General features: G+C 39.2%; 2 protein-coding genes and 1 long non-coding RNA gene across 18 annotated transcripts; 2 read left to right on the forward strand and 1 right to left on the reverse strand.

Moving 5' to 3' along the window:
* The first annotated feature begins 50,533 nt into the window (after nucleotides 1–50,533).
* On the forward strand, nucleotides 50,534–75,252 carry LOC131251262 (chromatin structure-remodeling complex subunit snf21-like). Of its 16 annotated transcripts, none has more exons than XR_009173699.1 (6): nucleotides 50,534–51,213; nucleotides 51,355–51,545; nucleotides 73,016–73,123; nucleotides 74,390–74,475; nucleotides 74,589–74,717; nucleotides 75,038–75,252. XR_009173699.1 is itself a non-coding variant. In XM_058251880.1 (4 exons), the coding sequence occupies exons 1-4, from the start codon at nucleotides 72,884–72,886 to the stop codon at nucleotides 74,620–74,622; spliced, it is 228 nt and encodes a 75-aa protein (XP_058107863.1). In that variant the 5' UTR covers nucleotides 72,729–72,883; the 3' UTR covers nucleotides 74,623–74,714. The 16 variants fall into 16 exon arrangements, 1 of the variants encoding a protein (XP_058107863.1); XR_009173694.1 differs by having other exon boundaries at nucleotides 50,537–51,313; nucleotides 51,434–51,545; XR_009173700.1 differs by having other exon boundaries at nucleotides 50,537–51,313; nucleotides 51,434–51,545; nucleotides 73,037–73,123.
* A 19,896-nt stretch (nucleotides 75,253–95,148) lies between these two features.
* Nucleotides 95,149–96,920, reverse strand: LOC131252040 (uncharacterized). Its single transcript, XR_009174119.1, has 5 exons — nucleotides 96,701–96,920; nucleotides 96,413–96,464; nucleotides 96,171–96,253; nucleotides 95,480–95,658; nucleotides 95,149–95,309 (listed from the first exon to the last, which is right to left on the reverse strand). It is a non-coding gene; the product is annotated as an uncharacterized LOC131252040 (long non-coding RNA).
* Nucleotides 96,921–116,463: 19,543 nt separating this feature from the next.
* Nucleotides 116,464–133,625, forward strand: LOC131251263 (thioredoxin-like protein CITRX, chloroplastic). The gene is made up of 4 exons (XM_058251882.1): nucleotides 116,464–116,857; nucleotides 116,938–117,060; nucleotides 133,105–133,185; nucleotides 133,273–133,625. The coding sequence occupies exons 1-4, from the start codon at nucleotides 116,681–116,683 to the stop codon at nucleotides 133,387–133,389; spliced, it is 498 nt and encodes a 165-aa protein (XP_058107865.1). The 5' UTR covers nucleotides 116,464–116,680; the 3' UTR covers nucleotides 133,390–133,625.
* Nucleotides 133,626–144,179: the final 10,554 nt, after the last annotated feature.

Consider the following 144,179-nt stretch of genomic DNA (forward strand, 5'->3'; position numbering starts at 1 on the left):
CCTTCCTCAATGCTTGACCTGCTACGCCAAAGGCACACGTAATGTGGTGCATGCACGTGATTAGCCAGGTTCTTACCTAGGTTTATCATACAGCAGGATTGGGAAGCTATGGTACCTCCCTTATATCATTTTCTGAAAAATGATCCATTCTAGGGTCGTCAGTCCTAGTAAATCTCATACGATGTTGGGTTCTAGGTCACTACAAAGGGCTCGTCACCTGATTAGTGTAGGCCTATTTTATACTCTAGTTGCTACGGAAAGGCTTGTCGCCTCAACACAGTCTCAGAGTATGCTCGAGGTCACTACACCAACGCCCTACCAACTGGCAGTCTATTTTTGAAGGCTCGTCACCAACCCGACTGGGGACCACAGCCAGGCTGCGCCAGTGTAGGCCGATAGCTCAAATACAGTGTCCCATACCACCGTATTCGGCTTACCAGTTTGGGTTGCTCACTGGACACTACGGGGAGGCTCGTCACCCTAGCATAGGCTGACAGCTCGACCACGGTGTCCCATACCACCATGACCGGCTCATGAGTCTTAGCGGATTGAGGTACTAAAGTTAAACGGATTTTCCATTGGTGAGTTTGGTATCTTAGATTCAAGTAGTAGCGTCCATACATGGTGAACATACATTGGGTCAACCGGGTTGCTTGACAAGCTCGACTGGTATAAGCATACGTCGAACCGATCGATATGGAGCACGTAAGCACTCCGCATGGCCTAACCACTGTCAACTAGAAGCGTACGACTTCAATTCATCGGGCGTGTCTATCATAGCTAAGTAGTACGACCATCTATCGTAAACCATTACCGATTGCCTACACTACGTCGCAGCCCCAATCACATTTCATATAATAGCATTCACATTAAGCCAAACAACATGTTTAAATACAAATCTCATATGAGCATTTCAACAAACACATAGGGTACATGTTAGCATACATAGGCATTTCAACCATAAAGCACGTAGTAGAGATGTAGGTTACATAAAGGAAACTATAACCATAATTAAGGGAATTGAGAATCCTATCTCAACACCCTCATTACATGCATTTAAACAAACATTTCCTCATTCAGGCATTTTATCAAACACTTAGCCTACATATATTACACACATGTAATAAACTAGCTACAACATACATCCCAGCAAGCCCCTTTTTACAAAAGAGTTGCCACATACACAACAAGCATATATCCATAGCTAATAATCATGGTAAGCACAAATTCAAATTCCATATTCATTCAGACATATCAACAAATACGTAGAATACACTATATTTAACATAATTCATATATATATATATATGTGGAAAGTGTGGGATACATCGTAACTAAGCATGTGATAGAATTCAAGTTAGTCATAAATCATTAGCTGACATTGAAAGCCTTGAAAACCGTAACCTAAACATTTATAATCCGCACCTTTCACCGATAAAGTCGAAACGAACTCAGTTTAAAAGTTAAGTCTTTGTCTACAGCACCACAACAACCTATAACAAGGAATAGGTTAGCTATTCCACCATTTACACTATTGAAAACTCTAAAATAGATTAGGGTTAGGTTTTTTTACCTAAGAACGGAATCAGAATCGCCGGAATAGCGACACGAGAAGGGGGGTTAAGCACATGGAGTGATGAGATTGAATCCTAGGAAGAAACGCCGACTCTCTCTCTCACTTTCTCTCTCTCTCCTTCTCTTTTCTCTCTTTTCTCTCTTAGGGTTTTCTAAATTCATATGGAATGAGAGAGAGAGAGGGTTTAAGACCCTTATATAGGCCCAGGATTGATGGAAATGGCCCCAGGGCCAAGGTATACTTAGGTTATAGCCAAAACCCATCTGTTTCGGCTCAACGGAGCACTTCTGGAGGCCCCTTTTCTGTGTGTGGTTGGACTTAAGCTCTCTGACATTGGATCTAGGTAGAGTTAAGTTTTCGGCCCGATTGAATTTGTGGATCGACCGTGGCGGACCTGTTTCAGTTCAACGGTCACTGGTACTCGATCAGGGCCATAAGTGCACTAACATGTGTTGAAAATTTTTCCTGATCCGAGGGTGTAATTGGGTCAGATTTCGATGGTCAGAATCCTTAGATTTAGCCTGCAAGTGAACGACTCAATTCACTTAAGTTTCAGTTCGTTTTTTAAAGATATTCGCGTTTCTCACACACTTCGCTCCAGGCTCAAGTTATGCGTTTCTAGTTACTATTAGGACTTGATTTCTGAGGTGGTCATTAAGTCTAGGAATGCGGTCCTAACCGTATGGTTTCACAGTAATCAGACTTTTGACACGCGGTCCAGGTCCAATACAGAGTTTCATGATGCTCTCGAGAGCAACTGGGTTTTGAGATGGATCCTAAGTTTCAGGGTAATGTAGCGTCAACGGTTCTACTCGTTTTGGGTCTTACAGATCGTATTTAAAGTGATTAGTGCTAATTTCACAAGTAATCTAGTTTAACACTTAGTTAATTCTCGTCTAATTTTTAAAGGATTTGGTCCTTAGTGATTTCTGCCCGAGGTGGTACTCGGGTCTTTGTACGAATTTTTTCTTGACGTTATAACGACACTCGATCAGGGCCACAAGTACATCGACCTGTGTTGGAAATTTTTCCTGATCTGAGGGTGTAGTTAGGTCAGAATCTGATGGTCTGAAACATTAGATTTGGCCTGCAAGCGAACGACTCAATTAACTTATGTTTTAGTTCACTTTCTAAAGGTATTCTCGTTTCTCACACACTTCACTCCGGGCTCAAGTTGTGCATTTTGGGATACTATTAGGACTTGATTTTTGAAATGGTCGTCAAGCCCAAGAAGGTGGCCATAACCGTATAGTTTTACGGTAATCGGACTTTCGACGCGTGATCTAGGTCTGATACGGAGTTTCAAGATGCTCCCGAGAGCAACTGGGTTTTGAGGTTGATCCTAGATTTCTAGGTAATGTTGGGTTAATGATTCTAATGGTTTTGGGTCTTCTAGTTTTTATAAAAGGTGGTTCAAGCTAAATCCATCGATCGTTTAGTTTATTACTTAACCAAATTCTGCCCTAATTACGACATAATAAGGTCCTAGGTCAGTTTTATAACCCTTTTTGACACTTTTAGTTAGTATATATTTTAATTATTTTTCTAGTAGTTTTTCATGAAGTTCACTTCGTCTCCACCAAATTTCATTATATTTTGTATTTTAGAAAAATTCTAAAAATTCTAGAAGCAGCAGCTGTCCAAACTAATGATTTTCAGACAGTTGTCACAACGACCTATATTTAATTATATTAAAATTTTTATTATATTTTTCAATTTGACAATTTTTCAAACAATTTTTATATGAAAATAGACTTATTGAGCTTTAATCTCACTTTTGAATCACCTAAATCGGAGTTATAACGAGGGAGATATGATTTTTCAAAGTTGGATGAAAAATTATAGAAAAAATGGTAGAAAACAGGCCGCCCGGCCCGCTGGATGGTGAGGCCTCGCTGTCATGGCGAGGTCATCGCTGACTCGCTGTCCTGTCTGGTGGTGGTTTCGCCACCCGACATTTGAAACAGGTTTATTTTGCAAACCGGAATGAGTTATGTAACATGTAATATATGATTTTGGGGTAGGAGAAGCTGCTCTATCAAAATAACCTATTTATTTTATGAGATTCCAAAATTTTATGGTCAAAAATTTATTTTATTTATTTATTTACTATTTATAGTAAATTTTATTTGAAGTATTATTTTTCATCACTTAAACTTTAGGATTTGTGTCTAATATGAAAGTACTTAAAAAAATTTAGAGAATAAGGTGGTGAAAGGTGAGATTTTGAAGGAAATAGATTAAAAAGGAATTTTTAGACTTTGGGATTGAGTTTTGAGAAGTTAATAAGGTGTCAGGATCAACCCATTGCCTAAGGACGCCTAACTCCAAGTTGGTAAAAATTCGAGATGTTACAATCTACCTCCCTTAAAAATAATTTCATCCCCGAAATTGGCTAAGGGTAATAAGTAAGGATTTTATTATTTCATTTGCCTAAATTTTATTAATTTCTAGTTTCTATACGTAGCAGAGTGTACACTATCTATGCTAGTCTGGCTCATTTTAATCTACCTCCCTTAAAACTTTTTCGCCCTAAAATTGGCTAAGGTATCTATTGGGTTCGTATCCAATGAGCACATTTGTAGATACACTGACTTCGGTTTTTATAATTCAAATCATACCCATTGTTAGGCTTACTCTTTAATATGATTTGGTTTAATACTCGAACATAATTGCTTTCCTTTAATGACTTCATTATTGACATTCTAAGGAAGATTCAGATCTTATTTAGTGACTCATCCCTACGCACAACTTGGATCAATTTCCTTCGATCCTGGGCTAGTGGGGCAGCGGCCCATCACGCTTCTGCTGCGCCACTTTGATCCAATGGATGTACAGACTGACTTAACTAGATTAGGCTCATAATGTTCTACCCTCCTTATTTTTTTTCTCTCAAGGGTCAATAATCTATGTCTTGATCCGTATGTCGGAACAATGTGTAATTTAGGACCTATCCTTGACATGAAATGGAAAACGATCACTCAATACATTAGTTTTCCTTTCATCGATGATGTGTACTATGGCTTGGTACCTATGGTTATAGAAATGAGTTAAAAATGATGGGTGATGTGGTTGATTCCAGGGATGGGTGTGAGTTTGTGGCAAGATGCCTAATTCTACTAAAGGACTTTTACTACGGTCCCGACTTACCCTCTTTAATTATGCCCAGTTTAATACCGAAAGATAGCCTAGATATTATTAGTACATAAGGAATTTGGGCAAAATAGGTTAACGGGCAGACTATCTCTCTAAGTTCATATACATAATATGGATGCTAGAATGGTCTATGGTTCGGGACCTAATTCCTAACTGTCTACTGCTCATTCGAGAAATTTCTTGGGCCTAAAAAGAAAAATCTCTATTGGCTATATATTCTTAACACTTCTCAAGGACAAAGTAATAAACTTTTGGTTGTAAGTGGTCGGGCCAACACGGAAGGAAAGTTGTGTAGTGGGTCTGAGTCGGATACATAAACCTTCTGCCTAGTCTATGACAGAAAATTTATCGTATCAGTTCTTAATCCTAGTTGATCCCAATCTTTTACTTGATTAGAGCATTGGGTTCATTGGTAACTACCAGGATTAAGAATTTGATTCAAATCGCGAATACTTCGCTTATATATAGTTTCTCTATTTCGTATTCCCAATTGTAATAAGTCTTTGAGAAGACAATTCTAGGAGGTGTGTTGATTTGTCCTAACATTCAATCTAAGGGATATATAAGTTTTCTCTGAGTGTGAATAGTTTCTAAGTCAGACAAGCTTCCTAAGAATTAGTAAAGAAGCCTATAAGTATCGAGGGGATTCAACGAAAGAATGAGGTCTCACTTCAACCAAATCAAGCCGACTAACTAAGTTTATCATTCATTTATCTTAGCATAATCAGTCTTTTACATTCCTTAGTATAACCAGTGGCCCAGTCTTAATTTAGGAGTAGCGGTAATCTAATAGTTGTAATCCAAAGTCTACGCTCATACGCTAGATGATTTCGTACCATTTCTAATACAAGAAATTGTTTTATCACTTAGGGTCAAAAGTTGTCTGATTGGAATTGAGTTGCCCGGACTTGAATTTAACTACGCCTGAGCACTTCACATATGCCCATACCAACTAAGGAGGTCCTAGGGTTCACATTATTAATTTATTGGATTCCCTACATTGTCAGATCTTTCAAAATCTAGGAGTACCAACTCTAGGTCCAAAACTCTAAATGACCCTACATTTGATGGTCATTGTGGTTTATATAATCCTCATTCCCAAGGTCTTGACTCTCATTACTCTGCTCTAAATTTATTGGTTTGGGTCCTTAGGCCCGTAGGGTCCATTTTTGTAGTCCAACGTGCCTGTATTCGTGCCATTCGGATCTGTTTTAGGTTTGGAATTTGTCAACTAACGACTTAAACCCATCGACTGACGGCCTAGAGGCGACCTAGGTTGATTCACGTGATTGAAGATACGTTGCAGACTAAATTACAGCATTCGGTCTCGCTTGTAGGCGAAACCTTGGGATCCTAATGTCATCTCTAAATTCCATCGCCCCCTTCCTAAATCAGAGTGTGTCGTGTTACCATAACTCAGGTCCAGTTTAATCCAAATCATGTCTGATACCATCTTGTAACGCCTTGAAAATCGGGGGATCGAGCAGGAGCCCAACTCCTGAGTTCCAACACATCACTTATGCAACATGGAAAGGATTGATTTAATGTTGTCCATGTTAGTGCATTAGACATGAGTGGGATTATACTAAAACAGCATATCATAGTCTAGAGAGTTAAATTTCGCAAGTGGAAGACTGTGATAGATATATATAAAGCATATAAGTGGTAGTGCGTCTCCGGAGTATAATCATGTTCTAGGTTAAACAATTACATGTATTATTTCAAATTACAAAATATCAAAAGGTGGAAGTCCGTCTATATCATGAAATCCCTGTAGCCCCGACGATCAGAATGCGGCCTACATGAACCCGCTTGAATACTGCATGTAGGAGAACTCCTCCTTGTCATCATGAAAACCAAGCTCTGCTATGTAAGCATCGCCATCATCTGCAACTACAATAGGGTCTGGTTGGTGTTTAAAGCATCGTCCCAGAACGTGGGAGTGAGTGATCAACTCAGTGGAACTATAAGGCAAAGGTTAACATGTTATTAATTCAGTCAAGCAGTAATGATAACGCAGTACAACAATCATGTCCTATATTACTCTTGTTAATACAAGCATGGTATATGATAATGATGCATGCCTTCGCTTACACTCCCTTAGCGACTTCATCTCACGTTCGCACATGGCATCCTCCCGAAACGTGCGCTTCTTCGCCAAAGCACATGTAATGAGGTGCATGATCGTGTTAGCCAATACTTAATTAAGTATATTCATACAGCAGGATTGGGAAGCTAAGGCACCTCCCTTTATATCATTTACCCAAATAATGATCCATCTAGGGTTGTCAATCCTAGTTAAATCACATACGACAGCAGTTCTAGGTCGCTACGGAGAGGCTCGTCACCATCAGCGCAGGCCTAGTTTATACTCAAGGTTACTACGGAAAGGCTCATCGCCTTAACGTAGTCCTAGTGTATACTCGAGGTCACTACGGGCTTGTCACCTGATCATAGGCCAACAGCTCGAATACAGTGTCCCATACCATCGTATTTGGCTCATGAGTTTGGGTTGCTCACTGGTCACTACGGATAGGCTCGTCGCCCTAGCGTAGGCCGACAGCTCGACCACAGTGTCCCATACCACTATGCTCGGCTCATGAGTCTTAGCGGATCGATGTACTAAGGTTAAACGGGCTTTTCCACTGGTAAGTTGGTACCTTAGATTTAAGCAGTAGTGTCCATACATGGTGAACATACATTGGACAAGTCGTGTTACTTGACAAGCTCGACTAGTACGAGCGTACGTTGAATTAGTCGACATGGAGCGCATACGCACCCCTCGTGGCCTAACCACTGTCGGTAATTACTGTACGACTAGGATTCATCAGACGTATTCGCCGTGGCTAAAATAACTTGGCCACAGATAGTGAAACATTACCGATTGCCTGGACTACATCGTAGCCCCATTCACACTTCAAGCAATGGCATTCACATGTGGTCGTCAAAGACAGCACGTGACAACCAATTCAGATATAAATCTCATATAAGCATTTTTACGAACATATAGAGTACATATTATTATACATAGGCATTCCATACATAAATCACATAGTAGTAAGATAGATTACATAAAGGAAATTGTAACTATAGATGAGGGAGTTGAGAATCCTATCTCCACCCCCTCATTAAATACATCACATAAAGCATTTTCTCATTCAGGCATTTTATCAAACACTTAGACTACACATATTACATACATGTAATAAGTTAGTTAAAACACATATTATAGCAAATCCTTCCACATAGGAGTTGCCACATGTACAACCATCATGTGTTCCTAAACGTCCATCATAACAAGCACAAATCATAATTCCATATCCATTCAGACATTTCACCAAACACATAGAATGCATTTAAAATAAACATAGTTTACATATATGTGAAATATACGGAAAACATTGTATCTAGGCATATGTGATAGCAATCAAGTCAGACATAAATTATTGCTGACATTGAAAGCCTTGAAAACCATAACCTAAATGTTTATAGTTCGCACCTTACACCGGTAGACCCATAACGAACTCAGTTCGAACATTAACTCGTCGTCTATGGCACAACGACAACCTATAGTATGAAATAGGTTAGCTATTTCACCTTTTTCTCTACCTGAATCCCTAAAATAGATTAGGGTTAGGATTTCTTACCTAAGAATGGAATCAGAATCGCCGGAATAGCAATACGGTAACGGTGGTTAAGCACATGGAGTGGCAGGGAAGAATCCCAGGAACGATCTCGCACTTTCTCACACACTTTCTCTCTCTTTCTCTCTCTTTGCTCTCTTCTCTCTCCTAGGGTTTACAAATTCGTATTGAGTGAGAGAGGGGGGGGTTTAGGTGCTTATATAGGCCCAGAACTAATGAGATTGGCCCTAGGGTCATGGTATACTTAGGTTATAGCCAAAAGTCAGCTGTTTCGGTCCAACGGAGCACATTTGGAGGCCCCTTTTCTGTGTATGATGTGGGGAAAGTTCCTTGACAATGGATCTGCGCCAGGTTAAGTTTTCAGTCCAATCGGATTTACAGATCGACCGTGGAGGATCAGTTTTAATTCAAAGGTCATCGACACTCGATCAGGGCCATAAGTACATCGACCTGTGTTAGAAATTTTTCTTGATCTAAGGGTGTAGTTAGCTCAGAATCTGACGGTCTAAAACCTTAGATTTGGCCTGCAAGCGAATGACTCAATTAGCATAAATTTCAGTTCGCTTTCTAAAGGTATTCACGTTTCTCACACACTTCGCTCCGGGCTCAAGTTGTACATTTCGGGATATTATTAGGACTTGATTTTCAAGATGGTCATCAAGCCCTATAAGGCGGCCATAACCATATAGTTTTGCGGTAATCGGACTTTCGACGCGTGGTCTAGGGCCAATACGGAGTTTCAAGATGCTCCTAAGAGCAACTGGGTTTTCAGGTTGATGCTAGATTTCTAGGTAATGTTGGATTATTGATTCTAATGGTTTTGGGTCTTCTAGTTTGTATAGAAAGTGGTTCAAGGAAAATCCATCAATCGTTTAGTTTAGAACTTAACCAAATTCTGCCCTAATTATGACAGAATAAGGTCTTAGGCCAGTTCTATACCCCTTTTTGGCACTTTTAGTTACTATATTATTTTAATTATTTTTTTAATAGTTTATCATCAAGTTCACTTTGTCTCCACCAAATTTTATTAGATTTCGTGTTGTAGAAAAATTCTTAAAATTCTAGAAGCAGAAGCTTTCCAAACTAATGATTTTCAGATAGTTGTCACAATAACCTATATTTAACTATATTAAAATTTTTATTATATTTTTTACTTATTTTTATATAAAACTATACTTATTAAGCTTCAATCTGGCTTTTGAATCACCTAAATCAGAGTTATAACGAGGAAGATATGATTTTTCGAAGTTGGATAAAAAATTATTAAAAAAATGGCAGAAAACGGGCCGCCCGGCCCGCTAGACGGCGAGGTCATTGCCAATTCACTGTCCTGTCTAGTGGTGGTTTCGCCACCTGACATTTGAAACAGGTGTATTTTGTAAATAGAAATGAGTTATATGATATACAATATATGATTTTGGGGTAGGAGAAGCTGCTCTATCCAAATAACCTATTTAATTCGTGAGATTCTAAAAGGTTAATGGTCAAAAACCTATTTTATTTATTTATTTACTATTTATAGTAAATTTTATTTTAAGTATTATTCTTCGTCACTTAAACTTTAGTATTTATGTCTAATATGAAATACTTAGAAAAATTTGAAGAATAAGGTGGTGAAAGGTGAGATTTTGAAGGAAATGGATTAAAAAGGGATTTTTAGACTTTGGGATTGAGTTTTGAGAAGTTAATAAGGTATCAGGATCGACCCATTGCCTAAGGACGCCTAACTCCAAGTTGATAAAAATTCAGGATGTTACACCTGTGGTGGTCACTTTTCTTTTAAAAAGACCATGGCTAAAATTCTGCAGTGCGGCTTTTATTGGCCCACGATGTTTAGAGATACTCATAAGTTTTGCAAAGCTTATGAGCATTGTCAAACATTGGGAGAGTTGTCCCATCAAAATATGATGCCTCTAAAACCCATTCTTATCATTAAAGCATTTGATTTATGGGGCATCATTTTCATGGGACCATTCCCACAATCCTTTGGGAATATTTACATTTTGTTAGTAGTAGACTATGTCACTAAGTGAGTCAAAGCAATCCCATGCCAGAATAATGATCATAAAATAGTCATTCGATTCTTAAAAGAAAATATTATTTCTCAGTTTGGAACACCTTTGGCTATCATTAGTGATGGAGGTTCACACTTTTGTAATAGACCATTTAAGAACTTAATGAAGAAATATGACATCTCTCATAAAGTGAGCACTCCATACCACCCGCAGACAAGCGAGTAAGCCGAGATTTTCAACAGAAAAATTAAACAAATTCTGGCAAAAATGATTAACCCTGACCGTAAAGATTGGTAGATTCGCTTGACTGATACCTTATGGGCTTACCGTACAGCTTTTTAGATCCCCATTGGAATGTCTCCCTTTAGACTCGTCTATGGGAAAGCTTTCCACCTACTTGTGGAGCTGGAGCATAGAGCCTATTGGGCTATCAAAAATATGAATTTTAATTTGGACGATGCTGGCTCGCCATGCAAACTTCAATTGAATGAACTCGAAGAAATCTGGAACGACGCTTATGAGAACTTGAAAATTTACAAGGACAGGATGAAGGTATTCCATGACATGAACATCCTTTGAAAATCATTCGTAACCGGTCAAAAAATTCTTCTATACAATTCTTGATTACATCTTTTTCCAGGTAAACTTCGATCTCTGTTGGACTGATCTCTTCATTGTTACTAATGTCTATCCTCATGGGGTGTCAAGATAAAGAATTTGACGAATGGCAATGTTTTCAAAGTGAATGGACATCATCCCAAGCCATTTGTTGAGAAGTTTGATTCAGAGGACATGTTCATGCCTCTGACTGATCCGGTGTACCAGGATTGACCTCCTAGTCTGACGAAGGTGTAGTTAGGTTTATTGCTTTCATAAGATTTAGGATTAGGATAATTTGATTTCAGTTTGTTTAGTCTTCGTGCTAACCCATTACATGTTAAGAACTTTGAAAAAGCTTCAATTCTCCTTCTTTAGGAATTATTTTCCAATCACTTCCCATTTATTTTCGTTGTCTTATGTGCATTATATGCTCTTATCTTTTACATTGAGGACAATGTAGGTTTTAGGTTGGGGTGTGGATTAGGTACACTAATAAGTGTTTTCTTAGTTTTGAGCAAAAATTGTGAAAATTTTTAAATTTTCAAGTTAAAAACATGTTTGGGAAATGATAATTTGTGGAATTAAGAATGCTTTGAGTATGATGATAAGATGGAGATTGAACTTTGAATTGTTGGAGTTTGATCAACCGAGTAGACTATATTGTCTAAATTCTTGCATTTAATTTATTAAGAGGAAGTTTGAATATCATATTAATCTAAGTCACAAGCCACATTAAATTTGCTTTCTGTGAATTGTACTAGAATTTATCATTGTTAGTATGTGTATCATTGATAGAAATTGAGAATTAAGTCTGGAGAATTTTATCCACCTTAAAAAGATAAAAAGAACCAGTTAAAAAATAGAGAGATCGATAAAAAAAGTCAAGTATGATGAAAAAACAAAGAGACCACTTCACGCATGTTTTACTCGAGACTAACAAAATGCTTGTTGGGGTATGTGTTGAGTGTGAAATATTGCATATTTTTCCTTATTTATACCTTAGTTTTATAAGCATGATAGTGCTTAATTGATTTCATTATGTATGTTTTCATGTGCGAGGTGATTTCGAGAGCTTAAGGTGAAATTGAGGCCAAAAGGAAGATTTATATTCAAAAAATTACTAAATGAAGATTTGAAGATTTGGAAGTCATTAATGAAGAATTCACATGCCAAAGATCCAAGAAAACCAAATAAGGAATGAAGATAATAAAAAATTTGAAGTGAAGAAAATGAATCTTGAAATCGTCTTGAAAACAAATATATTCCTGAAATTGTCCTGAAAAAGCATATTCTGAAACTCTGAGTCTATTTTAAAAAATTGCACAGAGTGCGTAAATTTGAGGTGGTTTAAACTTTGAGTATATTTTAAAAAATTACGCAGAGTGCATAAATTTAAGGTAGTTTCTAGATTTTTCTAACTTGGTGCGAAAGTTGGAGTTCCACAACTATAAATAGGACTCCCTAGGATACTCCAAAGTATCTTCTAGGGTTTGAAAAGGTCTCAACGAGCATAGCACAAGGGTGAAGCAGCCGCCAAAGATTTTTTCTTCTTTCCTAGTTTATTTTTCATGCTTTATTTAAGAGATATGGTTTTAATCATGTCTATGGTTGCTTAAACCTCTTAGCTAGGGCTAAGAGGTGAAGCTTGTGTTTGGATGTTTATTTTGCTTTGATTCTTGTTCTTATTGAACTTCATTGATTTCTAGTTTGATATTAATAGATTATTTTCAGTTTTGTATGATTTATTGTGACTCAAATTACAATAAATGTTGTGATAGCTTTAGATATCTTCTTTTCCTATTTTGAGATTGTGAGATTGGTAAACCCTGTTATTCGTCATTGTCTCCTCGTCATGATAGGGTGATGGAATCCCTTCCAATCATCACAATTCTCCTCCATTGAGAATTAGGTCAATGAAGAGTTCAGATTTGATTTAAATTGCTTTATCTTCCAATTAGATAGGATAAGACTTTAATTCCAATTGTGTTCCTTGAATCAAGTAAGGTAACATCTTGATAGCTAAAAGTGGATCATTGGCACCCTAGTTCCCACCTTCAAATTCATAAGTTTTAATCAACATTATTCACTATTACTCTCGATTATTCAGATTTTAATTTAGATCGTTTTCTAGTTCTAGTTCTAGTTATTTTCATAATACGTACAAGTTTAGTCCCTGTGGATTTGACCTCGGTCTTACCGAGTTATTACTACATTGTGACCCTACACTTGGGGTTGTGAACAGGCCATGTACAAATTAGCGCCTTCATCTGTCTCATCCGCTTGAGTTAAGGTTGTTCCCACCAAGTTGAAGCTTCGCCCTTCAACTTGAACGCCACAAATTTAGCCTTCTTCTCCCAAGGAATTTTCATGTAGTCAAAGAAGCGTTCAACTTTAAGCAGCCAATCGAGGAAATCCTCATGTGGAGTTAGCTGTTAAAATTAGGAAGATTGACTTTCATCCTGAATTCTCGATCCGTCCGATCTACTTGATTGATGCCTTCTTTGGATGTTGGGGAATCATGTCGTTGGATCCCACCTTCTCGAGTGTAATTCTGCGATTCACCGCCGGCATCGCCCTATGATCAGCGCGATTATAAATTTCAACGCCTATCGGGGGTGGATCATAGCCACGAACACGGAGCTACCCTAAAGACTCTGTCATGCGATTGATGGTAGCCTACAACCCTTACATGACTTACCGATTCTCTTGTTGCACAGCCTCGAAAGCCGCCACCATTAAAGGATAATTCCCTAGAGCACCATCCATGGGATTGTGCCTAATCCATTGTTAGAAGCCACAGATCTGAGGAAAAGCCTCTCTTTGATACCAATTGACACAAGGGAGGTCGTGATGAGGTCGATCACTGTCTTCCTTGATTAATAAATTCCTTGAATCCATAAGAGAAAATCTTAAATTCACGAGAAGAAATAGAATTTCTAAGAAGTTTTAATTGATAGTTGATAATAAAAACGAGTTTAACACCTTTAAATAACCCTAAACAAACCATTAAAACCTAATCAAAGAGTTCTAATCAAACTAGGAATTAATTTCAGAAAATCACGCAAATTTCTTGAGTCAATTAAGCTGTCGTCAACAGGTCGAAACAACCAAAAAGTGTACAGAGATTTAAACCAAAAATTTTATGATTTTCGACCTGTTGAACAGTATTTTGACATGTCTAAACTAGTAGAAATCAGCCAGTAAGCCATCTGGAATTTCTAGCGGAGTCGACCTGTCGAAACTATGCTAAATTTTGTTTCTTTCTCCTTGGGTTTTTTCCAATCCATGTGTGTTAGGAATGTGCTTAATCTAGAACGTGTTTAATCCTCATCCTGCATAAGAACTCCAACTCTCTCTCTCTCTCTCTCTCTCTCTCTCTCTCTCTCTCTCTCTCTCTCTCTCTCTCAATGGTAGCAGATCTTGCTACCGGCCTTAGAAAAGAGTATTTGAATTCATGGGCCCACTTTGATGGCTCACCTACTGCTTGGTTTTAAGTGAGGATCAACCCTAAGCTTTAGTGAGATGGGCTTAATCCTAAGATCCACTCTTATATGCCATTTGAATGTTTTTTTTTAATGAATTACTTCTCTAAATTGTTTCAGGTGTGAATACACAATTACAGGATATAAACCATTTGAAAGCTATCCAAACATTGCAAATGATTTACTAGTAAATCATTTACAACCTAAAGCCAAACAGAAAGGTTGTAAATCATTTACAACTTAAACCATTTACTGACATCCAAATGACCCCTTACTTCCTCATTAAAGAAATAAGGAACATAGGACGACCATGGATAAGGCATGGATGAAGCACCATTATTTTTTGTCATTCCCTCTTAATTGAACTGAGTGGACATTCACAATTCATGAGCATCCAAATGCAATTCAAATCAATGCATATTTGATTCATCTTAAGTTTGTGGTTGCCATACAGAGGAATAGAACTAAATTCTACCACGCATGTTAGTGCCTTAAATTTCTAGGAAACCATGAGACTCTCTCTCTCTCTCTCTCTCTCTCTCTCTCTCTCTCTCTCTCACCTGGTCGCCAATGACAGGAACCTCTCCCTCTCCCTCGCGAAGATTGAGTGCTTTCACTTCGCCCGAGTTTTCAAGCTCGAAGACTCAAAAACAGTAAAAGCATCAGAAGAACAAGTAAAAGATGGAGAGAAGATGAGAGAAGATGTTGCAGTGAAGAGCGAAAAAGCTCTCCTTGTAGTATTAGTGGTAGTAGCAGTAGTGGTACAAGAAGAAGAAGAAGAACAACAACAACAAGATGAAGAGAAAGGAGAAGAGAATTAGAAGGAAAAGAAGGTTTGGCTGAAAGGAGATGGAAGATGGTGAGAATGGATTACAGAAGTTCATCTCCACAACTTTGCAGGAAGGGGAATATGAAGGGCCGTACCATGTATGTTGAAGCTTCAGATTAGTGGGTACCATTAAGGGGATGTTTGGATCATGAGTTACTTTGGATAAGATACCTATGCACAACTTATCTTGGTTTCTACTTATTCAGCTCATGAGTATGGTTGGTAAGCAATGTACTTGTAAATAAAAAAGTAGAAAAGAATGGTTGGTTTCTAACATAATGAGGAGTTATCCCTCGAGCCTTTTTGGTGCCCCTCACATCTACCATCCATCATGTGGGGCTAACCTTCGATGTGGATCATTCATTTGTGTGGGCCTCGTCAGAGGGTTGTCCATCATGCTTTGCATGCCTTGGATATGGGCCATTCATCATTATGGTCTAACCTTTGATGTGGACCGTCCAACGTGTGGGACCTACCTTGATGTGGATCATCCATCATGTGAGGCCTACCATTGTTAATTGCCCATCATGTGGAGCCCACCTTTGATGTGGACCATCCATCATGTGAGCCCAACCTTCAATGTTGGCTGCCTATCATGTTGGACTGACCTTGGATGTGGGTCATTCATCATTAGAGGTCGACCTTTGATGTGGATCGTCCATCATGAGGGGCCAGCTTCAATGTCCATGGACCTTGTCCATCATATTGGGCCCACCTTTTGAAGTGGGTTGTCCATCATTCCAACCCGTTCAGATGTGTGTTTTTTTAATCATTATGGGCCAACCTTTCATATAAACCATTCATATCTGGGCCCACATTAATATGGGGTCATCCATCATGTGGGGCACCACCTTTTATTTAGACCTTCCATCATGTGAAGCCCACCTTCAATGTGGATGGTCCAACATGTGGCACCTGCTTTGATATGGACAGAGCCTCCTTTGAGATGGACCATGAGAGAGATAAGTAGAAAAGTTAAAAGTTAAAAGGTAAAAAAATGCGTATTAAGATAAGTAGCTTTTAGCACATAAGTTACTTTTACAATAATACTTACCCAATTAACTTAAGTGAATAAAGTAACTTAATTACTTAACAAAAGTTTTTTATATATAAAAAAATTAACTTATTTGGTCATATCCAAACGCGACCTTGAGATAAGTTACTTATGCCTATAGTAGTATATATTGGTTTCTACTAGGGGTGTACCTGGACCGAACCATTCCTATCGATTCTAGGAAAACTAGAACAAAATTGCATTGTATTCATCCCAGAACCAAATTGGAACCTAACAGTAAAAAACCGGTTCGGTTCCGGTTTAGTTCTACGGTTCAGGGCTTTTTATAATCCAGTCGAATTGCATAGTTTGTTTTTATAATCCAACCCAATTGCATGGTTTTTTTTATTATTATAATCCAGCTCAAGCTCCTCTACTGAAAATTTTCACAGAGAGTAATCTGGTCATTGTTTGTTTTTACGACCCTTTCGTGTTCCTAAAATGATTTTGTTACCAATGTCTATTCGTGTTGTAATCCATTTGATGAATGGTCTAATTTTTTTATGCTTTTTTAGAAATTATTTATTGACCAAGGGGTCTGATTCTAGGGTTACAGAACCTCAAATCGAGAACTGAACCAAGCTAACCAGTTCTTTGATTTTCCGAACCGGAATCAATGCACTTCATAACTGGACCAAATCGTGCGGTCTGGTCGGTTCGGGTCCGGTTTACCAATTCTACCGGTTCCGTGTGCACCCGTAGTTTTTACTTTATTTAAACTAAAGTGATTCACTTTAAGTAAAAAAGTTGCTTATAATTGATCTTAAACCAAACTTATGTCAAATAAGTTATTTATATAATGTTGTAATGATAAAAAAGTAACTTACTTGGTGGTATCCAAACAACCCAATGGGCGCAGTTTGGCTGGTGACCTGAATGCCAACCAGCTAGCTGGGTCAAAGTATGTGGGCCCCACGATGATGTACATGCTTTATCCATGCCGTTCATCCATTTTTCCAGCTCATTTTAGGGCATGAACCCAAAAATGAGGCAGATCTAAAGGTCAAGTGGAGTTCACCACAAGAAATAATGTGGAGAATGATGCCCACCTATGAAAACTTCTTAGGGTTCGTGGTGATGTTTAATTGTCATCCAACTTCTTCATAAGGTAACAACAACGTGGATGAGGGGAAAACACAAATATTGGCTTGATCCAAAACTTTTGTGGCCCAAATAAGTTTTCAATAGTAAGCATTCAATTCCCATTGTTTCCTATGTTGTGGTCCACTTAAGGTTTGGATCTACCTCATTTTTTGGTTCATGCCTTAAAATTATATGAAGAAAATGGATGGATGATGTGGATAAAACACATACATTGCAAATTTTTTACACCAGCTAGCTGGCTGGTGCTGGGTCACTAGCCAAACAGCATCCCATTTAGTAATTAGTTGAGTGACAAATCTACAAATTTACTGCAAGAGATTTAGATTTTAACATTTTTCTCATGATATTATAAGAAAATCTCATTGAAATAAAATGTGATTTTTTTTACTATAAATTACTGAATAAAAATAGTTGAATATTATTTGAAATATTTTCGCTTATAAATAACCTTACTATTAAAAATGTTGATGCAGAAATATGGTCGTCCTCCTTAGACCACTTGGGACCTACAAGATAAGACAAAGATGGTGACCCTAGCTACTGTAGGGGACCCTCTGATGCCAAAGTCAGGTAGGCAAGCTAGGTCTAGTAGAACCTAATGTTTTTGGGTGTGAGATTGTGCGTAACTTTCACCATTGGAAGTGTCCCTATTTATAGTTGAATAAGGGCGGTAGCGTAGGGGGTGATTTCCTTGTATAGTAGGTGCGGATTGTAGAAGGATTCAGATCCCAAACATGTCGCGAGAATCTTCCTAGATCCTTGCTTGAGATCTCGGGTAGATCCATGTCGCAATCGTCTCCCTAGATCCTCGGTTGGGATCTCGGGTAGATTCCGTCGAGACAAGGTCAACACTAGTAGAAGCGTGTGGTGAGAGTCCAAGATGGACAGTTATTCCGAAGAGAGGTTACACCTGCCTAGATCCCTTAACGAGTAGTAGTCGAGTTTTCCCATTGTGTCGTGCAGGTTACCGACATGCCGACCTACCTTTGGAGTGTGTGGCCAAGCACTGGGGTCAAGCTCTTTTCCTTAGTAGGATACAGATGGAATATCGGGGATGACCATCCTCTTCATCTTGTCGTACGGTGGATGTCGTACTTCGGGCCTCTTTTCCAAGGGATGTTTCGAGCATCAGCTTGGAAATATATGAGTCTGTGGAATGGCTCAACGTCTGGGAGGGCTCGACGTCGGTTGGAGACCGAGGGATTCTTTCTACTGATGCCAAGCTCCTCGTACTATGCATATATGTTCGAGCTGGTTTTTCCTTAGTTGCTAGTCCATTTTTACCCATAATAGTAAGCCCCCTTGCTTTCGAGGTTGCATGGCGAGGTCAGAAAGTAAGTTATCTTTGGTGAGGTCAGACATTTTGCACCTAGGGCATCAGGTCTACTTGTCATTATTATAAAGTAAAGTGGCATGCATGGGAGTTGGGGCGTATTTGCAATCATGATATGCCACACTCGAGGTGGCTTGCATTGCTAGGGCGCCTGTTCGGTCCTCGGTGTATGGGGTATTGACGCGTGGCATGCTTTCAAGAGTCGAGCTGTACAACGAGTGGTAGCGCTCTACGTGTCCAGGCATGAGCATCAAGGGGCCATTTTGGCAGCGCATTAAGTGCGAGCATTAAATGTCGTACAAGTGAGTTTGATATAAAAGGTGGGAAATCCTAATTGTGCAAGGGCTATTTGCACTATCACTCCTCTCTACCCATTTCTCTACTCACCCCATACTTAGACAATTTCAAGGCGATCTATGGCGATCGCTCAAAGGCTTTCTTCTCCAGTGAGCTCCATTTCTGTCTTCCTCTCTGTAACACCCCAGATTTTTGCCAACCTAGAAATAGATGTCCTTAGGCAATGGATCGATCATAACACCTTATTAAATTTTCAGAACTCAATCCCAAAGCGTAAAGTCCCTTTTTAACCCTTTTCCTTCGAAATCTCACCTTTCACCATCCTATCCTTCATAGTTTTCTAAGCACATTTATAATACACACCAATCCTAGGGTATAAATGATGACGAATAATACCAAAACTAAAACTTACCATAAATAGTAACTAAATCGATAAAATGGGTTTTTGACCCTTAAAATTTTAGAATCTAACAAAATAAATAGGTTAGTTGGATAGATTAGCGTCTCCTACCCCAAAATCATATATTACATATCAAATAAACTCATTCCGGTTTACAAATTAGACCCGAAAATGCCTCACACGGACATGGGGGCCAGACGATACAATTCGGGGGGACCCGAGGTGGGTCTCGCATGTATTTGGCACCCCCCGGGGAGGACATCGCCCCTGGGGTGAGTCATAACCCCAAAGTCCAGCGACTAGTGAGTGGTTTGCCGGTTTGGTGAGGCCTCGCCGCCAAGCGGGCCGACGGCCCGTTTTCGGCAGAAAAAAATTCTGCAATGTATATCTGACTTTGAAAAATAATATCTCCCTCGTTATAACTCCAATTTATATGATTCAAAAGCCATATTGAATCTTGGTAAGTCTAGTTTCATATAAAAATAAGTAAAAAATATAATAAAATAATTAATATAGTTTAATATAGGTCATTGTGACAACTATCTGAAAATCATTATTTTGGATAACTGCTGCTTCTGGAATTTTTAGAATTTTTCTACAATGCAAAATCTAATAAAATTTGGTAGGGATGAAGTGGACTTCATGAATAACTATTAAAAAAATAATTAAATAATATACCAACTAAAAGTGCCAGAAAGGGGCGTAGAACTGCCCTATGACCTTATTCTATCGTAATTAGGGCACGATTTAGTTAAATGTTAAACTGAACAATCAATAGGATTAGCTCAAACTACTTTAAATACGAACTGCAAGACTCAAAATGTATAGAATTGTTAACGCTATATTATCTTGAAATCTAGAATCCATCCCTAAACCCAGTTGCTCTCGGAAGCATCCTGAAACTTCGTATCGGACCTGTACTGTACGTAGAAAGTTCGATTACCCCGAAACTATACGGATGTGACCACATTACTAGAATTGATAACCCCTTTGGAAATCAAGTCCTAACTGTGTCTAGAAATGCACAACTTGAGCCCGGGGCAAAGTGTGTGAGAAACATGAAAAAATTTAGAAATAAAATCTGAATTTAAGTAATCTGAGTCGTGTCTCTTGCAGGCTAAATATAAGGATTCATACCATTAGAATTCAACCCAAATACACCCTCAGATCAGGAGAAATGTCCCACATATGTCGATGTACTTGTGGCCCTAATCGAGTGCCCGTGACCGTTGAACTGAAACTGGTCCGCCACGGCTGATCTGTAAACTGATTGGAACGAAAACTTAGCCTGACCTAGATCCATGGTCAGGGAGCTTAAGTCCGACCGCACGTGGAAAAGGGGCCACCAGAAGTGCTCTGTTGGACCGGAACAGTCCGTATTTGGATATAACCTAAGTATACCTTGGCCATGGGGCCATTCCCATCAAACCTGGGCCTATATAAGGACCTTAAACCCTCTTGCATTCACTCCATACGAATTTGAGAAAAACCCTAGGAGAGAGAAGAGAGTAAAGAGAGAGAAAGTGAGAGAGAACTTGAAGAAGATTCCTGATATTCTACCCCTACCTCTTCCCGTGCTTATCCATTGCTACCGGATCGCTATTCCAGTGAATTCCATTCCACTATTGGGTAAGAAAACCTAACCCTAATCTGTTTTAGGGTTTCAGATAGTATAAGTTATAAAATATCTAACCTAGTTTATGCTATAGGTTGCCAATCTGCTGTAGACAAAGACTTAGCTTTAAAACTGAGTTCGTTACAAGTCTACCGGCGAAAGGTGCAGACTATAAATGTATATGTTATGGTTTTCAAAGCTTTCAATGTCGGTTAATGATTTATAACTGACGTGGGTGCTATTTTACATGCAAAATGCGTCGTCTGTTTCGTTTTACAAGTATATATGAACTATGTGACATATAGTGTATTCTATGTATATGTTGTGATATTTGAATACGTATGGAATTTGGAATTACGCCTAACATGATTATCTGTCATGGATATATGCTTGTTATATATGCGACAACTCCTTAGCGAAAAGACTTGCCCTAAATCACGCCACGACCAATATATGTTATATATGTTAAAGTGTGCAGCCCAAGTGTTTGTGAAAATGATTAAATGAATATGGAACCCGGATTCATGCATGCCATGATTATCCGCCATGGGTATATGCGTGTGGTATATGGGGCAACTCCCTAGTGTAAGGATTTTCCCTAATACGTGGTATCACCAACATACGTCATGTATGTTGGAATATGTAGTCTAAGTGTTTGTAGAAATGTCTGAATAAACAAGTGTGTAATAAATTGTACTTTATATGGGTATTGAGAAGAGATTCTCAACTACCTTAACGATGTGTATGACTTCCTCTATGTAACTTATCTTCTTTGTCTGTTTTACTTAGACACTGCTTATGTGTGAATTCATGGTTAAGTTGAAATCCATCAAATGCTCACATGCTTGTATGATTGGAATTGTTGATCCATTACTGTTCTGATTAGCTTGTGTGATTATCTGTTATAATTGAATATGGTTGGGACTATGAAATAGTCCAGGCAATCGGTAATAGGTTCTGATTTGGTGGCTGAGGTTGTTTTTGCCCACATGACGTGTTCAATGAGCCTGAGCCGTACTTCGGTTGTCGACAGTGGTTAGGCCACACGGAGTGCTCGTGCACTTCATGTCGATCAACTCAACGTGCACTCGTACTAATCGAGCTCGTCAAATAACCCGATTGACCCGATGTATGTTCACCATGTATGGATGCTACTGCTTGAATCTAAGGTACCAAACTCGCCAGTGAAAATCTATCAAATGCTTACATGCTTGTATGATTGGAATTATTGATCCATTACTGTTCTGATTAGCTTATATGATTATCTGTTACAATTGAATGTGGTTGGGACTATGAAATAGTCCAGGCAATCGGTAATAAGTTTTGATTTGGTGGCTGAGGTTGTTTTTGCCCACAGGACGTGTTCAATGAGCCTGAGCCGTACTTCAGTTGTCGACAGTGGTTAGGCCACACGGAGTGCTCGTGCACTTCATGTCGATCAACTCAACGTGCGCTCGTACTAATCGAGCTCGTCAAATAACCCGATTGGCCCGATGTATGTTCACCATGTATGGACACTACTGCTTGAATCTAAGGTACCAAACTCACCAGTGAAAATAACTTTTACCTTGGTACCTCGATCCGCTAAGACTCATGAGTCGGGCATGGTGGTATGGGACACCATGGTCCAACTGTCGACCTACGCTGGGGTGACGAGCCTCCCCGTAGGTCCAGTGAGCAACACAGCCTCGTGAGCCGAATACGGTGGCATGGGACACTGTATTCGAGCTGTCGACCTACACTGATAAGGTGATGAGCCCTTTGTAGTGACCTCAAGTGTACACTAAGACTGCGTAGAGGCGACGAGCCCTTACGTAGCAACAAGAGTACGCTAGGCCTGCATTGATAAGGTGACAAGCCATTTGCAGCGACCTAGAACCATATCATCGTATGAGATTTACTATGATTGATGATCCTAGAATAGATCATTGTTTGGGAATTGATATAAGGGAGGTACCTTAGCTTCCCAATCCTACTATATGAAAAGGACTAATAAGAACTTGGTAATCACACTCATACACCGCATTACGTGTGCGTTTGGCGTAGCAGGTTAAGTACTGAGGCAATGTTTCATGCGCGATCGTAAGATAAAGTCGCTGAGGGAGCGCAGGCGAGGGCATACATGATTATTTCATATCATTCTTGCATTAATCACAATACTTAGGGATGTTTGCTTGTATTGCGTTATCATTACTGCTTGACTGAATTGATAACATGTTAACCTTTACTTTATTGTTCCATTGAGTTGATCACTCACTCCCACGTTACGGGACAGTGTTGTACACACCAACCAGACCCTGTTGTAGGTCCAGATGATGGCGTAGCCTGCGAGGCAGAGCCAAACTTTAAGGATGATGAGGAGGCATTCTCATATATTCAGTATTCTGGCGGGTTTATATAGGCCACTCGAAATGATGGGATTACAAGAACATATGATTAGTTGGACATCCACATTTTGTCATTTTACACTCTTTTCGAAACAGATGTATTTATTCAGCTCAGTGATGCTATCATACTCAGGTGGTTGAGAAACATGTCTATGTACTTTATATAAATTCATCACAGTCTTCCGCTTGCATAACTTAACTGTCTTTGGAGTATGATATGCTGTTTTGGTATAATCTCATTCATGTTTAAGGCACTAATACGGACAACATTAAATCATCATTATCTATGTTGCATAAGTGATGCATTGGAACTCGGGAGTTGAGTCTATGCTCGACCCCCGATTTTCAGGGCGTTACACTTACTGCCTTTTTTCAACGTCATTTATGACTTCCTGCGGCCTTTCCGTTTGAATGATATTTCAAGATCGTCGGACCGGTGGGGGGAGTCATCCCGGCGTGATGGTGGGCCGTATGATCTTCACCCTATGTCGAACCCACCCTCACCACTAGTGATGATGAGTGACATGGACTTCCAAGTGTCCCATGAGTCAAGGACCGTTGCTCGGTCCTCGGCAAGTGACTAGAGGATGCTGAGAATGTTGTCTCGGCTACGGAAGAGACCAGTGAATCCTCATCAGAGGCAGAAGAGAAGGGGCCAGTTGAGCCAACGCTGACGGAAGTCGACCTGGTATGGATCAGGTTGGGGTACCATATCCTAAACTCCATGGTACTCCGAGCGCCCATACTTGGTGAGCTTCCAGGTGAGCCCCAAGCCGACGAAGTGGCCATATTCCTAGTCGCCCTCTAGCGTGGCTTAAGGATTCTTCTTCAATGTATAGTGAGGAAAGTTGTAACACCCCGATTCCCTAAACCCGAGTACACTACTCGTTTTCCAAACACCTGAGCATTAACCTTTAGAGATAGTCCAAATTTCATGTACATTTTTTTCTTTATCAGAGTTAGTAAACTAGCAAAATAGAAATAAATCAAGTATAAGAGGGAGTCCAAATATACATAACCAAATATTCTTGTGGTTGCTCGAAAACTTATACAAATCAACGTCTCATAACTAAAGATTTAACAACCAAATAATAAAAGTAGACTAGAAATTAGAGCCACATAACCATCGATCTCTCCATACAACGCACCAGAGTCAACCCATACACCATCAATGTATCATGCACACTGAATACGGTTTGATAGCATCAATGGCTATCCGAGTGAGGTATAACCCCCAAGATTTATCGTATCATCAAGATAGTTAAGCATAGTTATCAAGATAGTGTATAACAAATATTTCACAATGATTATCATAGTAATTATATTCGGTTCGTCAGATACGCATTCGTTAAATAAATTCCACAAAGATAATCTTATTTAAATGTATGGATGCATGCACATGCTCACAGACCTGGGGATGCACATCCAGCAGGTAAAAAGTCACCTAAGGAGAACTAGCCCCTGAAAAAGTACTTAAAGGTACGCCCTAAGGAGAACTAGTCACCCGAAAAAGACTATGCAATAAGGACACTCAAGGTGGCCTAGCTTTCTAGAAGAGTACTCTATGTACGTCCAGGGAAAACTAGATGCCTGAAAAAGTCCATGCGAAAAGGACAGCTCATGGTAGTCAAATGCACGCAATGAAAACTTAGGATCACTAGGTAAAATACTCTGCGGTACAGCCCGTGGTGACCCAAGAAAACTCCGCGTCTTGTATCGACCACCCGGTAAAGTCCGTATGCCCTGAAGATGCATAATTAGTCCAACCATTATTATTCCAATTTCAAACAACCATTTTAAGGAAGCTCAAAGGTCACTATGGGGGTTTTATTACTCAGCATAGGCTGACAGCTCAGACATAGTGTCCCATTCCACCATCCCTGGCTCATGAGACTAACAAATATGATGTTTAAAGGTATCCTACTCAACTAGTAGTCAATTATAGTTTTATAAGTGGAACTTACCATCGCAAGGTTATATAAAAATAATTCATTAAAACCATATGAGATAATTATTCCATAAAAGCCGCAAGGGCCAAACATTTCAATCAATGATGAGACAAGAAGGGATTATTCACCAAAAGCTATATAGGCCAAAATGATATATAAGATGGTAAGTCTCCAACAAACATTCCATTTAATCTGTTAGACAAAATGGCCACTAGTTTTAGGACCTTCAAGCGTTCCATCAAGTAATCATAAATGACAAGTTAAATTACGCATAATATCGATAGCACATGCATATCTAAAGCGTTCATTTCAAATCAGAATCGAGGTATTTAGATCTTACTGCATATTCAATATTGAATTTAAATCCAATTTATCAATCACCCTAAGGAATCAAAATCAATAAGAGCAATGAACCACATTAAGCAATCGATAAAGTAAAACAACAAATTGAATGATCAAGCTAATTATTAAGATGTAGAAAAGCTTGAAGGGTGATCCTCACCTTTCAAGAGTCGGTTCGTCTTCCGGTAATGCTAAAGATAATTGTACACACCCTAGGATCAAGATCTAACAAAATTAGAATGTTTTCAGTAGTTAGATTACAACGTAACGAAATTTATATGGTTAGGATTAAAGTTTAATGTTTAGATCATGTAAATTTTAGGGCTTTATCCAACAATCTAAATCTAAGTGTAGGTCTTAGATGTAAGACTCGTATCCTAATCCGTACTGTTCCGTAGGCTTCCGTGGTCATCCCGGTTGAATTTCGGCGACCCGTGATCGGTTATCGGTGTTTGCACCCGACTTTGAGATGTGTCCAGTATATCTGGGTCGGCTCGACCTGAGACTTGTACCAGTGCGACTGCGTCGTCGCTGCGGTTTTGATGCCATGTCTTGCACGCCCATGCGTTACCCTTGCTAGGAAATGTGGGCCCGCGTTCAGCTCAAGGAAAACTCCACACGTTGCAAATCCCGAGAGAATCCATCACATTAATCACCTCATTTATCAAAAGTACACCCATTACTCTCTCTATTCCGAAGTACAAAAAGGCAATCCCAAAAGTCAACTTTCCCATCACCTCACCATCCTCTCTCCCATCACTTCTCTTACACCTCTCTCTCTCATCTCTCTCTCTCTCTCTCTCATTTTTCAAGCTCCTCTCTCCAAGCAACCCACGTCCATGGCTTCTAAGAGGAGAAGCTAGTGTGGCTTCCTAACTCTCATCTCCACCATCTATGATCTATCTCAACCATTGAAGTTCGTCCATTGGGGTTCTAGCATGCTTTGGCGAAAGGAGGAGAAGATCATAAGTGGGTGCTTCTTTCTCTCTCTCTTTCATTTTGAGTTGATTTGGCCGTGTGGCCCACCTGAGTGGACCCCACCATGAAGTATACAACTTATCCATGCTGTCCATCAAGTGGGCCCACCTGACATCCCATAACCTACAGGCTGGGCGTGGGGAAAACATAAATATCTGATTGATCCAATTAGGTGGGCCATGTCCATGTGGGACCCACCATGATGTCTGTGACTACTCACGCCGTCCAGCGTCTGGACGTAGGCTGGGGCTAACAGGGGTGTGTGTACTGACATGAGTGTGTACTAACAGCTAACAAAAAAAAATTTAAAAGTTTAGGGTGGGCTGCTCATGCAGGCCTCACCTTGATGTATGTATATAATCCACGCCGTCCATTTCATTTCTCAGACCATTTTAGGCGTTGAGCGGAAAAATGAGGTCAATCTGATAATCAAGCGGGCCATACCATAGGAAATAGTGTTATTACCGTTAAAACCCACCCTGATTCTTCTATTCGCCAAAAATACATCGCATATTGGTCTCATTTAGTCGATCAAGGGCCGTAGAATCCAGTGGCTAGGTTGGATTTTCCTAAGGTAGGCCCCACATGTGAAAAACCACGAGAAAACGGTTTTCATAAAAAAAAAATTTAGGCAGCAGCAGGTGCTGCTACTGACCGTCCTCTGGACGCAGCAGCATCTTGCGTTGCTGTGTTGGGCTGGGACCCATAGCCATGGGCCCCACATGATGTGTGATGAACATCAACACCTTGCACTTAGTGGCCCCCCTCAGGGCAGTGAGCCGCCTAAAAATCATGGAACAGTGTTAAATTGGACGTTTGCCAATGCAACCCTTTATGGGTCACGGAAGTTTTGTATTAATATGAAATTTTTTTTCCTTTCATTCAAGTCAGTGTGACCTTACCAATAAGTTGGATTGCAAATAGATGTTATGGTGGGCCCCGCGTGGGACCCACTAGTGTAGGTGTTGTGTCCAGCGTGTGGACCCACTAGATGTATATTTCCAGACTGTCAGGTATTTCTGGACGGTGGAACTCACCTACACATGTGGTCCCCACGCTGTCCATTGCTTGGACATGGGACCACCTTGATGTTTATACTACATCCACACCATCCACTGCTTGGACGTGAACTGGCCCTGCCATGATTTATGTATTTTATCTGTGACAGTCCATCCATTTTGCTGGTGGGCCCCACACGTGTGGACCCACCTGCCACGTGGGACACACCTATTGTGATAACGATTGGCTGGTATATCCTTAACATGTCAGCTGGTCTGTGGGCCACACCTTGATGTATGTAGTGTATGCACCCCATCCAACAGATATGGATGGTGGACCACACCTAGATGTATTTATTTCATCCTCACCATTCAGAACATCTGGACGGTGTTGGATAATGTTTGGACAGTGTTGTAGACCCCACCTTGATGTATGTTCCATATCCACACTACCCATCATGTTTGGAGGGTGCTAATTTTTTTTGGACAATGTTTAGACAGTGCTAATCATCATTAGTGGGCCATGTACCCCATGAAATGATGGTGCACATTGATACCCAGGATACACCTTTAACTATTAAAATAATTTTTGGTGTGGTTCACGCCCACTTGAGGCTCATTGGTGCGGGCCATCCACGAGGCCCCTCATGATGTACATTTAAGGCCCATGTGATAGGGCCCACATGTCTTATATTTAAGGCCCATATGTTAGGGCCCACTTGCTTGAATCTGAGGCTCATGGGCAAGGCCCATTGTGATATATTTGAGACCCAGGGGCAAGGCCTGACATGATGTGGTTATGGCCCATATGATGTATATTCGTACCATCCATCCCCAATAAATGGGACCCACCTTAGTGTATACATTCTATATCCACCATTCGTCTAGTTTGTCGGACAGTGGACTTCACTTTGATGTATGTGTCTTATACTATCCGTCCATCTACCCCAGGACGGTGGTAACCCACCTCATGTATATTCCCGCCGCCCATCTGTTTTTCTGGGGCGGGATCTAACTCAATGTATGTATTGTAGTCCAGCACTGTCTATCTGGACGTGCTGTGGGGCCAACTACGAGGTATATGTTTGACCTGCACCATCCAACTTGCTGGGCAATAAGCCCACTTACTGCGCATTTGCAGGGCCCACTATGTTGTATGCATTCCATCTATGCTGTCCACTTATGCGGTTCACCTCGATATGTGTATAACAGGCACACTGTCCATCTGTTGGGGCACATTTGATATGTGCAAGGCCCACCTTGATGTGTTGGATACGAGGCCCATTAGCACGACCCACTTGGTAAGGTCTAATGAGATGTATTTTCTGGCCCATGTATTATGGCCCAACTGACATATTGGTGACACCATGTATTACGACGCATTGATGCAGACCACTTGATGTATATGAAGTTCATTGGCATGGCCCATTGATGTGGCCCACTTGATGTATTTGAGACCCATGTGCAGGGCCCACCTCCCATTTAGCGAGGCCCATTGTAATGTAATTCCAGCCCATATGTCGTGGCCCATTGTGACGTATTCCCGGCCCATATGCCATGGCCATTGTGATGTGTTCTCAACCCATATGTCGTGGCCCATTATGGTATTTTCGGCCCATATGATGAGTCTTGAAGTGATGTATGTGTAGCCCATGTGATGTGGTCCTTGGGTGAGGCCCATTGCGATGTATATTAGCCCTTTGTGTGGGGCCATGGGGCTCACAATATGTTTGACTCTATGTAGGCCATTGCTTGGAAGCAACGTTTGTTAAATGACCACATTAATGGGCAATGATGGTTAAATGTCCTCATTGTGATCTTCCCTTATGCCGATTGTCAGTGCTGATTATCGATGTTGATTATTGGTACCAATTGCCGATTATGATTGTCGTAGTCGACTGACCGATTATTGATCGAGGCCGATTATCGTGGTCGATTACCGGTTATGATTGTTATGGTCGATTGACCGATTATCGATCGAGGCCGATTATTGTGGCCGATTACCTATTATAATTGTTATGGTCGATTGACCGATTATCGATTGAGGCCGATTATCGTGGCCGATTGCCAATTATGATTGTCGTGGTCGATAGGCCGATTATCGATCGAGGCCAATCATCGTGGCCGATTGTGGATTCCGATTGTGATGTATATTCTGCCCGTATTTGAGGCCCAATGTGATGTATATGCGGCTCATATTTGAGCCTATTATGATGTATATTCTGCCCGTGTTTAAGGCCTAATGTGATGTATATGAGGCCTATGTGATGAGGCCCATTGTGATGCATTTGAGGGTCAGGCGATGGAGCCCATTGTGATGTATGTTAGGCCCATGTGAGAGGCCCAGTGTGACATATATTAAACTCTTGAGTGAGGCCCATGGTGTTGTATATTTGGCCCTTGTGTGAGGTTATGGGTCCACTATATGTTAGGATCCATGAGGGCCATTCCTTGGGGGCAATATTGATTAAATGTCCACATTGTCGAGGTTGATTGCTGATGCCGGTTATTATTACTGATTATGAGTATGTTACAGCATAGCATCATGATATATGTCCATACGCATCATTTACATGTTTGTTATGAGATATGATTGACCATTACATATGCCATAGTGCTGGTTGTTTATGGGACTCCCTGATAGGCGGAGTTGACCCACATGAGCGCGCGGTATGTGTAGGTTTGATGCGTGTCTGGATTGTATAACTCATGCATCTTGCATTGTGATTACTGTACGCCCTAGCAACATTAGGGCCGTAGCCTCCATAGGCATATCGTGGATGGCCAGATGGGACACCAGAAATCTGTTCTAGCATCGAGTTGCCATAGATGGCCCTGGGTGAAAATTCCTAAACCCTCTTGGTACCAGAGGACGCCCCAACGTTGAGACCGAGTGGATACATGAGCGCCCGAGTGCCGAATACCAGGAGGTTGCGTCTCCCACTATGTCGTGTTCGGTTGGGAGGGGGTGTGGCCTTACCCGCCTAAGCGTCGGGGGCATTGCTAGGTTGAGTTTGACCAGATCATGAATGGGTCCGCTATCGACATGCCATATAGGTATTGGTAGACTATTGGCCAGGCGGATAGTGAGGTTTCTTACGCTCACTTGGACTGTGCGGCTGGGAGAGCGGCAGTGCCATTTGAAGTGTACTAAACTCCGGTGATGATCCCAGAGAGGAACCGTACTGATATGTGGACTTATTGAGCAGGAATTGCATACCCATTCATTCATTCATTCACTATCTACTTAGGCTGGTGGTGTGCAACTGTTTGTTACGTGTACCTTCGCATGGTCAGGATTTCGGTTGGGTACGCGACTAACTTGAGATTAGGAGTTTACCACATTGAGTCTGACTATCCAAATTTAGGTATGGGACTAGTTTGGATAGAAGTCCCTTGTGATGGACCCCGCAGTCTGCGATACTACGTACTATCATCCTAACCTCACACTTTCGCTTGGTCATTTCATTCACATCGCATATTGCATCCGCAGGCATATGACATTTTAAATTACTGCATTTTTACATTTATATGGTCTAGATACGGTTGACATTATTCGTGAACTCATCAGGAATTACATATTACATCGCATCCTCGGTATTTGATATTTGGCTCTTTATAACTCCTCATTTGCATAGCTGTCCTATATTGCGTATTCTGATATTGATTGACTCATGGACTTGTCAGTATTTCTACTTACTCTGATAATTTATGATCTTGTCAGTATTTCTGCTTACTATGATAATTTATGATCTTGTTAGTATTTCTACTTATTCTGATAATTCATGATCTTGTCAGTATTTCTACTTATTCCGATATTATACGATTTATGGATTACCAGTATTTTCGGTATTGTATGATGATGGCATTGTATTGAATACTTGGCACTTACCTTGTACACACACTTACACCACCCTCTAAGCTTTCTATAAGCTTATGCACGATAGATGCGTGCAGGTGATGTTAGGTTGCAGCAGTGTTGAGCATGGAGCGTGCAGCGGTCTTTGAAGCTTGATTTTCGATTGATGTATTTTCCTTTCAACATTATACCCAAATGATTATATTAGTGGATATGTGATGATGATGTTGCCTTTGTGAATTAGGTAATCTTGTGGTTATGCTTATTGCAAGTTAAATGTACATTGAAAAAAAATCCTCCTTATAGGATCCCAGGATCGGAATCTGGCGTATGGATGTTAGGAGCCGAGAATGGGGTAATATGGAGTCTGTCGGCACTGGATTCGGCAATCGAGATTCCTGTGAATCCGATTTTCGAGTTTTGGGCATGACATTAGAACTTGAACTCTAACTTTTTACGTAAGGAATAAAATAATGTTACTAATTGTAATTTGTGAATTGGTATTGATTTTTCCCCACAATATCTAATATCATTTTCATAAAAATGAGAGTTTAATAAATGTTAAAATAATTATTAACAATAATCTAATAAGAAATAATTATACCAATCCATAATGGAAATGACAATATTATCTAATAATGATAATCATAATAATTATAATAGTTAATAATAATGAACCTAGCCATACTAATTATTCTAATGATAATAATAACACCATGATAGACAAAAAATAATAACAAAAAATAAACCCTAAATTACCTTATTGTAAAACTTGACCCGATAATTTCTGGAATTAACCAATCAGTGAGTAAGATACCTGACTAGGTTTTGAACCGAGTTAACTTAGTGACTCGCCTCTCTTCTTCCTCTTCTTTACTATCTTCCTTCTCTTTCTCCTTCTGCTTTCTTCTCTTCCTCCCTCTCCTACTTCTTCTTACTCTCTCTCTTTTTGAAGAAATTCTAACTGAGTTGGAACTCAGTCCAGACACAATTGACTTGACCCAACGAGTCAGACAAGTCGAAACGGTGCGGTTTCACCTCCCGACCCAACTCGACTCCCTCTATCTCTTCCGTTTCTCTTTCTCTGTTTTCTCTTCTTCTCTTTTCCTTGCTCTCTTTTCCTCAAACCTACCCAGCTAGGTTGCTGGACCAGTACAGTCCCCAGTCAGGCTCAACTCGGTCGGGCTGAGTTGGTGTGGCACTCGCTGCAGTCTCTCCCCCTCTTTCGATCACATCTCTCTCTCTCTCTCTCTCTCTCTCTCTCTCTCTCTCTCTTGTACATTCCTTTCTCTTCCTTTCCTTCTTGCTCCCAGCTATAGAACGCCCAGCTGGACAGAGCAAAGCTCGCCCTCCCAACTCACTAAGTTAGTTGGTGTAGCAAAAATGGCACTCTCTTTCTCTCTTTTCTCACTTCCTTTCTATTTTTGGAAGGGCTGTCCTAAAAGGTAGCCTTTAATAGGCTCTACTAATCTCATTCTAGATAGTTCGAATGTAACTAATCGGGGATTAGTTACGGAGATGCGCAAAACCAGTGCACCAAGCTTGATTTTTATTAGTGCTCTCCTTAGTTGATCATGTTTGGATTTGAATGTGTTGACACGATCAGTTTACATATCTATGTTTCTGTTGATATGGCCCACATGATGGATGTTCTTGATTGATGATTAGGACCCAAAATAATCTGGTGATATTTCTCACCAAACTGAGAAGATGACGAGATCATTAATGGTGGATTCAATACAGTGGTTTATCCCTCTAGTTTCTTAGTGTTGGAGGGTCCAGATGAGACCCCCAGGGCTTGTTGGACCCACCGTTTAGACTGTCGTCCACCATTTCTCAGTGGCTTCCTAGTGTTTTAGTTGCAGCCTAAAAACTCGTGCAGCCATGACATTTCACGAGAAGAACGCATGCGTGCTGTGAGCGGAGCTTCTTATTGCCCTAACATCGACGGTCGTGATGTCCTCAAAGTTTTCTAAAAGGGATCTAGCGGCTAGGATTATACTAGCAACAAAACGATAGGATTCCTTCTGCTTTTCTAAAGTTACGAAAACCCTAGTGCGACTTGGTTAAAGGGCTGAGATTGTTCTATTTCGATAACTAAGATGGAGAGGAAAATTCACGTGGATTGCCAGCTAAGGAAGGGAAAGCGGATCTCCATTTTCAGAGCCAACCGCGCACCACACGGATTTCTCCTGTATTTGTGTATACACATGGGTGCACTAACGTGTGAGATTTTTGGGCTTTTGGTTGGGTTTTTTTTGCCTAGACATGATGGACGATTTTGATCATTGATCGGGACTCAATTAGTGGGCCCATTTTTAAATCCATTGTAGGTGGGAGAATGAAGGAGAGAAACTCTCCTTTTTCTCATTTCTATCGGGTCAACACGGTCAAACCGTGTTGACGGGTCCAGTGTGCTGCAAGTGTACGCACACTCTATGTACATGCAGTCAAGGTGGGGTCCACATTGATGTACATGGATGAGATCCTCTTCACTCATCAACTTTGTCTGGTCCTGTTAGGGCACGAGATGAATGGTGGAGCAATTCAAGTAACCAGGTGGGCCACAATAGTGAATTTTGAGTTTTATTTGTTTTTGAACATTTCAATGGTTCGATTGGTTTGTAGTTACTCCGCAGTGATGTTATGATTTCCAGTAATTGATTTAGGTATTTATATATTATTACTTTGCATCCAACTGATCCGAATTAAGCTAACATTGTGTTGGATCGTGTAAACATATGTTGTGACCTGTTGAATGGTGGATCTGATGATTTGATTCCCAACTCGAAAGATGAACGGTTTGATTTGCTCTGTTTAGGATGATCTATGGTGTTTGTTGTCGGTTCTAGGCAATGTTTCGATTAGATCAATCCATATTTGACTCACATGGGTTCTTAGGTCTCTAAGAATTGCTAAATTTGCAGTTTAACTATTGATTTAATGATCTAGTGATGGATTAGAAAATCGGTCATTATAGACTCGATCTAGATATGTAGATTAATCTTAGTGGCTAGATTCAAGCTAAAATGTTGGTTTCGTGATGGTGTGATGGTTTATTTTTAAAATCAAGGGTTGGATAGCTCGATCTATAGATGAAGATCATTCCTACGGTTAGATTTTGAATAGAGTGTATCTAAATGGTTTAACAAGCTAGGATTTCATGGTAACACCTGAGTACTAAGAGTACGGGGTGTTACAAAAGTCCTATCGTGTCTGGAGTTGGCTCCTGGGCAAATAATCCCAAATGCCTGGAGGGCGTTGGTGGGGTCATTCATTCTCTGGTCTAAGCTCGATCAACCCAAGTATACTATAAATGAGTTTCTCCACCTATACCAGGTGAAGTCCAACCCCTTTCACGAGGGTTGGTATTATTTTTCTACTTAGCCGAAGACTGGCAAGGTCTTAATCATAGATGCCCCGACCTCGAACAAGAATTGGAAGAGTAAGTGGTTTTGGGCATTGAGAGATTGGGAGGTTCCAAGAGCTTCCGGGCTGCGTTCTCGGGTTCCAACCCGCTTCTCTAAACCAGGTCGGTATGTTCAAAATGCACTTTCCTTAACTTATTTTGCTTTCATCTTTGATTGTGATCATTTTTGGTAGTTCTGCCCAAGTACTCTACTGGAGTGGGGAGGAGGAGTGCACTCGAATAGCTGGGGCGAGGTCGGCAGACGCTGAATCGAGGTCTTGGAGGGGGGCTGATCACACCCGAGCTGCTTTTAAAATCAGGTCTTGCCTTATTCATATCAAGTATATCCTTAGGAGATAGTTAAAAAAAAATTATTTTGTTATCATCTGCTTGCTGACCATTTCTTTTTGTTGTGTAAAGATGCCTAAGCAAAGCTAGTCTAAGCACAAAGCTCCCTCTACGGCTAAGCTGGCTTAGAAGAAGTAGAGGTTGGCTTCGCAGAAGAAAGTTATTGCCCCTTCTGTGGTTGGTCAGTCGAGCGTGACTACCGACCCCGTTGTTGTTGCTACCACTACTCCTCCAGACTTGCCAACGATCTTAGAGGTGGTTGGGGTCACTGCAGGGGCAATCTCTATTGTTGAGGCCCAACCTTCCACGGTTCGAGCGACTTTTAGTTGTGAGGCCCAGTCCCTCTCACCTCAGATGAGTAATCTGGCTGGTGGCCGAGGTGATGAGGCTCGAGGGTCCTCGGATTGGCCACTGCCATGATAGAGGGTCTCCTGCCCTAGATAGCTCGGCACATTCCAGATGTTGAGTTTACCAGGGTGATAGACTTGCCTCCGGCAACTGTCGTAGGCCAGTTGGTGGCACTTTTCTACAGGGTAGGTCGTTTCTTCCACAATGGTTGTCCTTTATCACTTAACAAATTTATTTATTTTTGTCTTCTAACGTAGATCTATTTTTAGTTTGCCCCCTCCCTTTTGAACATTCGCTGCAAGATATTGCGTGGCGAGACGGAGTGCAAAGAGGCGAAGGCAGCTTTACTGCAAAAAAGCGTCGAATCCGAGTAGCTCCGCTCCGAGGTCACCACTCTGAAGGCCTAGGCAGAGGAGGCGAGGACCGAGCTAGAAGCGTCAAAATCGCTTCTTAAAGATGCTCGGGATAAGGGTGCTCGGTGGAAATCTAAGCTGGGTGAGGTAAAATACAACTTCGAAGTGAAGCTGAAAGAAGTCGAGGTAGCTATTCCGGTGGCTTGGGCAGCAGCCGTGGAGGAGTTCAAGGCCTCTAAGGAGTGGGAGGAAGAGAGGGATGTGCTCTATATCATCGTGTATGACAAGTGCCTTGAGGACGTTAAGGAGGCATACCCCGAGCTCAACCTATCCTCTTTCGAGGATTGCTCTGCCAAAGATTCGACTCCACCAGAGGCCAAGGACTTGCCTTCTAAGCAACCAACCCCATTGGAGTCCTAAAATCCCTTTCTCTTTTTGTATTTTTGGCTTCTTTTTCATTTGCTTTCATTATGTACTCCTTTCATATCACTGAAAAAGAAAGTACTTTTTTGTGGCAACTGTGCTAGTTTTTAAGTAAATTTTTCATATTAGCTTATCACATACTAGTAGGTCGTTCAAATGGGAGCTCGGGGGTTAGCTATTAAGCCCTTTCCTTTATCAAGGGATTTTTGCTTTTACATGTTGGATGGTCGAACTGCAATGGTCCCTCCATAGAGGGCCTAATAGTTTGCTTAGGAGGGTTGTTTTCCCTTGTACTAAGGGGATACCTTAGTAGACCATGCAATAAAATAAATTAGTGGTCCGACCTCTTCTTTAAGGGTCAGGCAACTGGTGAGGACCACTTTTCCATTGCTCTAAGGGAAGTCCTCAGTAGACTATATAGTTTGGCTATTGTAGATAAGTAGAATGCAAAAATTTTCTAGTTTCCGAATTTTTATTAAAAAATTTAATTAGTAGACATGTAGATTATGACACAATAGGTCGGCTGTTTGTAGATTTCTAACTGTCGATATGTAGACTCCAGCCTGAAATCCTAGTCGGGCTTCACGGGTAGTAGATCTTCAGATGTTCGATGTTCCACAGACGTGTAGAGGTCATCCCCGTGTCAGGTGGTGCTTGTGATTCTATAGGGTCCTTCCCAATTCACTCCCAAAGTCCCCGTGTCAGGTTCCTTGGTGTTCCGGAAGGTCTATCAGAGGACCAAATCTCCACTCCAGAACCTTCTCATTTTTACTCTAGAGTTATAGAACCAGACAACTTGTTGCTACCAAGTTACGACTTTGAGCTGGGCATGCTCCCTTTTTTCAAGCAAATCGAGGTCTAGTACCATCTGCTCGGCATTTTGATTTTTGTCGTAGGAGCGAATCCGGGCTGTCGGGAGCCCTATCGCTACCGGGACTACAGCCTCGGCTCTGAATGACAAGGAGAAGGGAGTTTCTCTCGTAGCTGTTTGGACAATGCTCCGATATGCCTAGAGAACATGGGGGAGCTCCTTGGCCTAGGTCCCTTTATCTTTCTTGAGCTTGGTTTGAAGGTGGTTCTTGATGATTTTGTTAACTGCTTCGACCTGACTGTTAGCTTGGGGATGTCGAGGTGATGAGTAGGTGGTCTGAATTTCGAGGTTCTCAGACATGCCTCGAAACTGAGATCATTGTCAAACTACTTTTCGTTGTCCAAGATGAGCGTGTGCGGGATTCCATATCGACAGATGATGCTTAAGTCGGTGATTTTGTATTCAGTAATCTTGGCTAGGGGCTGGGCTTCGACCCACTTTGTGAAGTAGTCGACCGCGACAACTGCGAACTTTGTTTGGCCTTTACCGGTTGGTAGGGGGCCGATAATGTCATCCCCCATTGAGCGAATGGCCATAACCTAATCATGGGAGTCAGCTGCTTGGGTGGCTAATGGGGAATTACTGCGAACCTTTGACACTTGTTACATCTCTGGGTGTATTGCTTGGAGTCCTTCTAGATGGTTGGCCAGAAGTACCCTTGTTGGTTGGACAGTTAAATGCGCGACTGCTGAAATGGTTGCCGCAAATTTCTTTGTGTACCTCTCTCAAAACGTACTTGACTTCTTCTAGTTTGAGGCACCTAAGATAGGGCAGATAGAAGCCTTTTTTTAGACAAAGCGTCTCCAACCATGGTATACCGGGCTGACCTGGATTGGAGCCTGCATGCCTCAAGTTGACCTTTGGGAAATTTCCCTTCCTGAAGGGAGCTAACTATCAGGTTCATCCAGCTTGGTATTGAGTTCATCAGAAGGACCGTCCTTGGGTCGGTCTCGCTAATACTTAGCTTGGCGAGGAACTCAATTGGGGTCGACTTCGGGATGTCGTCTTCGATTACTGTGGCTAACTTTGCTAGAGTGTCTAACTTGGAGTTTTCCAAACTGGGGATCAGGTTGACGTCGCACTTAGCGAATTTGCTGATGAGTTCCTGGGCCTTTCATAGATAGGTGATCATTCTTTCTCCCTTTGCTTAGTATTCGCTAGCTATCTGGTTGATGGCGAGCTGTGAATCACTGTGGACTTTCAGGTTTTGAGTATCACTGCTGCTAACAAGTTGTGCTTCGTATTCTGTTGCGTTGTTCAATGTTTGAAATCCAAATCTTAAGGCATATTATGTACAAGTTTATTCAGGAACCTCAAGCACTACCCCGAACTCTTTGCGTTTAGAATTGGATGAGCTGTCTACATATAATGTCTAAGTCGGTAAATCTTGTTCGGCTGCCTGATCTGCCAGTTGATCGGTTTTGCTGCTCGGACCGGCTTACAGGTCACTTTCACCTGCAAGCTCGACAATAAAATCAGCTACTGCCTGGTCTTTGATGGGGGTTTGGGGCTAATACTTAATGTCAAACTCACTGAGTTCAATTGTCCATTTTGTAAGTCTTCCCGACACTTCAGGTTTCTTGAGTACCTGACAGAGAGCCTGATTGGTCAGGACTATGATAGTATGGGCCTGGAAGTAAGGTCAGAGGTGGCGGGATGAGACGACCAGAGCTAGAGCCAGCTTCTTAATGTTTGGATACTTGGTCTCGACCAGGACCAAGGCTTTGCTGACATAGTACACCGGTAGTTGTTTCCCTTCTTGTTCCCGGATAAGAGCTGAGCTGACTGCTACTGTTGAGACTGCTAGGTATAGTAGGAGCGGCTCTCCTTGCTTAGGCTTTGAAAGTAGCGGTGGTGAGTCTATGTACTGTAACGCCCCGTACTTTCAATACTCGGGTGTTACCGTGTAATCTAACTTAATTGAATGTTACCCTGAACTAGGCTAAAGACCCTAAGAATCATCAAAGGTTATCTCTAGAATTGATCTGACATTTAAGTTACTAAGGATAATTACTAGACACTCTAATATGAGAGTTATGGTCCACCTAAGCTATTGATCAGCCTCATTGTCAGGCAAGTAGGCGATCATAAATTGGTGGACTTAATGGATGGGTTAGATTCCTGGAGAGATCACTCCGAACCCCTAAGACCATTCTAGTTCAAGTTTGAGAACAATCTAACCATCGGGTTACAAATGCAATTGTCAAAAGTTCCCTAAACTAGTACGGGAAACATTAAGTGCTCTTAGGATCAATTTTGAAATTATCCGTTCATTAGATTGGTCAGCCAATTCAGAATATGTAATATGTAATAATTATCAAATACATATAACTTATTATATATACATATTATGTAAATCTAACTATTTAATAATCATTTATAATAAATAAAATAATACAACAATATATACACTATGAAATGTTATTTATACACTTTATAAATATTTAAAATTACATATTAAAATGAGAAGTAACTATAATCCATACTATATTCATACACTTATAACATCACTAATATAAATTACAAATTATAGAATTTATATTACATAAAAATAAAATATACTAGAAAAATTTATAATAAATAACAATGTAGCAATTTATATAAAACTAAAACATAACACATATATAACTATACAAATAATATATATAAATCTTTGCTTACTAATATTCATATAATTTATATATTAAGAATCTGTGATAATATAAATTACATATAACAAGTTACATTATTACTTGTGATTAATATAATAAAATAATATAATAATATCTAATCAGGATTTACTATTAGATTCCACGTAATCAGCCCTCAAGGCCCCAAATAGTCAATTAAACTATAATAGGAAAAGATCTGACCATTAAACTTTCAAGGATCATCAGGTATCATCACTAGATGCATCATACCAATATTATGGCCCACCTGAGTTGTAGATTGGACCCAGCTTCGGCCTACAGTCATAATAAACCCCCAAAAATCTAATGAACGGAGTGGATTTATCATAAACGTCGTGGTGGTCCCCACATAGGGTGCGCGTGCACCACCAGTCTCCGTGCACGAAGTGCATAGGACCGCGCTGCTGGTTTGACCAGCTTGGACCCAAAAATCTCTTAAAAAGAGAGAATCTCTCTCATTCTCCCGCCTACGAGCTATTTTAAATGGACATCATCCGTACGCCCAGTTCGTGGCCCACCATCATGGTAGGAGGCACGATCTGGTCCGACCATCTGGTAGAGGGGTCATGAGGGACTCAAACCTCGTGGGTTTTACAAGAGTACCAGCCCGATCACACGAACGACAACGATCCCAAGAGGACCAACGTACAATGGGGATTGTGCTTCCAGCCGCACCTAAATTAGACCATGGAGACCTACATGGGCCACCTTGAGACGATCCGGACTGTCCATCAGGTAGAGGACTTCTGTTCGCCCCTGACCACGTCGTCCGGACACACCCATACACACGTGCATGGATACAATGAAAGGTGTTAGGGGCATGCGTGTGGTTGGTATATTCTGAGAACGGAGGCATTCTTCCGTTTCTCCTTGCCACGAGGGCAATTCGCATGCATCCCCTTCTTTTCATCTCGGTTGTCCGTTGAGAGCGCATCTTAGCGCTTCTCTTGATGCTAAAAACGGGCAAACAACCTGTCTGCGAGGTGGAAGGAATGGTCAGGCGTTCCCTTTTAGGAAGCCCGTCTGGCACGATCCAGGCCCTCCACGAAGCCACGTGGAGAGACCCCCGCCATTCTCAGTAGGGCAGCAACATCTCCCTTAGGGAAGCCTCTCATCTCACGAGAAAACTTTGGAGGCGAGGAAAATCTCACGAGATGGGCGTAACTATGATGAACGGCGGAAAAAGAGGGTTCTGCAATGATCAGCGGCATCATCTAGACCGTCCAAGTGGACCAGATCATTGGTTTGGTTCGTATATAAAAAATTTGCCATCGATGGCCCCATCATCTTCCCCGTTAAAGCCAAAAACCCATTAGATTGGAGTGGGCCCCATCTATTGATTAAGAGCGCTCGTTCGGTGGGCCATAACATTAGGAAAACCATCTCATGATCAGATTGCCCCCGTGCAAAGCAGGAATCGGGAGAGAGAGCATGAGAGCAACTGTTATCCTAGTCGTTCCCTAAAACGACTAGGGAGACCTTACATCTATAAAAAAGGTCCTTATTCTCTCAGGATCCCCTCCAATCAATTAGGAGAGAGAGAGAGAGAGGAAAAAGGAGAGGAAAGAGAGAGTGAAGATCGAGCGGTGGTGCCGCACCACGCAAGACCCATCCGAGTTGAGCTCTAACTCGGGCCAAGCCAGAGGGAGTAAAGAGGAGGGGAAAAACCAAAGAGAGAGATAGAGAGAGAATAGGAGAGGGAATAAGAGAGAAAGAAGGGAGAGAGGAAGCCTTGAAATTTGTTTAGTACTGCACCAAGTAGGGCCACCCCGATTCGAGACCGAGTTCGGTCTGAGTTGGGTGAGTCCTGACTCATTCCTAGTTCAGTCTAGGCTTCTTGTTGGGCATTCCTAGTGGTGGAAGTAGAAAGGAGAAAGGAGCGTCGGAGGTGAGTTGCTCGTTGTTGAACCCATCAGCTGCGAGACCATTCTCGCTGCCGCACTCCCATTCGAGCCAGGGCCGAGTCGGATTTAAGTCCGTTGGGTCTGGGCCACATCTGAGTTGAGCTCAAATGTTGTGGGCTGCTGCCGGTTCTGGCCATGCTAAGAATTCAACAAAGAAGAAAGAAAGAAGAAGATTTAGAGGGAAAGAGAAAGAGAGTAGGGTTGGTGCGGCTACACCAACCTGATTCAGTTGGGTCAGGGCTTGCTGGGTGCTATTTTTTTTAAAGAAAGAAGAAAGGAAAAGGATAAGGATATGAGGAAGGAGAGAGAGAGAGAGAGAGAGAGAGAGAGAGAGAAGATGAAATGAAAGAGAGAGAGATTGGATAGGAGGTTGCTGCTTAGTTGACTAGACTGGAACCGAATCCAGCCGAGTCGAGTTGTGTTGGTCTGTCGAGGCTCATTGTTGGACATTCCAATAGGGAGGAAAAGAAGAAAAGGAGAATAAGAAAGAGAGAGAGAAAGGAGATAGCGAAAATTGGGGGGTGGTTGTGTTGAGCCGAGTCAACTCGACTCGAACCGAGTCAACATGTTCTCCCCATTCCAGACTTGTTTCAATGCATGGTTATCATTGCTACCAGTGTTATTATTAGTATTATTAATATTACCGATGATTAGCCGTTAGTAGGTTATTTATGATCAAAGTAGTTATTACAAACAAATTTCAATTATTAAATCATAGTATTTCATTTATCATTCTTAAACATTTGTTATTGATAGTGGGTTGTACTAATTGGTGTCATCATAATGATTATTAACAAATATTAATTATAACACTAATGTTAATAAATATTTTAGAATTATTAAATTAACATTAAAATTAATTGCACACCAACTAGGGTTCAAACCCTAAAAATCTAGCTTAGACCTAAGTAATCTGAACCATAAGTTATGATCCTAACCGTTAGTAGATTATCCATGCTAATGATTGTTATTACAAATAAAATTACTGTTAGTAAATACTAGTATTTTATTTATCAATCTTACGTACAATCATTGATAGTAGATCATACTATTTACTACATCGCAAGGATTATTAACGTTGCATAGCTAATCGTAATCATGTCATTAAGGACTATGATTATTAGACACTTACATTTATTTACTGTCCTTAAGTATTATCATGAAAAGACTTAATATTGATAGTTATTATTATTACCAATAGAAGATATTATCACTGTCATTATGGGGTTAGTATAATTATTATTAATATGAATATTATTACTAGTCATCATCACATTATTGTTAGTAAATGTTCTATCTCCAGTATCTCTATTAATTAGTAGATTATTAGTTATTATAAGAACATTGGGCATTGTTGGTACATTTAAGTACCCACTTGTGGACCATCATTATTAATATTGATGGATTAATATTCCTATTATGAATATTATTTGATCTATTGTACAATAATAATAATAATAATAATGTTAATTTAGGATTCAAATCCTAGAATCCAAGCGTTTAACTAAACTCTAGAATGAAAACCTAATTTTACATCAAAACCCTAAAAATAAGTAAATCAAAGCCCTAGGTCACATTAATCTTGGCCATAGATACTTTGTAGAATATGGATCTCACGTACAACTTCACAATTCATGGTAGGGTTCGACTTTAAGGGTGCATGTACTTCCTAGCAACACTAGTAGACGATTCAACTCGTGAGGTGATGATTTTTTCCCCTTGAGCTTTCCATTTTTCTATTAGCTTAAGTAATAGTTTTTATTTTAATTTTGATTGATATTTGATATTTTTATCTTATAATCACATGTGTTAATTATTGGAATTGGATTGTTAGATTATATGCTCAATATTTATCCTGCATAATTTCTCATGCTTGTGGACCAGTTGTGGATTGCTTATGGAACTTAAATTGGTACATTAGTGGGAAACCTCCACTTATAAATGTACACCCATACTTGAGATGTAACTCGATTGATTGTGATTGTAATGGACTTTCGACTTGGTGGTTATCGAATGGTCGTTTAAATCGAATATTAATGCGAGCCTACCATCCAGGGGTTGTTGTGTCTAAATGGCTTTTAAGGATGGTATTTTATCGCATGGTTTTGATATTTACCCTATGTGGCTTAGTCTTGATAATTGACCTATGCGGCGTAGTTTGATATTTGCCCTATGTGGCTTAGTTCTGGAAATTACCTTATGTGGTGGTGTTTTGGTATTTTCCCTATATGGATTTAATATTTTATTTTGTGCAACTATGCGATGGTAAGCCCCATATACTAAAATATGATTGGCCACTAGTCGATGGGTTTCCATTAAACATCTTAAGGTGGTAGACTTATGGGCTGGGGATGGTAGTCATAGGACATTATGCCTGAGCCATCGGCCTACGCCAGGTGACGAGCCCCCCGTAGTAACCTTGAGCTTTATTAAACCAGTTGATTGTAATTGGACTAATAATGGCTTGACTAACTATGCATACATGACATACTTACGATGATGGGTGGATATTTCTGAATGTTGTATCACGTGCCTCCGAGTTATTGGGGTATCATTTTGCTCGCTACCAGACCGCCAACTATCGATTTACGTACGTGATGTACGATAGACAGTCATTATGTGATACGTGATGTATCGCTAATGGCCAGCCTTTGCATGGGTGACGAGCTCAACTGTCAAACGGATGAGCATCCCCAGGTCAATGATGCATTCACGAATCCATGCATCTAATAAGACTGCATCATATATTGTTTTGTGTGCCTTGTTATGTTTTTATAACTATGCGTACCTAGTGCGGCGGTGTGTAATCTTGAGGGAATTCACACTGAGCTGACCACTCATTTATCAAATATATAACCGTACAGTAGCATAGGTGGCCTAGTTATTTTTATGTTCATATTGATGAGGAGCAGGGTGCAATCATCAAGGATGCATGATTGTATTGCTAAGAGTTGCTACATGATTTTACAACTCAAGATTTATTATAATGTATTTGTTTCACATGTGATGTTATCTCAATTTGTAATTGTAGGTATTGGGACATTGGTTTGTACAAGTCATTATGGACAGCCCCTTATACATTCTAAATGTAAATGCAAATTTTCTTTTATGTTAATTTGTCCATTTTATGCTAAACTGATAACTCTGTAGATATATACATACATACATATATATATATATATATGAAATTTGGCTCTTTATAAGTTAACACTCGGGTTTTTGAAAAACGAGTCATATACTCGGGTCCTGAAAACACGGGGTGTTACATGAACTATTTGAGTTGTTGAATGGCTAGTTCGCAGTCCATGGTTTATTCTATCTTATGTTTTCCTTTCAGCAGTTTGAAGAAGGGAGACACTTATTGGTGGCTCGGGAAATGAACCGATTGAGAGCGGCCACTCTCCCCATGAGGTATTGGATTTCTTTTGCTATCCTAAGCGAGCTCATCATTGGCAGAGCTTGGATTTTATCAAGGTTTGCCTCGATCCCCCTTTAGCTAAACAGGAAATCGAGGAATTTTCCTGAGTCGACACCAAAGACGCATTTGCTTGGATTCAGCTCCATCTTAGTAGGAATGATCTTATAGAAGCGGATTTCTTGTTAAAGCCTTTGGCAGGAAGTTCCTGTGCTGGAAACCTAGGTAGGGCCCACCATGATATTTTTGAGAAATCCACCCCGTCTATCCATTATTTGAGCTCATGACTGGGGACCAACTCGAGACCAAAGGTGAGCAGAATCTAAGACTCCAGTGGGCTGCACTACAGGAAAATGTGGGCAGGGAAATTCCTACCATTCAAACCTCCCAGGGTCGACGGTGATGTTTACATGCCATCCATATTGTTCAGAACATCATTCCTCCGGGTTGAACTTAAAACACGAGTATTCCTGATTCAAAACTTTTCATCCCACGACTATTTCAACGGTGAACATTCAATCCTCACATTTTCAGCTCATTTGATAATTGTATCCAGCTTAATTTTAGCTTTATATAATAAAATAAACTCACAAAACATATGAACGGAGTGGATTTCTAATAAACATCCGGTGGGCCTCACCTAGGTTACCAGCACAGGAACTTCATGAGAAAGGCTATCACTGGAAATCCGCGTCCTAATCTTCTAGACGTTGAAGATGATATATAAACATCGGACGCGGATTGCGTCCTAGCATGACGGTCTCCTGCTGGGAACGGGCAGGAATTTTGAATGGCCACCGTGATGTATGGGCCTTATCTACACCGTCCATTCAAAATATTTTTTTATTTTAGGTGATAATCCCGAAAATGAGTTAAATCCAAGGCTTAAGTGGATCGCAAAACAGTAAGCAGTGGTGATAATGATTCTCACCGTTGGAACTTTTCTAGGGCCCACCGTGATATTTAATTTCCATCTAACCTATTCATAAAATTACGTAGAACGGGATGAAGAGAAAAGATAAATATCAGCTCCATCTAAAATTTCTGTTTCTCTCAAAAAGTTTTTAACGGTAAGAGGTTAATCCTCATTGTGTAGCTCGCATCTGCCTTGGATTTTGTCACGCCCTGAAAATCGGGGGTCGAGCAGGAGCCCAACTCTCGAGTTCCAACACATCACTTATGCAACATAGATAATGATGATTAAATGTTGTCTGTATTAGAGCCTTAAATATGAATGAGATTATATCAAATCAGCATATCATACTCTAGAGACAGTTAAATTATGCAAGCGGAAGGCTATGATAGATATATATAAGATATATAAACTGTTTTAAGTCTCCAGAGTGTGAACATGTCACTAGGTCAAATATATACATGTATACTAAAAAACTGAACAAAATGAATATACATGGGTGTTCCAAAAGTACAAAATGACAAGTGTAATGGTGTCTATTTAGCATCCCTGTAACCCCGTCGATCAGAACATGGTCTACGTAGACCTGCCTGATAAGTGCAAGTAGGAGAACACCTCCTCATCATCATCTAAGTCCAGCTCCACTTCGTAAGCATTGCCATCATCTGCAACTACAACAGGGTCTGGTTGGTGTTTAAAGCACCGTCCCAGAACGTGGGAGTGAGTGATCAACTCAGTGGAGCTATAAAGCAAAGGTTAACATGTTATCAATTCAATCAAGCAATAATGATAAAGCAGTACAACACTCATTCGTAAGTACTCTGGTTAATGCAAGAATGATATGCGATAATGATGTATGTCCTCACCTGCACTCCCTCTTGCGACAACATCTCACGATCGTGGCATGGAACACTCCCGCTGTGCTTAACTCCAATGCCAAAGGCACATGCAATGCGGTGCATGTGCGTGATTAGCCAAGTTCTTTATTAAGCATATTCATACAGCAGGATTGAAAAACTAAGGTACCTCCCTTATATTATTCCCAAACAATGATCCATTTTAGGGTCGTCAGTCCTAGCTAATCACATATGATGTTACAGTTCTAGGTCGCTACAAAGGGCTCGTCACCTGATCAGTGTAGGCCTAGTTTATACTCTAGTTGCTACGGAAGGCTCGTCGTCTCAATGTAGTCTCAGAGTACGCTCGAGTTCACTACAAAGGGCTCGTCACCTGATCATTATAGGCCAACAGCTCGAATACAGTGTCCCATACTACCGTATTCGGCTCACGAGGCGGTTTTGCTCACTGGTCACTATGGGGAGGCTCGTCGCCCCAGCGTAGGCCGACAGCTCGACCACGGTGTCCCATACCACCATGTCCGGCTCATGAGTCTTAGCGGATCGAGGTACTAAGGTTAACGGGGTTTCCATTGGTGAGTTCGGTACCTTAAGTTCAAGTAGTAGCATCCATACATGGTGAATATACATTGGGCCAATCGGGTTACTTGACAAGCTCGACTGGTATGAGTGTACGTTGAATTGATCGACATGAAGTGCGTAAGCACTCCATATAGCCTAACCACTATCGACAACCGAAGTACGACTCGGGTGCATCGAACATGTCCTGTGTGGCGAAAACAACCTCAGCCACCAAATCAAGGCCTGTTACCGATTGCCTAGACTGTAACATAGTCCCAACCATGTTCAATTACAACAAGTAATCACATGGGATAATCAAAGCAGTAATGAATAAATAATTCAAATCTTATAGTCATTGGAGCATATTATGGAATACAACTTAAACATGAATTTACATGTATGCATTCCATAAATAAAACAGACACTATAATATACGGTACATGGAGGAAACATATCTCAACACCCATGGGTGTCACATATACAACAAGCACATAACCACGACAGATAATCATGGCAAGCACAAATCCAAATTCCCTGACAATACAAATATCTCCACATCCACATGAAATACACTATACTTAACATAGTTCATATATATACGTAAAGTGAAACAGACATCGCATTTGGCATGTGAAATGGCACCCACGGCAGTTATAAATCATTAAATGGCATTGAAAGCCTTAAAAACCATAACTTAAACATATATAGACCGCACCTTACGCCGGTAAACGCGTAACGAATTAAGTTTAGACACTAAGTCTTTGTCAACAGTAGAATCACAACCTATAACATGAAATAAGTTAGCTATTTCATCACTTACACTATTGAAAACCCTAAAACAGATTAGGGTTAGGTTTTCTTACCCAAGTACAGAGTTGGAATCGCCGAAAAAGTGATATAGGTGTGGTGGTTAAGCACGTGGAGTGATGGAATTGAATCCTAGGAAGACACGTTGACTCCCTCTCTCACTTTCTCTCTCTTTCCTTCTCTATTCTCTCTTCTCTCTCTTAGGGTTTTCTAAATTCATATGGAATGAGAAAGAGGGTTTAAGACACTTATATAGGCCCAGAACTGATGGGAATGGCCCCAGGGCCATGGTATACTTAGGTTATCGCCAAATAATGGCTGTTTCAGTCCAACGGAGCACTTCTGGAGGCCCCTTTTCTGCGTGCGGTCAGACTTAAGCTCCCTGACATTGGATCTAGGTTGAGTTAAGTTTACAGCCCGATTGAATTTATAGATCGACCGTGGCGGACTAGTTTTAGTTTAACGGTCACTGGTGCTCGATCAGGGCCACAAGTATACTGACATGTGTTGGAAATTTTTCCTAATCCGAGGGTGTAATTGGGTCAGATTCTGATAGTCTGAATCCTTAGATTTAGCCTGCAAGTGAAACGACTCAATTCACTTAAGTCCCAGTTCATTTCCTAAAGATATTCGCATTTCTCACACACTTCACTTCGGGCTCAAGTTGTGCGTTTCTGGATACAATTAGGACTTGATTTCTGAGGTGGTTGTCAAGTCCAGCAAGGCGGTCATAACCGTATAGTTTTGCGGTAATCGGACTTTCGACGTGCTGTCCAGGTCCGATACGGAGTTTCAAAGTGCTCCCAAGAGCAACTGGGTTTTGAGATGGATTTTAAGTTTTAAGGTAATGTAGCGTTAACGATTCTACACGCTTTGGGTCTTGTAGATCATATTTAAAGTGATTAGTGCTAATTTCACAGGTAATCTAGTTTAGCACTTGGTTAACTCTCGTTTAATTTCTAAAGGATTTGGTCCTATGTGATTTCTGCCTGAAGTGATACTCGGTCTTTGTACGGATTTTTCCGAGATGTTACAGATTTATCTAAATTTTGTTCTTATTCGCTAAAATGGTAGGAAAAAATGGATGGACAGTGTGGATAAGGCCCATACATCATGATGGCCACTCAAAACTCCTGTCCGTTCCCAACTGGAGACGGGGTAGGACGCAATCCGCGTTCATGAGCATCACGGTGGAACCAGGGAGGTTTAATGGTAGGCATTTACCTACCCGCTTTTCGTGTAATGTGGCCCACTTGAGTTGGAGATCTACATCATTTTAAAAACAAGCATTAAAATGATCTTGAAAAACGGATGGACAGGAGGATTTATCACCAACATCTAGATGGCCCCCACCTAGTTTCCTGTCGTAAACTTCAATCTTAAGAAAAAAGAAGGAGAAAAAGAACGGGGAAAAAAATACAGGCTGTATCGTAGGATCAGCGTCCTACCCCATCGGTTTTATCTACACCGTCTATCCATTTTCCTTATCATTTTAGGATAGGAGACCAAAAATGAGGTGGGTGTAAGAAAGGGGTGTGCCAGAAAATGGGTATTAAATTATCACCGTTGAAAACTTCTTGGGCGCCACAGAAGTTTTGAATCGATCTGATATATATATGTTTTCCCATCCAGGACTATGTAATTTTATGAATGGGCTGGATGGAAAATCAACATCACAGTAGGCCCGAGGGAAGTTTCAACGGTGAGAATCATTACCACCACTGATTCTTGTGGTGGGGTCTACTTGAGCCTTTGATTTATCCAACTTTTGGTAATACTTCACAAATTGGCACGGAGAAATGGATGGACGGTGTGGATAAAACCCACACATCATGGTGGCCACTAAAATCTCCTTCCCATCCCAACTACAGACTGGAGGTGGAGGAGGGGGTAGGACGCAATCCGCGTTCGTCTCGTCACAGGCTTTCCATCTTTAAAAAAAATATAAAAAAAAGAGGAGCTGTCGCAATCGTAACGTCTCTCTCTACACAAAACAAAACGGTAAAATCCTCTCAATCTCCGAAATCCGTTCCCTCTCTCTCTTAGGAAACAAAACGGAAAACCCTCTCCCTCTTTCTCTCTCCAAGAAACGAAAACCCCAGACTCTCTCTCTCTCTCTCTCTCTCTCTCTCTCTCTCTCTCTCAGAAACAAAATAGGAAACCCTCTCGATCTCGATCGATCGGTCGATTGCTCTCGCCACCCCAATCTCCCTGACATCTGTCTCTCGGTCACTCTCCCCACACCAATTTCCCTCACATCTGCCTCTCATTTGCTCTCCCCACCCAATTTCCTTGTCATCTTCGTGGAATAAGGTTGCTTCTGGGAGATTGGAGGATAGGAGCATTTCATGAGGAAATGAGCATTTAATCTACTATCATGGTGTTGCAGCATAATCTGTTTGGGCAGCAATTTCACATTGTGTCATTTGAAATAACCTTGGAGAAGTACAAAGAGAAATTGGAAGGGATGGAACCTGTTGTACCATCTGAGAGAGTTTTGGATGGGATACCTTTAGACAATGATACATGTGAGGTAGATGGGAAGGTTTATCAGTCTCCAGTCATGACAGAGCAGTAAGACAGTGCTATTGATAAAAGGATTCTTCCCTGCTGGATTTTGTGAAGGGTTGCATTGCTGGAGACAGGTTTGAGGTTCTCAATCTGCTGGCTTCATCTTCTGCCACCCATGTCAAGAACACGATTCTTTTGCTGATGAGGTGCAGACCGTTCCATGTTGATGGCTTTGAGGCCTGTCTCTGGAAAATGTTGTTGCTATGATGTGTATTACAATTCTTCTAGACTTCCAAAGGAATCTTGGTAAGCGTTTAAGGAAATGTGTTTACATTGGATTTCTGTAGGTATTTTCCCAGAACAAATCTATCTATTCAGCTATTGAAGATGCATTCATCACAATTAATTTGATGAAAAACCTTACAGAAACTTTTGTGAGTCTGTTGAACCTTGATATAGAATCCAGCATCAGTGATCTGGCAGCTCTGGAATTTATAGTTGGTTCCTTGGCATCTAAAGGGATATTTCTACAAGCATGGTATGTTTATTCCATTTTCATAATTTCAAGTTCTGCTTCTATCAATATGATTCACTCACTCTGCTAGAAGTTTTGCATCAGTATTCTTTTTGTATCCTTTCACATGCATGGTTAGGCTAAGAACTAAGAGTGCCGATTTTTGCACACAGAATCATATTCATGCTTGTGACAAATTTGAAAGTTGAACAATGTCTTATATCACATAAGAGAAGTACACCTAGACTGCATCAGGAAGTACATTAGGTATCATGGAAAGAGCTTAAGCATCCTGGAATTCTGTGTTTTGTCCTTAAATGAATTACATCTTTAAAGATGAATCACATGCTGAAGTTGTTTGAGTAAAGAGGTTGAGGACTTTTAAATTGAAAGGGACAACACACATATTATGATCAAAACTTTTGGATGTTCTAAACTGGAGAAACAATGAAAGGTGATGTTATATGTGTTTTCAAAGATCCGAATATCGTGATGTTTTATAATAATAATTGGATGCCAATGTGCGAAAAATCACTTACATTGGAGGAATCTAGCAATTGAATATTGGATGCCAAACCATCGATATGTTCAGGTCCATATTCATTAGTCGAGTGAGTTTGGGGGATTCGGCCCTTGAGGTATGTAGAATAACGACTTTGATTGGTCTAAGACATCGATATGAGTGGGCTCATTTTATTAAATATAAACCATTCATATGGTTGGCCCATATTTAGCAATCCAAATCTTTAATATGGTTGTTGTTGTTTTTTTTTTTTTTCTTTTACAATGATGTCATCCCTTGATATGATTCAGCTTATTTCTTGTGATCCAAACCTTTGACATGCTTGGGTCATTTAAGGGGATTGAAACCTTTTACATACTCAGGCCACTTTGGTGGGTCCAAACCATTCATGTGATTGTGCTTACTCGGTGATTCAAATGCTTCATATGATTGGAGACACTTCAGTGATCTGGATTCATCATATGATTAAGGTCGTTTTCAGTGACCCAAGTGACTAGGGTCCATATAATTCATATGATTAAGGACCGTTAATATTATAGGGCGCTATTTAGTTTTACTAACCATTCAAATGATTAGGCCTGTTCTTAGTGATCCAAACCATCCATACGATTGTGTTCTTATCATGATCCAAACCATCAATGTAATGAGGCATATGCTTGGCAAGTCAATCAATAGATGTCACATGCACAAAAAATTGCTAGTGATTCAAATTGTTCTAGTGTTTGGGCTCGTTTTCAGTACACAAACCTTTGATGTGCTTGGGCCATTTCAAGTAATCCCAACTGTTCATATGCTTGGGGCTCTTTTGTGTAACCCAAACCCTTCATGTGGTTGTTTTATGTGACACAAACCGCTGATGTGCTTGAGCCATATCAAGTAATCCCAACCATTCATATGCTTGTGGCTATTTTTTGTGACCCATAACCTTCATATGACTTGGGCATTTTTGGTATCTAAACCCTTCATCTAATTAAGGCATTGTCAATGATTCCAACCAATTGATACTTATGATTCCAGCCAATTGATACCCTTCATATGGTTCATGTTTAATACTTAGGCCTTTGTTCACCAATGCAACACTTGGTACAATTGAGGCTATTTTGAGTTATCTAAACCCTTAATTTGGTTAGACCAAACCAATTTGATATATGAAAGCCTCTAGACGCCAATCCAATCACCTAATGTTTTATATTCCTTGTTGGGTTAAACAAGCAAAAATGCTAGGCGAGGAGGAATCTTGTCATGTAATTGTGCTCATTTTCCACAATCCAAATTAGTCATATGATTTACTGATATTCAATGATTCATGTTAGTAAGGAAGAGTTTGTTTTCGATAATGTAAACCATTCATATGATTTGATCCATTTCTATTGTTCGAAATCTTTAATATGCAGGGGCCATTTCAATTGACCTAATCCATTCATGTTGTTGGCTTGCAATGAGTGACCAAAAACCCTTAATATGATTGGGGCCGTTTCTAATGATCCAAATGCTTCAAATGATTAAGGTCGTTTTCAGTAATAAGAACCAATAAGATGCTAAGATATACATTCAAGAATCAAATCTGTTGCTCATGGTGATCCAAACCCTTCGTATAATTTGGGCCATTTTACTCATCCAAACCCTCTCGTATTATTGAGGTCAATATTAGTGATCCAAACTAATTGATATTATAAGGCTCATATTTTACAATCCAAACAAATGTTTTATAGCCCATGTTGGTTGGATTGATATGCCATTAATGTTAACCATGAATATACTAAGGCCCATGTTTAGTGATCCAAATGGTTGGTGTGACACAACCCTTGGTGGATTGATAATCGTGTTTCATTCATTTGAGACAAATGAGTGCATTAGTCATGCACAATGGGCCCATTTTCAATTATCCAAAGTGTTAACATCTCTTTTTTTTATTTTACTAATAGAAATTGTTCTTATGGTTGGGTCCCTTTGCAGTGACCGGTGACCCAAACCCTTATTCATGCAACTTGCTTCAAATGATTCAAACAATTTATAGGAATGGTCTCATTTTCATCAACCAAACCTTTTATATGGTGGGGGCCTATCATTTCAAAAGCTTGGGCCATTTGAAGTGATCCAATTAGACTAACCTTTTGAAATGCATGGGCTGTTTGTAGTAATCCAAATCGTTCATATTGCTAGCTCTTTTTAAGTGATCAAACCCTTTATATAATTTGGGCCATTTTATTTATCCACCCAAGTTGTATTATTCAGGCTGTTTTCAGTGATCCAAATCAATTGGTATGGCCCATGTTTCAACAATCAAAGCAAAGTTATTCAATCCCTTCACATAATTTGGGTTGTTTATATTCAACAATCCAAGCAAATATTTGATAGCCCATGTTTGTTGGATTGATATGCCACTAATGTCAACAATGAGTATGCCGAGGCTTTTGTTTACTCAACCAAATAGTCGATGTGACATAACCCTTGGTGGATCTAAACTTGCATTTTCACCTATTTGAGACAATCAAGTGCATGAGTCATGCACAATGGACCCATTTTCAATTCTCCAATATGTTAATATCTCTTGTTCTGATTTTATTAGTAGAAGCCACTCTTATTGTCAGGTCCCTTTATAGTGACAAAAAAGTTAACACTTAACCCTTGTTGGACCTGTAATTGTGTTTTCATATGTTTGAGACAACTGATTTCATGACTCGTGCACAATGGGCCCATTTTCAATTATCCAAACAATTAATACATCTTGTTTCAATTTTACTATTAGAAACCATTCTTATGGTTGGGTCCATTTGCAGTGACCCAAATCGTTAACACTCAACGCACTTCTAGTGATGCGAACGATTTATAGCAATGGTCCCAGTTTCGTTAACCAAACCATTTATTGGATGACCTATCTTTTTGAAATGCTTGGGCCATTTGAAGTGATCTAATTGGACTAACCTTTTGAATGCTTGGGTTGTTTAGATTTATCCAAATCATTCATATTACTGGCTCTTTTTAGGTGATTCAAACCCTTATATATAATTTGGGCCATTTAATTGATCCACATCCTTCGTATTATTGAGGTTGTTTTCAGTGATCCAAATCAATTGATATGCTAAGGCCCATGTTTTCAATAATCCAAGCAAGTTGATCCAACCCCTTCGCACAATTTGGGCCTTAAAAAAAGGGGGGCGTTTTAGTGATCCAAATCCTTTTGTATTATTGAGGCCAATTTTAGTGATCCGAACTAATTGATATGTTGACTCATATACAAAAATAAAAGTAAAAGGTTTATAGAGATTCCAATAATGTCAACCACGAGTATGCGAAGGCTTATTTTTAATGATTTAAATAGTTGACGTGATACAACCCTCACCGGATCTGTAAATATGTTTTCACCCGTTTGTAACAATGGAGTGCATAAGTCATGCACAATGGGCCCATTTTCAATTATCCAAACCAACATCTCTTGTTCTGGTTTTACTAGTAGAAACCGTTCTTATGGTTGGGTCCCTTTATAGTGATCCAAGATGTTAATTACTCAACTCGCTTGTAGTGATGCGTACTATTTATTGGAATGGTCCCATTTTTGTTAACCAAACCATTTATTGTATGGGCCTACCTTTTGAAATCCTTGGGTTGTTTGGAGTCATCCAAAACGTTCATATTATTAGCTCTTATTAAGTAATCCAAACCTTTTAAAATGCTTGGGTTGTCAGGAGTGATCCAAAACGTTCATATTATTAGCTCTTGTTAAGTGATCCAAACCCTATATATGGTTTGGGCCATTTTATTGTTCCACACCGTTTGCATTATTGAGGTCGTTTTCAGTGATCCAAACTAATTGGTATGCTAAGGCCAATACTTCCACAATTCAAGCAAATTGATCCAAACCCTTCAAATAATTTGAGCCATTTTAGAGATCCAAACCTTTTGTATTATAGTGTCCATTTTTACTGATCAAAACTAATTGATATTCTAAGGCTCATATTACAATCTAAGCAAATATTTGATAGCCTATATTGGTTGGATTGATATACCACTAATGTTAACCATGAATATGCTGGGTCTCGTGTTTAGTGATTCAAATAGTTGATGTGGCACAATCCTTGGTGAATTTGTAGTTTTGTTTTCATCCATTTGATACAATTGAGTGCATGAATCATGCATAATGGGCCCATTTTCAATTATCCATTCCATTATTATCTCTTGTTCCCATTTTATTTTTAGAAAACGTTCTTATGGTTCGGTCCCTTTTGTGGTGATGATTTTAATCACTCAGCCCTTGGTGGATATGTAATTGTGTTTTGAGACAAGTGAGTGTATGAGTCATGTTCAATTATCCAAACCATTAATATCTCTTGTTCATGTTTTACTATTAGAAATTGTTCTTATGGTTGGTTCCCTTTGCAGTGGCCCAAATCATTATTCATTTAGCTCACTTTTAGTGATGCAAATAATTTGTAGGAATGGTCTCACTTTTGTTAGTAAAACCATTATAGGATGGGCGTTCCTTATGAAATGCTTGGGCCATTTGAAGTGATCTAGTTGGGCTAAGTTTTGAAATGCTTGGGTTGTTTGGAGTGAACCAAATCGTTCATAGTATTGGCTCTTTTTAAGTAATCCAAACCCTTTATATAATTTTGGCCACGAGGCTATTTTCAATTATCTAAATCAATTAATATGCTAAGGGCTTGTTTGGGAGCGCGGATTTAGAACCCTCTGGATTTGAAATCCTCCCATTGTGTTTGGCACCTTTGATTTAGAATTCCCCTATAATCCAAAAGTAGATATGCATAGTATATTTACAGGGGTTCGAATCTAATTACTAAATAATGTTAATATCTCTAATTAGTGTATGTATGTAATGTTTGATACAATGGCTGCAATAAGCTTGTTTGAAACTTGAAATATATACTTTGCTCGAAAATGATGAATTTTTAAAATCTCAGATGGGCCACAACTACCGGATCACATTAAAGTGACTAACCAATGATTTTTATCCGTTGATTTACATGGACATTTTTGGACAGCGCAAATTATCCTATTAAAATAATTATAGTGATGCAATTGATAATCTGATTGTTTTGGGATATCATCAATGGGCCATGTGCCCAATAGATTAGTAGCCTGGTGACTCGCATGTTACACATGCTGCAATTCTTGAAAGGATTTTAGATAAATCCAAGCTTCCACCTTAGATTTCAAACCCCCCCAGTTCCTTTATCGTGACAAACATATTAGGGCATGTTTAGGGCATGGCATTGGGAAGGATTAGGTGGGATGGGTTTCAAAAAACATAATTATTACCCATGGCAGGGATTGTCCCCTGTTACCATGGGATAAGCTTAATTCCATGCTTTGTTGGTAATACGGTGGTACATTGAATGAATATACCCACCATCATTTGAAACTATTGAGAATAATACACGTGTTATATCTAAACCATTCATTTGTTTTATAACATCATTTTATGGCATGGGCCTAAAAATGAAGCAGATCCAAAACTTATGTGACCCCAAAGAAGTTTTCAACGGTAAGTATTCAATCGTTGTTGCTTTCTATGGTGGGGTCCACTTAAGCTTTAGATCTACCTGATCTTTTTTTAGGCCATAGTCTAAAATGATCTCAAAACATGGGTGGACGGTGTGGATATAGCCCACACATCATGGTGGGACCTACCCAACTTGCTAACATTAAGTGAAATTGGCACAGGACCTAGTGTAATTCCATCTCATCTAATTCCAGGCTTTTCCATTCTTCCCAAACATGGAATGGAATTGGCACAGGACCAGATGCAATTCCATCCCACCTAAGCCCATCTAATACCATCCGCCAAACACCCCATTAGGGATTTGAGATCCCCTTGAATCCTCCCAAATCCATGGTGTCAAACGAGCCCTAAGGCTCATGTTTCATCAATCCAAGCAGAGTAAGGTGTTCCATTGCAGTAACAGTGAGCATAACGGTGCCCAACATTACCGATGCGGTTATGGGCCGTATCGATCATTAAAACCCCATAATGACTAATATGCCCCCTATAACAGTCAGAATTTATGAACCTAACAGCCTAGAATTGAATCCAGAAATTCCTAAATATTCCAAATATGCATTTATTTATAATTTTGAACGTGTTTATGGTGGTGTAACGGCCCACTCTTTGGTGAGAAAGCTAAATCGGGTAGTGATGGGGACATCATGCACACGCCCCCTCTACGCACGTATTTGAGGAGGAAGCGGGCCCCACTTTTGATTTGGATCGACGATGACATCTTTGGAGGACTATATAATTAGGGGGCTGCATTATGGAGCATTGGAGTGGACCCGATCATCACATAGATCCTACCATAGGGTCTCATGATCGTGGCCCACTACTTTAGATGATTTAGGATTTTGAGTTTTGATTATTTTTATTATTAGAAACATCATGAACGGCTTTGATTACTTAGATTAGTTATTTTATTTATTTTAGTTTTGGTATTAGTGCGCGCACATGGCGCAAGGGTAGTTTTATCTTTTTTGGATTTATGGTTTTCTTATAAATAAATCAATCTCATGTATGGACTCTCATGATATTATGAATGAATAAAAAAAATCTTGCGTTTCTTCCTCTCTCTCACATTGAGTTGAAGGATCAAATTGGGTGTGAAGCCCACCCTTCCTTGAAGGGTTAACTATCGTGGTGCGAAGCCACACCCGCTCCAAATAATCACCATCTTCTTCCGCATCTCATTTATCATCCTCAACACCCCATCCACTATTAGATTCACCAATTTTTGCATCAAAATCCTCTCCTACAGCGGTCCACAAGAAGGTTTTCAAATTCTGGTGCATCTACGGGGCTGAAACTTCGACGGAGTACTACATACAAACCATATGCCGGATCGAAGTGATTTTTGGTAAGGAAACAACCCACCCCTGACCGATCCTAGCCTAGGAGTCCTTTCTCGATTTTGTGGGCCCCACACACATACGGACGTCTAGTCACATGTGTATCCAGGCCAACCTGCTGTCCAGCGTGCGTGGCCAATCCCAAGTCCTCTTTTCCCCTCTGTTTCTTTCCTTTTTTAGCTTATAACCTCCCCATAGGATCCCCCATTAATCCTATACCTAAATCCCCTTAGATCTACCCCTTATATTCACTCCTAAACATGATCAACATGTAGTACAACGGAATTGTTAAATCTAGAAATTGCTAAATCAGTCCATGTATCCTCGAATACCTTGACCGATCCCTAACCGTCATCTAGAAAACCTCATAATTTGAAATCCATAACCCAAAAGACTCCCAAATCTCAATTTTCCCCAATTTTCAAACCCTAGATTTTTCCCTAAATTGAAACTTAGTGAATCTCTTGAGTCGGGAACAATCCTATGCAAGAATGGGTGATTCTTACACTCCTTTGGGCTTATTTTGGCTTATAATTTTATTTGATCCAGCCCTAATAGTTGTGTAGGCTTGGACCCCCATAGATTCCCCTTAAATGTTTGATAGTATCTAGGATGTGGAATTTTATGACTGTTTAATATTGGCATAATCACAAACTTGATTTCTTGCACTCACTCCATGGTTAATTTCATGTCCTGCATCAGGTGGTTTGTTGAATTTATGAACCTAACAGCCTAGAATTGAGTGCAAAACTCATAGATTTAATTTTCTAACTATCTAATACTGATGATAGATATAGTAGAATGAATTTAATATCAAAATATCTCATATGTGTAGGTGCTTGCTAATTTTTAAAAATTGACTGAAAATAGTCAAAAAAAGAAAAAGAAAATCAGTTGCATAATCTGTAAAATGCACTATTCATTTTTTCTAATTTGAATAATGCATTATATTCAACAATAACAACGAAGATTAAAAAAAGGTATAAATACCTAAGATTTTTCGAAAAAGGTCAATGGAGCTTCGATTCAACAAAATCCTTGAAATAACTTGTTTTGATATTCAAATTCAAGCTAAGAGTGGTCGAAATTTGTAGTAGAATAGTTCAGAAAGAATTTAGAAGAGAAATGTGCCAAAAAATGAGATAAATCGCAACTTAAAATGACAAAAAACTTGCATTTATGACTATTATGTTATGAGGCAGTAGCGGCTATTATGGGGTGTAACGGCCATTACGGCCCCCATAATGGCTGATCAGCGCAAAAAACTAGGGGGTCACTGTTTCAACCACCGTATCGCGTAAAGAGAGGTAGGTTCAGTACTTAGCTGGAGAAATGTTGAAAGAATTTCTTGCAAGTATATAGTTGTTTAAATCCTCTTTTGAAGTTCAGTTGTTACCATCACGTACCAACCGTTATGGCTAATACTTAATCGTTTGGTACACCTTGAAGTAGAGTTATCTAAACCCTTTACATAATTTGGATCGTTTTAGTAATCGAAACCCTTCATATTAAGTGAACTAAACTCTTTACATAGTTTAGGTTGTTTCAATGATCCAAACACTTTATATTATTGAGGCCATTTTCAATGATCCAAATCAATTAATAAACCAAGGCCCTTGTTTAACAATTCAAGCAAATGTTTTAGAGACCTTGTTGGAGGCCACATGCATAAAAGAAAGAATGTGAAATCATTATGAGTGGATGAATCTGGTCATAGAATACTTTAATCTTTTGTAGTTGCATGTGGCTTGTTTTGGATGTCACATGCACAAAAGAAAGAGAGAAATCATTAGGAGTGGATGAATTTGCCCATAGAATACTTCAATCTTTTGTAGTTGCACGTGGTTTGTTTATGTATTTATGTTTGTAACTATTAATTTGTTAGCCGCTTAATTGAGTGTTGTGATTTTTCTTTTGTTTACAAGACTTGTTGTATGGTCATCCATGCTAGGACTCTTTATTGTGATCCAAACCTTTTCTTGTGACTGGCCTTGTATTCAACAATCTATCTTGTTGATATAAATGGGCTGATTTTCAATGATCCAAACCATTCATTTAATTGGGTTGCTATTCAATGTTCCAAGGCATTCATATGATTGGTCCTATGTTTAGTGATCCAAACCCTTCATATGGATCCGGCCCTTTCCATCTATCAAACCAATTAATAATCGAATGTTGATGTTTAGCAATCTAATATTTTGACATTTTACAACCCTTGGTGGGTGTCATATGTACCAAAAATTGTTAAGGGTGGAGTTTAACCATATCATATTTTGGCCTTTCATGATCGAATGTTATATGTTTAGGAATAATCAACTATCAATTTGTTAGTTGCTTACTTTAGAATTGTGATTTTTTTTTAAATTTTTTTTTCTATTTGGATGACTTGGTGCAGATCATTCACTGTTGCCCCATTTTCAATGATCAAAACCTTTCATATGATTGACATTGTATTTAGTAATCCAATTTGTGTGATTGAATGAATTTTCATGATCTTAATGGTTCGTACAATTAGGCTCTTACTAATGGTTTAACCTTTCATATGGTTGGGCCCGTGATTATAATGATCCATACTAGGCACTTTTGCGATGATCGTAACCTTTTTTTTTTAATGACCGGCCATGTATTCAACGATCATCATGTTAATATAACTGGGCTAATTTTTGGTGATCCAACCATTCATTTAATTTGGCCGCTATTTGATGTTCCAAACCATTCATATGATTGGGCATGTTTAGCGATCCAAATCCTTCATATGGTTCTGACGTTTAACAATCCAATATGTTGATGCTTTACAATCCTCGGTGGATGCCACATGCTCCAAATTTGTTTGAGTGGATACTCGCTGTAGCATATTTCGAGTTTTCACAGTCTAACATGATCTTTTTAGGTATCATCGATTACCAATTCGTTAGTTGCTTACTATAGAGTTGGGAATTTTCGTATTTGGTTCACTTGGTATATGGGTCATCCAAAGTTGGCTTGTTTTAAGTGATCTAAACCTTTTTGTATAATTGGATTGTTTTAGTGATCCAAACCCTTTGTATTGTTATAGCCATTTTCTGTGATCCTAATCAATTTCATATGTTGAGGCCCATGTCCAACATTCTTAGCAAGTGTTTCACAACTCTTGCTGGATGCCACATGCAAAAAGAAAAAAAAAAATCGTTAGGAGAGCATAAGCATGGCCATAGAGTACTTTGAATGGGCTAGGCAAGTGATTTTCAATGACTAAAACCAGTCATATAGTTGGGCCCTTATTCAGTGTTCCAAACCAATCATATAATTGGACCTATGTTTAGTCATCCAAACTCTTCTTATAGTTTAGGACATTTCGTAGGGCATTCATTGTTCATTGTGATGGATGTTTTTAAATGGAGGCTGATTTCAATGAATGAGATGTATGAGGAGATACATGAATATATCCATGAGGTATACCAAAAATTCTAATAGGTGATACAGTATGTACAATGATGGTGCCTTTTAATTGTTCATTGTGATGAATGTTCTAAATGGAGTCTAATTTCAATGAACGATATGTATAAAGGGATATATGAATATATCCATGAGGTCTACTCAAAATTCCAATAGGTGATATAGTATGTACAATGATAGTGCCTTTTAATTGTTCATGGGGAAAAACCCTTAAACTTCAACTCCTAACTTCAAGACACTATTTATTATCAAAGAAATATCTTTGATAACCTTTATGCTGGATGACCCAAGATGGTGATTATGAGCCTCTACCATGGAATAGGAATTCTTCAAAATTTATGTGAGATATTAAATGAGGTGGTGGGGATTTACCAATGAAGGGTTGTAAAATCAAAGAAACTATGGGAGAAATTCTCATTTACCACATCTATTATTTTTCATATGATCATACATAGCTCCATGAAGGGTGACGACGTTCACTTGACTTGTGGAAAGAAAGAGGGTGTTGACAACCAATAATTTTCAAGTAAGATCCCTTATCCTTCCTAACATATGTATAATATGTATGGGAGATGCAAAGTCAATTGATCACATCTTCATTCACTGCATGTTTGCTTGAAAGGTGTGAGACTACTTTTTCAATGCTCTCCATACAAGCTTAGGTGAAGCCGAATTCTGTTATGGACCTTCTATGGTCTTGGCATGCAGGAGGGGTGGGAAAAGTGGGGAAAGCTTTGTGGATATTGCTTCTTATTATTTCTTTTTAATACGAGATGTTTTCAGAATAGGAGCATGTTGTGGTCATTAAGGAAATTAAATGTAATGTTTGGGTTGGGCTTTTTATGTAAAGGCAGTTAATCCTACAAATCTTCCTAACATATGTATAATATATATGGGAGATGCAAAGTCAATTGATCACATCTTCGTTCACTGCATGTTTGCTTGAACGGTGTAAGGCTACTTTCTCAATGCTCTTCATACAAGCTTAGGTGGAGCCAAATTCTGTTATGGACCTTCTATGGTCTTGACATGCAAGAGGGGTGGGAAAAGTGGGGGGAAAGCTTTGTGGATATTGCTTCTTCTTCTTCTTCTTCTTTATTTATTTATTATTTTTTATGGAGATGTTTTCAGAATAAGAGCATGTTGTGGTAGTTAGGGAAATTAAATGTAATGTTTGGGTCGGGCTTTTTATGTAAAGGTAGTTAATCCTGCAAATCTCTCATCTATTTTTCAATTGTAGAGGTAGGTTATTTTCTTTTGCGCATTTTATGTGCTTTTAATAAAGTTCTCTCTAAAAAAAAGAATGCAAATTGAAATGAGTCATAGCTAAATTCTTTTGTTGGTTTTAAGTTTTATTTAGGCAAAAAATACAAAATGAAAAATAAGGACATAAAAAAAAAAAAGAAGTAAAAAAGTAAGAACCTAAACAAAAGATGATTCTTTAGCAAGATTTCCAAGTCGATGAAAATTAAATAATGCCCCATAATTTTTGTCATAATGACTTTTATCAATTAATGAAACTCCATATACAGATTAACTTCTTGATCTCTAAAAAATAGATTATTTGAAAATTCCACTTATGAATGGTATTTTTGTTCGAGGCAAACTAATCTTTATGCTAAGGGTCTTTCATGTTTTAGGATACTCTTGATCTTAGTAAGGTTTGACCGTTTACACATATAGCTAATTACGCCCTAAGTATACAATACAGAACCTCGCTAAATGTCAAATATTATTCACCTCCACGATAGTCAAATCCATACTCAAGGATGAGCCTACCCAAATCCTTTTTTCTTCTTTTACTTAGATCTAAGGATTTAAAAGACGTGAGGTTTCACTTCCCAAAACCCATCACGAGTTTGGGCGAACGGTTCTGGTTTGCTCCCCACAGACACAAGTGAGATTCTCATCCACGTGGATTACCTGTCACGAGTTTGGGTGAACCCCTTTGGTCGTGGGTTTGCTCCCCACAGACAAGAGTCAAATTCCCCTCCCCGTGGATTACTCGTCATGAGTTTGGGCGAATGATTTTGGTCATGGGTTTGCTCCCCACCGACATGAGTTCGATTCCCCACCATGTGGATTACCCATCACGAGTTTGGGCGAACGGTTTTGATCGTGGGTTTTCTCCCCACAGACACGAGTTCGATTTCCTACCCCGTGGATTACCTGTCACGAGTTTGGGCGAATGGCTTTGGTTGCAGGTTTGCTCCCCACAAACACGAGTTTGATTCCCCTTCTTGTGGATTACCTGTCACGAGTTTGGGTGAATGACTTTGATTGTGGGTTTGCTCCCCATAGACACAAGTTCGATTCCCCTCCCCATGGATACCTGTCACAACTTTGGGCGAACGGCTTTGGTTGTGGGTTTGCTCCCCACAGACACGAGTTCGTTTCCCCACCTCGTGGATTACCCGTCACGAGTTTGGGCGAATGGGGCTTTGGTTGTGGGTTTGCTCCTCACAGACATGAGTTCATTTCCCCACCTCGTGGATTACCCGTTACGAGTTTGGGTGAATGGGGCTTTGGTCTTGGGTTTGCTCTCTATAGACACGAGTTTGATTCCCCTTCCCGTGGATTACCCGATGCACATTGTTGGCAAGTGATTGTGTGCATCCACAGGGAGTTGTGTCTCCTTAAAGGGGCAAGGATACCCTATTGTTATATATAAAAAAAAAACTTCCCAATTTTACAAGGCGTTTGTCATCGTTACTATAGCAAAATTAGAAGGCAGGAAGAAAAGAAGAGAGAAAAGAAGAAATGGAGAAAAAAAATAAGAAAGGATGAGCTTGCTCATCGTAGTATGGGGCAGGGTATTTCCCCATGTCGTTACCGTTATGGTTTTATGCTTTAGTATGAAGTGAGCTTTTTGGATCTTCCACCATTGCAAAGCGCGATCGAATAAAAAGAAAAGGGGCGTAAAAAAATGAAGTGAAAAGAATAATAAAAAGTGCATTAGTATTAAAAAACACCTCAAGTGTATCAATTTTTTTATTTTTTTATTTTTTTATTTTTTATTTTAAAACTCTCACATCTGGATACTCCTGAAATCTTAACCCTCAATTTCATTGTCTATCCTCATTGACGAAAGAGTTGGGGTAAAGTCCCATGAGTGTGCACACGGCTTCATTTTTATTGGACTATCTTCATTAGGGAAAATCACACACCACTTTACACAAGGGTTGATTAGCCGTGGAATCAAAGGAATAACCATCTATCCTTAATTAGGAGTAATACAAATAAGAATGTTTAGACTCTTACCCGAAGATGAAGCTAGGCTCGGATAAGGACACTACTTGGAATAGGAAGTTACTCATAACAAAATATTTTTCTAGCTGAAAATATTGGAGCATCATTTAAAATAGATAGATTTTATGCATCATCTATAAAAGGATTCTGGGCTAGAATTAAACATTGGAGAAATTTGAACAATTAAAATTGATAAGAAGAATACCAAAAACCGATCTACTTGGAAATAAAATCAATACATCAAAGCCTTTTATTGGACTATCTTCATTAGGGAAAATCACACCCCACTTTACACAAGGGTTGATTAACCGTGGAATCAAAGGAATAACCATCTATCCTTAATTAGGATTAAGACAAATAAGAATGTTTGGACTCTTACCCGAAGATGAAGCTAGGCTCGGATAAGGACACTACTTGGATTAGGAAGTTACTCATAACAAAATGTTTTTCTAGTTAAAAATATTGGGGCACCATTTAAAATAGATAGATTTTATGCATCATCTACAAAAGGATTCTGCACTAGAATTAAACACTGGAGAAATTTGAACAATTAAAATTGATAAGAAGAATACCAAAAACCGATCTACTTGGAAATAATCAATACATCAAAGCCTTTTATCCTTCTATTCCAATCTAAACTTCTATCGTCAGAGTGACTAGGGGGATAAACATTAGAATTTGAGTAAGAGGATTGTGGTATCTATCAATAGTGGATTAAATGTTAAACTCTTGAATTCTATGGGCAAATCTAGATCAAATTAGTTAAAACCTTGCTAGTAGCATAAGCATAAACATTCGAAGTCCACATATGGGTAGATGATGTTACCTTATATAAAAATTGCTTACTCCAAGAATTGCCCTAAAATATCAAAACAAAAAAAGAAAATGCTAAATGCCCATTTGCAAAGAATTCATTGGATTTATCTTAAAAAGAAAGAAAAAAAAACAAAGTTTAAATAGGAAAATAATAATAAAAAGAGACGAAGAAAATGATAAAGGGGATTAGAATGCTGTTCAAAGAAAATCAGTAATATGGGTCAATTGTTAATCATCTTAATTGTTTATATAATTAAACCCTTAGTAGTTTAAACCTCTTGTATGAGTGGGCCTTTTTTAGTGATATAAACCATAATGTGACTGACCGGTCAGTTAATAATCAAAGTTTGATGGCTAGTAATCTAATTTGTTAACATCTTATGGCCCTTGGTGGATTTCATATGCACCAAAATTTGTTAGGGGGTGGAGTCTAACCATAGCATAGGGTGGTCTCGAATGTCATATGTTTTGGAATAATTGACTATCAATTTGTCAATTGCTTACTTTAGAATTGTTACTTTTCCTATTTGGATGACTTGGTTCATGGGTCATCCACAGTTGCCTTGTTTAGCGATTTTTTTTTTTTCATGGTTGAATGTAGTCTTTTGGGATTGTTGACTATGTAGTAATCCAAATCTTTGTTTGATTTGGCCAATTTGATCCCTTACATTCTAATCTAAACTCGTTTAGGTATTTCTTTTCTTAATTATCAATTTGTTAATTGCTTATTATTGAGTTGTGATTTTTCTTTGGAGTCTTAGTGCATCATCGGTCATCCATACCGTGTCCTTTCAAAGTGATTCATACTTTTAATTATGATTGGCCCCATATTCACTGATCTAACCTATTGATATAATTGCTTTTGATTTTAAGCGATCCAAACCATTAATGTGGTTCAGTCCTTATCCGATTTTCTAAAGCACTCATATTTTGTGATTATCTTTTGTGATCCAAATGCTTCAAATAGTAAAAAAATTCGAAGTTATTAATGATTTTGAGGAGGATCTCGACACTTTCTGCAAGAAAGCTTATATTATAACAGAAAGTCATCTCGGGACTTTCTGTTTTTTCTATTTCATCATTATCCTTTACTCCAAAGGCTAAATGAGTTATAATGCTTTATCAACTTCTGGCTTCCTAATTTTGTTTGAAGTGAGTTTGTAATTATTATCACTGTTTGAAAGCTGCTTCTGCTAGATATTTTTGGACTGCCATAATTTAGATGCTGTTTTAGCACAATATGTGCGGTAGATCAGGAAACTTCTTCTCTCTGATGGAAGTCATTATTTTACACCCTTTTCTATAAAGCGGATGATCCAGGCATGTCATTAATTTCTTGTATTGGACAATCCTGGTTTTTGGTGCTTGGGAATGATTGTTGGGTCATCTTGCATCCTGTGCTCCCTTAACGTTGCTGACAACAAATAGTCTGTATTAGAAATCCATATTTGGACTCATTTTAGAATCTCATTTTAGAAATCCGTATTTGTATAAAGGATGTGAAATCATTTACTGCTTACCAGCAGATATTAGTTACTGGTGGCTTATTTTAGAATCTGATGTTCTGATGATGTTAAACATAGGATAATGTGGTTTTTCTTGTTTATAAATATTGAATTTGAGCTTAACTCTGCTATTGCTACTGGAGCTCTTTTGGTTGGAACCTTGTCCTCCATAAAAGTGATACAAGTAGAGCTTGGAAGTAGACATTAAATATGCCTTCAAATTAGAATCTCTGGACTCGGTTTTATTTCTGAGATCCGAAGAGGGGTTGTCATAATTGAAGTGGTAGAAGATGGATTGGCATTTCTAGAATCAGCTCTATTTCTCAAGGTCTTAGTGCTGCCTGATCTGTTTTGCGAGGAGGGAGTTGATGGGAGTGAAGAACCTGAAGAAGAAGATTTTGGTGAAGGTATGGAACTGCGAGTCACAGTGGGTGTAGCACCAGAAACAGGTTTCTTGCAAAGTGCAACACACTTCTGGTTGCTTCCACTTCCTGCAATAGTCGAATTTAACCAAATGTTACACAAGAACTAGTAGAATAAATAACCAAGCATCCACATTCAACGTATGGGTAGGTCCTTAATGATGAATAAACTAGCCTGATTTAAAAACAAACCAACCCAGCGGGCGACTCAGTTCAAGTCATGCTGAGTCATATTGACTCGACCGAGTGGGTGAGCCGACTCAACAAGTCATCCCGAGTCTAAACTGAGTCAAGCTAGCTAGCGAGTTTTATGGTGACTCAGGTTGATTTTTGGCCAATTCAAGATGATTTGACCTAGTTTCAAGTCAAGTCACCGAGTTTAGAACTATGATCCAGTCTAGATGAACAGGTGACCCAGCCCATTTCTCCAAAAAAATGTTGTACAAAAGTGTCTCAATATGGATTCAAGAGTACTTCCTTTACTAAAACATTAAGTAGGATGGCAAACATCAGACTTCATTCTTAGTTCTTTCCAGACAAAATGCAAAAACTCTTACCTGAAGCCTTTGCAGTATTATTTTTTATTTTGATACACTCAGAAGAAGCCAAAGGTTTCTTTGTTGGTGCTGCTGTTGAGGGAGGGTTCACCCTTGGTAAAATCTTCGGTGGCTTTAAAGAAGAGTTCCAGTCTTCACTTCTAGCGGCACCCTTCACTCATTAATAAATCAAACCAGTTTCAGTTTAACCAAATGCCAAAACTTAGAGAGCAACTTGTACTTGGATAAAAATTCTTACTGCTCGTGGACGAATAAGAACCTTCTTTGAGCTTTCTAGGACTTGCTTACTTAAGACCATGACTCTTGGAAGAGCTCAAAGGCTCGCTGATGGGCTTCATCTGAAATTTCAGAATGTACTGATTTACCACATGCTCTAAGATGAAACATACAGCAGGGATGGACTCCAGCCATGAATTACCACATGCTCTAAGATGAAACATACAGCAGGGATGGACTCCAGCCATGAATTAACTTACCCTATTTTGAGAAGAATGCTCCGCCTGAGACACTGTAAAATGGTAACCATCATAGGACTCAGAATAGTTTCCAATATATACCAATACTTACAACTAAAATGAAGGAAGAATGGTGCCTATGGCAAGTAGTTCCCACTAGATAAAATTTAACAGTCTGAAAACATGATTTTAAACAACAGTGATATTTGTATATGGTAAAAACTAAAATAGAAATGAAACCACAACACTTGGATCTTTCAAAAAAGTTGAGTACCTGAGTCACATATGAGGTTGAATTTTGATCACGGTTCCTTGGGGAGCCCAGGTCTCTTGGCTAAGTTAGGCTGGTTGGTGATTGGGGGATGTTTCTAGCTAGATTCTCTGGCTGTTTGCAGTTGGCTGACTCTAAAAAAGCTGTTGTCCCTTTCCAGAGCATTTTCAACCTCAACACCTCCAATGCGAACATTACTATTACAATTTTCTGAAAACCCTGTCAATTTAGTTCCAAGTGGGAATTTGCTTTAGGAAATTATAGAAAGTACCAAGAACCATGCGAAAGAAAGGTCAAAAGATTTGTTCTAATAGTAATAATAACATAAGAAGGTTCCTTTATATATATAAACATAATCGACACTCCTTTTACAAATCAACTACAACCAATTTTTGATACGGTTTCTTCATGGAAAAATCTTAAGTTGGAGAGTTGGTCCGCGTTGCTTGACGGGGTTCTATAACAGTATGATTTTAATGCTGGAAAGGTAAATTGTAGTTCCTCATTTGCATGCAAGAGATGCAGGGTAATCACTAATTTCCTCTTCTTCTTCTTCTTCTTCTTCTTCTTCTTCTTTTGGCTTTTTTTTTTTTTCACTTTGAATGATGTAGCTTTGGTTTTCCCTCCTCAATCTTCATAGTCAACCTTCTGGTAACATTGTTTGTGACCACTGAAATGCACATGGCAACTCCATTATTTCTATTCTGGTTAACTTGCTTGTTTAACATAATAGAGTTGGTCCGCGTTGCTTGATGGGGTTCTATAACAGTATGATTTTAATACTAGAAAGGTAAATTGTAGTTCCTCATTTGCATGCAAGAGATGCAGGGTGATCACTAATTTCCTCCTCCTCTTCTTCTTCCTCTTCTTCTTCTTCTTCTTTTTTTTTTGGCTTTTTTTTTTCTCAATTTGAATGATGTAGCTTTGGTTTTCCCTCCTCAGTTCTTCATAGTCAACCTTCTGGTAACATTGTTCGTGACCACTGAAAAGCACATGGCAACTCCATTATTTCTATTCTGGTTAACTTGCTTGTTTGACATAATATCTTATACAAATTGAGAATGCAGCTTGTAGGAGTTTGTTCAAACAGCTAGTGTAGGAGAATTCAAGAAATGCCTCAAACTTCTTGCTTTTCATGGACAACTCAATACCAATATCCACTTGAAAGCTCATTTGAGATAAGACACTAAATTTCGATACTATTTGGCTTGTCAGCTTTTAACATCAAGACTTTAAGCAACACTAGTTAGTTTTCTACAACTATTCTTATAACTCTTTTTTTTTGTAACTCGTTTTTTTCCAATGTCTATCTCTTTAACCACTCACTCTTTCTTTTTTCTTTTTTGCACTCTTTTTTTCACTCTCCAATTCTCTTTTTCACACTCCCTCTTTTCTTTAAACTCTCCTCTTTTTCCAGTCTCTCTCTCTCTCTCTCTCTCTCTCTCTCTCTCTCTCTCTCTCTCTCTCTCTCTCTCTCTCTCTCTCTCTCTCTCTCTCTCTTCCAGAATCTCTTTTTTCACTCTTTTTTTTTCACTCCTCTTTATTGCACTCTCTTTTTCTTTTCTTTTTTTTTTCTACTACATTTTTTTCCACTCCCTCTTTCTGTTCAGTCTCTTTCTTTCTCCACTACTTTTTTATTTTTTATTTTTTATATTTTTACTGAATCTCTCTCTCTCTCTCTCTCTCTCTCTCTCTCTCTCTCTCTCTGCACTCTTTTTGACCCACTCCCCTTTTCTTTCCACTCTTTTTATTTATGTACAGATTTACGCATAGACTTATTCATGTATTTATTTATATATTTCTTCAAATGTATTTATTATGTATATAATTATTTGTGTTTATTTATTTACATGTAGTTACTTATATATTTATTTATTTATATGTATTTGCTTTTGTATTTGTTAATTTACTTATGTATTGTTTATATTTATATATTTCATTATTTATGTATTTACTGATATTTATATATATTTGCATAAGCTTATATATTTATATGTATTTGTTTATGTATTCTTTTGTTTGTATATATTTATGTACTCATTTATGTATTTATTTATTTATTTTTATGTATTTGCTAATAAAAAAAACTTATGTTTTTTGTATTTATTTTTATTTATTTAAATGTATATAATTATTGTTATCTATGTTTATTTATAACTAATTTGCATTTATTTATGTATTTGTTTATTTATATTTATATGTAGTGGCTTATTTATTTATTCACTTATGTATTGGTATGTATTATTTGTATGCATGTATTTATGTGCATTTATTTATATATGGATTTATTTAGGTATTTATGTATTTTTTTGTATTTATTTATATGTAGATAATTATTGTTACCTATGATTATTTATAATTAATCTGCATTTATTTATGTATTTGTTTATTTATATTTATATGTATTGGCTTATTTATTTATTCACTTGTGTATTGGTATGTATTATTTGTATGCATGTATTTATGTGCATTTATTTATATATGGATTTATTTAGGTATTTATGCATTTGTTGATTGAATTGTATTTATTTATTTGTTGATTGATTTTTTATTTATATGAGTTTAATTATTTATTTATATATGTGTGTGTGTGTGTGTGTGTGTGTGTGTATATATATATTTATTTATTTATTTTAGTAATTCTTTCTTTGTATATTGATATGTATTCATTTCTCTTTATTTGTTGTTTTGTTTTTTTTTGTATTTATTAATTTATATGTTTATATTAATTTGTTTATGTATATATTTATACATATTTATATGTATTAATATATTTCTTTATTTATATTTTTACATATTGAGTTATATATTTATATCTATTTCTTTTTGTGCTTGTTTATGTATTTGTATATGTATTTATTTACCTATTTGTTTATATTAATGTATGCACATATATTTATTTATACATATTGATGTTTTTAGTTGTGTATATTTGTAAATATTTACTTATTTATATTTATTTAAGGATTCCTAATTCTCTTCTCTTTTCCTGAACTCTTTTTCCACTCTCTCTCTCTCTCTCTCTCTCTCTCTCTCTCTCTCTTTATTTTCTTCTTCTTCTGACTCTCTTCTTTTGCACTCTTTTTCTATTCACTTCTTTTCTTCTTCTTTTTTTTTTGATTTTCTTTTTTCTTTTTCTTTTTCCTTTTTTGGTATTCTTTTTTTTTTCCTCGCCTTTTTTTCACTTACTTTTGGTGATCTTATTGGTGGGGCCTACATTTTTCTTGCTACCGATGCCTTACTCAAGTAGCATGGGGGACAGTACGTTACCATGACCCTGCCCTCAATTTTATGGGATGGAACTTTCCAAGATTATCTGCTTGTAGGTTGCAACTTCTTACATGCTTGATTTTTTGCCTTTCTTTTACCCCTGTATTCTTTCTAATGATATATCCCCTGTTAGTTGTTTTCTTCATTTTTCCAGGTTGGGCTACAGTTGATGCTTTCTTTGTATAATAACAAACCAAATGGGATACTGGCAGATGAGATGAGTTTTGGCAAGATTGCACAGGTCACTCTCTTCTTAGTTTTGTAGCTTGATTAACTGCGTTGCTTGTATGGTCTTTTCTTATTTAACATTGACTGAATAAAAATCATCAGAAAAAAGGTTTACATTTTTGTGCCCCTCTTCTTTTAGTTGTGGTTTTGTTGTGGAATGAACCAAGTTGCTTGCCGATCTCCTGTTAGTCTTGGTGAAATCCATGTCATGTAACATTTTGACAACTAGGAGCGACACTCCAAAACCAAGTTGGAACTTACTACAAACTGTAGCTAAGGGTCTGTTTGGGTAGGGAATCCCACATAATTGGGATGAAGTGTGATCCTAGTTATGGCAGGCTCCATGCCCTCCACATCAAATTTTGCGCATATGGAGCCTAGAGCCTACCAAAATTAGAATTATGCTTAATCTCGATTCTGTAAGAACCTACCAAAATTAGAATTTTGCTTCTCTTGGAGACATTGTTGCATGACAATATTTGTTAGGTGATGCAATGAATAGGAAATGAGAAGGCTACCTATTTTCCAACCTTAATGTCCAACCCATCCAATAGGTTGGCCAGATCATGAGTATCACCTAAAAATCAGTCACATCCACACATATTTTGCTATTTATGAATGGTGGAATATTGTTTTCTATGGTGTAGCCTGTCTGGTTTAACTTTTGCACACCATTGGATTTTTTTTTTGAACGATGAAAGGGTTATATTTTGTATCCACATGGCCCATAACTTGGGGTCCAACAACCTTGTGAATAACTTCTTATGTTCCATGCTATGGTTGAACCTAGTGGATAACTTCCAACTTTTCATGTGTGTGAGACATAACCTGTCCATTAGCTTCACCGCATCATGAGGTCCTACCTGATGGACGTGGATTGCACAAGTATAAGATGGGCGTGGATTGCACAAGTGTAATCCACTTGAGCCTTGGGCATATACCCTAAAATGATACGAAAAAAATGGATGGACGCTGTGGATAAGACCCACACATCATGGTGGCCACTCAAAGCTCTTGCCCTTTCCCAGCTGGAGACAGGCGGGGGTAGGACGCAATCCGCGTCCCCATCTGATGAGTAGATCATGTTGACTTTTGCATTTGGAGATCCTTATGGTAGAATCAACCTATTGGAAAGTTTGTATGCCACTTAAACATTATAGGTTGGAAGTTATTCGCCAGGTGGACCTCAACAACTTGTGTTCAACTGATTGGACTTGAGACCTTTGTATTAATTCTATACTAAGAATAATTTAGTTATTATAAAAATCATTTTTAATAGTTCATAGTCCTGCTCAGAGAAGGAAGTTGTTGCTGCACAGATTCCAAGAGAAGCATGCACCACTAAAGTTCAAGTGATTTAGCCTGGTCCTTTAGTTATACTATCATATTCCTATTTGATCTTTAAGCTAATGTGCTTATTGTCCCATTACTATGTGATCTATTAGCCAATTTGCTTCTCATTGTTGCTATTTCTCTAGGTGCTATTATGCTACCTTGCTTCTGCTTTTGTGAGTTCTAAGCTGTTAAACAACAATGCGTGAGTCCTGCTCAAAGAAGGACGTTGCTGCTACACAGATTCCAAGAGAAGTATGCATTACTAAGTTCAGGTGATTTAGCCTAGTACTTTTGTCATACTCTCATTTTCCTTGATCTTTAAGCTAATGTGCTTACTGTCCCATTACTATTTGATTTATTAGCCAATATGCTTCTCATCGTTGCTATTTCTCTAGGTTTTAAGGGAGCTTTAAGCAAATGATGATATACAAGCTGAAATTAACAAATAGTAAATGAAGTATTAGAGATGGGACTGTAAACTTGAAAATTTTTGTTTCAAATCTCAGGAATGATTGGAGAATCATGATTCATAAAGCTAACCCCAAATAGTTGTGACAAAGCTAAGATGATGATACACACATGTAACGTGCAGGAATTTGAAAATATAACTTTTGGAGAGAATGGAATGCAAAATTAGAAGAGCAGAAGCTTGAAAAAGTGGTCCACACATAGCATTTGCGGACCACCTGATGCCTAGACTGCCCTAATTTTTAGCCATGAGACACCACCTGAACTTCCTGGATCTTTCTTACATTGCACTCCACATTGGCAAGCATGGGAGAATGATTTGAAATCCTACTCATGTAAGTCATTTGGGAATCTCATATGTATGTTGGGCCCCTTCTGATGAATGTTTCAGGCTAGTGATTAGTGAGCCCCACTCTCACAAACTATAAGGTGAGGATGTAAGTATGTCCTTTTGAAGATGATGCATTGATTCATAATTCTCTTTATTGACCCACATTCAACAAAAAATGCCAAAGATTGAATGGCAACTATCCCCAAATCAAGGAGATGTTTTGGGAATCTCATATGTATGTTGGGCCCCTTCTGATGAATGTTTCAGGCTAGTGATTAGTGGGCCCCACTCTCACAAACTATGAGTTGAGGATGTAAGTATGTCCTTTTGAAGATGATGCATTGATTCTGCATAATTCTCTTTATCCTAAAACACATTTGTCACCTAAAACAAGAGACACAAGATACAGTTTCCTAATGCATCGAGATTCTTTATGTGTGGCTGATTGGGTTATTTAGACCTTTGATTTGATGGGTCTCAGCATAGACAGGGCACCCCAAAAGCCTCCCATATTGGAATATCCTAACTATTTGATTGTTGGCCCATTTTCTGTTGAATTTGGCTTTGTTGTAACTTTTTCTTAGCCATCTAATTTCTAGGCCACCAGTTCAAGGTCGTCCAACTGGGGAGATCAAGGTTTACCGAGATCGTGGGTCACTAAAAATAGCAATCCATATTGCAAATGTCCCATAGTCTAGTTTGCACACTTAATCTGGAATACGGGTGTCTGGTGTTTTAAGGCCACATTTTGAGAGATGTATGGGATATCCTCCATCTATGGTGGGGTTCATCAGATTGATGTTCTAGATCACCAAAGCATAGGGGCTCCACAGGTATGCATCAGAAAATTGCACTTGCTGAGAGCTTGAGCCCTACAATTGCCCACAAAGTTTGGTGCCAAGTTACAAAATTATGTCCTTGGTACGTGTGCTTTAACTTTTTTCTCTCTTTTTCCAGCGGCATTATTGAAGAGCATGAGACACCAAGGTATGAACTAATTAATTAAAGATAAGGAAACTATTTCACTTTTGAACTTTACTTACTAATTTTCTTTGGAGGAATTATACCTTGCATTATTCCACGAATAGGCCAGGTTAGCAAGTCCCAACAAGGTATGAACTAATTAATTAAAGATAAGGAAACTATTTCACTTTTGAACTCACTAATTTTCTTTAGAGGAATTATACCTTGCATTATTCAACAAATAGGCCAGATTAGCCTATGGGTTCCGAGTCCCGACATGAACTGGTTGTGCTTGGGCGTAACCCACTGACGGGCCCTAGCCCTGATTTAAAATCGTTTAGCCTTACGGGATGGATTATGGGTTAAGTGAACCAACCTGCTTTTGATGTGAGTTTGGGCCAAAATAATTGGGTAGTGGGTTGGGTTTGAGATAGAAATATGTTTGTTTAAGTAAATGGGTCGGGTTTAGGTTGAACCCTACCTGCCCATATGGGTTATTAATGGGTTGGGCCAGATGACAAGGCTTGATTCGATCCAAAACAAAATAAAGAAGAAAAGTATGGATAACTTCATTGTCTAGACTTGAACTCAAACGTAATTTCTGGGGTCTAATTTATTAAACCTGAAGTCTAGGTTGGGTTCATGGGTGGAGTTCATCAGGTACCCATTAACATCCTGACCGGCCTTAATGCGACCTGTGTGATAATTTGGACCAAGGGACCAGTATGGGCCCATTAAATTAATGGGTCGACTGCATTTGATTTTGACCCACCCTAAATTGGGCCTGAGTTTTAATGGGTTGGGTCTAGTTCCAAACCTCTAGTTTCTTAAATGGGTCGAGTATAGGGTGCCCCTAGACCGGACCCAAGGGGCTAGTATGGACCCATTAAATTAATTAATGGGTTGGTTACATTGGATATGGACCCAACCTAAATCAGTCCCAAGTTTTAATGGGTTGGCTCTAGCTAGTTCGAAAACTCCAACCGGATTCTTAAATGGATCGAGTATGGGGGCGTCCCTGATCTGATCCGACTTGACCCAACACTATCCGACCCAACCATCAAATTAGTAATTAGAAAATACAATAATTCATGACAACTCACATTAAATATGAGGAAATTTAGAAATGGGTTAGCTAGAATACATCTTATTAAAGAGAGGCCCATCATTATAAAAAGAAAAAAAGAAGTTGGGATCTTTGAAATAGGACTCTGATCCAGAGAGGCTTCTATTTCTAAACTGTTTCTTTGTTGGCCCACATATTGGTAATGGGGTCTACATTACTAATGCTTTTTTAGAACAGTGAACAATGGGCCCCACCTTACCACAAACTGAAATATTTGCAAAGTACTATTGTACAATCTCTTATGGACTCCAGCTTTGGTTAGGACTGTCTGTCAATGGGCACGGCCACATTTTAAATTTTGAATAAGCCCGACCGTTAGTCCCAGCCCAAACAGTTGAAAATTCAGTCGAAGCCAGTGGTCCCCAAATAATAAAAGACCAAAGAAGGTGGTGTTGCCCAGGCCATAGAGCAGTGTGGTGATGTGTTGGGAGCTGTGGGGCCCACCATGGTATCAACACCGTCCATCAGTTTTGACAGCTCATTTTTAGGGCACAAATCCAAAAATGAAGTAGATCCTAGAACACACCACCACAAGAAACATTGAAGATAATGACACCTTAGATTTGGATCTATGTCATTTTTTGGATCATGCCCTAAAAAGAGCTGTCAAAATGGATTATTTACAGTTTGGATGGATGTAAGGCACATGCATCACAGTGGGCCCCCACAGTTAGGGATCCACCCAAACAGCGCCCATCATAGATATACAACATCAGGCTCTGCCCAACACATCACCTCAATACTGGGCAACACCACATGATCCACCCTCCTTGTGAAAATTTTACAAAGTACTTACTACCCTCCTAATTGATATGTTAGGATTGGGTCGTGTAATGAATGGATGGCTTCAGTGGCCCCACCGTGATCTTTATGTGAAATCCACCCTCACCCATCAGGTGGGCCAACCCATGTTAGGTTTCGGGCCCAAAACTCAGGCCCATGTATCATAATGATTATAAAAACCAGGTGCATGCTCCACCCTCAAACCTGTTTCCTTAACAAATCCATTTGAATTTGTATAGGTCTGATTTTTTGGGCCTGACGCCTATTGATGTGTCATGTTGATGGCTGGAGTGGATTTTTCATGTAATCATTATGGTGGGTCCCCCTAAAAATCAAAAGTGAATGAATTTCTCAACTATTTCTTTTTTAGCATGGCTCACATAAATAACACGTCTAATGGTTACATGATGGATTTCACATATATGCATGCATTACGACAGTGTGCAACAATCCCTCAACCGGAAGTGGATTATCCTTACTGTGTGGGGCCCACCTCGGTGAATTTGTTTCACATTCACACAGCCCATGGCATTGGAAAACGTCGTGAATGACCATTAAAAACTCTTTAGTTTATTTTATTTATTTATTTATTAATTATTATTATTTGTAAGCTAACAAAGTTTGGATCTGATATTTGTATTTTCCCTTCATCCAGGTCTGCCAAATAAACTTTAAGAATCTGCTTACGGTGGGCCATGGGAAGTTTTTAATGGTTGGCGTTCAATCACCGTTGTTTCCTATGGTGTGGTCCACCTGAGATTTGGATCTGATTAATTTTCAAGACCACCATGTCCTAAAATGGGCTAGAAAAACCGATGGACAGCGTGGATATATATTCCGCTGATATATAAAGGGGGGGCCGCTGATATATAGAGAGAGCAGACTTTTCCACCATTGATTTCTTAACGGCCTACCTTGAGCTGGGAGATCCACTCTGACCGTACTTTTCCACCATTGATTTCTTACCGGCCTACCTTGAGCTGGGAGATCCACTCTGACCGTTAGACATTTTAACCCATGTTGGGCTCGGGGGCAAAAATTCAGTTTGATATATGATTCAGTTAGGCCACACCAAACAAAATTGGGAGAGACATCCACCCTGCTCATCATGATGATTATATGAAATCCGCTCCAACTATTATATTCCGCACCAAAATTAGGTGTAGGTCCCAAAAATTAAACAAACCTACACGTGATTCAAATGGGCCACGTCAAGGGAAATAGTTTGGATGGTAAGCATTGCCCCGCATATTGTTCACCGGTGAGCCCATCTTAGCCTCCAATAATTACTTAAATTAATTAATTAACAAGGTAGCTTATTAAAAACACCTCTTTGAATAAAGTACCTATAATTGCAAGATTTTCTATACCTTTTCTATTTGGTGTAGCTTATTAAAAACACCTCTTTGAATAAATGAAGTACCTATAAAAAAATTTCTATCATTTTTTTCTATTTGGTGTGGTATATTTATTTAATTAAATATGAAAAAAAGATATCATGCAAATGTAACCTTATCAATAGGTTGGATGGCAAGTAAACATTCCGGTGGCTTATGAAAAAAAAGATATCCAATAATTACTTAAATTAATTAATTAACAGGGTACATCTCTTTGAATAAAGTACTTGAATTGTAAAATTTTCTATCGCTTTTCTATCCACCTCTTTAAATATGAAAAAAAGATACCATGCAACTGTAATCTAGGTCATTGTGACCTTATCAACATGTTGGATGGAAAATAAACATTCTGATGGCCCGCATGAAGTTTATAATGGTGGGAAATCACTGCTGTTTTTGTGGTATGGTCCACCTAAGATTTGAATCCGCCTCAGTTCATGCCTAACTTAAATTGAGCTTTCAAAATGGATTGAAGGTATGGATGCAAGGAACATACATCATAGTGGGCCCCACAGTTAGAGATCCACCGATCCACCCTAGTTTACATGTTTCTTTTTCAAAAAGGCTTTCCAACAACAGGTTATTAGATTTTTTGGCAAGGGAAGTTAGGGTTTGTTGGTCGTGCAAGGGGTGGGTGGGTCATGAAATCCAACTCGACCATCAGGTTTGTCATCCAATGTTATAGATTCAGGGCTCAAAACTTGCGGCCATATCCATTCAATCATCATCCACAACATGATCAATCCCTATTTCCCTTGATGTGAGCCATTTGAATCACATCACATATAGGTCTGAGATTTTTGGGCCGTAAGCCTACAGATTGATTGGTGTGGCTAATAGAGTGGATCATCGATTCTTCTCCCTTGATTTATTTCTATAGGGCCCACTATTCCTAATTTCTGGTGATATATTACCAAAATAAAAAGAAAAGAAAAGAAAAGCCTATGAATATATTAAAAAAGCCCACAACTGACTGTAGACAATATAAAATTAGCGACGGTCTTGGTCCATCGCAGTTTGCTGTCGCAAAAATAAAACGACGGATTCAATCAGTCGCTATTAAACGACAGATATGGTCCATCGTAGTCACAAGAGAGATTATTAGCGACGGTCTGGATCCGTCGCTGTTTGTGTCGCAAAAATAAGACGACGGATCAGATTCGTCGCTATTAAACGACAGGTATGGTCCGTCGTAGTCACAAGAGAGATTATTAGCGACGGTCTGGATCCGTCGCTGTTTGTGACGCAAGTTGGTGTTCTAAAATTTAGCGACGGATATGGTCTGGCGATAGTCATGGAGAAGATTAGCGACGGTCTGGATCCGTCGCAGTTTTCCGCGACAAAAATAAAACGACGGATTGGATACGTCACTAAATTGCGTCGGGTATGGTCCATCGCTAGTCACACAGTCTGTCACAAATTTCTAAAATTTTTGCAAATTAAATAAAAGCTACATTTTTTCGTGTTTGATTCCGTTCCACCTAATAATCATTACTAATCCAGTATTTTAGTGTAAAGTCGATCTTTTAAGTACACAATTATTATTGATGTAGGAGCAACTTCTCATGATCCCATTTAGTTTGTTACTACACAAGGAAAGCATCCATTGTAGCCCAACCTAAAACAATGAAAAAAACAACAAGAGATATTTGAAAGAATAGAGGGGTAAAAGAATAGCTAAAAATCAAACATCTAAGAAGCTGCAACCTACAAGCAAAATCATCTTGTAAAGTTCCAGCCCATAAAATTTAGGGTTGCCTTTGTTGGACATAGGCCAGTGGGGCCCACTGGTAGGCCATTGGCCTCTTTTTATTAATCATTTTTCTTTCGTCTTCCGTTTGAAGTTGAATTACAAATTCAACTTTAAATGAAGATTTAGATGAGGAAAGATAATTTTTGGTCTCATCCAAACTCTCCCATCCTTTCCTATAAATGGAAGAGGCTCTCTGTGAATAACACATCAAGCAATAATGAGAGTAAAAACAAGAAATTGAGAGGCTGATATTTATCCATCTAGCTTGTCCTTGGAACGATATAAGCCATAAATCGTAATCCGAGACCATCTATACAATAGAATTAGAGGGGTGGGTGGGCTCAGAGACTTGGGCCCTTTATTCATGTAGTAGCATTTAAAAAAATAATAAAAAAAAAAAATCTGAATCTATCTGCCTTTTGTATAAAAAATAAAGGGACCATCATTAGCATTTTGTGAGTGGTTGGAAAGCTCATATGGACCCCACATTAATATATACAAATTTAAATAGGCCAAAACAGAAGCCCAATTCACTTTCTTTCCAGATTAAGTATATCGTATTAAGGGTTTTCTAATCAGTCATTTGTGGGTTGATTTAAATCAAGTAAGAAGTGACTTGCGTTTTATATATATATATATATATATATATATATATATATATATATATATATATATAGCAAGATATAACCTATAGTGTGGTCCCCCTCGGACTGCCCGGATCCCACGAGTGAATAGAAAGTTGGATCTACATTGGATCTCACCTGAATTGCCCCATCTATCCTCTTGAGGAGAATTTTGGTTTCAAACTCCGATTCGAACAGGAGTACGCTATGCTAATGTGCCTTGGATGATCCACATTTTCGGGTGGCTGAAATTTTACGTGTACTGGTTAATTTAGGGTCCTCAGGCCAGATATAAAGTTTCGAACCAAACAGATGGTGGAAACTCTATGATTTTGCATTCAGGACGATTTTCAGGCCTCTTTATCTTCAATCACTTGATTTTCTCGGATCTTTGGTGTGTGAATTCTTCATTCTTGGTCTCCTAAGATCCGTCCCTTGTCTTGGTGATTTTTGAACATCAAATTCATGCCTTTAATACCTTTTTTCAATCCAAGCTCTTAAATTCACCTTGCAATAAAAACATGATTAAAATATAATGTTAAGCATTATCATATACGTAAAACCAAGTAATAACTGGGGTCTAATATGCAATATTTGACCTTCAACATTCACTCTCAATTGAAAAGAAGTTTTTGCTATCATCCAATATGGTCAAGGGATGATCCAAACCTCTCTTCCATTGAGAGCTAGTAAAGAATCCAACCACTTATCCAATAGTGGCCAAAAGATGATCCAAACTACTCATCTCGTACAGTACAGCAGAACATCCAAACCGTTCATCTACCATTATATCGAATCGGTTCAAGTTGATGATAGGAACTACTCATCCATTAGTCGCTAGCAGATTATCTGAACCATTTATCCACTAGAGGCCAATAGATTCTCTGAATTACTCCTCATCAAGGACAACAGATCATCTGAACCACTCATGCATTACGTTCCAAAAGATCATTCAAACTATTCATCTGGTACATGCATCCAGTGGAGCAGATGAAGATCCGCACGCTCATCCAGTGATGTCAATGGATGATTTGAGCTACTTATCTAGTAGGGGCCAATAGATGATTGATCTTAACTCCGAGTGAAGTTAGTGATGTAGTATAGTACTCAATAAGATTGAGATCGATCCACTAAGGAATAGAGGGTAGATACACTACTAGAATTAGAAAGCGAATAAAATCTAGGGTTTCCCATTGAGATGAATTGGAAATTGTGTTAACAAAATCATTAAATGACAAGTAAGGCATTAGGGATCCACTTTTAAAAAACTCTTACTACTAATTCATTAATTCAATAAGATAACTCAATTGGAATCAAATAAGGATTCCTTCTAATCGGAATATAAAATAATTAAATCAATATAGAACATCCGAACAAGGCATGAATCTTAATTGATCAATTTCTCATAAAGAAGTAATCGTAGGAAATTTCAAGCATCTATTATACCCAGAATTAATAATAGATCAAGAGATTTTACATATCAAAACTTTCACCAATACTAAGAATTCAATCAAAATCATCTTCATTTATTTTTCAAACCAATATTATTGAATTAAAAATAAGAATTGATTAAAAGGTTCACCCCTTAGCCTTAGTTAAGAGATTAGCCAAGCATAGCTAACATGTTAATCTCAAAAAGAAAAGAACAAACATGAAAACAAACTAAAACCAAAGAAAAAATCAAGGAAGATGCCAACGAAGCTTCGCCCTAGCTTTCTCTCTCTCCTTATTGCTCTAGGATCTCTAATTCGTGTATAAAGGACCTTATATAATTTTGCTTCCACCGACTCAGAAAATTTTGAACTTATGCAACAACTTTCGCACTCGATCGGTCAACCGAATAGATTCTTGGTTGACCGAAAATCATTGAGCAAGCCTCGGTTGATCAGACTATTTCTTGGTCGACTGGTCTGGCCTATCCAACACTCTAAATTACAGTTTGGTTGTCCGGCTTTGTGGCAATGTACCAAGGTCGACTGAACCTGTCTGGGCTCCACCGAACCTGTCTAACTTGATTTCTTCATTTCTTCAACATATTTCAAGTCTTTGATCTCTTTTGTACTCTTAGACTTCACAATCAACTTGAATCATCTTGGTTTTCTAATATTCTCCTACACATTGAAAATTTCTCTAATGAGAGCAATTTATCATTCAAATGTAAGGGGAAAAGGGTGTAATATTGAGGATAAATATGCAATATTTAACAATTATCACACACCCAAATAGCATTTTTCTAGTCACAAGTAAAATATACAAAAAGATTTAAAAATTCAAGACTAAAAAATAACAGAATTGTAAGGCACAAAGCTTTTGTGAGTAATGTCAATTTAGATTCCAACACACTTAATGGACAATCAAGTTGCGAGTTCAAAACACTAATTAACCAATTAAAAAATTCCAAACATTGAATACCATGATGCTCATTGAAATCTAAACTTTAACGGTAATAGGGGATCAATTCTCTACCATAATGATAACACTAATAACTACCCAAAAGTGATTAGATCAACCAAGAATTGAGTCAAAACCTCTCCAACTGTCTAGTACATATTCCAATTTTTTTCCACATTGACGGCTTTCAAAGTATTCAATCTTCTTTTCATTTTTTTCTTCAGAACATCATCATTCTTCATACTTTTTTCTTTTTCTTTTTCTTCTTTTTGTATACCATTCTTTTCTTTCTCATTTTTTATCATATTTCATTCTTTTTCTTCTTTCTTTTAAACAATAGGTAGTCATTTTTGATGTATTCTTCTTTTCAAATAAACAAATGAACAAGATAGTAAAGGTTCAACAGGCTTAGTTCCTAGCACTTTAGGTAATCATCATGTTATCACTACAGTGTCAAACTTAGAACCTAGCAGTGCAAGTCAGATGTGAATTGTGAATTTCATGATTCATCAATGTTTACAAATTCCATCAGAGAATTACTGAAAAGAATTCAATTTTTATTTCTAAAAATATACCAGTTTCTAGACTTTCAATTCATATCACTAAGTGTCTTATCATTTTAATATTCAGACCACTTTCAAATCTCATAAATTACACAGAAATCAAACTTTTGAAAAAAAAAATCTTAAAAATTTTAGCCCAAAATAGCAAAGATAAGCAAGTAGAAGAACTTTCCATAGGAAACTCCACCCCCAACCTAAATGATATATTGTCCTCAATGTTGAAAAAGATGTCATGCAATAAAAGCAATATGAGACCAACTAGAATGTAACAAGTAGAGGACCAAGAGTACTTGAGACGATGAATGAGTATAAGTGTTGAATTTCTCTAAGTCAGTTGAACAGCAAAAATAAAAGAAAAGAGACCTAATCTACTAAAAAGGGATCTCCATCAGACTAGAAGATTGGGATCTTCTAAAAGTTCCAAAGCAAGATAGCCTTGGCAAGATTGAAATGTAACTTTCTGTTGGACCAATAGGCTTCATGCTCCATTATATGATCTGGGCAATAGATAAAAAAATACGGATTATACCATAATAATTTGTGCACCCTCGCAAAAAAAAATTCTTCTTATCTTGTTGGGTCCAATGAATAGGAATTTCACCCGTGACAAGATAATTGGCCATGTCAACAAACCTAGGTGATTGAGATACAACAAATAATTGTTTATCAAGAAACTTGTCTCCTTGATCCAAGTTCCTTGATAACGGAGCATAAAGCCTATTATCAACAAATATAATTATTTATATTTCAGTTTTGAAGGTAATTGTTTTAAGTTAGGCTTTGATGCTTCAACACTTGAAGGTAAAGGCTTTGAATTGATATCAGGCACCTTAGTGGAATCACATAATGCATTCACCACCTCTAAAATCATTTCATCATCAGAGTTAACAAAATGATCTAAGCACGCTTCTAAGGGATCAGAAGAAAATGCATTTACCACATCCCGAATCATTTGACTATCTAAATCAACAAAGTAGGTCAAACATACTTCTAAGGAGTCAGAACAAGAGTTTGAAAGGAGCTCCTCCTCCACGAACGTATTGATCATGTTTATCTCATGGACCTCATAATGCCTTGTACATTTGATGTTGATCATACTCATGCATCATTGAATGATGGTACGTGCATGTGTGTCAAGTGCACCCATCCATGCATAAGATACGTCCTTTGTAGTTGGGTCACATGACTATGTATTGGTACAACTGATAGTGGCTCATGATTATCATATATGAATTTTCTATCCTAAAGACTATGTAAACTCTAGACTCATGGTATTACATGCATACTACATTCACTTGAATGTATGCCTTAGCATGCATGCATGACCATGATATACTTGATGTTGGTAATACCACAGTTTTGCCATATAATATGAAATGGATCTTGGTAATGAAATGTGGATCTATAACGATGACATGGACTATCCTTAAAAGGGATGGGACGTCGAAAAATGTGGAAATAGTGGGGGATGATATGCTCCTTGGGTTGAAAGTCCCTAAACCCCGATGCTAGCTAGGGATGCCTCACCGTCGGACCGAGTGGACACATGGGTCATAGATTTGACTCCCACTGACACGGTCAAGTTGAGAAGATGTGGGTCCAACCTGCTTAAGGGCCGAGGTGCAAACAAGGATCGGTCTAGCCCATCGATGAGGAGAAGCATGATTGTGGTCCGCTATTGGCATGCCCGGTGGTAGTCTTATGACACCACTATAGGGCAGGTATGCGAGGTCGATTATTGGTGCCTAGTGTGCATATACAGTTGCCATAATAGGGAATAACAATACAATGTTGATACTATGGCTATGGACTTGTGTGATGCGGTAATGCTTGTGTGTAACAGATATGTGATAGCATGACATGGTGGTGTTGGAGCATTGATTCAGATCATGATCCCAATGCATATGCATTATATTACATCATATGGGTATTGTCGTCGTACCTTACATATTACATGTATTCCACCACACATGATTTCTTCATGGAATATTTACCTTACCTACCTGCATGTAGGATATACTGTACTCACTAGGCTTTAAAAGATCAAGCCTTTCTTTTATAATTTCTTTCAAGACAGTATCAGAAGTAGGAGTAGCAGATGCCTATCATGTGATTTTTAGACACTACACTTTTGATTCATTTTCTTGGATATGTATCGTTGTGAAACAATTGTAATGTAAACATATTGTATAATGACAGTTGGTTATTTTGCTTGTATTGTAAATGCCAATCTTTATGCCTGATATTTGTTAGCAAAAAAAAAAAAAAAAAACGCTAAAACTTATAGTTAGGCGTCGAGCTTGGGACTTGGTTTGCAGGCGTCGGGTGCCAAACTTAGAGTTCGACACACCGCGAGGCCAGGTCTAGCCATCATAGATCAATCGTGCGGGAGGCCGAGTTTGTGGTACGACTGCCCCTCTCCCTCCCACTCTCTCCCATCACCTCTAATGCCATTGTCGGTTCCTCTTTCCCTCCCACTCTCTCCCATCTCCTCTAATGCCATTATCGATTCCTCTCTCCCTCTCCCAGGTCTAAGCTTGGGCTTGGGCCATAAAATAAAATTAAAAAAAAAAAAAAAAGGATCAGACTCAGGTTGTACCACCACTTTGGCTCATCACGGGCTACAACTAAGTTCAAGTCTACATTGAACAATGAGGGCCGGCTTAGACAGAGCTTAGTCCTTCCATAGTCCAGCCAGTTGACACCCCTAGTTGAACAATATACCCACTGAATAATTAGGGTTTGGAAAAATAATATGCAAGTATAACACTTGGGATTTTTTTGACGTGGGAGTGTTGGTTAGATGGGTTAGCTCTACCTTGATGATGATGTGAAATCCACTTTAACAACTAGGTGGTCACCTATGTTAGGCTCAGGGACCAAATATCAGTCCCATTCATGATACAGGTGAACCACATAATTAGAAATAGTGTATAGGGCAACACTCACCCTCCTAAATGTTTATCTTAGTATGGCCCACCTGCATCATAGATGGGTTGGATGTTTGGGCCTTACACCTAAATTGTAGTACAACATCTGAGGGTTGGAGTAGATTTCATGTAATCATGGCAACGAGCCCTGTAAAAATCAACGGTGGATCTCTCTAGCAACTACTTCAGTGGTTTTCTTTCTTGATATGCAAGTAAGAGCTCGACGGAACCTGATTGCTTGTGGCGATGGGAAGCTAGGTAGGGTCCATTGTGATGTCTGTGAAAAATCCATTCCATACATCTATTTTTCAAATCATGTTAGTAGATGGACCAAAAAAATGAGGAAGATCTAAGACTCAAGTGGGCTGCACAATTGGAAACATTACGGGTTGAATGTTCACCATTAAAACATGTGGGGCTATCGAAGTTTTTGACCAGGATAATACCCAATTTCCCTGACATTTCCATCTCCTGATCACCCTTCCCACCCTAATTTCCTTGACATTTGTCTCTCGATTGCTCTTCCACTCAATTTCCCTGACATCTCTCTGTTTCTCACACGCTCTGACCACCCTAATTTAAAGATGATACACTATAATTTAGTAATTTCAACTGAGGTTAATGTATGTTCATATTATAATTTTTATTGCCACTGAATATTGTACTCTGTTGTTCAGCCAAATCACCTAACTAATTTCCTAATTCTTGGGCGTAGAATCCTCAATAACACCATACTTTGTAGGGCTCACAATGTTGTATATGAGATGTCTACTCCACCCCTGAGATCTACACTCCAGCCGACCACATGACAAAGAACAAAGGTGATATGATGTCATAACTTTGTATGTACGATAAATACACACTTAAGGCCCATTCGAATACTACCAAATAAGTTACTTAAAATAAAAAAATAAAAATAAAAATAAAAATAACTTATGTTAAGTAGTTAAGTTACTTTTTTCACTTAAGTTAGTTTGGTAAGCATCATTGTAAGAGTAACTTATGTGCTCAAAGCTACTTATCTTAATAAGTAAATTTGTTTAGCTTTTTAACTTATGACTTTTCTACTTCTCTATCTCATGGTCCATGTCAAAGGAGGCTCTATCTTTTTTGTATCAAAGGAAGCTCCATGTGGAGGACCATCCACACTAAAAGTGGGGCTCACACAGTGGACAATATACATAAAAGGTAGGCGTCACATGATCGATGACCCCATATAATGTGGGCCAACATATGGATGGTCCACATCAAAGGTTGGCCTATAATGATAAAAAAAGCCCACATCCAAAGTGAGCTAGTATGATGCAGGACCCACTTCAAAGGTGGAGCCTACATGATGGACAATCCACATCAAAGGTGGGCTCTACATAATTGGTAGTGGACATTGAAGTTGGGGCCCACATGATGGAATATCCACATCGAAGGCCGGCCGCTAATGATGAATGACCCACATCCAAGTCGAGCCCTGCATGATGGGTAACCCCCATTGAAAGTGAGGCCCACATGTTGAATGGCTAATAAACATTGGGTTGTTCCTAAAATGTTTTTAACCGTAGTCTTCAATCACCATTGTTTTCTATAATTTAGTCCATTCGAGATTTGGATCTGCCTTATTTTCGGGCCCATACCCTGAAATAAGCTGATAAATGAATGGATGACGTCGATATATAACATGTACATCAAGGTGGTCCCTGCAGTCATGGCCTGATGGAATCTGCTCTAAAACAGTTTTCTTGCTTGTTACATAAGCAAGAGCCTAGCTGACAGGGATTGCCTATGACAACAAGAAGCTAAGTGGGGCCCACTGCGATATTTGTTAAAAATCTCCGTCCATCCAATTTGCCAGATCACATGGGCCCAAAAATGAGAGTGGGTCTCACGATCGAAACAGTAAGCATTGAATGTCTGCCATTGAGAAATTGGTCGGGTTTGAATTGTTTTCGGTTAGACTATTATTTATTGTTTTCAGTTATCGTAGTAGGAATGATCTTAGAGATTTTTACCTCTATAAATCTCACATTTCATCCACCGTCTTTTCTGAACGCTCCCAAACCTACTTTCCAAGACTAAACCACTGACTTTTTGTAGACAAAAATACCCTGCATTTCAAAGCCATTTTCTATATTCTTCTCGCCTCTCCACTTTTGCAAAAACCCATTTTTTGGATTCTTCTCTCCTCTTCATACAACAATATCCCTTTACCTAAAACCCATTTTCTGAAATCTTTTGTCCTCTTCCCAACACCCATCTACCTAAAACCCATTTTTTGAATTCTCTATTCTTCATATAAGAATACCCTTCCACCAAACCGTTACTTCTTTGCCTTCGTTTTAGTTTGTCAAGACGAAATGGTGCCTCCATCGAAGAAAGCACGCACTATAGGTATATTTCAATAAATTGCCCTAAACCCTAAACAGAAACAATTTATTGTGGACCATAGTAAGTTTTGGATCAAGCTTATATTTGTGTTTTCCATTCATCCATGTCTACATCATCCTATGAACACGATGGATGACAAATAAAACATCACTGCAGGGCCTAACAAGGTTTCAACAGTGGAAATGATTATCCCCACTGTTTCTTGTGGTATGATCCACTTAATCTTTGGTATGCTACGATTTTGGGCTCAACCCCTTGAATTAGATGGAAACACGGATGGACGACATGGATAGGCCAAATACATTCAAGGTGGGCCCAACTCAATTTACTTAGTATGATAAGAGCGTACTGAGCAATCTAATTCCCAATTTGCCAGAGTTCTCGGTCCATTTCACCTACTTGTCGGCTAATTTGCCCGAGTTATCGGTGAAATTGTTGGTGCATGATCTATGAAATTGCATGAGCAATTCATGAAATTGACAGAGAAATCATTACAAAATTGACTAGGAACTTCAACAAACAAATTGATGTAATGCTCGATCAATTTCATGAAGCTCAATCAATTTCACCAAAGTACTCATTGAATTTCATGTGAAGCTCGCTTAATTTCATTTGAAGCTAGCTCAACTTCATGTTAGGCTCGCTCAATTTCATTTGAAGCTCGCTCAATTTCATGTTAGGCTCGGTCAATTCCATTTGAAGCTCGCTCAATTTCATGTTAGGCTCGCTCAATTTCATTTGAAGCTCGCTCAATTTCATGTTCGGCTCGCTCAATTTCATGTTAGGCTCGCTCAATTTATTGTTAGGCTCGTTCAATTTCATTTGAAATTCACTCAATTTCATTTAAGGCCCGCTCAATTTCATGTTAGCCTCGCTCAATTTCATGTTAGGCTCGTTTAATTTCGTTTGAAGCTTGCTCAATTACATGTTAGCCTCGCTCAATTTCATGTTAAGCTCGCTCAATTTCATGTTAGGCTCGTTCAATTTCATGTTAACCTTGCTCAATTTCATGTTAGGCTTGTTCAATTTCATGCTAGCCTCGCTCAATTTCATGTTAGGCTCGCATGCTAGCCTCGCTCATGTTAGGCTCGCTCAATTTCATTTGAGGCTCGCTCAATTTCATGTTAGCCTTGCTCAATTTCACGTTAGCCTCGTTCAATTTCATTTGAAGCCTATTCAATTTCATGTTAGGCTCGTTCAATTTCATTTGAAGCTCGTTCAATTTCATGTTAGGCTCATTCAATTTCATTTGAAGCTTGCTCAATTTCATGTTAGGCTCATTCAATTTCATTTGACGCTCGCTCAACTTCATGTTAGCCTTGCTTAATTTCATGTTAGGCTACACCCTGATCCATAGCTCAAGTGGTAGACTGAGTGAAAGATACCTCGTTTCAACACTGAGGTCATGGTATCGATTACCTAGTGGGGGTGGCTAACAGTGAAGTGTGAACTGATAGTGGGGTGTACTAACAAGCTAACAAAAAAAATGTTCGGCTCATTCAATTTCATTTGAAGTGCATTCAATTTTATGTTAGGCTCGTTCAATTTCATTTGAAGCTCGCTCAATTTCATGTTAGGCTCGTTCAATTTCATGTGAAGCTCGCTCAATTTCATTTGAGCCTTGTTGAATTTCATGTTAGGCTCGTTGAATTTCATGTGATGGTCATCGAATTTCATGTGAAGCTCGCTTAATTTCATTTGAGGCTCATTGAATTTCATGTGAAGCTCGCTCAATTTCATTTGAGGATCGTTGAATTTCATGTGAAGCTCGCTCAATTTCATTTGAGGCTCATTGAATTTCATGTTAGGCTCGTTGAATTTCATTTGATGCTCGTTGAATTTCATGTGAAGCACGCTCAATTTCATTTGAGGCTCGTTAAATTTCATGTGAAGCTCGTTAAATTTCATGTGAAGTTCGCTCAATTTCATTTGAGGCTCGTTGAATTTCATGTGAAGCTCGCTCAATTTCATTTAAGGATCATTGAATTTCTTTTAGGCTCGTTGAATTTCATTTTAGGCTCGTTGAATTTCATGTGAAGCTCGCTCAATTTCATTTGAGGCTCGTTGAATTTCTTGTTAGGCTCGTTGAACTTCATGTGATGCTCGTTGAATTTCATGTGAAGCTCAATCAATTTCATTAAAGGCTCGTTAAATTTCATGTGAAGCTCAATCAATTTCATTTGAGGCTCGTTAAATTTCAAGTTAGGCTCGTTGAATTTGATGTGATGCTCGTTGAATTTTGTGTGAAGCTTGTTGAATTTCATGTGAAGCTCTCTCAATTTCATCTGAGGCTCATTGAATTTCATGTGATGCTCATTGAATTTCATGTGAAGCTCACTCAATTTCATTTGAGGCTCGTTGAATTTCTTGTGAAGCTCATTCAATTTCATTTGAGGCTCATTGAATTTCATGTTAGGGTCATTGAATTTCATGTGAAGCTCGCTCAATTTCATTTGAGGCTCATTGAATTTCTTGTGAAGCTCGTTCAATTTCATTTGAGGCTCATTGAATTTCATGCTAGGGTCATTGAATTTCAGGTGAAGCTCGTTCAATTTCATGTGAAGCTCGCTCAATTTCATTTGAGGCTCTTTGAATTTCTTTTAGGCTCATTGAATTTCATTTTAGGCTCGTTGAATTTCATGTGAAGCTCGCTTAATTTCATTTGAGGCTCATTGAATTTCATGTTAGGCTCGTTGAATTTCATGTGAAGCTTAATCAATTTCATTTGAGGCTCGTTGAATTTCATGTGAAGCTCGCTCAATTTCATTTGAGGCTCGTTGAATTTCATCTGATGCTCATTGAATTTCATGTGAAGCTCGCTCAATTTCATTTGAGGCTCATTGAATTTCATGTGAAGCTTGCTCAATTTCATTTGAGGCTCGTTGAATTTCTTTTTAGGCTAGTTGAATTTCATACGAAGCTCATTGAATTTCATGTGAAGGTCGCTCAGTTTCATTTGAGGCTCATTGAATTTCTTTTTAGGCTCGTTGAATTTCATGTGAAGCTCGCTCAATTTCATTTGAGGTTCGTTAAATTTCATGTGAAGCTCGCTCAATTTCATTTAAGGCTTGTTGAATTTCATGTTAGGCTTGTTGAATTTCATGTGATGCTCATTGAATTTCATGTGAAGCTCGCTCAGTTTCATTTAAGGCTCTTTGAATTTCATGTTAGGCTCGTTGAATTTCATATGAAGCTCGCTCAATTTCACTTGAGGCTCGTTGAATTTCATGTGAAGCTCGCTTAATTTCATTTGAGGCTCATTGAATTTCATGTTAGGCTTATTGAATTTCATATAAGCTCGCTCAATTTCATGTTAGGCTCGTTGAATTTCATATGAATCTCGCTCAATTTCATGTTAGGCTTGTTCAATTTTATGTTAGGCTCGCTCAATTTCATTTGAAGCTCCCAAATGAGTCGAGTTCCAAAGACGAGGACATCGGTGGTGTCATTGCCTGATGGTCGACCCATGGAGACGAACGACTAGATCGTATTAAAAGAGACTATCAAGATAAGGTTAAACTTCCCAATTTTAATGGCTTATTGCGTTTTGAAGACTTCTTTGATTGGTTAGCCTAGGTAGAGTGTTATTTTAATTACATGGACGTGCCGAAAGAAATAAAAATGAAATTAATTGCGTTCGCTGGTCTATGCATTGGTTATAACTTGAGCTCAACAATATAGCTCGATGACAAGAAGGTTTGTATACCAAAGCAATTTAATAATACTTGTAAACGCAAGAGATAACAAAGAGAAGATAAGTAGTCCTATGTTTTTCTATTTCATAGACAGGTCCATTACTGGTAACATTTTTGGCATTTTTAGTCACTGATTTATTTTTAGTTTTATTTTTAATTCATCATCATGTATAATTTTAGCCCCATGAAATTTCATTTCATTTAGAATTTCAAAAAATTATTAAAATTCTACTAGTACCAGCTGCCAGAAACTAATAGTTTTCTATACAGTTTTTAAAATGTCTTAAAATTAAACTACTGTGAGTTTATTTTTATTTTTCTTTAAAACTAGACTCATCAAGGTTCAATCTGACTTTTGAATCACCTCAATCGGAGTTGTAAAAATATATATACGAATTTTTGAAGTCAATACACTGAATCTATCCACAATTGTCCACAACTAACTATTGCTGACCAGCTGTCCGAGGTCGACTAGGTCACCCTATCTAGCGGGCCGGGGTCGACCGGGTCATGATGGGGTCGATTGGGTACCCCTTTTCAGCGACTCGGGGTCGACCGAGTCAAGTTGGAATCTACCGAGGCCCCCTTTTCATTCTTTTTCAGCAACAAGGGGTCGATCGGAGGCAGGTTGCCGACACTTTAATGGCAAAGATGGACCAAAGGACCGACTGAAGGTGGAAGTGATCGGGAGCGTCAAAACATTAAAATAGTCGTATGTTGCAAACCAGAATGAGTTTTTCGAAATATCATATATGATTTTGGGGTATGAGAAGATGTTTTAGCCAACCAATTTACACTACACCAAAATAGACATTTAGGAACGGTTTTAAACCGTTCCTAAATGGTTAGGGAAACCTCCCTAAATGAGGCGTCGCAAAAAAACAGGAACGGTTCAGAACCGTTTGGGGTACCGTTTCAAATTTTAGAGACAATTTTAGCAACGGTTTTAAACCGTTCTAGTGCCAACGGTCCTCATATTTCAGGAACGATTTTAAACCCTAGATAAATTTTAGGATGGAATTTTAGGAACAATTTTAAACCCTTCTTTTCAATGATTACCTAATCGAATCATGATTCAGATAGTATGACTTAAATGCTTTGGGTTTTTGCAATAGAAAATATGCCATTCTATAAATATCTTTTACACCCAAGAGAACTCGCAACCAGAACAGCAGCAAGGGCACAATATCACAAAGAACTAAAACAGCAGCAAATAGAAGCCTACCTTGCAAGTATGGCCCTTGTATTCTTGCAATAATTCCCCCGTAGACCTGCCATAGCCATCTCCATCAATGCACAGATACCAGAAGAACATACAATAAGGTTTAATCTGAAAAAAATAAAAAGGATATTTCCTATCCAAAAGGTAAGAGTAGAATCTAAGCAACTTGCTAGCATGCAGTTTCCGTCGTTTGATATCGAAATGCAGTTGACAGGCTGTCCCAAGTCATCAACAAGCTCTCTAGTTTATGGCAGCAAGAAGGTATTAGCAGAAACGCGTTAGAAACAAATTTGAGAGTTACAGAGTACTGCACTAGGAAAAAGGCAAATAATGACACCCCAAATGAAATGAGAAGTCTCGGAAAAACAGGACTCAGGCCTCCCTACTATGAAGTCTATGATGCTACATACCTACCAATACGAATGTCAAATGTGTGAGCAGTTCCACCAACGCTTCCAGCAAGAATTTCACTTTTTGTCAAACAAATAGACATCACGCTGAGAGATCTGCAGTCCCATGCACGCACTGAACGATCATACCCTTCTGATACTACCACGGATCCATACTCGTGGAACTTCACAGAATTCACCTGAAAATAGAAGGAAGTGCAGAATTAAAGAGTTTCATGGGCTGCATGTAAGATGCACCAAGAAAATGTGCATATGAACTGCTTCCATGACATGTGCTTAGAAGCCAGCAACCAAAAAGCCTAATTATAACGTGCTGGACATTTTACAGGCCTGTTTGGATGCACACCAAATTCATGAATTTGGCAAATTTTTAAATGTCAAATCCTTGAATTTGGCAATTAATGTGTTTGGGTTGGCGTTACTTGATAAATTCACTAATTGCCAATTAGTAAAAGGACATAAATCATGCAATTAGCAATTAAAAAAATCTAAAATTCCCCAATTCACGAAGTTGGGGATCTTGAGAATGTTTCCCCACCCTTGACAAAAGGTCCATTTTGTAACCATTAGTCCAATTGCTATAACTATGTGATCCAAATGATATTTGAGATAAATAGAAAAATCAAATCAAGCCCCACATGATGAACGGTCCAATCAATGAATCATATAGTATGAAGGAAAGAAGACTCACCAATTTAGCTAGCAAGGAGAGAGTGAGAGTGCTTAGAAGGTCGCCCTTTCTTTGAATAATGGATGCATATTCCACAATGCAATCTGAGAATGAGGAGGTTTTTTAGTTTCTCCAACAATGCATATGGGCACAGATTTACATACAAAGATTTTAAAGATTGTAAAACAGGGTAAATGATTATATTCACTTCCAAGTATCGATTAAGAAGAAAAATGTAAATGATGATGGCAAAGAAATCTCACCAATTTAGACCACCAAGGAGTTCGAGATCAGAGGTTATAGTGCTGTCGCCACCTGAACAAAGCAACATTTTCATAAGAATACTCTTCAGCAAAACTTAAAGCAAGGCTGCTCAAATGGGCCGGTACTACTACCTACGTGACTACGTCGAATCAATTGGCAAAGAAAGCTAAGGAAGAAACAACTCTTCCCCAAGATTTATTCATATACATAAATAACTAATCCATATTCATTACATGTCCAGTTAGAAAGTCCAACATACGATACAACTGGAAAATAAAAACCCACACCTTATTACATCCAGGAACCAGATCTTGGAGAATCTTCATACACTCACTGATCTTCTCTCCTAGCCTGTTCAATAGACAGATTCAAATCAGGGAGATTTGTTCAATTGGTATGCATCTCATGAGGACCGATATTTTTCCTCTCAAATGTTTTTTTAACCTTCAACAATTTTACCATCTTTGTCAAAATTCTTTAAAAAGTCCACCATCAGAACTAGCACATATGTTTTCAATATCGTGCCTACTCATTTATTAAACCTATTCCTGGATCATGAGGAGAATCATGCTTCACATGAAGTCAACTTTGGCAACGGGCTTTTGGTTTTGTGTGATCGCTACGAATACTTCCATTGTTAAGAAACTAAGAGAAGGTTCCTACAATTATGGTGAAAGCAACACTTGTGATTTCAGCAAAATGGGTTCCCTCACACGATGTTTCTTTCTAGATTTGCTCATTAAAATCTACTAGACTCTACACTAACAGAAATTCAACCAAAAAGACAATTGCTGGACTTTGAAAATTAGTAACTGCAGCAGTCATGGTGGCCCTAGCCTCTGATTTCGGTAAATCTGAATTTCAGGCCCAGGTAATGTCACTACAAGAAAAGGAACTTTTACCGGCAGTCTACTCCTAAGCACGAGTGGTGCCAAATGGCTGAAGTGCTTGTAGGCCTAAATTTAGGCACAATTGATTAAAATCCTAGGAAAAAAAGTCACAAAGCAACATTCCATGAAGATAGAATAAATGAATTAAAAAGTAAGCCATTAATTACAAGGTTGAAACAATATAACAGAGTTATCAATGGCTAGATGAGCCATTCAACAAACAACATTCAACAATTTAACCAACCAGGTTTTTTTTTTTCCATAATAAATTGAACCAACTAGTTTTAATACTAAGAAATGTTTTTGCAGTTACTGATACGCTATGAAACTTCGACACGGCCATAAATGTCAGTGTTAAAAACAGACAAGGTATCAAATGATGGTGTTTTGGTTAGTTGTCCATGTTTTGGCAATCCCTTCAACAAGTTGATATCCAACTAGGAATTATTACCACAGGGTGGAAAAATGATAACGGGTTCAACTCAGTTTTTCTTTTTGTGCGCCCAAACAGTCCGTAAATCAAATAAATGGTTGGTTAATGATTTTTTTTTTTCTAGCTATCCATCATGGCACATGTGCGATTTCAGCAAATCTCTTGGAATTCGAATGCAAACACTCTTTGGAAGGCAAAAGGCAAAAGAATGGATATGAAATAAAATAAAGCTTACAAACTTCAAAATAAAGCTTACAACATATACATGTTATTGAAATTCAATATAAATCAGAAACAAACTTCAAAAGTCAACAATAGCTCAGTGAGCACAAATCACACAATTGTTACAGGAGCCAAAATGTGGAAACCTTCACTAAGTCGGATGCAATGCAATTGTGTGAGCATTATATCAAACCTCACCTGAAGCAACTCTATCTGGCTCTGTAATAATGTGACCTTATCTTACCTCTCTTGAATGATCTTTTCCATCTTTGCAATGCTCTCAGCCTTGTTTTTCAATTCTCGAGTTCTATCCTCAATCGTTGATTCTTCAAAGAAAAGGGCAAAAGTAAGCAGCAACCCATGAACTAAGAAAATTAAAACCACCTTGCAAGGAAAGAGAGGTATTCTACAATGCCTGGCTAGAGTTGGTGGTGCTTTCAGGCCAGCATTTTGTACAGATGAGGTGGCCCACCTTCCAATGCTCCAGACCATTAATCTGGTGGCACAAAGTGGAGATGGAACAAAATTACCCCCATTAACCAATCCCTGCGATGCAATCACTGAACTTCTTCTCTAGAAGCTCATGATCATTGATGTATATAAATATGCAAATGTAACTTTTCTGAACCTCCATTCTCTGTATAGTTCTAGCTTCAGATACAAATTTTGATTGGCTAAGGTGGAGAAGGTCAAGAAGACAATTAGAAGGTTAAATTGGAAGCCAAGAAGTTTTTCCCTCACATATTAACAACGGTCAAACAATCTTCAAGCTGAATGAATCCATCAAGGTAAGGGAAAGGTAATTTCTTGAGAAAAATGAAGAAGAAAGGGAGAGAGCTGAATGAATCCATCAAGGTTTTTTTTTAACCATATATTGTGTACTCCTTTAAGCAGACCAATAATGTGCTGTAATTTAGAACACTAGCTGCAAAGACAGCCCCTAACCAACCAAAAAACTATCAAGAACAAGAACTGTTGGGCAGGTTGAAGATGGAAACTGAAATGTCAAAAACTGAGGGAATTTCTCACAATAACTAAGGTAAAATGAGTAGTGAAACATGTTCTTCAATTGAATGCCACTTTTATAACTCGTATGGTACAAAATAATTCTATTTACACAGCTCTCGTATTGTCAAAAGGTTGAAAAATATATTTCACCATCACTTTTCCTTCCTTTGAACTGGTTGCAGTTGCATAATTCCTCAAACTCTGGTAAAAGAAGAACAAATACCATTTTCTGAAAATAATCAACAGGAAAGATATATCAGAATGAGGACAGTACAAATTATCGCAGCATCTGAATAGCGGAAATAAGCAAAACATTAAAGGATGAATGTTGGGCCCAAACTAGAGGAATTTTGGTTGCATCAGCATTCCATATGGGAAGGGCATACTTTTCAGAGACCCAAAATTGCTCATCCGAACCCGCTGGACAACTCTAGTTCCAGATATCCAATTGTTGCCCGAAAATGGATGGTTAAGAATAAAATGGAGTCCATAGATCATATGCAATAGAAGCAAAAGGCCCACCAATCTGATGGCTGGGAGTATTCGATAGAGGAAACTTTCATCCCTACGACCATCCACAATGAACCCATTGAAATGCAGTCTAGATCACTTAAATGTGGCCACCCTACCCATATGGCATGCTGCACAAATAAAAACCATCTCTGCTTTGGGGAGGCATTATACGATGCTGGCAGCATTCTATAATAAGGCATTATACGATTCTGATCCGAAACAAGCAGTGCATTCAGTTCTACAGAACGGCAGTACAAATGGCCCATCTCTCAGACATCCAGGCAATTCATACGGACTAGCGCATCATCACGGATATTTCATTCCCCAAAAGTACCAGCAATTGAGCAATCTAAACGGTTGGATTGATTCATACAGATCGACAGTTAGCCAATGGCTGATCAACCAATCATATGACTAACAATTTTTTAAATTGAACCCATGCACGGTGGGGTCCAGCAGATAAATGGCCAAGATCAGGGGTTAACCCACTTCCACTGGTACAACACCTCTTAAAGACTTGAAAAACAAAAGCAATATCATTTTTACTATAAACAGCTCACATTGATTCATTTACCACGTGAATCGGCTTAAATCAGTTCAATCTTCCAATGCAATTGGGGATTTCATAACACAAATACGATCTGATAGTCACAAAGGAATAGATGAAAATGATGAAAGAGATTTTTTTTCCTTTTTACCTCGGTAGTGGCGAAATTAGGACTGGCGGAGCTCCTTTGAGTGCCAATCTCTGCGTGAAAACGTGTTCGGTTCTCAGGATCCTTTGGATGAGAGCTAAATTAGGTCGAAGACGCCCCGCCAAAGCCATTGAAGAAGAAAAGGCAAACCCCTAGAATTTTTCGCTAGTGACAGAAAGGGAGAGAGCTTAGGCCCAAGAAGAAGATGAACCCGCAATCGGAGATGGAACGCTGGGATCTTGAGAGAAAGGGAGACGGAGACGGAGAGGGAGAGCTTAGGGCGTTTTGGCGTTTTGGGCGTTTTGGCGCAAGGAAATGATGAAAATAATTCGGTAGTCTGCGGCAGATTTACAGTAATGTAACTCTCGGGCCATGTGGGGTCCACTTAGAGCGTTCTAATAGAATCCATTCCGTCCATCTGTTTCAAAATAAAACAATAAAATATAATAATAACAAATAATAAGATCCAACGCTCAATTGGGACACACCAACAAAACAGTGGTGTATACCGTTAAAAAAGCAATGAATTTGAGTACGGATAGTTACCGTTTCAAATCAGAAATGGCTTAAAGCGGTTTCTAAACCAGAATCCCATCTATTCCAGTCTTACGATTTTGGTGTAGTGCTAGCAGGTTTGCAAGATTCCATCAAATCGATGGTTGAAAGTCTATTTTATTTTCGTTTTTACTATAAATATTAAGTTTTTCAATTAGGTTGCCCCGGCATTCTTCTCAACTCAAACTTGAAAACTTTAAACCTATGTAGTTAATTATTATAGAAGATGTTAATATTAGTTATTTGGATATAATTTGAACCACATCACAGAGGGACTAATAAATGATTGTGAATGTTTTAATGGGGGTAACCCCTCTCACTGAGTGCATTGTGCAGCTATGTGGAGTCGACTTTGAGTATACTGTCACGTTGAGTATACTGTGGAAAGGCTCGAGCTAGGGATTCTATAATTCCTAAATCTATACATTATCCCCTCTTTTAGGTCATCTGTGGATATAAAGAAACTAAAGGCAGCCTCACATGATGCATGGGCAGAAGGACGGGGATCATGGGTTTAAAGTTTTGCAGTTTAAGTAGAAAGAGGGAATCCAACGTATACCAAAGCAATTAAATAATACTCATAAATACAAGAGATGCCAAAGAGAAGATAAGTAGTCTCATGTTACATTTATGTTCGATGTCATGGAAAATTGGCCGAGCCTCACATGAAATTCAACGAGCATCACATGATATTCAACAAGCATCACATGAAATTGAGTGAGCCTAACATGAAATTGAGTGAGCTTCACATGAAACTCAACGAGCATCAAATGAAATTCAACGAGCATCACATGAAATCGAGCGAGCCTAACATGATATTCAACTCAGTTTACATGCAAGGCGGGCCCAACTCAGTTTGCTCAGTACGATAAGAGCGTACTGAGTAATCTAATTTCCAATTTGCTAGAGTTTTTGGTCCATTTCACCTACTTCAAGTTAGCCTCATTCAATTTCATTTGAAGCTCGCTCAATTTCAAGTTAGCCTCGCTCAATTTCTAGTTAGGCTCGTTCAATTTCATTTGAAGCTCGCTCGATTTCATGTTAGGCTCGTTCAATTTCATTTGAAGCTCGCTCAATTTCATGTTAGCCTCGCTTAATTTCAAGTTAGGCTCGTTCAATTTCATTTGAAGCTCACTTAATTTCATGTTGGCCTCACTTAATTTCATTTGAAGCTCGCTCAATTTCATGTTTGCCTCGCTCAATTTCAAGTTAGGCTCGTTCAATTTGATGTTAGTTTCACTCAATTTTATTTGAAGCTCACTCAATTTCATGCTAGCATCGCTCAATTTCATATTAGCCTCGCTCAATTTCATGTTAACCTCGCTCATTTTCATGTTAGGCTCGTTCAATTTCATTTGAAGCTTGCTCAATTTCATGTTATGATCGTTTAATTTCATTTGAAGCTCACTCAATTTCATGTTAAGCTCGTTTAATTTCATTTGAAGCTCGCTCAATTTCATGTTAGTCTCGCTCATTTTCATTTGAAGCTTGCTTAATTTCATGTTAGGATCATTCAATTTCATTTGAAGCTCGCTCAATTTCATGTTTGCCTCGCTCAATTTCAAGTTAGTCTCGTTCAATTTCATTTGAAGCTCGCTCAATTTCATGTTAGCCTCACTCAATTTCATGTTAGGCTCATTCAATTTCATTTGAAGCTTGCTCAATTTCATGTTAGCCTCGCTCAATTTCTAGTTAGGCTCGTTCAATTTCATTTGAAGCTCGCTCAATTTCATGTTAGCCTTGCTCAATTTCATTTAAAGCTCACTCAATTTCATGTTAGCTTTGCTCAATTTCAAGTTAGGCTCATTCAATTTCATGTTAGCCTCACTCAATTTCATTTGAAGCTCACTCAATTTCATGTTAGCCTCGCTCAATTTCATGTTAGCCTCGCTCATTTTCATGTTAGGCTCGTTTAATTTCATTTGAAGTTCACTCAATTTCATGCTAGGATTGTTCAATTTCATTTGAAACTCACTCAATTTCATGTTAGGCTCGCTCAATTTCATGTTAGGCTCGTTTAATTTCATTTGAAGCTCACTCAATTTCATGTTAGCCTCGCTCATTTTCATTTGAAGCTCGTTCAATTTCATGTTAGCCTCGCTCAATTATCCATAGTTGTATGTACTTTTCGCTATCAAAGCAATGGCTATGGATATAGCCAAAGAACTAATGGCTACTAATCTAATGAAGCAATGGCTATGCTTCCAATGGTTACGGTCTTACTATGGTTATAATCCGTAGCCATATGTTTAAAGCAAGAGTATTTTCGTCTACAAATAGTGTGTCCGTATAGAATGGTTTAGTTTTGGAAAGTAAAGCTTGAGAGCATTCAGAAAAGACAGTGGGTAAAAGGTGAGGTTTAGAGTGGTAAAAATCGTATGCTCTTATGGAAGCGGATTTCCTGTTAAAGCCTTTGGGAGGAAGTTCCTGCGCTGGAAACCTAGGTGGAGTCCACCGTGATATTTGTGAGAAATCCACCCCGTCCATCCGTTTTTTTAGCTCATTTTAGGACATGAGACCAACGGTGAGCAAGATCTAAGACTCAGGTTGGCCACACTAAAGGAAAAGGTGGGTAGGGAAATTCCAACCGTTGAAACCTCCCTGGGGTTGATAGTGATGTTTACATACCATTCATACTGTTTAGAACGTCATTCCTACCGGGATGAACTTAAAACACAAATATTAGCTTGATTCAAAACTATTTGCCCCTTGAATGTTTCAAATGTGGACATTCAATCCTCACATTTTCTGCTCCTTAGATAATTGGATCCAGCTTATTTTTGGCCTTATATCATAAAATGAGCTCGCAAAACGTATGGATGGAGTGGATTTCTCATAAACATAACGGTGGGCCTCACCTAGGTTACCATTGCAGGAACTTCCTAAGAAAGGCTATCACAGGAAATCCACGTCCCGATCTTATGAATGTTAAGGATGATATATAAAGGTTGAGTCTGGATCCTCTGTTATAGCATAACAGGGATCCTCTGCTTGTAGCTTTCCTATTGGTCCACGTCATCTGTTCTTTTTATATATAAAAAAAAAACTAAAGAAAAAATAATTCTAAAAATATTAACAAAAGAAAAAAAAAAGGAAAAAGAAAAAAGAGAATAGAAAAGAAAAGGAAAAATAACATAGAGAAAGAAAGAAAGAGTCGTCTCTGCATCTTGGGAGAGCGTCTTCTCTCCCAACTCTCCTTATTCTCTCCCAACTCTCCCTCTTCTATCTCAACTTCTCTCCCATTTTTCCCTCTTCTCCCCTAACATTTTTGTTTGAAACAGAGGATCTAGACTCTCTTCCTCTCCCAACATTTCTTCTTACTACAAATAAAGGTCCAAACTTATGCAGTGTCGAGGCAATTTGAAAGGTCCATATCCTAAATCGTACCATTCCTTAGACTTCCGCGATCCTCCCCGTCGAATTCCGGCAACCCGTGACCTGTAATCAGCATTTGCGTGCGACCCTAAGTCACATCCCGTAGATTCGAGTCGACTCAACTCGAAACCTATACCCTAGCGACCGCGCCGTCACCGCGGTTCCAATGCCACATCTTATGCATTGATGTGATACCTAGGTTAGGAGTTGTGGACCCACGTATATTTTGAGGAAACACCGCGCGTTGCGAATCTCGAGAGAATCTCTACCCAATCCATCATATCAATCAATCAAGTACTAGTCAAGTACACAACCCATCCCTCTCTTACACACATCTCATCCCTTTCATCCCATCACATTTTCTCTCCTTCTCATTCTCTCTACCATTCCAAGCAACCAAGGGAGTGAATGTCCAAGTATTTCCCAAGGGGCCAAGAGTGTGGCCCACTTCCTGCCCCAAATCTCTCATCCTAGCCCTTCAATCTTCATCATCCTCCATCAAAGAAGAAGCCTAGGAGCTAAGCATTCCAAGGAGCGAAGAAGGAGATCCAACGGTGGGTGATCTTGGGATTTCCACCCTTGATATCTATCTGAGGGCCCACTTGTGGTGGGACCCATTTGATGTATGTTTGTATCTTGTAAAGGGAGCTCATAGTGGCGGAGCTCCCTTCACCACTCGATTCTCTCTCTCCCTCTCTCTCTTTCTTCCATGATTGATGGCCCACTTGATGAGTGTATGAGATTTCTCCATGTTGTCCAAATGGTGGACCACATGGTTGTCTAAATAGTGGGACCAGCCCACCTTGCTACCCACCGTCCAGCAGCCTTGTTGCCTGAATTTTTTGGTCGGCTTGGCTGAGGAAAAACCTCAAATATCAGCATGATCTAGGGCCGTGTGGCCCACCATATGGACTCCACTATGATGTATGTGATGTATATCCACCCTGACCATCATCTGGCCGCCTAACAACGAGCCAGATGGGCCGTGACCGGCCAGGACGGGTGCTGTCTTGACCGTTTAGCAGGTCTGGATGTAGGAAAAACAAATATCAGCCTGCTTCAAAGCAGTGGGCCATGTACACGTGGACCCCACCTGATGCATGCATTCCATCCATGTTGTCCACTATCCAGCAGGGGACGGTGGAGTCTTCCTCGATGTATGTGTTTCATATCCACGTCGTCCGTCCAGGGCCTGGACGTGGGTCCACTTGGATGATGTGTTGTATACCCACACCATCCACACGTGGGACCACTTAATGTAAGTGTTTTATCCACCGTCCACACGTGTGGAGCCACCATGATTTATGTATTATATCTGCACCGTCCAGCAGCAGGCGCTGCTGGAGAGGCAAGACACAAATATCAGCTGATCCAGAACTTTGGTGGGCCACCACGTGGACCCACTTTGATGATGTATATCCTCATCATCTAGATCCTAGACGGTGGGGCCCCTCATGATATATGTGTTTTATCCCTGGCGTCCAAACGTGGGGACGGTGGGGCCTGCTGTGTTGTATGTGTCTGTCCACGCTGTTCACACGTGGACAGTGGGACCCACATGAAGTAGGTGTTGTATTCACACCATCCATCCGTTCTGCTGGACGTGGTGTAACGTCTCAGAAAAATCCGTACAAAGACCCGAGTACCACCTCAGGCAAAAATCCTTGATGACTGAATCCTTTAAAAATTAGACGAAAATTAATTAAGTGCTAAACTAAATAATCGCTGGATTTAGTAGAACCACTATCTATACAAACTACAAGACCCAAAACCATTAGAATCGCTAACTCAACATTACCTAGAAACCTAGAAGCAATCTCAAAACCCAATTGCTTTCAGAAGCACATTGAAACTCCGTATCAGACCTAGACCGCGCATCGAAAGTCCGATTACTGCAAAACCATAAGGTTATGACCGCCTTATTGGGTTTGACAGACATCTCAAGAATCGAGCCCAAATTGTATCCAGAAACGCACAACTTGAGCTTGGAGCGAAGTGTGTGAGAAACGCGAATATCTTTAGAAAATGAACACAAACTTAAGTAAATTGGACCATTTGCTTGCGTGTGAAATTAAAAGTTTCAAATCGTCAGATTCTGACCAAACTATACCCTTGGATCAGGAAAATTTCCCTACACATGTCGGTATACTTGTGACCCTAATCGAGTGACGATGACCGTTGAACTAAAACAGGTCCTCCATGGTCGATCCACAAATTCGATCGGACCAAAATCATAACCTGACTTAGATCCATGGTTAGGGAACTTACTACATGACGCAGGTGAGTAATGGGCCTCCAGATGAGTCCCGTTTGCCCGAAACAGACACCCTTTGGCTATAACCTAAGTATACCATGGCCCTGGGGCCATTGACATCAGTTCTGGGCCTATATAATGCCCTTAAACCACCCCTCTCTCATTCCATATGAATTCTCTAACCCTAGGAGAGAGAAGAGAGAAAAGAGGAGAAACGAGTGAGGAGTAGAGAAAGAGATTAATGGATTGTTACTAGGATTCACTCCCACTGCTCCACGTACTGAATCATCTCTCCCATTTTGCTACACCAACGATCTTAGCTTCAATTTGGGTAAGGAATCTTAACCCTAATCTCGTTTTAAAAATTCAAATAGATAAATCGACAAAATAGCTAACCTATTTCGTGATTTAGGTTGCCGTTGTGTTGTAGACAGAAGCGTAGTGTACGAACTGAGTTCGTAACGAGCTAACTGACGAAAGGTGCGGACTATAAATGTTTAGGTTATGTTTTTCAAGGCTTTCAATGTCAGCAATGATTTATATCCGACTTGATTGCTGCCATATGATCCTAGTTACGATGTATTCCGTAAATCATGCATGTGTGTGAACTATGTGAATATAAGATGCATCTCATGTGTTTGTTGAAATGTTTGAATGAAAGTGAAATTATAATTATTAATTTAGAATACATGTATGTTGTGTGTATAACAACTCCTTTATGAAAGGATTTACCAAAATATATGCTATAACTAATTTAGTTTGTGTATATAGTATTACGTAGTCTAAGTGTTTGATAAAATGTCTGAATGAGAGTGTTTGATAAATTGCTTCCAACAAGGGTGTTGAGGTAGGATTCTCAACTACCTTGTCTACAGTTATAATTTCTTTCATGTAATGTAATTTGCTACTACTTGATTTATGGTTGAAATGCATGTGTATGATAATGTGTTCAATGTGTTCGGTAAAATGCTCGAATGGGATTTATATTTAAATTGTCTGTTAAATGCTGTTATGAATATCACATGTATTCATGTTGCGTTTGAGTATGTTTAGGACTACTACGTAGTCCAGGCAATCGGTAACGATTCTCGATTTAGTGGCCGAAGCCATTTCGCTACATGAGACACGTTCGATGAATCCGTGTCGTACGTTGATTGTCGACAGTGGTTAGGCCACGCGGAGTGCTTACGCACTCTATGTCGATCAGTTCAACGTGTGCTCATACTAATCGCACTTGTCAAATAACCCGATTGGCCTATTGTGTGTTTACCATGTATGGACACCACTGCTTGAATCTAAGGTACCACTTACCAATGTAAAGCCCGTTTAACCATGGTACCAAGATTCGCTAAAACTCATGAGCCGGACATGGTGGTATATGGGACACTGTGGTTGAGTTGTCGGCCTACGCTGGGGTGACGAGCCTCCCCGTAGTGACCAGTGAGCAACCCAAACTCATGAGCTGAATATGGTGGTGTATGGGACACCGTATTCGAGTTGTCGGCCTACGTTCAGGTGACGAGCCTCCCGTAGTGACCTCGAGTATAAATTAGGCCTACGCTGAGGTGACAAGCCTCCCGTAGCGACCTCGAGTGGAAACTCGTGAACTTACCTATCCACTACTTTCATCAGGGGTGATGCCCTATAACTTGCCTATTGTATGTGATTAGCTAGGATTGACAACCCTAGATGGATCATTGTTTGGATAAGTGATATAAAGGGAGGTACCTTAACTTCTTAAATCTGCTGTATGAATAAGCCTAATAAACTACTTAGCTAACACGACCATGCACCGCATTGCATGTGCTTTGGTGAGGAAGCGCATGTTTAGGGAGTTTGCCATGCGCGATCGTGAGATGATGTCATTGAGGGAGTGCAAGTGAGGGCATGCATCATTACACATATCATTCTTGCATTAACAAGAATACTTAGGATATGATTGTTGTATTGCTTTATCATTACTGTTTGACTGAATTGATAACTTGTTAACCTTTGCCTTATAGTACCACTGAGTTGATCACTCACTCCCACTCTAGGACGGTGTTTTAAAACACCAACCAAACTCTGATTTAGATGCATGTTGTGATGCGGCTTACGTGATGGAGCCGGACTTCATGGATGAGGAGGAGGAATTCTCCTATATTTAGCTATCAGGTGGGTCTCTGCAGACCTTGTTCTGATTCAACGGGATTACAGGGTTGTATGGTTTAGTTGGACAGTTATATTTTGATATTTTGTACATTTTGAACAAACATATGTATATATTCAGCCCGATAGCACGTTCATACTCTGGATGTTGTGAAACACATATATATACGTTATATATTTATCTCAGTCTTCCGCTTGCTTAATTAAATTAACTCTGGAGTATGATATGTTAATTTAGTGTAATCTCACTTATGTTTAATACACTAATATGGACAACATTTAAATATCATTATCTATGTTGCATAAGTGATGCGTTGAACTCGGGAATTGAGCTATGCTCGACTCTCGATTTTCAGGGCATTACACGTGGACCCCATCCACATGGTCCACCTTGGTATATGTGGTGTACCCACACCATCCAGCAAGGACGTGGGGCCTACCTTGATGGTATGTGTTGTATCTACACCGTCCAGTCCCTGGACAGTGGGACCCATATGATGTAAGTGCTTTATCTACCCCGTCTGTCCATGGACCTCACATGATGTATCTATTTTATCCATGCTGTCTGTCCATGGACTGGACCCCACCTTGATGGATGTGTATTTCCACCAGGCCGTCCATGGGCTGGACGTCCAGCAGGCCCACCGTGATGTGTGTGTTGCATACACACTGTCCATGTGATGAGGCCCAATACGATGTACATGAGGCCCATGTGCTGAAGCCCAATATGATGTGCATGAAGCCCGTGGGATGTAGCCCAATGAGATGTATGAGAGGCCCATGTGATGTATATAAGGCCCTTATGTGAGGCCCATTGCGATGATGGCCCATTGTGGTGCATATGAGGCCTATGTGATGAGGCCCAATTGTGATGTGTGATTCCACCATGATGTATGTGATAACATTTATGATGACATCCATTCTTAGCAAGTATTAGGACCATGGACCCCATTATAAGATGGATTCTAATGGGCCACACCTTGGGAGCAATGGTGGTTAAATGTCCATGTTGTAAATAGTGGTTAAATGTCCTCGTTGTACATCTCCCTAGGGCCCGTTGTTAAGCCCATGACCATCTTACCTTATTGGGTTATCCCAAATTATTGGGCCCTCATTGGTATTAGTATGACCCATCTATTCATATTGGGCTAACCCCAAAATATTGGGCCCCCATTGATGCTAGCCCACTTTGTGCTTGTTGGGCCCCATTGGAAGCCCAACTGGCTATATGATAAGGTGGGTAAGGAAGTCCACTTGTTGTGTGATTCACCCCTTGCTGCGGATGTTATGTGGTATCAGATTTGGTATATCCATTGTTGATGACTGATCTTGATATTATATCTGTTAATCATGCTAGTGTACTTGAGTTAGTAGCCCATACTGAGTATAGATTAGCATAACATCATGTTACATTCTCATGCGCATCATTTGTATGCTTATTATGAGGAGTGATTGATCATAGCATATATCATTGGGTGATTATTTATAGGACTCCCTGATAAATGAAGTTGCCCCACATGAGCGCGCGGTACGCGCAGGATTGATGTATGATTGGATAGTGTGATTCATGCACCTTGCATTATAAGATTTAATTGTCGTACGCCCTAACGACATCAGGGCTATAGCTTCCGCAGGTATAGCGTGGATGGCAGGATTGGATACCGAAAATACTCATTAAGCACATGGGTACCATAGATGTCCAAAGGTGAAAGTCCCCAAACCCTTATGGTACCATGAAGGATGCTCCAATGTCTAGACCGAGTGGATGCAAGAGTGCATGAGGGCCGTATACCAGTAGGTTGTGTCTCCACTGTGTCATGGTCGGTTAGAAGGGGGTGTGGCCTTATCTTCTCGAGTGAGGGGGCAATAACTAGGCTGAGTTTAACCCGACTTGAGGAATGGGTCCGCTATCGACGAGTCGGACCCGATATTGACAGCCGGATAGTGAGGTCTCTTCCACTTACCCCAGTATTGGGCGGTAAGCTGGTGTTGAGCTGGTGTTGAGTGTACTAGACCCCGGTGATATTCTAGAGATGAGTTGTATTATTATGTGGATTCAGTTGAGGATTGGTATGCTTGAGTTGCATCTTGCATATGACATTGGCCATGTAGGCCTTGCATCGCATAGCCTTGTACGGCCGATAACATTCATAGACTTACTAGTATATTTCCGCATTGCTCTGATATTGCATACTTGACACTTATCTTACGCACACACTTACGCCACCCTCTAAGCTTTTTATAAGCTTATGCATGATCGTTGCGTGCAGGTGACTATAGGATGTCATAGAAGCACTGAGATTGGAGCATACAACTGTCTTCTGGAGCTTTTGATATTGATATTGTATTTTCCTTATGCATTGTACTTAAAGTTTTTTTTATTATAGTGGATATATGGTGATGTTTCTTGTTGTTGTTATGAGGTATGCTTTTTACGAGATAAATGTACATTGGAAATCCTCCTTGTAGGATCCCAGGATCGGAACCTGGTATATGAGTGCTAGGAGCTGAGAATGGGGTACTACGGAGGCTGTCAGCGACGGATTCGACAATCAAAAATTTTGTGAGCCCGGTTTCCAAGTCTAGGGCGTGACACAATTTGTGCGGTCATGGATGCATGCCAACGTGGAAGAGGTATGTGTGATCTTGGCCATTCATTAGGTCATTCAAAACTCCAGTGGCCCATAAAATATATAGGATTTAGGGTTGATTTTTGTCCATTGCTCTTTATGGTGACCCCTTATATTTATTCAATGTGTTTTTAGATTTATTTGAAGTGTTTTATGTTAGATGATGAGTCGAGTCTCAGTTCAATGTTGGTAAGATGTTTAGGTCAATATCTTAACATGGTGTGTATGGCATGATAATTCTCATGATATGCTTTTCAAGAATGTCATGTATCTTTTAGAATGTGAGATCTTGCGTGCATCAATAAGCCGCAATAGTAGTGCACCTACATTGAAATTTTTGAAGTTATTATTAGGTTCTCTGCAAACAACAACAACATAATTGCACTAAATTCTTGTATTTATTTGTACAAAGATCTTTGCACTTGTTTGCACGCTTTTACATAGGTAAATTCCAATTGGCATATATGATTCTAAAATCTATGAAAGTAAGCATTTTTTCTTTTTAATCCATGGTTTCAATTACTCATTCTTAGCTCTCACTCAACACGCAAATGAGAACTGAAACTGGTCTAGTACTATCATTACACTACGAGTTATATTGTTCCTAGTTGTAGGCGAACACATGGATTATATTTAAGTCCATCAATGTAGGAGAAAATAGGAAACCAAGATGGATAATAAATGAAGAGGATGTGCAAGTTGATGGAGAAGAATAAAGAATGAGATAAATTTATTTTATAGTGAAATTGAAATTTTTTATAAACTTAATATTTACTTGTACATAATGTTAGGGATACAATAATGTTGGGCCACTCCCCATGACCACATATTATATATCGAAAGCACATATTCAACCACAACTCTCTCATTCCTATTGTCAACCACAGTTATTTCCTTCCATGGATCAACTACATCCATCTATCCATCATCAATTTGATTCAAAATTTTATACGCTTGATAATTTCAATTTTACTCAATTACTCTAGGTAATGAATAACATTTAAGGAAAACTGATATAATTTAATTTTGTAAAATGATTATGTATGCATATAGATTTTGCATACTTAAGTATTTAGTAATTAAAAAAGTAGTTGTTATTGAAATCGAACTTTGATTTCATTGATTGTGTTATATCTTAATAAAATTAACTTGAAATTTGTAGAATGTTGACCATGCAGTATCCCATTACATACGGTACATTCCAACAATCCATTGTAAGAGATAGTAGTTCAATATTTGAAATAGAGGAACAACGAACTTTATGGTAATAAAATATGGTAAGGTTCATCCATATCTAATATTTTCTTAAACCATTTAAAGATTTTTCTTAAATTTTCTAAACCCCTAAATATAATCACATACTCCGTCCTCATCACACCTTTATGTGCAATTACATCATACTTCCTTATAATGCATAACACATCATCAAGTGAAAACCAATCACACTCTCCACTATACATATTACATCCTCAAGTTCAACCTCAACACACTTCATCACCACTATCATACTGTCAAGTGTAATGAGACCACTCTATTTGAAAACTCATTCACATCCTAAAGTGGAACCAAGTTATATTTTCAATCAACCACATCACGGTCTCAATGGTAATCCCATCACATTTATACTCTAACTGCATCACATTCTTAAGTGTAACCAATTTACACACACATTCATTTTCATTATAGTCGTAAATGTAATTGCATCACACTTTCTTAAAATGCATATCATATCTTTAAATGCAACCTAATCACACTATCTTTAAACTTTATCATCTCTTAATCTTCGAATCTCTTCACATTCTCATGTATAATATAAATATATACACCTCCAAGTGTATAACCTAAATATACAAAATATGGATTAAATGTTTAATTAAATTTAAATATGAGTAGTTTTCTTTCATTTTCTACAGGGATTGCTTTAAATTAGGATTGGTGTGTTGTTATAAACGGGATATTCATGAGGGTGAACTTCATTTTGAATTAGAAGTTATGGGACGGCAATTCAGTTGTGGATGGGCTTTCGCAGATAAGAAGTTTGAGCAACAATAGCTCCTTCATTATGTGCTTCAGGAGGGTAATTCGGTTGTGCTAAGGATCATTGTTCAAGTTGAAGGATGCTCAAATTTTGACATGTTTCAAGAACTCAGAATAACTATATTTTTTCTCTATTTATATCAAATGTATATTTTATATTATATATGTGCCTTATACGATATGTGAGGTCTTTTTTTTTTTTTTGGGAGCTGTCTCAGTTCATGTACATTCTATGCTTTTTAGGTGCATTATATGATTAGCGAGAAAGGTGAACCCTATTTATTTTTTTGTTGGGCCCGCTTGAATTCATGTACATTTTGTGTGTTTAAGTGCGTTATACAATTGGTGAGGCTTGTTTCTTTTTTGAGTTTGCAAGAATTTATGTATAATAATTTTAAAAATTGATGAAATTAAATATTGAAATTCTATTTATGGATGCATTGGAATGCCATCCATATATTAAATTTTCACTTTTGAGATATGATAATGACGAAGGAAGTTGAAGTCATGCATGTGACAAGTTTGGAGATTGTTGGAGGCTCTTAAGGCTCTCGAAATGAATCGGTGCTTACTTTTGATGATTTACAAACGCATCTCTAATTTTAGGTGTTGAATTGCAGTTGATGCGGGTTGAGGCTGATATTTGTTAAGATGCTAATATGGAATGGTTCTCAGCAAAATGGTAAAGTAAATAGTCTAATACATCTCGGTAGTTAAATATATAAATAACCACGGTAAGGTGTAAGTCCTTGAATGTGAATGGAATAGAGCTAACTATTAGCTCCAACTTTGTTGTTTAGTAACCATGGTAACCTTGATTGTGAATGGAATGGAATCGACTTTCGTTATTTACTTTATTGCAATGTATTATCATATTTCAATTGAACATCCAAATATGATTTTTTATTCACCAACTGACAGGACCCCACATTTAACTAAAATTTGTCACATGAATATACTTAGGTAGCTGCTACTTTTTCTTTAGGACATAAGAATTTCTATTTTCTTTCTTTTCGATTATTTCTTTTGAGGGATTTAAGTGAATGAAGATTGAAAACTGGATATATAAAAATAAACTATAATCTTTGCCAAAATAAACAACCTTATTACATTCTCAACTGGAACCACAACACAGTATCAAGTATAGCACATCCTTAAGTGCAACCTCATCACATAGTCCATCAACCATATCAAATTCTTAAGTGGAACAATCACATCACACTGTCATATAATCATATCACATCCTCAAGTGCAACCTCATCACATAGTCCATCAATTGTTTTACATTCTCAAGTGTAACCTCATCACACTATCACACTACCATATCGCATTCTTGAGTGCAACCTTATCACGTTGTCTATCAACTGTATCACATTCTCAAGTGGAATCACATCACATTGTCATACAATCATATCATGTCCTTGTGCAACCTCATCACATAGTCCATCAACCGAATCGCATTCTTAAATGGATATACCTCATCACACTATCACATAACCATATCATATCCTCACATAATGCATCAACCGTATTACATTTTTAAGTGAATATACTCACATTATCACACAACCATATCATATCCTTAAGTACAACCTCATCACATAGTCCATCAACTATATCATATTTTCAAGTGTAACTACATTATACTATCACCTAACCATATCATGTCCTCAAGTGTAACCTCTTCACATAGTTCATCAACCATATCACATTTTTAGGTAGAGTCACATCACACTCTTGCACAACTATATCGTATATCCTCAAATATAATCTCATCACATAGTCCATCAACCGCATCGCATTCTCAAGTGGAACCACTTTACATTGTCATACAATCATATCATATCCTTATGTGCAACCTCATCATATGGTCTTTCAATCATATCATATTTTTCAATTTGAAACCACTTTACACTGTCGCACAACCATATCATCTCCTAAAGTGCAACCTAATCACATAACTTATCAACCGTATCATATTCTCAAGTGTAACTACATCGTACTATCACACAACCATATCATATCCTCAGGTGTAACCTCATCACATAGTCCACCAACCGTATCACATTCTCAAGTGGAACCACTTCACACTGTCACACAATTATATTATATCATCAAGTGCAACCTAATCACATAGTTGATCACCTGTATCATATTCTCAAGTGTAACTACATCGTACTATCACATAACCAAATCATATCCTCAAGTGCAAACTGATCACATAGTCCATCAACCATATCACATTCTCAAGCGGAACCACTTCACACTATCATACAACCAATCATATCATCAGGTGTAACTTCATCACATAGTCCATCAGTTGTATCACATTCTCAAGTGTAACCTCATCACACTGTCACACTCATATCATATTCTCAAATGTAATCTCATCACATAGTCCATCAACTGTATCACATTATCAAGTGTAACCTCATCACACTGTCACACTACCATATCACATGTTCAAGTACAATCTCTTCACGTAGCACTATAGGAAAAATGACCTTCATCGACAGTAAAAAATGCCGGTAAAAGTTATTGTGGTGGCTAGACAAACACCGAAAAAAGGGGGCATCGCTAAATCTTTTGTCGGCGGCCAATAAGATTTTTTGGCATTTTTACTGGCCTTCGCTATAAAGTAGGCTTTTCCTGATAGCCAGCGGCCTTTTTCGGTACTTCTACTGGTCCCCGGTAAATTCTGAAAAAGCACCGGCAAATCCTTAAAAGCGCGCGCACACACACACACACACATATATATGTTTAAACGTCGGTAAATCCCTTAAAAAATATCTTTTAAAGTCTGCTGAAGCGCCAGATAGACCTATTGAATCAACACATTTGGCCTGATGAACAACTAGTAAAATGCTCCTGACCAAAATGCTACTTTATGTGGTTACCGCCGGTAATTTATATATATATATATATATATATCCAATTTGGTTATTTATATTTGATTTAAACCTATATTTTTTTATATGTTTAAAACTTAAAAAATGTTGCACAACACAATTAAAAATGAATATTAAACAAAAAAATTATTACTTTATAATATAAAAAAAAATATAACATGAGCAGGTATGTGCGAGTAATATAATTGTTAATGTTATATTTTTTTAGATCAGGTCGGGTTGGGTTGACAAGGTGCTCAATAGTTGGAAAACACCAACCCGATTTGATTTTGGAATTGGTTGGGTCTTCATGTTGGCACCTAGAGTTGGAATTTAGGTGGGGCCCTTTTGAGGCGGGGTGGGGCTCGGGTTGACCCTCGGCCCAATCCCAACCGGCTGGCGCACCTCCGATGCTCTAGAGCATCAAAGAATTTTATTTGGGTTTTGAAAGAGGGGAAAAGAAAAGAATATCACAATGGAAGGATGCATACAAGTGCGTCGCACGTGTAGTTCTTACTCGTATGAATATCCACTTGAAAAGAGCGGCAGAGTAATGGAGCAGCTCTCCCCTTACCTCTGTCTCTAGCTATCTGTCTGCTTGCTTTCTGGGAGAAGACGGATGACGATGGCTACTGTAATTCAATCTCCACCGTCCTTCAACCGTGGCTTCTGTTGCCCCTCATCTTTCAGACCCAACAGTCCCTTCACCACCAATAATGGTAGAGCAACTGCTCCTTTAACCAGAAGAAGAAGGTTATCAATCTCTGCCAAGTATGTCAGGGAGGACTATCTCATTGTATGCTCCTCAACCTTCATCTCCCCTTCTTTTTATCTTCAGTCCATCTTCATCTTCTCATTCTTCTTTTGGCTTCGCAGAAGAAGGTGAGTTCTAAAGAGGTGCAAGACCTTGTGAAGGGGGAAAGGAGCATTCCGCTCGTTGTTGATTTCTACGCGACATGGTGTGGGCCCTGTATACTCATGGCCCAGGTGCTCGAAACGGTAACCGCTCGACACCTTCCCTTCTCTCTCTCTCTCTCTATATATATATATATATAGAGAGAGAGAGAGAGAGAGAGAGAGAGAGAGAGAGAGAGAGAGAGAGAGAGAGAGAGAGAGAGAATTATGGCCCACAAGCACATTTCCGAACTCTCAAGTAGGGGTGGAACCTGGGGACCCAGTGGTCGGGTTGTCAAGGTTCTCGTATAGGGTTCAGATTCTGCAAATTCGGGTCAGGTTAGGTTGGATTGGAAATAATTGTATGTATTTGGGTCGGATTGGTCAGGTATAGAGGAATTTGGGTTGGGTTGTAGTCCTCTTGAGGTCTGGTTGCGCTCGGGTTGACCACCAACCCGAGCCAATCCACCGAGTTGCACCTTACTCTTCATTCATTCACGAACCGCTATGCCAGCTGTTTTTTTTTTTTTTTTTTTTTTGGGCCACGTGGAGTATACAGACTGCTGCTCTGTTCCTTCCCATCGTGAATGGGTTGTGCCCCAAATATCTCCCCGATCAGAAATACTAGATGCATAGTTGGTGGCTTATTTCATGTCGATTGTCAACCACTGGAGTTACTGTTCATTTGTAGGCTGCCCTTTGCGATGAGTGAGTCATATAGTCCCAAACGGCAGTTGGGAATCAGACTGAAGTCATGAAAACAATAAGACAACTAGAAGAACAATTTGGTAGGCAGAAGAGTGAGTTAAGTGGTTGGATTTATAGTTGCATAAACCGTGAAGTGAAGTGGCAACAAATTCAGGTGCATGAGCGGGAAAGCATCTCTTTCAAACCGTAAACAAGTTTTAATAGGTAGGAAGCGAGATTTGAAGTGGGAGTGGCATCTAGTTAGAAGGATCCTGCAACTAGGGTTGGATTACTGCGTTAGAAGATTATCGAAAGATGGTAAGTGCGACCCATGGTTGAATAAAGTATCCAAAGAACAGGCTGACCTGGAGGGTTTTATGGAATCGGGTAATGTCTCTCCTAGTCACTTGAGCTCCACGTGCCATGTAGAGATGATGGTAATTTTGGATATGAGCATGATACTTAAACTGGGTATCAGTAGCCTGTTGGCCTCCACGTTTTTTGAAACTATCCCATTTTCTCCTATAATATGAGGAAGTGGAATTTGGTCGTGCGTGAGCGAGCGTTTGAATAGGGCACGGTTTCTCCCATAATGTATGAAAAAGGCCAAAAATGGATAGAGAAAGGAATGACTGTGTAAGGAAGTCATAAAAAAAGAAAAAATACAATAAGCAAGAGGTGAGAAATCAAACATCCGTTTTGTGGAGATAATCGATGCATTGGCTGATCCAGTGCCTAGCGGCAATCATTCCCATTCCACTTGCCTTTCATACCATAGGATAAATGAAGTACCTCATTTGCGAATATTAAAATGATAAGATATTGTGACTGCCTGGGTAAATTAACTGACAGATTAAACCTCATATTAGTAAATGAGAAAAGTAACAACCATAGTGCCCAATTGGGAGATGTTGACACATGTATGTGTGTGCACATGTTATGTATGTAAGTGTGGCCGCATGACTTTGTTTTTTGTCTGCTAAAAATTAGTTGAACGAGTCTCTTGCAACAACTGGTAAAGACCCAATAGTGCGAGGTAACGATCGAATTGAGGCCGTCTTCTACGGATGGCTCCGGATGATGGAAAAAGTATTCTCATACGGTAGGATAACAAGAAAGATGCTACTAAATCATGATGAGTTGCCATTATTTTTTGGATACATCATAAAAACAGGGGTTTCTTGATTCCGTAACTCAAGAAGTGAAAAGTATCTCTTATAATCCAGAAATCAATTATACTGTCTGGATAAATTAACCAAATTGTTGGATCATTTATGTGAGATAACTTTAAGTTATCTATTAGTAAAAACTTATGATTGATCTATTGATAAAAGGATTGAGTATGGAATTGTTTTCAGAGCATATGTTTGATGAGACTTGGAGATGCATAGGTCAGGAAATTCCTTAGCACTTATGGATGCTTGAGTCAAGAATTTTTAAAACATTTAATTGTTTGGTCATGAGTGACATATCTACAAAAGCGAGATAAGTCTCATCACAATGGTATGATAATAAAGGGTAATTTCACAGTTTAATGGGAGCAAATATTATGATATGTTAGTTATTTTGGTCATACGGCCAAGCGGGAGATGTTGGCACGTGTGTGCACGTGTGGCCTCCACATTTTTTTGAAACTATCCCATTTTCTCTTGTAATACAAGGAAGTGGAATCGGTCGTGCGTAAGTGAGCATTTGAATAGGGGATTATTTCTCTTGGAATGCATGAAAAGGCCAAAAAACAGGTAGTAAGAGGAATGGGTTTGTAAGGAAGCCATGCAAAAAAAAAAAAGAGTACAAAAAGGAAGAGATGAGAAATCAGACAACCATTTTGGGGAGATAATTGATGCATTGGACGATCTAGCGCCTAATGGTGATCTTCCCTATTCCACCTACCTCCATGCCATGCTCCACATTGCCGATTGGGGATCTTCACAACCTCACTACACTTGGCAAGGACTAAGGGGCAATCTAGCTGCCCTTCATGATTATCTAAATTACCTAGAGGCAGGACAACTCCCATGTTGGAAGATCCTACGAAGTTTGTGAAAATTGAGATCGAAAACTACATAACACTTTACACAACCAGCTAAAGTCGTTAGAAAATTATTTCCAATGGTTACAAATGTTAAAAAGATATCAATTTGAGTTTTGCGGTACTGAACCTTAGCCCTAAATTGGTTGTACTTCTTTGAAAGATGTTAGACTTGAAAAGAAAGATTTCCAGGATAAGGCAGCATTTGCATTCTATTTTCTTTCTCCTATAAACTTCCTCTCTACAGTTGAGACCTCCCCCAAGAGCCGGATAAGACTTTTCAATTCTCTAATTTCGTCTTTCAAACTTTTCCAACAAATGACATTACAAATGATTCTCCCCCTAGAAATTCAAAACACTCCTTTACGCTACCCATCTTGTTTCTAAACAAAAATTTCAATGCCTTTTCAATCACCAAATTTTTTTCTCCCAATTTCACCAAACTAAAATGTAACCCCTTTTGAAAGTACACCCTACCTTCTTAGAGATACTGCTCATCTTGAATGTTCGCCCCCATGGAAGTTCCTTCCTTCATTTGACCACCTCATGTTGGGTTCCATTTCCCATGACTCTCACCCCATAATCCGAATAGATGGCTTTCCTTTGTAGAGATTTGGGTTGGCTCTTAATCAAACCTACATGGACATTTTGAAATTAAAACCTATTTTTCCCCTTCGTTGACCTAGTACCCTTATGTAAATTTTGCACTTCTTTCCAATTTATGGGGTGGTATTGATGTCAATCTCTTCTACTTTACCGTAAGACGTTCATTGGATTCTCTCATCTTTGTGACCGCACTTCGGACCTTGGAAATGGAGTTAGATAGGATTTGATAGAAGTAATGCACCCTGTGATTGGAGTAGGGGCCACAATGGGCCGGACATTCTAACCCTATGGGGCTAGGGTCTGGGGCCCTAAACTTAGCCCAATGGCCCAGGCCTAGGCTTGAAATCTAGGCTCGGTGTCCGAGATTGGTTAGGCTTGGGCCAATGATGAATGGCATGGCTTTGCCTGTTGGACTGGACCAATTATCAAGTGGGCCACAACTATGAGAAAATATGTTTAAAGACACTTGTGAGTGTTTCAGTTCACTAAACATGTGCAATTTAATACTCGTTGAATATGGGTCATGTCTAAGCGATGCAAACCATTTATATGATAGATCTCGTAGTCGATGGAGGATACCTCGTAAAAAAACTCGTAGATTAGACTATTTAAAACCTTTAATCATTTAACTCTTTTCTAGGGTTGACCGTTTCCCAGCCTGGCCCTATAAGGTTAGGTCCGAGGCCTTCGCAGTCTGACTAGGGCTAAGGACGGGCCATGGCTAGTGCTGAGGGGACTAGGGCAGAGCTAGGGCCAAACCCCACCCAGCCCTAGCCCAGCCCACAGTTGAGTGAAAGAGATTGAGAGTGGAAAGAATAGAATAAAAGAAAAGAAGAAGAAAAGATCAGGAAAATGAGAGAGAAGGGAAGAAAAGGTGTTGTGTTGAGTGAAAAGCCCCAACACACACCAAATGAATATATTAACTTAAGGAAAGGCATAACATGGTTTGCATGAGTACAGAAAAGTATACACACGCACAAAAAGAATAATAACAATACAATAGTCCTTCCTATACTCCCCCTCAAGTTGGAGCATATATATTGATCATGCCCAAGTTGGTGATAATATGATGAAGAGAATCGCGACCAAGAGATTTGGTAAGAACATCAGCCAACTGCTTCCCGGAGCGAACGAAAGGGGTCTCAATCTCCTTACTAGCAACTTTTTTCCTTATAAAATGACAATCAATCTTAATGACATTCATGAAACACAGACTTGTTAGCGATGTGAATTGTAGCTTGATTATCACAATGTTATGGAATTGGACTTGAGAAAGGATAACCAAGTTCCTGTAGGAGAGTCCTAAGCCAGATGAGTTTACATGTTGCATGAGCCATTGCCCTATACTTAGCTCTTGTAGTAGATCGAGCAATGACGGATTACTTCTTACTCTTCCAGGTGATAAGATTTCCACCTTTAAAGGTGTAGTAGCCGGATGTAGATCGTTTATCATGAAGACTACCATCACAATTAGCATTAGAGTAATCAGAAATCCACACATGACCATGTGGTTGAGAGAGTAAACCTCTACCAGGAGCTGATTTCAGGTAGCGAAGAATTTTATAGATGGCTGTAAGGTGAGTTATACGAGGAGCATGCATAAACTAGCTGACAACACCCATAACATATGAAAGATCGGGTCAAGTAATAGTCAAGTATATGAGACGACCAACCAATTGGCGATACATACTCGGATCAGAAAGAAGCTTCCCATCATTAAGGCCAAGTTTTTGAGCGACATCCATTGGAGTAGCAACTGGCTTACACCCAAGCATCCCTGTCTCTGACAGAAGATCAAGAGCATATTTCCTTTGAGATAAAACAACTCTAGATTTAGATCGTGCCACCTCAATTTCCAAAAAATAACAAAAAGTCCCAAGGTCTTTCATCTCAAATCTAGTATTGAGGAAGGATTTAAGAGCAAGAATACCCTCAAGATCTTTTCCAAATAACACAATATCAACTACATAAACAATGAGCACCATAACTCTAGTGCTCCGACGATAAATAAACAGAGAATGGTCAACTTGGCTTCGAACAAATCCAAAGTCTAGGAGAGCATGACTAAATTTATCAAACCAAGTCCGAGGAGACTTCTTAAGACCATAAATAGACTTTTTCAGACGACATACAAGATGAGAGTCATTGGACTCAGACAACCCTGGGGTTAGTCCATATAAACCTCTTCTACAAGATCGCCATGTAAAAAGACGTTCTTCACATGCAATTGAAAAAAGGGCCAAGAAAGATTTACTGCGAAAGAAATAACCACATGGACAGAGTTGAGTTTCGCCATTGGTGAGAATGTCTCAAAGTAATCCACCTCATACGTTTGCATGTAACCCTTAGCGACCAAGAATAGAATTAAAAAAAAAAAGAAGAAGAAGAGAAGATCAGGAAAAGGAGAGAGAAAAGGGAAGAAAAGGTGTTGTGTTGAGTGAAAAGCCCCAACACACACCAAATGAATATATTAAGGAAAGAAATAACATGGTTTGCAATAGTATAGAAAAGTGTACACATGCACAAAAAGAATAATAACAATACAATAGTCCTTCCTATACCCACTACCACCCTTAAACGAGTGATAGTAGTGCGTACAAGATGGCAAGTGCTTATGTAACATTTCGATAACCGGATCCCATATCGATGTTGGTCAAGGGTCCAATCTAATTTGGAGCCCCAAAAAGGAAATCTGCATTTAGCTAACTTACACACTCACAAGAAGTGACATGCCTTTCAAGATCTGTGTTAAGCCCTATAACTCCCAAAGAACTTTTTTTTTTCTCCCATATTTAGTCTTAAGATCCAAGGCCACCTCAAGGCATCTTTCAAGAATTTTCAAGTTCAAAACTTGCTCTTTCAATGCATCCTAAACTCACTTGTTTGGATTGAAATCAAGTTGATTCAGTCTTAGTTTGTCTCGAATATATGACCAAAATACATAGTGTTTTAAATATTAATGATATATACCCTTTTTCAGAGAGCTGCAACACAATATATATATGACCAAAATACATATTCTACAATACTGATTATAAAATCATCTATATCTGATGATAAATTGCAATATATTGGTGCACCTCTGGTTATAAAATTGCATTGATATTGGAGGAGAAGTTGTGATTTTAGAGGGATTTTGGGCTGGAACCCCAAAGGTGAGGAACATACATTAAAAAAAAAAAACATTTTTTTCCCAATGGATCAGCAAAAATGCCTTTCTTTGTTTGAATTTTTTTTTTTTTTGCTGAACAGAATTCCATGTCTATGCGTGGCTTTGATGTGTTGAAATGGATTTCAAGTAAGAACTTTGGATAGTGACAATGACTTTTGAGTTGCCTTGTAACTCCATGTGGATTTGAGACAAATATATACCTTTTGTTCTGTTATGTTTTTGGTCATTGTTCGTGATATTGCTTGTATTGTATGGCATATGAATGATATGGACTTAGTTTGGATATAATTGCGTCATTTATGGCCTACAGCCCATAATTTTGCCCCTTAAATAATTGAAAAGTGTTATGAATATCATGCATCTCTCTCTCTCTCTCTCTCTCTCTCTCTCTCTCTCTCTCTCTCGTTTCCCCCAGACAGTGAAACTTTACGGGATATCGGTGATATTTCCTTATGTATCCTATGATATTTTCCATTCTCGAAGGTGAGATATCATGTGCAATAATGAGGATCCAAGGCTGTGAGCCGATGGAAGTCCGCATTAGAGAATGCCTACTTAATGACACGAGATTTTATTCTTTTGATCAATTGGTGACATGAGATTTTATTCTTTCGATGTCTTTATCAACTGGTGATGTTAGGTTTTCAAAAACATGATTATTCCTCTCTTTCCAAAGTTCCCAACGTTAAGTGAAAGGAGTCATCTTGCATAGAATTCTACCTCTTTTTTGAAAAGGCCCTAACCTCAACTTTGAAACAAATTACTAAGGCTCTCGTGAAACACCAATTCTTCATACTTCTTGCACATAAAACATATGTTAGGGACCAAGATTGAGTATATTGTCCACTGCAGTCGTCCACAGAAAGCCCACTTTTTATTTTATTTTTATTTTTATTTTTTATGCACCCCTTGTGAGCATGGAAACCTTAGAAGAGAAATAACCACATGATGTCCACTTCCAAACCTTGGTATCATCCCTCCAGTAAACTCCATAGACATCTATTTCCTCATCCTCTAGATTTCTTTAAAAAGTAATATCCCACTATAAATTTAGCCCAACATTTGAAGAAGGTTAACATTCCTGATCCTGAATGTCTAAAATATTTTACGTCTTCCAAAACTCTCTGTTATTTCCAAGAGTTGCTTACAGCAGTGGATTTGAATGCGGCGTGGCTCGAAAGACCATTGGATGAGGACGGGGTTAGTGCTATCGTTGGGAGACAGATCATGGATAGGGTGAGGATGGTTTTGTGGAAACGAATCATTTCGTTTGCTCACGGGGCTTTTATTTATGGGAGACAGATCACAGATGGGGTGCTAGTCCCTAATGAATGCATCAAGTCAAGATTCAGAGAAGGCCAGAAGTTATTTGCAAGCTTGGTTTGGGAAAAAGCTGACAATGATGTCGACTGGAAGTTCCTCAGCTACATGCCTCACCACTTTGGTTTTGGGGTAAGATGGAGACGGGATGATGGAATGTGTGAGTTCGGATCACTTCTCAATATTGATTAATGGCACTCCTAACGGCTTCTTCAAACGTTTGGGGGGTCTAACACAAGGAGATCTGTTCTTGCTGTTCTTATTCATGGTGATATCACAGCTCTTAGAAAAATCTTGACGAGAGCCAATGTTGCCGTATCATTTTGGGTTGCTGTGTGGGTAGTACTAGGTTCCATGGCTCAATCGCTTTCCTCTGCATACTGAGGGCTGAGAATCAATTTGGGCAAAAGTGAAATTTTGGCACTCGGTTGTTGAATGAAAATGTGTCGGAGTTGGCTGGCAGATTTGGTTGCAAGGCTCGATCACTTTCCTCTGCATACTGAGGGCTGCCTCTTCGTGTAGGTAAGCCTCTGATTCACCTTTGGAATGCTGCGGTGGAAAAAATGGAGTTGTCTGATTGTTGGGGGTTGGACTAACCTCATTAATGCTGTTCTTTCCAACCTGCTGTTCTACTTCATGTATCAGTTCAAATGCCCTTTCAGTTATCATCAAAAAGTTAGATAGGTTCCATAGAGATTTTCGTTGGAAGGGGTCTAGTGAGAAGCAAAAACTTCCATCTGTTAGAATGGTTGGAAGTATGTAAGCCAAAAAGCATGGCAGGAGTGGGAATTTGAGATTTGAAGTTTACGAAGCTAGTGCTTCTAAGGAAATGGCTTTGGTGCTTTGGCATGGAAGATGAAGGTTTGTGGAGACAACTGATTGTCAGTAAATACGGGGGTGGAAGAAGGTAGCTGCTTCTCTAAAACTTTGCTTTTCAGGGTCCCCCATATTTGGAAGGCAATTTCTAGTGTGGAGTTTACTAATGCAGTAATAGGAATTTTGGGGGATGGTTTGCAGTTGGGATTTTGGGACAATGTGTAGCATGCGTCAACGGCTTTTTCCTAAGTGTTTCCTTGTCTCTTTTAGGTGGCACTGGATAGAGGCAGCAAGGTTTCTTAGGTTTAGTGGTACGGGCAGTCAAGAGCTGTGGGTTGTGCACTTCCGTAGAGCCCTCTTTGATGTGGAAATCACAAACTTTGCACCCTTATTGAGTAATCTGAGAGAGGAGCAAACAACAGCATGTGAAAAGACTCTTGGAGCTGGTCCTTAAGTAGCAACTCAAGGGCAGGAAAGGTGGGCCAATCTCGAAGATGTGATTTGGAGGCAAGTGACTGGTGGTGCAGGTTTGGCCTTTCTTCCTCACCTAAAAACCGATAGCATCTTCAGAGAAAGAGTGACCGCCTGACCACCTATGTGTTCTTTACACCTAGTCATTCTGACGAAGAACACTTTCCCCCATCAATCCTGTTATGATCATGCACTCGACGAAGTGGGTGGGAGTTCTCAGTTAAATCCTTCTATGCTAGTCTTATTGGCCCCGTTCAATTGAACCATTAGTCATAGTTGGAAGTCCCTTTAAAGGATTCTTGCCCCTCCTAGTGTGATCACTGTTTATTTTCATCTTGGATTGACACTAGTAATTGGAAGAGAAGGGTATCTCTTTAGAGGGCTTTGCTTCCTGGCTGCTTTATGGGCTGTCTGGTAAGAGTGGAATAACGGAACTTTCTGAAGTTCTTCTAGTTCTTGGCAGGGAGTTTCCAAGAGGGCCCGGAATTGGGCTATCTCTTGGGCACTGATTTTGGATTTTTTTTCTTCTTCCAGTTGTAATCGAATTTCTTTTGTAGGTCCTTAGGGCCTAAATCTCCATTGTTTGCGGGATTCTCTCATCACCCAACTTTTGTTTGATTTTTGGGCCTTTTGGCTTGTTTTTAATAAACTGGAGTCGCCATTCAGAGGGAGCATAAACTGAAGAAACAAAATTAAAAAGTTAAAATTAGGAAACAAGGTAAAAGTGGAAAATTTTGTAAGCAATTGAAAAATAAATTTTAGACAATGAAATATGGTCTTTATGAGGCATCAGGGGTGTGTCACCCGGTCATCTATGGACTATAATTAACTACAATTAGGATGTGAACTACTTGTAACAGTAGGCTCGTACCAATAGGCAAATGTAATAATAACTAAAGGAGAAGGAGAAGCAGAAGATAAAAGTGTCAATGGAGCTTTTGTCATCATGCTTGGGTATATGATGCTTTTAGTTATCTTTAGCTGTCTTTCGAGTTCATGATGACCATGCCTATGAATTTTGCAAGATTTGGTTGTCTCAAGTCTCAAAGTACGGTTGATTTAGAAAAGAAAAAAAGCAACAAGCTTATGACTTCTTTTTTTTGAATTTATTTAATTTTCTTGCAGAATTGTTCAATATACATGTTGATGTTATTTGGTAAACGAATGTCTTTGTTCATGCTAAGTTAGTAATAATTGAAATAACGTATCCATGGTTCATGCATTTTATAGTTTAGAAGCTTTTATTGAATGCAGTTTGTTTTCAATAGTCAGGAGAGTTTGCTCCAAGTGGCAGCTTGGGCCCTACTGCAGTTGACCTTTTTTAGATTTTCCAAAGCTTGTATCATATGTGCGTTCATGCCTAGGAATTATACTTTAGTTGACAAGAATCCAATAATGATTAGTACTGCTAAATTGATTTAGATTTCTAATATCTAGTATTAAAGAACGTTCATTAGCATTAGTTAATGCATCTGAGCCTTGTGCGTCACATATTCAACATGCTGCTTTCATGTCTTTTAGTTGATTGGGTCTTCAAACTTTTCTTGCTTGATTTGTTTGGGGCTCATGTGGCTTTGAATAGTGAGACCCATTTAAATGCAAGCAACAAGGACTTGGAACATGCCTACAAATTAATTAGAATGGATACTTTAACACGTAGTCAGTCGTATAGCTTGGTGGGAATTCTTTTGTTATTGTTAAACCAAAGAGACTGCTTTGTGGAAAACTGTAGCTTGTATTATTTCTTTCATAACAACTGAATATATAGAGGAGATGGGAGATTTGTAAGAGATCTGGAGAGATCCTCATAGATACTCATTTAAGAAATATGGAAAAATTCCTAGTCTAATTAGATCTCATAAATTACTTTAATATACTCTAACATCCCCCCTCAAACTTGAGGTGCGTTGAAAGGAGTAACTTGAGTTGGAAAGGTATGATGAACATTTATTCAAGCACAAAAGAAAATTGCAACTATAACATGGGTGATGAAACGACGAGTGGCTTCAAGCAAGCAAGCACTTTTGATGACTTCTAGGATTTGAAGCAATAACACTTCAAATGATTGATGAACTATCTAGCAGCAATTCTAGTGGCCTGGATTTCACCCATTTGCTCTTCCGGTGGATACACACTTTCGGTGGCTCGGAATTCAATCAATTCTCTTCTCATGGCTCTAGATGTTTCGACTGCAAACAAAAATAGTTCCCGTCATAACGACGACAGGTAACGAGGTCTGGTCAAACACACCAGCACAAATGCAAGTCCGATCTAACACGCTCGACACAAAAAAGAAGAAAAGACAACACATCTTGTCAAAATGCTTGATTTAGAGAAGCTATATCGTCAAAGGTGTACGAAAAATATGATTGTTCGAGTCTTTGTCAAAATAGGCCCACTAGGCCCAAATAGGTAGGCCCACAAACAATGAGTAAGTTGGCCCAGCTGGCCCAACAGGGATTTAATGGTCAACGGATTGCAAGTCTAGCCTAACTAATGTGTTAAATTTGGAGGTCACAACAACTCAACCAATGTTTGCTGATCACACCAAGGGCCACATTGCACTAAGAGAACACCACAATAGCAAAGGTGGGCCATTGTCAATATGGGTTGAGCAAAAAGAAGGGATAGGTCCATGGCTACAATTTAAGAAATGTTAATTTGAAACCCTTGATTCTAGAAATGGGATCTAGAAACACTATATATTTGAAGAAATTTAGGGAAATTAAGGAAATCGACGGTGAGGTAGTAGATCTTGTCAAATTTGGTGGTGAGGATGGCGTCGGAGATTCATGGGCCTCAGCCTCGGGGGCCATAATTGTAGCATGAGGGGTCTTATAGATCTAATGAAGGCATGCACACATGGAGGGTGGTGGTGGTGTGTACATCCAACGGTGACGATAGATGTTGCCACTGGAATAGAGGCGGTGATGTGGCTCTGCAACAGAGGTGGCGATGGGAGAAGCCTGTGGATACTACCACTGCAACAAAGGAGGCGATGTGGGTTCAAATCAGGTGATGGGCCACAGGTAGGGGAACCACTGGTATTGGTGGTGGATGGCGGTTTGAGGAATCAAGCCAACAATGGAAGCCGGGCTATGGATTGAAGGCAGCGATCGAGATTGGGGCAACGATGGTTAGGCTAATTCATGATGGAAAGTTGATGGGTTTTGATTTGGATGATGCACACCGGCGTTGGAGAAGTGACGCCCAGGGTTTCAGATCAGAGATGGAGAACGGTGATTGGGGACTCAGATGGATTTCGTGAGGACAAACAACAATGGCATTGGTGGTTGCGGCGACATTAGTGGAGAACGACGACGTTAGATGTGAAGGACGACATTGGTGGAGAATAGCTAGGGTTTTTTCATCGACGAGGGGCAACGGCAACATGGAGAGCTGCGATGGCATGCAGTAGGGTGTGTCTGGGGAAAATGATGCAACAGCATTGCGACAATGGCGCCAGAATAGGAGAGGTAGAAGGATAGAGAAAGAGGAGAGATGGGGTTAGGGTTAGGGTTTGGGAAAAGGTGGATCAGGGTTTGGTTTGGATACAGGTTTCGGGTGTAGCCAAGGTATCCCGTATCGGTATCGGTTGGCGTAATGGTGCCCTCCGATACCGATATGGATACGGGGGCGTAACGGTGATACAGGGGCGCAACGGCCCGTAATTGTGTAAAATTTTTTTTTTGCCAAAAAAATATGAAAAAATATGGATTAAATTCGAAATATTCTAAGCATTCCAAATATGCATTCATTTATAAATTGGAACATGTTTATGGTGGTGTAATGGTCCACTCTTTGGTGAGAAGTTGTATTGGATTGTCTGATGAATTTATGAACCAGATAACCTGAATTTGACTACAATATTCATATATTTAATTTTCTATCTACTATCAATGATAGATATATTAGAATGAATGTAATATGAAAATATCTTACATGTGTAGGTGTTTGCAATTATTTTTGAGGAATTTCTGGAATATACCTATGGCTGTGACTGTGATTCCTGTCTGTGACCGGTCATTCTACTATGATTAACACATTATATTATACCATTAAAACAACAAAGCATTTAATAAAAAATGATTTTTCGAATTAAAAAAAAGGGCCGAAAATAGTGCGTAAATAGAAAAAAATTATAAAAAAATATAAAATGGCATCAACAATCTGTAAAATGCACATTAACATGTTCTACTATGATTAACACATCATATTCTATCATTAAAACAACAAAACATTTTATAAAAAATGATTTTTCGAATTTTTAAAAAAAGGGCTGAAAATAGTGCGTAAATAGAAAAAAATTATAAAAAAAATATAAAATGATATCAACAATCTGTAAAATGCACATTAACATGTTCTACTATGATTAACACATCATATTCTACCATTAAAACAGTAAAACATTCAATAAAAATTGATTTTTCGAATTTTTTAAAATTCGCCCAAAAATAGTGCGTAAATAGAAAAAAATTATAAAAAAAATATAAAATGACATCAAGAATCTGTAAAATGGACATTAATATCTTCTATTATGATTAACACATCATATTCTACCATTAAAACAGTAAAACATTCAATAAAAAGTGTAAATACCTATTTTTGAGAAATTTATGAAAAATGGCACACGGAGCTTCGAATCAAGAAAATCCTTAATATAAGTTGTTTTTATCTGAAATATCAATCTAAGATTGGTCGAAAATAGCAATAGAAGGATTTAAGAAGGGTTTAGAAGAAAGAAGTTTCAAAAAAAGTGTAAAAACGGATCTTAAAAAGCCAAAAAAAAAAAGTGACTGTTTTCTAATTGTTACGCCCTGACCGTTACTGGGCAGTAACGGCCGTTATGGCTACAAAATCGGTGGGGTGCCTGTTACGGCCCCATATCGTGTAACGGACACGGCCGTTACTGATACGTAACGGCCGATACGCCCGTATCGTAACCGATACGGGACACCCTAGGTGCAGCTGCAATGGCTGGGACGGACGGGCAGAAAAGAGGGGACACGGTAGATTAGAATCACCGTTCTGATACCATGTTAAACCAGAGAGACTACATTGTGGAAACCTGTAACTTGTATTATTTCTCTCATAACAACTGAATATATGGAGGAGATGAGAGATCTGGAGATCCTCATAGATACTCATCTAAAAAAATATGGAAAAATCCCTAATCGACTCTAATATGCTCTAACAGTTACAGCACAGACCCATGATTCTTGTACATCCATGTAGCATTTGAGTAGCAAACCTCTGCACTTATGAGACAGGATAGGGTCTTTCACTGGCTGACAACATTAACCACACACATGCCTACATTGCATTCTAACAATCGAAATGAAGTAAACAGGGCCATCACTTGAGTGGATATGTGATGCACCACCTGTACAAGTTAGTGGGGAAGGTAGTTGAATGGAGAAGAGCGAGGCTCTTTTAAGCTAAGGATAGGGAAAATATCTTCAATGTGTACATGCAATTGTACCCTCTTGATTCAAGGATCTCAGTTTCTCAACGCTATTAAGATGTGTTTGCATCCATCTCAACCGAGGTACCTCCTCTTCTGTACAAGCATACTCACAACTGGCTGACAGAAAAAAAACCCCTCCAGGTTGGATGCCACACGCCGTGCTCCATTCAACTACATTGTTGGGCGGTTAATTCGTGTCGTCAGACACTTTTATGTCCAATGACCAAGCTTGGAGATGATTTATAGCATGCTGAGAAAAGATAGTGGGAAAAAAGGACGAAAGGAAATCCTGGGAACAGAGGACGAAAGGAAATCCTATGGAGAATATGTTTAGACACCTTTTGTAAGTGTCCCACATGTTGCACTTTTTGATGACATCATTATGAAAATTTTATGTTCAGATTTCGAATTGTTGTGGTGTGTAGTGTTGTGTCAAGGAGTCCAAACATCCTCGAGTGGTCAGCACAGCAAAGCCAAAATGTTTAAGCATCTTGATGGAATTGTGGCTTGACTATACTTGAATTCTTCTATCAATGGGAACAAAAATTATATTAAAAAGTTGATAAAAAGATGTTGCTATATTTTGATAATGAAAAACTAAAATATTGAATGTGCGCTCACACACACACACACACTTACACTTGAGAGTTAAGGGTCAAGCAAGTCCAACACCTTGATCCGTACCTATGCTCATATAAAATAGCATAACATCCAATACTATCATCATTTGTCAGTGAAAAATTCTATGGATAGATGATCTACTATCATCATTTGTCAGTGAAAAATTTATTGCCTTCACTTCTTGGTGTCGCTACATTGGTTCATCCTGTTTGCCAGAGATTTTAATCTTCTGTGAGTTTCAATACCAAATCTGACATGTTCTGGATTAGTTGAACTTGTGATTGCATGTCTTTCTTGACTGGCATTCAAGATATGCAGCAATAGGTTCGATTTTTAGATCTGGTGATTTCTCAAAATGAAGTTCCATCTCTTTCTTTTCTTAAACACTATTGAAATTGAAGAATGGTCATCTACATTTCATGTGGAGTTTCTTACATCCTGGCGGGTCGCAATGTGGGAAAGCCAAGCCATGGCCTGGCACAAAAAGCAGGCTGGTCCACCATCAGGTGGGCCAAACATATATTGAAGGGCAGATTTGAACTAGAATGCCTTGGTGGGGCCCACTATTTGTGTTGCTCAGATTCCCAGATAAGTGAGATGTTCGAATGTGAGAACCATTGCATGGGAACTTCACACTCAGTGAGTTGTAGCCCGTGGGGCAATCATTAGTCAATCTATCATGCGATCAAACTGCTTTTTGTGTCACCAAGTTGGGACCACTACTGCCACTCTGGCCTGCCATCAGAAGCTGTTGTTGTCAACCTGCAGTACGCAGCATCTTAGTTGTCCCAAAAATATCTCTGGTTTGATGTTAGACATGGTTGATTGTTAGCTTCTATCTATAATTCAAATGCGCATTACCAGTTATTTCTTATGAGGGGAATTTCTGATGGCAATTAAAACTGAAAGGAATTCACATGATTGTTTTCTCCCCTTTTGATGTCAATCCATTTGTAGCTTGCTGTGGAATATGAGAGCAATGCGTTGTTTGTGAAGGTGGACACGGACGATGAGTACGAGTTTTCCCGTGATATGCAGGTATTTTACTAACCAGCCACTTTAGTTGTGGAATATCCATTTTGAAATCAAATTCTCATGGGGCCTAATCATCCAAAATTGTGTTAGGTTCGTGGGTTGCCGACGTTGCTTTTCATAAGTCCGGATCCAAGTAAGGATGCGATTCGAACTGAAGGACTTATACCGATAGAGATGATAAGGAATATCATCGACAATGAAATTTGAGGAATCCATCTCTACATTGCTTCAATGATGGTGATGTCATTGACATCAATTTGGTGAATTTGAAGATTCATCTGACCAGGGATGATTGTCCATCATTGAGCGCATCTCAGCAATTGATATCTGTCAACTAGCCCTGCAGCGTTTAGTAGCCTAAGTCAATTGAGTTTGTTCAAAAGGGAACGCAAAAGTTTATTTTGTGATGTTTAAGTGCTGATTGTATCAAATTTTTGTCTCTCTCATCCATCTTTCTTTCCTTAACTTTTTTTTTATATATTTAAAGCAGCCTAGTTTTCTTTTGCAAACTTTACTCTCAACTTGGATTCTATTCTATTATGAAGTATAGTCCATAACGAGTTATCATTAGAGAGGTTTGCTCGAATACATCTCAACATTGCAGTAAGATATGTTGGGACTCAGGCCACTGGATTTGGGTCATGTTTAGATGGTCCAAACTATTTGTATGATGTTTTTCACTTTGTATGGTGAATTGACAACAAATAAAACCTCTCAATTCGATTATTCAACCTGATTCCTGTAGCCATCTGGTGCGACCCCAGTTGATTGGGATAAGGCTAAGACGATGAAGAAGTTGATTATTTCAATCCTTTGTTACTTTGACTCTTTAGCTTGGAATATGAACAGTCACCCTAGTCTCTATATAAGCGAAGGGTTAGAAATATTCAATCTAAGAGGATTTTTCCGGCATCCATAATCCAAGGGGAGTCCTATCACATAAGCAGTTTGGGTCATCGAAAGAAACTCAAATCCAGCCGCTAGAGTCCTGATGTATCTTACTGAAATATGTTGGGATGTATTTGAGCAAACCTCATCATCAGAAAAGGATCTCAAGAGTAGGTAATCCACGTCATTAAATATGGGTGTTGTTACAAGAGTAAGAATGGCATGTGGTGAGTTGAGTTGCTTGTGCCAATTGATCTTTTATGCAAGTCAGTACCAATGTGATGCAGCTTTTACACTTGTTATGATGAAATTTTCATCTAACATTTAGGTGGATGGTCCACATTGAAGCTAGGTCCACATTGCCGAAGTGTATGTTATTTCCATATTTGCAAAACTTGGTGATGACTCAACTCCAAAGTCGGTAAAGTCGACTCGATGAGAACCTGTGAGAGTTCTAGAAGAGGGAGCCACATCTCTCCCCACCAAGCCAACCACTATACATGTACTTTCTTCCTTTCTTGTCTTTTATATATATTTTATATTCATATAACTGTTTTAAAAACATGTAGATAATATCAATTTAATTACTAATACTGAGTGGAGTCAAGACTCATTTCAGTTTTTGAGTCAACCTGACCTGGCTAGATTTCAAGTCCAGTCAAGCTATGGTTGTATGTAGATGTAGTGCTGGTTGACGAGGCTAGAGGGGACAAATGTGAAATTGGAGGTTCATATGATGATTCTAGATTTTAGAGGTTTTAAAAATTAATAGAACAAAGATAGATTTAGAATGCAACTTTGGTATAAATACGTATCGGGCAAAAGTTTAGTAAAAACTGATGGCTAGCATATTCCTTAAGGCTCCTTTTGACTCATGTTTGGACCAGAGAAAAACTATTTTTGATTTTGGAATTTCCACTCCGTAGAATTAAATTTTTTTTTAAAAAAAATCACAAAATTGAGCTCTTTTATGTTGCATTGCATTGGAAAGAAAGACACTCTTTTATATCTAAATTTTCTGGGATGTGGTGAAGGGTGGCCTGATGGAGGTTTTCAGAGAATTCTTTGATTGATCTGTGATTTGTAAATCATTTGGGGCGCTAATTCTGCCTATTACTTTCACATCAGCCTCATTGGGTGCATATTCAAGGTAATCATGAAAGTATTATCTATCAGCTTTTGAAGGGTGATTGCAGCTATTATTTCGGATTCAGCTAATATTAATGAAGCTGTTGTAGGGACATTGGGTGAGTGACACATCTTCCCAATAATAATCTCATTTTCCCATATTTGCCTTGTTTTTTATTTTTGTTTTTTTGGATGAATAAAAAAAGTAGAATGCTGTCTCGGAGGAAGGATCACTCTGGTCAAAAGCGTTTTGAGTAGCTTGGTGGTATACTTATTATCTCTGCTAAGATACTTGGTTGATGTCGCTACTAAGATGTTTTGGATGAACGAGTCCAAAAATTCCGGTTGCAAATTTTCACTTGATTGTTTGGAAAGACGTTTGTAAACTATTGTGCTTTTGAGAAAGTGGTGGTGGCGGCGGCTTAAGTGGCAATGTGCTGGGTAGCCTGCCTGATTGATGAGCCTGACCCAGCTTTGGTCCCGGTTTGGACCTACTAGCTTGGGCCGTAGGCTGGGGTTGGGCCTCACATGCATGGCCCCATCAATTTTGAGACCGGGCTTAGGCCGAAGTTGTTAACCCAGCCCAGTCCATCCCGGCTAGACCCTACTTCATATATACATGTGTTATATCCTAACAATATGTCATTTCAGTCCTTGTTAAGGCAAATCAAAAATTGAACCTAGGCAATAGTTTTCATTTCTCTAAAATATCTATTTTGTTGTGAATGTGTGGCTCACTTTACTTGATCAAGCAATGAATTAGAACATTAAAGTGGGAAATAGGATTTTAATTTTTAATTTTATTATTTATTTATATATATATCAATTTTCAGGCCAGGCCCAACTGATTTGTTTTTGGGCTTGGGTCTGAAGTGTTGGGCTGGGCCTAAACCTAACCATTGGGGAACACGAGTTCGTGCTGAGAAGATATTGGCTGTCAAATACGGTATAACAGTGAATGTGTGGGACATCAAAGTGTGCTTTTGAGAGGGCCATATCAAATATTAGTAATGGATATATGGTGCACGGAAGTGCTACCTTTTCAGTGATCGTTTTTACATGCTGGCTTCTCATAAAGAGGCTCTTGTGGTCAAGTATTTCTGACAGATGGGCCATGAAGTGGCCTGGGGATGCGGAGATCAATGATTTTTCAAGGCCTTTGCTTCTGTTTTATTAGCCTTTCTACACACCTTAACCTGATGCAACGTGACCAACCGCACTTAGACCATACTACAACTCAGAAACCCAAAACCGCAGTCGAGAGACCAAAACCCTAGAAATCAGAACCCGATACCCTAGGAAACTCATAGTGTCCAAAAACCCTGTGTACGTCCACACCAACCTCTGAAAGTCCACTAAAATGCCGACATAAATCCAAATTCCGCTGGCACCTCCTAGCCAATCAGAAATTACCACGTGACATTTAGGGCAACAACATAAAGGTTGGTGCATGAAAACTGCTAGTGCTCCCAAAGTCAACCATGCTTCAATGCTATTGTTTACGAATTGGTAGGCCACGATGCATGGGATTTGAGCCAGCCTGATCTCGAATCCTTAGGTCAATTGCATATTGGAAATGCAATTTCTGATAGTGACCGGATAGGTATATATGCTCCCTGTTTTCAGTAGAACCGCAAGATTTATTGCCCTTTTAACGAATTTATGAGTGCCATATGTCTACAAGGGATTCAACAACCAATCAAAACATGGCATGTGATATTTTTACTCTCTAACTTCACTATTTATAAAAATGTCATTGCCTGAACTATAAATATCTCCTCACCTTCTTAATTCATTAAGAGCTGCCCGCTCCCCTCCCCCCCTTTTTCTCCAACAAAACACCTATTCTCTACAATACACCTCTCTAGACATAGCCCTAGTCCTAGCCCTAGCCTAGCCACCCAAGCAATCCCCCCAAAACTAGCCAAGGGGAGAAGGGAGAGATTCCACACACACACGCTCTTTACAAGGAGAGAGAGAGGTCAATTTTTTACACTTTTAGCCCATCTCATCCATCCTACCTACCATCCATGTCATGTAGCCATCAAGCTCATCCAAGACATCAACCTAAGCCATTACATCAATTTAGTTCATTTTGAGTAGAGTAGGGCCGGAATTTAAGATTCTTAGTTAACTTCTCTAATGAGAAGTGTCGAGTCTCTCCTTTTCCCTCTCAAGTTCACGTGCACAGTAGTTAAGAGTGGAGTCCTTACTTTTGGTTTATCTTGCTTATTTAGATATCACAACTTCCTTCTCATATATTTCTCCCTGGCATCTATTCGTGATCTCTTGGCTGTATGTTTAGTTTCTTGCGGAGCCATCGGATCCTGACACATAAAAAAAATCTGGGATCATCTAGTCCTTTTCTTTTTACCTTTTATACAATTATCATCTTTTTTGTTATGACTGTGGTGGGAAATTTGTCTCCACGACCATGAATATATCGAGCTAATATTAATTTTATTTCTTTCCTTTTAAGCAACATCGTCTCCTTGATCAGGAGTGTAGTTGAGTTATTACAGTCTCTTAAGTCATCATTAAAGTTGAGCAATAAATCATTCTTAGCTCTGAATCTTGTTCACAATTGAGTTGCATAATAAACATTTAGAATCTCGAACCCTCGAGAATTTCTAAATTTCGTAACGTAGAGACCACACGCTAATGCGGGCAAAGAAGGGAGCTTAATCCCTTTCTTCTTTATCTTCATGGCCCTTAATCAGAGTCCCCAATCACATGCCAACTACATGAGTCATCTAATCGAGGGGTCTCCAACTTCTTGGTTTATAGTGATTCTACGGTGTCTAGTGGACTATAGATCTCGAGATTAGCAGCTAGTGGTGTCATGCCCCAAACTTAGAAACCAGGCTCACAAATTTTTCGATCGCTGAATCTGGCGCTGACAGCCTCCCTGGTATCCCATTCTCAGCTCTCAACACCCATATGCCATATTCTGATCCTGGGGTCCTACAAGGAGGATTTTCAGTATGAATTTTTTTTTGAAAGGTTAATTTATTTAGGCGGTTACACATTTTGTACATGGTATCAACAGATTAACCATCAAAAAAAATAAATTCAGTTCGTCTCTTCGATATGCTCGAGCGGACCTTTCGAGATCACTGGGCATGTTGGCGCCGTGGCCTATAAGCTTGCCTTACCTTCTCAGTTGTCTGGCATCCACAACGTTTTCTATATTTCGAGGCTGTGGAAGTGTGGGTCAGACACCATTCCCGTGATTGCTTGGCAGCCTCTTGAGGTCCGTGAGGATGCTTCCTACCATTGAGCAGTCAGTTTGCATCCTTGATCGGAAGGAGCAGGTCCTCCGGACCAAGGTCATCCCTTTGGTGAAGGTGCAGTGGGGTCATCATAGTGCTGATGAGGCATCTTGGGAGCGCGAGGCTGAGATTAAAGAGTGTTATCCCCATCTTTTTGTGGATTGATTATGCTTTGTATTGTATTGATTGATATATCTATATATGCGACACCATGTTTTCTCTTCCCTTTTGTTTTGTTATTCATGATAGTAAATTTTAAGGACGAAATTTTTATTAGGAGGGGAAAGTTGTCAGGCCTGTGTCCTAGTATCTCGTCGTTCGGTAGGATCCCGCGGTCCTCTCGGTCGAATTCTGGCAACCCACGACTTGTAGTTAGTATTTGCGGGCGACCTTAAGTCGCATCCTGTAAACCCGAGCCGAGAATGGGGTACTACAGAGGCTGTTAGCGCCGGACTCGGCGATCGAGAATTTTGTGAGCCCGGTTTCCGAGTTTGGGGCGTGACAAGTGACGACTTCAACTCAATCATTCCTTTCACAAGGCACAATCAAAGAAAGAAAAATTACATGTATATGTATACATATATACACACCCACACACACGTAATCCATTCATAAGCCACAATCCACCAGTCAATGAAAGAAAGAAAAATTGCTTGTATCCACAATTTAGTGATGCCATTGGGGATTCGGTAGCCACCAATGAGGCTTGACTTATAACATGAGATTTTCAAAATTTCAAGGATTTTTAGTTCTAGTCCATTCATTTTAAAGCATTTTATTTCATATAGTATTTTAGTTTTTAACAATTTGCTTCTTGCATATTTCCTTTGTAAATCGGAAACCACTACACCACTAGCATTTCATAATGCGAGCACCATCTTGTTGTTTAAGAACTTACTAGGCCACAAGGAATTTATCACACACATGTGTAGATACATCCACACACACGTGTGTGTGTGTGTGTGTGTGTGTGTGTGTGTGTGTGTGTGTGTGTGTGTGTGTGTGTGTGTGTGTGTGTGTATAGGCATGCTCACCTACGCACCTACGCACGTGTGCACCTTTGCACACGTGTCATGGGTGTAGAATCTGAATGGTCCATAAGATGCGGAATCCCATGAAACCTCAGGGGGTGAATTTTAACCTTGATCTAAGATTCTGGTGGGCCATAGCAAAGAGAAATTCAAATCAGGGGAAGAAACTGTTTGCATTTTTCATGGCCCACCGAAGTTTTGGTTCAAAGTAAAAATTGGTACCAGGGGGTTTCATGAGGTTCTGCTTCACGTGGACCGTTTAGATTTTCGAGACTCATCAGATATGATGAGTTCTCAAAAAAGTTCGTATGTACTAGGTACGAACTGGTTCGCAGGTGAGCGTTCCGCTATATATATATATATGTATATGTACATGTATATATGCACGCGCACGCGCACACACACACACATATCGAATGCTCAGCTGCGCACCAGTTCGCACAAAACTCGTGTAAACTTTTTGGAGAACTCATTATACATGATGTGACTCCAAAATTTGAACGGTCCATGTGAAGTAGCACCTCATGAAACCCCCCAGGCCCAATTTTTTACTTTGATTCAAAACTTTGGTGGGCTATGAAAAATGAAAACAGTTTCCTCCCTTGATTTGCATTTCTCTTTGCTATGGCCCACTAGAATTTTAAATCAAGGATAAAATTTGTCCCTTGGTGTTTCATGGGATTTTGCATCACATGGACCGTTCGGATTAGACGCCCATGACACGTGTGTAGATGCACAGGTGAGCATACCTCTATATGTGCGTGTGTGTGTGTGTGTGTGTGTGTGTGTGTGTGTGTGTGTGTGTGTGGAGGAATGCTCACCTGTGCACTTTCTTACGTAAGCACCTGTGTGCACCTTTGCACATGTGTCATGGGCACATAATGTGAAAGGTTCATGTGATGTGACATCCCTTGAAACTGACCCAATTTTCAACCTAATCCAAAACTAGTGGTGTCACGCCCCAGACTCGGTGACCGGACTCACAAGGAACCCGATAGCCGGTTCTGGCCGCAACAACCTCCGTGGTGCTCCATTCTCGGTTCCTGGCACCCATTCACTAGGTTCCGATCCTTTGATCACACAAGGATGATTTATAACATAAGTCTGAATCCAATAAGAGCATCCCAAAGATCATAACATAGTAACCATAGATAGTAACCATAGGAACACATGACAAATCCACTAGGAATTAAAACTTTATACAGGTACATGGCTCAAAAGGGGAAATACATAAGCAGAATAAGGGAAACTCCAACAGGTCCTCAGCACGCTCCGAAAGCTCCTCAGCTATTGCGGTTGCTTAGAATCACCTGCACACATCAATCGTGCATAGCTTATAGAAAGCTTAGAGGGCGGTGTAAGTGTATGTAATACCAGTGCCGGAAAGAAATATCAGAGAATGCAGAAGCTCGACATGAACCATGAACACTATCAATGCCACTAGCCATACCAAGGCTAAGCTATGACAATCATGAATGCAACAAGCTGTACTAAGTCTATGCAAAGAAATACATGAGCATTGGGCGCCATACCGAGGCGATGCACAAAAGGCCTATATAGCCAATGCCAATGTAATACAATACATGCCAGTCCTCATATCAAGTCCACAATTTATATACAGTTCAACTATAGGGAAACCATCAGGGTCAAATACACTGCCAGCCGACTGCTGCTCTCCTAGCCACACAGTCTAACGAGCGTAAGAGACCTCCCTACCTGCCTGTAGACAACCAATCAACAGCAAGGCTCGACGATAGCGGACCCATTCACGAGTTGGTTAAACTCAGCCTAGCTATTACCCCCTCCTCAAGCGGGTAAGGCCACACCCCATCTCAACCGACCACGCTACAGTGGGAGACATGGCCTAACGGTATAAGGCACTCGGGCACTTATGTTTTCCACTCGGTCTCGGCTTTGAGGTGTCTTCTTAGTACCATGAAGGTTTAGGGGCTTTCACCCAAGGACATCCTAAGTGCCCTAATATGCTTAAGAGGTATTTTCGGCGTCCAAATACGGTCATCCATGACATACCAGTGGAGGCATCGGCCTTGATGAAGTAAGGGCAAATAATATCCATGCAATGCGATGCCAAATGCATGGATCACGTATACCAATCATGCACCAGCTCCAAGCATCCAACGTGCTCAAGAGGGAAACTCCATCCCTCTGGGAAGCCATCATATCTGCCTAATGACTCAACTATGATCACACATAATGCTAACCAAGCATGCCATGATGCGTATGGGTCATGAGGATGAACAAGATGCGCCATGCGGCGATGAACGATGTAGTACACTTCTCCTATCCAAGTAGGGACTAAGTCTAGGTACTTAGACAAATTCTCTAATGGGGGCCCAATAGTCTGGGGTAGCCCACAAGGCTAAAGAAGGACAATGACATGGGCCTAAATAAATGAAACGAGCCTAGCAAAGGTCTATAGTGGACCTTTAACCACTCATAGAGGTAAGTGAGCCTACCTTATGGCCATAAATGTGGACATCTAACCATTATTTGTCCTAAGAAGGTAGCCTAAACAATAATCTTTCACGTATCAGGGCCCAAGGCCCACACATCACCATAAATAAGAGAAGGGCAGCCATAACATTCTACATTCATACCATATTGGGCCTCAAGTAGATGGCCCAAGGCCTACTCAAACATGGGTCTAAGGAAAACACACATAGCCCAACCCATATACAATACTATGGGCCCATAGGGAAGGTTAGGGCCCAATATAAAGATCACCAATTCTATATATTTTGGTGGGCCTAGTTGGCAGCCCATTAGTTAAACCACATGGGTAAAAAACATCATGCTCTAGTCAAGTAAGTTGGGCCTACAACTCGGCCCAAGAATATAGTTGATTTGGTGGGCAACTAAGGGCCCAACCATTTGTGTAATCTAGCCCACTAACCTAGCACAATATTATGGTGAAAATGGCCCAAGAGTCCACTGGGCCTAGCAAGAAGGTTCCAGCCCGTTTGGGCCTAAAGAGTCCAACAATCTAACTACATACATGGTCCTAAATAGCCCAACTATGGTGGGCCTCAAGGGTGCATTAATTTAACCCAAAATTAGGGGATTAAGGGCATGAATTAATCCCTCCAAGGTCCTCACAATGTGGTAGGCATCACTCTTAAAAACCTTAGCTCAAAGGCAATGTACATTTACAACATATTACTGGATTTTTGTTCCACCATTTTTATGGGCCTGCTGAAGCCCAAAAAAATGCTCATCTGATTGGGACCCAAGTCCAAGTGGCCTAGCAATCAGGCCAGAGGGTCCCACCACATAGGAGTATACTAAGGGACATAAAGAATTAGGTGGGCCATACTGTTGGACCAAGGTCCAACATGCAGCCCACATGGGGCATCCCATAATGGGCTGGGCGGTCCAATGGGCTGGACGTCCAGCCCTATGCAATGCACATGGTGGGCCCCCACCTTGGACGTTCCACACCAAGGTGGGCCACGTCCAAGTGGGTCCCACAATGGATGGAGAAGTGGATAAAACACACATCATGGTGGGCCACAAATAGGTGGGGACGGCCAGCCTTGCTGGACGTCACCACCATGGGCGTCTAACCAGGTGGGCCAGTCTAGCCACCACACTCTAATTTCCAATGGCCCAAATGGCCCCAAATCTTGTAGGTGGGTCCCAGCAAGGGTGGTCCACCTCAAGAATAAATTTCAGATTTTTATAAGAATGATAAATATTTTAAAATAAAATGGCAACCATACATGTTATAGAAATCTGGTTGTTGCAGAAATCTTGCTATCCCTATGTTTGGGACCACATGGAGTGGGCCTAAACATACCCAAACCCTTGAAAAATTTATGAGAATGATGGTCCTACTCATGGACAACAAGTGGGGTCCACTGGGGTGGCCCACTTATTCCAAAAAATCAGGTAAACATACACATTTTCACATTGCTGTGTTGCTGAACTGTCCAGAAAATTCTGGGCAGTTAGCCTACTTTGGCCCATCCCATGGGCCTCAATCATGGGAGATAGGGTGTGGGCCCCATTCTACATCAAAGTGGGATCCACACACAACAAAACCCCTAAAGAAATTTGTGATAGAAAGGCCTGTAAACAGGTCTAAATAGTAGCTCAAAACTCATGCTTCAACTAGGCCCGAAATCTGGACAGCAACATAAGTTGTCCATATTTCAGCCCATACAAATTAATCAAAGGGTTTATAGCCCTGATTCAATGTGTGGGGTCCACCTTGATAGGTTAAAAAAATTTCTGACCCATGAGTTCACTCAGACCTCCATGAAAAATCCATTTTGGAGGCCACCTAAACCATGCATGCATGGTGGGCTTGGACGTCCAATCAGGTGGGCTTGGACATCCCATTTAGCTAAGGGTCTGAGATGTTGCTGACCTCTCCTTGGTGGGCCATACATCATCAGAATACACAGGAGAAAAATAGAGAGAAAGGGAGAGAGAAGAAGCAAATCGGCCATTAGTGGAAGGTCTTGCCACTAATGCACCTCCCACACCCAGATCCACACCGTCCACTATGTTGTATGATACATGCATGCTATAATACATCAATTGAACTTGCTGGAGGGTAGGGATCCTTTTTTCTACATGCATGCAAGGCCTAGATGGCCCATAGGGTGCAAGAAATGAGAAGGAGAAAGCATCATGGTGGGTCCATGGAGAATGG

Source organism: Magnolia sinica, chromosome 7 (genome assembly GCF_029962835.1).
Source record: "Magnolia sinica isolate HGM2019 chromosome 7, MsV1, whole genome shotgun sequence".
In the NCBI taxonomy this organism is placed as follows: Eukaryota; Viridiplantae; Streptophyta; class Magnoliopsida; order Magnoliales; family Magnoliaceae; genus Magnolia; species Magnolia sinica.

Excerpts from the sequence above, each read along its gene's own strand:
- LOC131251263 (XM_058251882.1), top strand. The coding sequence starts at position 116,681 with ATGACGATGGCTACTGTAATTCAATCTCCACCGTCCTTCAACCGTGGC. Across the intron at positions 116,858-116,937 it reads TCAGGGAGGACTATCTCATT|AAGAAGGTGAGTTCTAAAGA; the intron begins GTATGCTCCTCA and ends TTGGCTTCGCAG. Across the intron at positions 117,061-133,104 it reads TGGCCCAGGTGCTCGAAACG|CTTGCTGTGGAATATGAGAG; the intron begins GTAACCGCTCGA and ends ATCCATTTGTAG.
- LOC131251262 (XM_058251880.1), top strand. The coding sequence starts at position 72,884 with ATGACCCTGCCCTCAATTTTATGGGATGGAACTTTCCAAGATTATCTG. Across the intron at positions 72,935-73,036 it reads CTTTCCAAGATTATCTGCTT|GTTGGGCTACAGTTGATGCT; the intron begins GTAGGTTGCAAC and ends TCATTTTTCCAG. Across the intron at positions 74,463-74,588 it reads CATGCACCACTAAAGTTCAA|GTGCTATTATGCTACCTTGC; the intron begins GTGATTTAGCCT and ends CTATTTCTCTAG.